The following is a 144,179-nucleotide window of genomic DNA, read 5'->3' as shown; positions in this document are numbered from 1 at the left end:
ATTTGCTACAAAAATCTATAACATTAACAAAAAATAAAAAATAAACATCAATTATTACATCAACTTACCACAGAATCGATTTTGCATTATTGTCAGTGTGCAAGAACCAAATGTGCCTTGCATGTGCATACTGAAACAGGGATGTTTGAAAAAGTTCTGCAGTGAGTTTTTGTGCTGTCAAGTGATTCAAAGGACAATCAAATCAAATGTGCCTTTTACCCTGGTGTACTTTTAGCCCTGTTGTACCCTATACCTCAAACTATCAGATACATCCATGCAGAAAGAGTGACGGTGTGAAAAAAATTCACTTTTATGTTTCAGCCATGGACAGCGATAGAGAGTGCAAAGTTCTGCAGTGCACTTTTAATAATAATAGAATGAATTTAATGGATTGTGTTGAATAATAAAAAAAAATGTAAATGTTAAAATTGTAATAATTTATAAAATACTGTATCCTATTTCAACATAATTTGAGGTTAGCAACTTTAGAAAATCTTGCAAGATATATTTATCCTGAAGTCTGCATCCTTGCCTCAAAACAACTTTCCAACTCAACAGGTGACCTGCACCCTCAATCAAAGGGACCAAACCACCAAAGAAGGTACTGCCTCTATCATCCCGATGTCTTGTAATGGCACAGTGTAGAGACTTGGTGAATTGTTGTGGTCTGCTATCTGCAGATGGCTGTTGGTGGGAATAATGGATGGGGTTTGGTGTGTGTGTGTGTGTGTGTGTGTGTGTGTGTGTGTGTGTGTGTGTGTGTGTGTGTGTGTGTGTGTGTGTGTGTGTGTGTGTGTGTGTAGTGAGGGGTTTCTTTTGCACAGATAGCTCTTTATGCTACTGTTTATTATGGTCAGGACGAAGTCATGCCTTGTGCACTGCACAAGAACTGCCATATGTCAACATCTTGCTGGTGGTTCTTGGACTTCCAAACAACAGATAGGGTGCAATGAACCTGCCATGTAAACTTTGGACAACACATTTAGCAGAACTGTAATTATTTACAAAGGCCAGTGCATGGGATTTTTACCCTTTTTTTCTTGGTTGCTGAGGGTATAAAACTAATTAAATTGGTTAATCTAATTCTACTTTGAACATTCAGTGCTTTAACAGCTTGATGAAGAGTTCTTAGAAAATGTGATTCAAATTTCCATAGGAAGTGTTTGGCATGGGGTCTGTGTATGTGTGCGTGTTTGTTCGAGAGAGGTTGTTATTGGGGGGATATTTGTGAGCACTCCTACAATGCCCCACCTGTGCCTCAACCGTACCCCTCTCGGACCACCCACTTAGGGGAGAGACAGGGCAGTGGGGAAGGCCTATAACCTCTCTGGGTGGGCAATAAGACCTTGAACTCAAATAGAATATTTCAGACAACTAAGAGTTGTGATCGCAGAGCTGTCATCAAGAACATGTACGTGTCTGTGTGATAATTGAGTTTTGATTGCACGGATGGGATGCGTTGTACATGTGAATAATGATAATGTAGCTGGTCTGAAGAGTGTGTTAAAATCTAATTGTGTTTCTACTAGGTGTAAACAAATGTTAGATTGAAATAACCTGGTTTCAAGGGTAAAATGTCACCTGCTTGTGGATCTCCAAACAAACAAACAAAATTGTACCTCCTGGACTTTCGCTTGCACACAAAAGGGCAGAGAGGGGATTCATTATTGTAAGTAGGACAGGCTCTTTAAATGGGAGGGTTAATCTGCTGGTCAATGGTGATTAGAGGGGTGTTTGTTTCTGGATTTTAAGAGGTCTTGCAGTGGAAACATTGGTCCTAGATCAGCATCCTTCTCATTTCGTTGGCTCTAATTGGAGTGATAAGGCTTGCTGTATACTTGAGGAAGAGGAGAACAGGCAGGGTGATGAGCAGGATGGCCGAGGGGAAGAACCCCACCACGGTGGTCTGAAGACATGCTGAACTCCCACAGCCACAGTGCTCTGACTGCTAGTGACCCTGATCACTCCAGCACTGACATGGAACCGATGCTCTTGCACTCATGTCTCTTAACTTTCTCTATTTCTATGCCATCCATCCATCCATTCTTATAATAATAATTTATCCTTGCCGTTACATTGATGTGGTTTCATAGGGATAATTCACCCAAAAATGAAAAATAGAAAAAACAGAAGTGATAAACAGGTATGCTTTGTTCAGTTTTGCATACACATTTTTACACAATTGGTTCTGTTAAAAATACAAATATGATTTTAACTTAGATTGTTTTAGATTGTTTATTCAACCGTAGAGGTTCACCCAAACCTACAAATTCTTTACTTACCTATGTGTTGTTCCAAACCTTTTATTTATTTTTTTTGGAACAAAAAAATACTCTAGAATATCCTAATATTCCATGTATTCTGAAGCCATTCAACATCTTTGTGTGAGGAAAATACAAATTTAAAGTGGACCTAGATTACAAAATTTAGTTTGAACATTGATGTGTGTCCACAGTGTGTAAACAACCAGCCTATGGTAAAAATCCACCCAATCCTTTTTTTTCTACATAATATCACCATAAATCAGAAGCAGTGTCTGAAAATATCCTGTTCCAGATTTCCCCCTACTGTGACGTCACAGTAGGGACAAGCCCTGCCCATGACTGGCAACAGTATGACCTATGAGCATAGATCCCGCCCTGAATGAGTCGCACATTGTCCGCTACGTCTATATAATTTCTATAGCACCTATTGATATAATGTCTGTGCCACATAAACATTACAAATTTTCCTCATTAAAAATAATTTTACACCAGACTACTTCACAATGAGGGTCAGTTCAATGCAGGATTTGCAGAATTCAGAAGTTGATTCTGAAAGATGGGTCGATACCAACTGTTGTATAATATATAATAATATAATATATAATTATAATATACCACTGTATATAATTTATAGTTATAATATAATTATAATTGGGATTAAAATATAACCTTTTCCCTTTCAGTCGCTTACGTTCAACATAACGTCGACATGACGACGTAATTTGGATCACTTCAGGGAGCCCTATCAACTTCGAGTGTCTACAGACCAAGCCAATGAATGTTTGCGTGAGTGAAAAGCGTCACGCGCCCCGCAGCGCGGGTATAAACAGGAAGCGGGAGCACGCACTCATTGTCTTTCGCTTCGGAGCCGAGCTTTCGTTTTGACTCTGAGTTCTGCAGACTGCTGCAACGTTGAGACTTCAAAGGAAAGAAGAACTCTGTATCCAGTGCTGGTGTGAAGGCGCGATCAGCGGTTGCCGCTAGCATTACAGCTCACAACTGCTGTTTTCATCAGAGCATCTGCAGCCGCGGTAACGCCACTCGGATTGCTTCATATGAGGCCGCTCCAACAATGGCTCCACGATCGAGTCCCGAGATGGGCGTGGCAGAGCGGCTTGTGCCGGGTCCAAGTAACCCCACACTGTCGCCAAACTCTCAGCTTGTGGAACCTGTTTGTAGACTGGTGTTCTTTTCACGAGGAGAACCCCCGAACTTGCTCGATCAGAGCCATGCTTTCCTTCCTGCAAGATGGGTTGGAGCGAAGACTGTCTCCCTCCCCCAAAAGCGTATATTGCCGCTAACACGTTCGCTAGGTTTATATCCTACGTGTTGAGCCGGTTTCTTCCTGTGTTTCTTCTGGTTTCTTCCTTCCCGCTTCAACCAGCCGGTTGAAAAACATAAAAATATAAATATAAATATATGAGAATAAAAGTATCACAGTTGGGTTTAGTCAGAATGGACATTTTCAGATTTACAGATTATGAACATATTTACAGTGTTTTAAATATTATAAATAAATAAATCTACATATAAGTATCACATGAGTTGTGGATTTTTCACTTAACAGTGGGAGTATTGCACTTAAAGGCATATGCCTTGGGAGGAGTGTTAACTGTTCAGGAGGGAAATGGCCTGTGGGAAGAAACTGTTCCTGTGCCGAGATTTTCTTGTGGCCAGTGATCTGAGTCGTCGTCTTGACGGTAACAGTTCAAACAGGTGGTGTCCAGGGTGAGAGGAGTCTGTGGTGATTTTACCTGCTCTCTTCCTCACTCTGGAAGAGTACAGATCCTGGAGGTTTGGCAGGGGGCACCAATAATCCTCTCCGCAGTCCGGACTGTCCGTTGTAGTCTCCTGATGTCTGATTTGGTAGCTGAACCAAACCAGACAGTAATGGAAGTGCATAAGATAGACTCAATGACGGCTGAGTAGAACTGAATCAGCAGCTCCTGTGGCAAGTTGAACTTCCTTAGCTGGCGAAGGAAGTACAGTCTCTGCTGGGCTTTTTTCACAATGGAGTCAATGTGATTGTCCCACTTCAGGTCCTGAGAGATGGAAGTGCCCAGGAACCTGAATGACTCCACTGCTTCCACAGTGCTGTTCATGATGGTGAGTGGGGGGAGTGCTGGGCTGTTCTTCCTGAAGTCCACGATCATCTCCACTGTTTTCAGCGTGTTCAGCTCAAGGTTGTTATAACTGCACCAGACAGCCAGCTGTTCAACCTCCAGTCTGTAAGCAGACTCGTCACCGTTTCGGATGAGACCAATGACAGTGGTGTCGTCTGCAAATTTCCGTAGCTTGACAGTGGGGTCTTTAGAAGTGCAGTCATTAGTGTACAGGGAGAAGAGCAGTGGGGAGAGAACACAGCCTTGGGGGGCACCAGTGCTGGTGGTGAGAGTCCTGGATGTGTGTTTCCCCAGTCTCACTCGCTGCTGCCGGTCCGTCAGGAAGCTAGTGATCCACTGACAGATCGAGGATGGTATGGAGAGCTGGGTCAGTTTGGCTGTGAGAAGACCAGGCATGATGGTATTGAAGGCTGAACTGAAGTCCACAAAGAGGATCCTTGCATAAATCCCTGGTCTGTCGAGATGTTGCAGGATATAATGCAGTCCCATGTTGCCTGCATCATCCACAGACCTGTTTGTTCTGTAAGCAAACTGAAAGGGATCCAGCAGGGGTCCAGTGATGTCCTTCAGGTGGGCCAACACCAGTCTTTCAAACAACTTCATGGCCACAGATTGAGAGTGACAGGTCTGTAGTCATTAAGTCCAGTGATTTTGGTTTTTTTGGGGACAGGGATGATAGTGGAGTGTTTGTTCCCCACAGTGTTGTTGTCGAGTTCCCCACTCAGGCGAACACTGTAGAGTTCCTCCGCACCCTTTCGGCAGTCGGACGTTGCGGAGCGTCCGACACCAGGCCTGGTGCTCGTATGCTTGTGTAACTTGTGCTAGGCTGGGTTCCATATATGGTGATCCCTGCAGTGATCCCATATGCGTATTCTTCCACGATCAGCTCCCTGCGGTGAGCCCGTGTCTTTCCCTTGGCAGACTCCGCCCTGCAGTCACTGTCTGGTGTAGCCTCCCCCTTCTCAGGCTGGAGCCACCCAAGTGACATTCCATATGTTGCACTGCCGTTCCGGCCAGTCCAAATGTATATTCTCCACATGTTACCTCCCTTCGGGCAGGATGTGGCTTCTGCAGCGTCCCTCTCCCCTGGAAAGGGACGCTTTCCCAGTGTTATCCAAAGAGTTCCACTTTGTGGGTTATAACGTAACAGCAGTTTGAACTCCCTCTACGCAGGCCTTCCGCCCCAGTCAGTTGGGGGTCTGAGAGTCTTGCGTAGGGCGCTGGATGTGGCAACAACCGTGGCGTTTTCCATGGGATCCCAATTACGTCGTCACGTCGACGTTACGTCGAAAGGGAACTGAAAGGGAATGTCTCGGTTACTAATGTAACCCTAGTTCCCTGAAGGAGGCTTCCTGTTATACCAGCGCTGCAGGGCGGGGCGCGTGTCGCTTTTCACGCACACCAAAGTTCATTGGCTCGTTCTGTAGACACTCGAAGTTGATAGGGCTCCCTGAAGTGATCCCAATTACGTTGTCACGTCGACGTTACATCTCCCGTTCCCTCCTTCAGGGAACGAGGGTTATATTAGTAACCGAGACGTTCTCAGCATATGTTCTCTGGCTCTGGCATCCTACTACAGTTCTCACATGAGCACCTTTACAACAATTTATAGATGATCATGATGGAACATGCTAATCAATAAGTTGAATAAAGTTAAATGTTGATAAAAAATACAGAAAAAAACAGTAGAATTGTAAAATACTATTTCAATTTAAAACTTATACTATTCTATTTTAATATATTAAACATGTAATTTATTCCTGTGATGAAAAAGCTGAATTTTCAGCATAATTTCTCCAGTCTTCAGTGTCCCATGACTTAATATGCTAATTTTGGTGCTCAATAAATATTCCTTAATAATTTGAATGTTGAAAACAGTTGTGCTGCTTAGTAGTTTTGTAGACACTGTGTTACTTTTTTTCAGAATTCTTTGATGACTGGAAAGTTCAAAAGAGCATTAATGTTTGAAATATAAATAATTTGCAACAACCAAAGTCTTCAGTGTGACTTTTAATCAATTTAATGCATGTTTGCTCACTTTGCTGAATAAAGTATTATTTCTCTAAAAATCTTTCTGACCCCAAACTATTGAACAGTAGTGTGTATACTGTAATTTTTTAACACTTCTATACAACAGCCCCAGTGAATATCTAAAGTATTCATGGAAAAAGTTTTCATGGAAAAAAGCATATGGGTGTGTGAATAATAATATAATTTTCATTCCTATTTGAACTGTATTGATCTATCCTACTTTCTTATCTTGCAAAATAGAGGAAACTGCAGTGTTTCCTGCAGTCCAGGCAAGAAACCGATATACAGTGCATCTTTTGTTGTTGCACAAACATGGATTGGAAGATAAAACTAATTCAAGCATACATTTCATGTTCAAACAAACACGAGTATACTTGTGTGGAAACATGGGGCAGAGAGGAACAAAGAACAAAACGCACATTCACCAGCAATACAGCTAAATGAACCTCCACTAAATAACACAATCAAACACTGCTACTGACCCTTGGCGTGCCCAGGTTGGTTGGTTTACACTCAGGCCACCGGCCACCCCCAAATCTTTCCCTTGACTGATGGATTGTATTGTTTGGCCTTTCTTGACTATAATTGGCTGTGTTGTATAGATTAACGCTTGAGATATACTCAGCAGATCCCAAACATGCCACGCATGGCCCCTGGGTCAATAACACTTCTATCAGTCTAGGGACCTCTAAATGATAAACAGGGTCAACTTCAGCTCCAACAGAGGTCCGCTCCACGACTCCAGTCCTCCAGGACCAAACATACAGAGCCGATGGAACAAATGACGCTTTTTCCCCCTCTCTTTTCACTGAACTGATAAATATTTAGTCAGCCCTAAGATGATGTGACAGACTGGTAGTCCAAACAATTCGCTAAACAATTGTCGAGACACGATCTGTATACTGTTCAGCTTCTTTGTGGTGAGTGTTGAAAATAATATTCCTAAACAGAGGGGCATTTGTATTCCCTTATCGCTAAAAGACCACCTGATTTACTCGAAATTATACATATAAAGTCATACAAATGCAATCTAAATTATAACAATGCTCCAGGTCGAACATGCAACCTATGCGGCCAGGACATTCCACTGCAATGTGAGGTCTTTGAGCAGAAATCCTTATATGGAATGTGCGGGAGAGGCCTCACCTGCCGTTCAGCGCAGGGCGTGACTTTGAAGTCCACTGCAATTAACATCATGTCTTACTTGGAGCTGCATTGCGACATTAATTGTCAGCGCAGACCTTTCAGTGCATTTAATTCATAAAAAGGGGAGAAGGAAGCCTGGGAAGATGAGAAGAGGCAAAAGCATTTAGGTGTGAGGTAACTGCTTATGAGCTCACAAAACAGTTCATTTAGAGTTCGACCGTTCTGTCTGCAACCTAACATCAAAGGAGAAAGCCGTCATTTCGCAGTGACAATCCCACAATCTCATGTTAACAAAGAGTCCAAACCACACTGCAACAAATAGTCCTTGCTGACTGTTCCTAAACATTGAAAGTCGGCATGGTAAACTATTTTCCGCCATGAAATTCGAGTCAAATGATCTATATCTGCATCTTATCTACACCTATATCCTTCATCGGAGCACTATGGCGTGTAATTTAAAGAGTTAATTCTCGGAAAGCTCAAGAGTGTTTGGACATGACTCGTGGGCTGCAACCGCAACAGTACACTGTCCAATTGACCATACAAATATTTGGAGTCTGCAAAGTGCTCATATTTGGCAGGCGACTCTTCCTCAAAGCGGCTTGGAAACCGCAGGTTGAGAGCGATAGAAAAAGGGCCCTCCAAAAGGAAAGACAAGTGTTGAAAGGTCTTTGAGAGTTCCTCTGCGCACAGCAGTGATTGATGATTGATTAACCGCTTTGTTGCTTCATCAAAATAGGCCGTGTGAACTCAGCGAAGCAGATTTGTTGAGAGAACTGCACAAACTTGGTGGGCCAAATGCATCCGATTGTAATGTCTCAGCTCATTAAACGTTTAATAAAAAACACACCTTGTGGCCTTGTTGCTTGGCACACAGAATGGCGGAGATAGCCTCGGTTTGTGAGAATCAAAGGGGTGCATGCAAATGCTACTTGATTAGAAACACTGGAAGGATGTGTGATATGATGCACACACACGCACGCACACACACACACACACACACACACACACACACACACACACACACACACACACACACACACACACACACACACACACACACACACACACACACACACACACACACAAACACACACACATACACACCAATATTATAAGATTAATACCTTCTGGATTAGATATGTATGCTCCATTGGCTGATTCTCAATATTTTGTATTCAGGCCATGCATTACAATGGAAAATTCCCATCTGTGCCACACAACACTCAAAAAGTGATGACAGCTCTGAATAATACAGTATGTTTCTTTTCTTGATCCCTTTTCACATACTGTTCTCCCGATGTGTTTGTGCCGGAATCTTCTGATAGAATATAGCACATCTTGTCTCTGGGAACTTCCAGGAGCATATCTGAACTACATTGTTATGCTGAGTTTTACTTAGGTGCTTATGACATGGACTAAAGGACTATTTTTTCTATTGTGGTTACGCTCACATGACATTGCTGAGCTGCGTCTTCATGAAAGCTTATCGCTTGCGTGTGTTTTTAAGCATTGCGGTTTGTAGCAAGGTAAATGTTATGGGAAGAAGGAGGCGGGAACCGGCGAACATTTAACATGTTTAATAAACTAAAACAAATACAAAAACAAAAGTATAAGCCAGCAGCCCCTCACGGACGACTGATGGCCACATAAAACCGAAACAAAACACAACATAAAACCAGGCCTGTTCCTCTCTCTATCTCCTCTTTCGTCGCTCCATCTTTTATGCTTCCGCTCCTCCATGAGAGATAGGAGACCGGTGCAGGTGTCGCTCATCAGTAATCACGCCACCGGCCTCGTGCCATTCTCCCACGGCCCTTGGCCTCGTCCTGTTCGCCACACGGTTTAAAAACAAGTGATTTTAAACTGTTGTAGCAGCAAAAGAGAACTCTTTCACTGTATGCGCGCACTGTTTCATGCACACATGAAAGAACTTCAAAACACAATACTTGCTTGCTTGGCTGTTAATAAATTAATGCTTTGTTACGTAATTTTGCCTCCCGAGCCTTTCTGGTAGAACTGAACTGAGTTCTTTTTGCTGCCTAATTGGGCTTGAACGGTTAAATACACATACTTATGTGTCACAATGTCCATCTTTGCAAGTAAACTGTCATTTATGTCTTAAGTGAAAGTAAAAAATTGAGAAAGAAAACGCACAAGTATACTTGATCCGTGCAGTTGGTCTTAAAGTGACAGTTTTCAAATATACCTGCTGTCTTCTGTGTCATTTATGTTAAAGCTCCAGTAGGTAGCTTTTGTAAACAAATATTTGTTAAAACTCTCATTATGTCCTGAAAGTAGAATATGAGACAGATAATCTGTGAAAAAAATCAAGCTCCTCTGGCTCCTCCCTGTGGTCCTACTGCCATTTGCAGAAATACACCGCTCTCGGTCAGAAACAACCAATCAGAGCCAGGAGGAATGTCTTAGCAGTGTCAATCACGCTCGTGTAAGTGCTGATCACCCCTCTCTTGCACAGCGCGAGCGCGTACTGTCGTTTGTGACTGTCCTGTTCAAACTCGTTCATCCAAATGAACGAATCTTTTTTCGAGTCATTTCGTTCATTCAACGAACGAAATGACTCGAAAAAAGATTTGTTCATTTTGAACGAGTCTTTTTCGGAGTCATTTCGTTCATTCAACGAACGAATGACTCGAAAAAAGATTTGTTCATTTGGATGAACGAGTTCGAACAGGATCACGAACGTGCATCACAGAACAGAGCAAGGCGAGCATTTGTGCTTATAAAACTTAAAGTTTTTTATTTATTTTTGAAATGACCGATCATTTCACTAGATAAGACCCTTATTCATCGTCTGGTATCGTTTAAAACCCTTTGAAGCAGCGCTGAAACTGTCATTTGGTCCTCGAAACGTTTGTGTCCTATTGAAGTCCATTATATGGAGAAAAAGCCTGGAATGTTTTCATCAAAAAACTTAATTTCTTTTCGACTGAAGAAAGAAAGACATGGACATCTTGGATGACATGTGAGTAAATTATCAGCAAAAGTTTTTTTTTTTTTTAAGTGAACTAATCCTTTAACGTTATCTTAGTAGCTATAACTTATAGAAAGAGTGCAACCTTATAAAGTTACATGTATTGCAAAATACATAATGATTTTAGGACCAAGTTTGTAGTCAAAGTATGGGCAGGCCATAGTCAATGTAAAGCATATTGTTGATGTTTCGTCCCTATTAGTGAATGTTCCATTACTGTTTATAATCCGCCGTCATCGGTGGTCCTGCTTACTAGCCTGCGCGTTCACGGCAGGCTCCGCTGTGGGGGAGGAGCTGTGGAGGGAGGGCTGTAGCGCAGCAGAGAGCAAGGGGGTTGGACCTGTAAGTTGTGCTTGTTCAAATTTTCAGGCTAAGTCAACATTTTCTCAAAACTCCCTACTGCAGCTTTAATCAAACAAAGGAAAAGAGACAATCTCTCACTGCTCTTGACTGAATAACTTTTGTAACTTTAATAAGACTATGTATATTTAATTTACACAGTGAAGATGCAGTTTTTTATGCATTTGTTTACTTTATACAATTTATGTATATATGTTTGTTCTATTGTAGTTTGTTGTCCTATTACTTGTATTTAGTTTATTTGTTATTATTTTAACACTGACTGTTTACTTGTATTCAGTAAACTTTTTTTTATTTAGGCTATAGCCTAGTTTTTTGTGATATTGAAATTGGTGACAAAAATTGTGAAATTTCAATGGTATCAAAATTTTTGATATCATAAAAACCTTATTTGAAGCAGAATTAGATATGTTGTGATATCATTATCGTGAAATAAAATTACTCATATCGCGATATAAAATTTTGGTTATATCACCCACCCCTTTGTGGCAAGCCACAAAATGGATGAATGTACAGCAAAGCCCTTTATCTAAATCTATATACATCTTAAGTCAATAAGGGGTACTTTGTGTCTTTGGTGGTCCGTTGGCGCTATCAGCATCTGGAAGCAGCAAATGTGGCGCAGACCACAGCTAGCTTAAGCCACAGCCCAGTGTCTTTGCAATTAGCTTAAGATAAACCTGGGATTTGCATTTGTCCAGATACTTTGTGCTCTTTGATATTTACATAATGTGCTTTCCAGCACAAAAGCAGCAGGACCTACACTGCCGTGCAAAGGCAAAAGACCTTAACTTCAATTTTGGTCAAAATGAGTTATTGCCATAGGCCTATTTGGAACAATGGACATCAGTTTTATCATGTGGAAAAATATCTTGCGTCAATTTTGTTGCTTTCTGCTAAAAATAAGATGTTGTTTTTGCCATAACTTCCAAAAGCAGAGGGAAAGCAAAGGCAGAAGCCCTTAACATCAGTTAGAGTCTTTTAGCTTTGTTCCGCTGCACTCTAGAACGCTGCTATTAAGTTACAGTGGAGTTAAGGCACTCTGCCTTTGTATTACCCACCGGCAATGTGTTTGCCGCGCTGAAGTTACGGTGTTATGCTTATATGTAATTGAAGCACTTTTTCCACACGCATTCACATAAATAAAGTGAAAATAAAATTGTTGCAGTGTTTATTTTCTATCTAGCATTAAGAATGTCCTATTCTCGCGGGAAAACTATGGTGGAGATGGCTTTGAAACGCAAACACCAAGATCAAGGTAAGGATGATATGGATACATGAAGAAAAAAAAATTCTACTTCAGATATTGTGAAATTCAGCTAGGAGACTGGTAGCCTAGTTAGCTAGCTAGCGATGCAAACTTGGGCTAAACTAGGCTACTTGACACACAAAACACACCTGTTCCTAATCCGCAAATAGCCTACACAATAGATGGTGTGCCAGCTGTAAGACACCACAAATCAAAGCCTGGATACTATTAAGTAGTACTAGGCCTACACGTTTTCTCGTGCCATAGGCCTACTGATGGTCCACTCACTGACAGAAAACAACACGAGTGGGTTGGGGACTCCTCGCGATACACCTCCCCTGGCGAGGAGAAAACATTACCACACACACACAAACCAACCCAGCAGATATAACTTAGATCGCAGCTTACCTTCTTTCTTTTTTTTAAACATGGTCAAAATCCATGGAAAACAACATCCTCTGAGAAGACAAATCCATTGTTTAAATCCATCATGTGCCGGCTGGCTAGCCTAATTCTATCAAAGTGCAAAGTTGTCCGGAGGTTGACATTCAATTAAATGTCGCTGTGGGTAGGCTATTAGTAGGGTGATCAGACGTCCGGTTTACACCAACCACTATGAAATTGTCCCGGTTAAACAGTTAAAATGCTGACAGCTAAATGGTGTAAAAGTGTGGCTGTATTGTAGAGGATTCCCATAGATATGGAGGATTCCAACAGCGCGACGTACAACAGTATGCCGTTAAAGCCATGAGCTAAGACACACAAACTAGCTAGCACTGTCAAAAAAAAAAAAAAAAAAAAAAACAGACGTGAAAAAAGCTTGCGTTTACTTAAAACGGGTAAAACTCGTGGTGCATTCATGGATAATGTAAAATTGTCGTTTAACATATTCAAAGCTTTCAAAAAATTGTGAGACTTATTCAATACTAATTATTTTGAATAATTGATGTTTTATAAGTCAAACTAACATTTGTACAAATTGCACCAGTATTAAATGTTACTAAAAAATAAGACTATGACAAGGGAGTACAAATTGTTTCATATGAGTTATTAAGCCTACACTGGTAACACTTTACAATAAGGTTCATTAGTTAAAATTAGTTAATGCAGCCTATATTAGCTCATGAACTAATGAACAAAACATTTGTTACGGTATTTATTAATCTTTTTTAAGATTGTCTAACAGAGCCTGTGATTGCCCATGTCACGGCCCCCGACCCAGTTCTTCCACCAGTCACACCAGCCTCACTTAGCTCCAGAGAACCCACCACTGTCTGTCCTTGTTCCAAACAGTCAAGCACACTCTCCTGCTCCTCCATCAGAGCCCACAAATAGACCACCAATGAGGGGACCATGTGGAGGCTAAATGCCGACGGCAGTGCTCTGGAAAGGTTTCAGAAGACATGCGGCAAGAAATCTGGTCTGAGTACTGGAATATGACGTATGCACAGAAACGGGCCTTTATCTTTGCCTCAGTCAGCCAGGTTCCAACGGTAAAGGTCTGTGCCAATCCCAGTCGGCAGCGGAGCAGGTCATTTGTCTACAGGATGCAGGATACCCACAAGACCCCGCAGCAGGTGTGTAAGCTATTCTATCTTTCCACACTAGGCTATCATCCCACCAATAATAGCATAGTTCTCTCAGTCATGGGCAAAGCAATAAGAACTGCTCTAGCTCCACCCAACGACATGAGAGGGAGGCACGAGCCTGCCAACAAGCTGGACTTGCAACCACTGATTGACCACATTGAATCCTTCCACCCGTCAGTCAGCCACTACCGGAGGGAGCATGCACCATTCCGGCGCTATCTCCCAAGTGATGTCACGGTCAAGCTCATGTTTGCTGACTTCATTGAAAGAGGGAACCGCTGCTCTTATGAGACTTACCGTAAAACAGTGAAGTCGAAGAACATAAGCTTTACCAAGCTTGGAGAAGAGGAGTGCGAGTGCTGTTTGCTCCAGGACCAGCATGTGAGGGCTGATCACCAGGGGGAGGCTGCAGAAAATTGGCCTGAGTGCGAGAGGTGGCATAAACACCAAACCGAAGCAGTTGAGACCCGACTGTACTACAGGTCGGATGCAGACAAGGACTGGCCTGACGACACATCTGTCAGAAGCGTTGACCTGCAGAAAGTCATCATGCTCCCACGCATGCCAGGTGTGAAGTCGGCAGTGTTCACCCGACGAATATCCACATACCATGAGACCTTCGCGTCAGTGGGCAAAAAACAAAACAAAAGAAAAACCATCTCTGTTGTCTGGCATGAGGGAATTGCAGGGCGGAATGCCAAAGAAATCACATCGGCGTATGCAGCAGCACTAGAAAAAGAACGGGACATCAGGCATGTTATATACTGGGTGGATAATTGTAGTGCCCAAAATAAAAACTGGTGTCTGTTTTCTTCACTGCTGACACTGGTAAATTCTGAAACAATATCAGCTGAAGATGTCACTTTGAAGTATTTCGAGCCAGGACACACCTTCATGAGCGCCGACAGCTTTCACCATGGAGTGGAACAAGAAATGAGGCACAGACCTGGAGGAGTGGTTTTTGATTTTGATGATTTTTTTTCAGTGGTGGCCAATTCCAACTCTAGGAAAGTGGAGGTGGTGGAGTTGAAGAATGATAACATCAGGGCATGGATGGATGGCCATTCTGCAGCCAAGACAAAAAAAATGCCCAGGCTGGCTGAACTCAAAGTGGTACAACTGCGACGTGGGTCAAGGTCCTTTTTCGTGAAGAAATCCCATGGGGAGGAGGACTTCATAGAGCTGGACTTCCTGCAGAAGAAGTTCAATCCCTGTATACCAACCACCTTGAGGCCGCAAGACTCGGGTGTGGAGGAGGCCAAGAAGACGGAGATCCTAAAAAATCTTGTTCCCCTCATGCCTCCTACCAGGAGGTTTTTCTGGAGCTCCTTGGCAGTCAGAAACCTCAATGAGGTTGAAGAATAGGGATAAATTAAGCCCCTCTGCCCTTCTATGGACTGATTTCCGGACTCTTGTGATTCTCTCTCTCTCTCTCTCTCTCTCTCTCTCTCTCTCTCTCTCTCTCTCTCTCTCTCTCTCTCTCTCTCTCTCTCTCTCTCTCTCTCTCTCTCTCTCGCTCTCACACACACACACAAAACATCAACATTATTCATTTTATTCACCTCTTAACATTCTTTCGTTTCATTTTCTTGTTAATTTAATAAATTTCTTAAAATCAGTTTGTTGTTAGAGTCCCTTCTTTGTAAACTGTCATATACTGACTATATCAAGACAATCAATCCTAATCACATAACATTTGTGAACGAGAACTGTTAGTCTGTACATGCATGTGGTACTAAATACATTTTCCTGGAGAGAATGGTAGTTTTTTCATTGATTCTGGAAAACATACACACAATGTCATCAGATATAAGCATATTCCTATATGTTTTGTCAGAAAAGGGTGAATGATATTTGAGAAAGGGTGTCTACATATTACTGGCATAGCCAAATCAAACCTTTAAAATGTAAGAAATATTTGTGGAAGGTTACTTTAACGGTACCTATTAAAGTGTTATTTTACTTAAATTAAGTACAACGATCAAGGTTTAAAATTATCCAGTACATATAATAGCCTTCTCATTTTTTATTTTGTAATATTCTATTGATGTAATATTAAGCCTTACTAGACAGAACTCACTAAATGTTATTTTAAGGCTATCATTGTTATCATAGAAATGTTTGTATAGAGTGATAAAAGTCAAAATGGTCAATAAATTAGAAGTTAAGGTAATTTGCATTTGTATGACCCATTATTGTTTCGCAGATAATGCAAAGGCAGAATACAGTAACTTCCAAATAAGGGTCAAAGGTCAAGTTTAAGCTCACATTTTTTTAATGTAGATAAATATATTCATTATCTGGACAACAAAAAAACTTTAAAGTCATTTTTCTCAGTTTCACACTCTGGTGAGTTAAGGTCTTTTACCTTTGTAGGGCAGTACAGGTCCTTCACAAAAAATTAGCATATTGTGATAAAGTTAATTATTTTCCATAATGTAATGATACAAATTAAACTTTCATATATTTTAGATTCATTGCACACCAACTGAAATATTTCAGGTCTTTTATTGTTTTAATACTGATGATTTTGGCATACAGCTCATGAAAACCCAAAATTCCTATCTCAAAAAATTAGCATATTTCACCTGACCAATAAAAGAAGTGTTTTTAATACAAAAAAAGTCAACCTTCAAATAATTATGTTCAGTTATGCACTCAATAATTGGTCGGGAATCCTTTTGCAGAAATGACTGCTTCAATGCGGCGTGGCATGGAGGCAATCACCCTGTGGCACTGCTGAGGTGTTATGGAGGCCCAGGATGCTTCGATAGCGGCCTTAAGCTCATCAAGAGTGTTGGGTCTTGCGTCTCTCAACTTTCTCTTCACAATATCCCACAGATTCTCTATGGGGTTCAGGTCAGGAGAGTTGGCAGGCCAGTTGAGCACAGTAATAGCATGGTCAGTAAACCATTTACCAGTGGTTTTGGCACTGTGAGCAGGTGCCAGGTTGTGCTGAAAAATGAAATCTTCATCTCCATAAAGCTTTTCAGCAGATGGAAGCATGAAGTGCTCCAAATTCTCCTGATAGCTAGCTGCATTGACCCTGCCCTTGATAAAACACGATGGACCAACACCAGCAGCTGACATGGCACCCCAGACCATCACTGACTGTGGGTACTTCACACTGGACTTCAGGCATTTTGGCATTTCCTTCTCCCCAGTCTTCCTCCAGACTCTGGCACCTTGATTTCCGAATGACATGCAAAATTTGCTTTCATCCGAAAAAAGTACTTTGGACCACTGAGCAACAGTCCAGTGCTGCATCGCTGTAGCCCAGGTCAGGCGCTTCTGCCGCTGTTTCTGGTTCAAAAATGGCTTGACCTGGGGAATGCGGCACCTGTAGCCCATTTCCTGCACACGCCTGTGCAAGGTGGCTCTGGATGTTTCTACTCCAGACTCAGTCCACTGCTTCCGCAGGTCCCCCAAGGTCTGGAATCGGTCCTTCTCCACAATCTTCCTCCGGGTCCGGTCACCTCTTCTCGTTGTGCAGTGTTTTTTGCCACACTTTTTCCTTCCCACAGACTTCCCTCTGAGGGGCCTTGATACAGCACTCTGGGAACAGCCTATTTGTTCAGAAATTTCTTTCTGTGTCTTACCCTCTTGCTTGAGGGTGTCAATGATGGCCTTCTGGACAGCAGTCAGGTCAGCAGTCTTACCCATGATTGCGGTTTTGAGTAATGAAACAGGCTGGGAGTTTTTAAAAGCCTCAGGAATCTTTTGCAGGTGTTTAGAGTTAATAAGTTGATTCAGATGATTAGGTTAATAGCTCGTTTAGAGACCCTTTTCATGATATGCTAATTTTTTGAGATAGGAATTTTGGGTTTTCATGAGCTGTATGCTAAAATCATCAGTATTAAAACAATAAAATACCTGAAATATTTCAGTTGGTGTGCAACTGTAGTGTCTGATATAGTTATTGGCACTGCTTAATTTGTTGCCAGGCTGAAGTGGTCTGAGGACGACAGAAGGGGATGATTTTTTTCTCTCCTCTTCAATGGCTGTGCGAAGTTGCTGGATATTGGCAGGACCTGGAACATGTTGTAATATACGCCGATCCAGAGCATTTCAAACATGCTCAATGGGTGACATGTCTGGTGAGTATGCTGGCCATGCAAGAACTGAGATGTTTTCAGCTTCCAAAAATTGTGTACAGATCCTTGCAACATGGGGCTCTGGATTATCATGCTGCAACTTGAGGTGATGGTTGTGGATGAATGGCACAACAATGGGCCTCAGGATCTCGTCACGGTATCTCTGTGCATTCAAAATACTATCAATAAAATGCACCTGTGTTTGTTGTCCATAAAATACGCCTGCCCATACCATAAACCCACTGCCACCATGTGCCACTTGATCCACAACGTTGACATCAGCAAACCGCTCACCCACACGACGCCATACACGCTGTCTGACATCTGCCCTGTACAGTGAAAACCAGGATTATTCCATGAAGAGAACACTTCTTGTGATATCTGTGGCATTGTGTTGTGTGATAAAACTGCACATTTTAGATTGGCCTTTTATTGTGGCCAGCCTAAGGCACACTTGTGCAATAATCATGGTGTCTAATCAGCATCTTGATATGCCACACCTGTGAGGTGGATGGATTATCTCAGCAAAGGAGAAGTGCTCACTAACACAGATTTAGACAGATTTGTGAACAATATTTGAGAGATATGGGCCTTTTGTGTACATAGAAAAAGTATTAGATCTTTGAGTTCAGCTCATGAAAAATGGGGGTAAAAAGTGTTGCGTTTATAATTTTGTTCAGTGTATGTATTTATCTTAATTTATGTGTTTCCCAAATATGATCATCCCATTGCAGAAACCATCTGCCTAAAATATAAAGGCAGCTATTTACACTGCCTGGCCAAAAAGAAAAAAAAAATAAAGTTGCCGTTTGGATTTAAATAGGCAAATGCTTAAGAAGAGCCAATGATTGGATTATTATTGTAGTGATTATTATGTTTCTAGCATGTTATATGATTTGAGTGTGTAGCATTTCATTTCTTAAACAACCATGTAGGAAGACATGTCATGGCCATATTCCAGGATGACAATGTCAAGATTCATCAGGCTCAAATTGCGAAAGAATGGTTGGGAGGTGTCACAGAGTCAACGGAACCATCAATCCAACCATCAACACCAGATCACTACACTCCGCCCATACCGTCCTACATTCACCCAAACCTAGTCTGTCCTCTTCTGATTGTGACAGATGACCAGACCACCAACATACAGAAAACGAGCACAAGTACCAGCGGGTAACGCACCGAAGATCCCTTCACTTTCCCGTCAACATCCACTTCTTCACCTGCTGCCTCTGCTGGTCCCATGGCCTGACCAGCGACATATAGCGGTGAGGCGGAGAATTGCAGCGTATTTATATTACAGTGAAATCTCTATTTCGAGATGCAGCCTCATCTCTTTACTAACGATCGAGCATGCGACACTATTGTGACCTCTCTTCTCTCCGGACGCGCTCTTCAGTGGGCTCAATCATTATGGCAAGCTGATGCTCAAATCATGAATTCTTTGTCTGCCTTCCTGCTTCATTTCAAAGAAGTCTTTGGCCAAACCACATCCGCCCTCTCTGTTCATGATCAACTTTTTCAACTTCGTCAAGGTAATCAATCAGTCAGTTCTTAATCATTACAATTCCGTACTCTTGCAGCCGCAAGTGGATGGAATGAAACTGCCTTCCTCACCGCCTATCGTCAAGGTCTGAATAATGATGTTTGTCAACTGATGGCACGACGACTGTATGGGATTAGAGAATTTCATTCAAAAGACCATACGAGTCTCCCAACAACTCTCAGCGTGCTCACTGCCTCAACCCGCTCTGCACCCTCCACCTTCAGTACCATCTGTCGCCCTTCCAACACCAGAACCTATGCAGGTAGACTCGATTATCCAAGAAGATTATCCAACCATCTTTGTCTGTATTGTGGGGGAGAAGGACATATCATGTCCAACTGTCCCATTCGACCCCCACGCCCAGCGGTGAGTACCATTCAACTTCTACCTAAAATTGCATCTCTAACTCGTACCACAGTATACATTAGTACTTCTCATTCCGCTGTTCCAGCACAAGCTCCCATCGACTCCGGCTCAGCGGGCAACTTCATCTCCTACCACCTCCTTTAGAGGCTCAACGCCAAGAGGAAACGCTGTGCCCAGAACCTAGAGATCCATACCATCCTGGGTAAGCCGATGGGTCTCGGTCGCATCAGTCACATTTCCCCCCCACCTTGATGCTCCATATCGGCTGACTTCATTTGGAGAAAATCTCGTTCTTGGTGTTGGAAGGATTCACCACTGATATCATCCTGGGATGCCCGTGGATGCTCCAACACGAACCGCGGATTAATTGGAACACCGGTGAGATCCTCCAGTGGGGTGAATCCTGCCACCACGGGTGCCTGGCTCCTGTCACCAAGATTCCTCGTTCTCCTCCTCATATCAGTTCTGATGTCTCATCTACCTTCATCCCCCTAAACTCCACCACCATTGAGAGTCCTGAGATCGACAACAAGGTGGAGATTCCTCCAGAATACTGGGCGTTCCAGGATGTGTTCAGCAAGCGGTTGGCAACCCAGTTACTACCACATCGGCCATTGGACTGTGCCATCGACCTGCTACCTGGGGCTACTCTACCCAAGGGTCGAGTTTACCCTTTGTCCATCCCGGAGCAGAAGGCCATGGAGGAGTACATCCAAGAGGCACTCCAACAGGACTTCATCCGACCTTCAACATCTCCTGCTGCTTCTAGCTTCTTCTTTGTCGCCAAGAAGGACTGAGGCTTGCGGCCGTGCATTCACTACCGGATCCTCAATTCACAAACCATCAAGTACAGTTATCCCCTTCCTCTGGTTTCAGCAGCCTTGGAACAGCTGCGTGGAGCTCATATTTTATCCAAGTTGGACCTGCGGAGCGCCTACAATCTAATCCGTATTCGCAAGGGTGACGAATGGAAGACGGCCTTCGTGAGCCCCTCCGGGCATTATGAGTACCAGGCCATGCCCTACTGCCTGTCCAATGCTCCTTCCGTCTTCCAGGGGTACATGAACGAAGTATTGCGAGATTTCCCTCAAAGATTCGTCATCGTCTATATCAAAGACATCCTGATATACTCCCGTAACCTAGCGGAACACCGTCAGCACGTGACGCAGATCCTTTAATGTCTAAGAGAACACCATCTCTACCTAAAACTGGAGAAGTGCGAGGTCCACACGTCCTCAGTCCAATTTCTCAGATGCAATCATCGACCGTTTTTTCAAGGCCTGCAAACTGATCCCTCTCGAGGGCCTACCCACAGCCTTCGAATCAGCTGAAGCACTGTTCCAGTATGTCTTCCGTCACTTTGATCTCGCTGAAGACATCGTATCCGACCGTGGTCCCCAATTTATCTCCCGTGTCTGGCAATCCTTCTTCAAGCTCCTAGGAGTATCCATCAGTTTATCTTCTGGTTATCACCCTCAGACCAATGGCCAGACTGAGCGTAAGATCCGGGAGGTACTTGAGATCTTATTGCCATCAGAACCAGAACTGCTGGAGCCAGTTTCTTCCCTGGGCGGAGTACACCCAGAACTCCCTTCGTCAGTCCACCACTGGGCTTATTGCGTTCCAGTGTATACCAACCACCTTTATTTCCTTGGTCCGGCGAACCATCGGAGTTTCCAGCTGTAAATCACTGGTTCGAGCAGAGCAAGAGCCCATGTACATCTCCAGCAGGCAGTGCGAAGACACAAGACCCAAGCTGATGTCCGGAGATTCAATTCAATTCAATTCAAATTTATTTGTATAGCGCTTTTCACAATACACATTGTCTCAAAGCAGCTTTACAGAAATTGCATTTCGGAAATGTACATAGAAAAATACAGTTAGTTAATCAAGTATTAATTTATGGCATAACATATCGCCGGCTTTGAGTCGTCTCTTCACAGGCGTCGAGTCGTCTCTTCACAGGCGTTGGGGCATCTGAAGTCTCCGTGAGAGGCTGGATACAAACTGGAGCTGACGAACGCTATTTACCTCGGGACTAGCGTCCCGAGATAACAGCAGAAAGGCAGATGGGAAATAATTAGCATAGCTGATGTTCATAATGTTAATGCATTCGAACTGATTCAGCAGTAGTATCAAAGGTTAAGCATTAAGTGAATGCTTGGTTAAAGAGATGCGTCTTTAATCTAGTTTTAAACTGGGACAGCGAGTCTGAGTCTCGTACAATATCAGGAAGGCTATTCCAGAGTTTAGGAGCTAAATGCGAGAACGCCCTCCCTCCTTTAGTGGACTTAGATATCCTAGGAATGACCAGAAGCCTCGAATTTAGTGATCTTAAAGAGCGCGATGGATTGTATGGCGATAGAAGGTCTGTTAAATACACAGGAGCTAAACCATTTAGGGCTTTATAGGTCAGTAGGAATACTTTGTAATTGATACGTAACTTAATAGGTAACCAGTGTAGAGATGATAAAATAGGTGTTATATGATCATATTTCCTTGATCTAGTAAGAACTCTAGCAGCTGCATTTTGCACTAACTGTAGCTTGTTGATTGAGGATGCAGGACAGCCAGCTAATAAAGCATTACAGTAATCTATTCTCGATGTCATGAATGCATGAACTAACTTTTCTGCATCAGAAACAGATAGCATGTTGCGTAGCTTAGCAATGTTTCTAAGGTGGAAAAAGGCTGTTCTTGTAATATATGAAATATGATTTTCGAAAGTCAAGTTGCGGTCTAGTATAACACCCAGGTCTTTTACTGTAGTGGATAAAGTAACAGGACATCCTTCTAAATTAAAGTTGTATTGTAAGGGATTTTGTGGGTAGTTTTTTTGACCAATAAGTAATACCTCCGTTTTATCTGAATTTAATAGCAGGAAATTACACGTCATCCAGCATTTTATATCATTTAGACACTCTGTCAATTTAGATAAGTTAGTGTTTTCATCTGGTCGTGATGAGATATATAATTGAGTGTCATCAGAAATAACAGTGGAAATTAATTCCATGTTTTCTTATAATATTACCAAGTGGCAGCATATATATTGAGAATAGCAGAGGGCCTAACACCGATCCTTGCGGCACTCCATAGTCTACTGACGTTATCTTTGATTTTTCCCCATTTAAACAGACAAAATGGTAACGGTCTGATAAGTACGATCTAAACCAGCTTAATGCCTGTCCCTGAACACCAGTGTAGTTTTGTAGTCGATCCAAGAGTATTTTATGATCGATAGTATCGAACGCAGCACTAAGATCGAGTAGAACTAGTATTGAGATACAGCCTTGGTCAGAAGCTAAAAGTAAATCATTTGTAATTTTAACTAGCGCAGTTTCTGTGCTATGATGTGGTCTGAATCCCGACTGGAATTTTTCATAGATATCATTTTCTTGTAAGAAAGAGCACAATTGAGCGGACACAATTTTTTCTAGTATTTTAGACATAAATGGAAGATTTGAGATGGGTCTGTAATTTGCTAAGTTATTTGGATCTAATTGCGGTTTCTTAATGAGAGGTTTTATTACTGCCAGCTTGAATATTTTTGGAACATGACCTAAAAATAAAGACGAGTTAATAATATTAAGAAGAGGCTCTTCGACTACAGGTAACACTTCTTTCAGTAGTTTAGTGGGTATTGGATCTAATAAACATGTTGTTGGTTTAGATGCAATGATAAGTTTATTTAGCTCTTCCTGTCCTATAGTTGTAAAGCGGTGTAGTTGTTCTAGAGGGGCCATAATTGAGGCTGAATCATAAGACATCATAGAGGATTGTATATTTACAATTGTGTTTCGGATGCTTTCTATTTTCTCATTGAAGTAATTCATAAAATCATTACTACTATATTGTAATGGAATATTTTGCTCTGGTGATGTTTGTTTATTTGTTAGTCTAGCCACGGTGTTGAATAAAAACCTTGGATTATTTTGGTTATTTTCTATTAGTTTGCGGAGATGCTCAGCCCTGGCTGCTTTTAGAGCCTTTTTATAACGTGACATACTGTCTTTCCACGCGATTCTAAAGACCTCTAAATTAGTTTGTTTCCATTTACTCTCTAAGTTACGAGTTTCTCTCTTGATTGCATGCGTAGCACTGTTGTACCATGGTGCTTTAGTTTTCTCTCTGACCTTTTTTAATCTAATTGGTGCAACAATATCTAGTGTACTGGAGAACATGGTGCTCAAACTGCTAGTCATTTCCTCTAGTTCATCTGTTTGTTTGGGTGCACTGCGCAGCTGAGATAGATCAGGTAAGCTATTTGAGAATCTATCTATAGTGGTTGGAAGGATTGTTCTGCCTGGTCTATAACGTGGCGCAACATGACAAATTTCAGCAGTACGTATTATACAAGTTACCATGTAACTTGTAAGTTGTAACTTACCATGTAACTACCAAGTTACCTTTGCGGTATAATATTTATATCAGTTGGATTGGTTCCATATGATATAATTAAATCTAGTGTATGATTTAGACGATGAGTGGGACCACTGACGTTTTGCGTGACCCCAAAGGAGTTTAATAAATCTGTAAACGCAGTCCCTAACGCATCATTTGTATTATTTACGTGTATGTTAAAGTCTCCAACAATTATTGCTTTATCGACATTGACCAATAGATCTGAGAGAAAGTATGCAAACTCTTTTAGGAAGTCAGCATAGGGCCCTGGAGGTCTATATAGGGTAGCCAAGGCTAGAGATAATATGGATTTGTTTCTTGCATCTAAGAGCGTAACATTTAGCACAAGTACTTCAAACGAATTAAACCTGTGACCTGTTTTCTGAGTAACATTAAGAATATCTCTATAGATTGTTGCAACACCGCCGCCACGACCGATCAGACGGGGCTCATGCTTATAACAGTATCCTGGTGGAGTAGACTCATTTAGACCGAAATAATCATTTGGTTTAAGCCAGGTTTCAGTAAGGCAAAGTACATCGAAACTATTATCTGTGACCATTTCATTTACAATAACCGCCTTAGGTGTGAGCGATCTAATGTTTAGAAGACCTAGTTTTAGAAATTGTTTTTGTTCACTGATATTTAGATTTTCTGGTTTAATTACAGAAATGTTGTCCGACAGAACAGCCGCTCCGATTCTGCTGGGGTGCAGGCCATCAGCACGGTAGAGCCTAGGTCGCTCCCAGAACAGATTCCAATTATTTACAAAGAGCAGTTTCTGTTCATTACACCATGACATTAACCATTCATTTAGAGCAAATAATCTACTGAACCTTTCTTGTCCTAGTCGGTACGTGGGAAGCGGTCCAGACACGATGATCGTTGCTTCAGGCGATGTGCTGCGAACCGTCTCGATCAGGCTTCTGTAGTCCTTCTTCAGAACCTCCGTCTGCCGCAGCCTGATGTCGTTCGTCCCCGCGTGTAGGACCACAGCTCCGACGCGCTCGTCACCGTTCAGGATCTCGGGAATCTGTGCAGCGACATCAAGAACACGAGCACCAGGAAAGCAGTGAGTGCGCACCTTACGCTTACCTGAGGTAGCACGGACATGACGGACCATGGAAGTGCCGATGATCACGGCGGTGTCACGTTCCGGCTCGCGAAGAGGGGAGAAGCGGTTCCGGGTGGAGATCTCGAAGACCGGGAGGGGCGGGGAAGTCCTTGGTCTGGTCCTGGCTCGTGTCTTCCGCTGTGGGATCACCCAGGGTCCATGGTGTTGCCTCGGTGCCGGAGTGAATGAAGGCAGAGATGATCGCGTCCTTCTGGGCAGAGAAACGCACGGAGTAGACGAAGTCGGAGTCAAAAAGTTACTAACCACTGACTTGTGAGCATCGGCGCGTGATGTTTCAAGCGTTGATCGCCGATCTCGCAGCTCGGCTTTTCAATTTTACAATTTTTCCCCAAAACAAGCTGAAATTTGGACTTATCTGACCTCAGCACACATGTCCACTGTCTTTTGGACCATCTAAGATGAGCTTGGGCCCAGAGAAAATTGATGTATAGTGTTACGTTCCACGTGTTTTGTTTCACTGATCTGTTTCACGTGTTGGCCCTTATGTTCATTGTGTTTCTCTTTCGTCCCTAGTTCACTATCTCTGCTCGCAGGATTGCTGTGATTGGCTGAGCCGGACGTTAGTCATCATTGAGGCGACGTTCCAGAACCAATCAAAGGCCGTTCAGCTGGTTTTAAGAGAGTGGCGCGTTCATTCATTCTCTCTCTCTCTCCTGTGGCGCGTTCACTCTCTCTCTCTTCTGTGGCGTGTTGAGCTCTGTGTAGCGAACTGAGTGAAGTGCGATGTTGAGCTCTGTTTAGCGAACTGAGTGATGTGCGATGTATTGGTGTGTTTATTCCATATCATAGAGGCATTACGATAATCTGGGAGGACGAACGGTAGGTCAGTATGCCGCGGTATACACTGCCCGTAGGTCTGTCTCTGTTATACACACTAGGTTAGTGGTGAGCGCCAACCCTTGTAGTTTTGTTATTTAGTTAGGTTAGTCAGCGTTAGTCAATGTCAGGTTAGTGCGTGAAGATTGCGGTTTCTTTTTCACATTTTGTTTTGAGTAGGGTTAGGGTTAGCTTAAGGATTGTTTTTGTTTTATTATGTTCTTTCCTTTGGCACCACTCTTTGTTTGTCTCCCAATCTTTTTTTTTATTATTGCATTGTACATAGCGCATACATTGTCCTATTACTGGAACTAGTGGCTTCGGCTTTTTTTTTTTGTAATAAAACCCAGTAATTTTTCTCTTTCAAAGTTTGTCTGACATGTTCTTCCAGTCTACTTCACATCTAGCAGCATATTAATATTTTAATGGTACGACATTCCCTAGGCCTTTTAAAGATCGTAACATATAGCTTTGTCCTTGCATAAAAGATTGAGGTTACATTTCTTGATACAGCTGCAGACTGTTTAAAGTGACAACAGTTTTCCAAAGTACTCCTGAGCCCATGTGGCTATATTTAACACAGCAGCATGATGATTTCTCATGCAGTGCCATCTGAGGGCTCGAAGGTGACACACATTCAACAAGGTTTTCCTGCCTTGCCCTATACACAGACTGAGATTTATCTGGATTCCCTGAATCTTTTCATAATATAATGTACTGTATGATAGATAGTGAAATACCTAAATTCTTTGCAGTCTTGCATTGAGAAATGGGAGGTGGTGAGCCATGACCCATCTGAGCCTTTGCTGGATGCTCCTTTTATAACCAAATATGATACCCTCACATACTGCATTACCAGTACATCTGCTTATTTTGGACTGTTTAACACTGTTTAACTTGGGTATTCAATCATCTTTTCACTTTATTTTGTCTCTTTCCCAAGTTTTTTGAAGTGAGCAATCAAAATCAAAATTTGTTGATATTTCCAAAATACAATTAAGTTGGCCAGTGAAAACATTTGAAATATTTTATTTGTAGTTTTGTCAGTTAAATAAAGGTTAAACATAATTAACAATTCATGATTTTAGTGCATTTTACAAAATGTCCCAAATTTTCTGGAAATGTGGTTGTAAATAAACTCATATTCCTACTGAGGTTCAGCAGAACACACTGTCCCATGGCTCTTTCTGGCTCCATGACAAAGCTAAGTAATGACAGAAGACATGTGGTTGTTAGACAGGGTGATGACCCCACTGCTCATGAGGGTGAAGGCCCTGCTGGGAAAAGTCTGAGGCCCCGGTCCCACTAGCGCAATCACATTGGCTCAAACCACCGCTTGCTGGGTGGACCTGGAGGAACACCCTGACACCCGCGTCACCCGGGAGCAAGCTAATAAGACTCTGCAGGCGGACCTCACTAACACCCATATGTATAATAGAAATAACAGGCACATAAATACCAAACGCTTTGACTGTCAGCATTTTTTCTAAATACTCAGGAAAACACTTCAGACCAAATGGAGTGAAGCAACACGGGAGGGCACAAAAGAAATTCATTGTGAATGCTTTACCTTCACCGTCTGTACAACCAAATACCCAACATGAACTGTATCAGCAAATACAACACCAGCCGCAGTTTGTGTTCCATTCAGGGTGGCAGGATGGAAAAAAATACTCAGAAGCTGTTGTTCTATGGTTTCTGTTGGACTTACCTTCTGCTTTAAGGAGAAAAAAGATGTAACAAAAACATATGGATGTAGAAAGCTGAGCTTATAGTGGAATAAGTCATTCCTGGTAATAAGATGCACGTCAAAGGGAAGTTTTCACTTTGGTTTTTGATATAAAAGAATAGCTGGAGGGCTAAGCTGGGAAATATTATTCCGCGAATGAGACCTCAGACCCTTCCCTGGGACAACAAAACATGGTGCAGTTACAAACCTATGACCTTTTGAACTGAGATGAAAGTGAGAGCTCAGCACGAAGCACACTGGACCAATCTACCGCCTGCCCACAGTGTATCTGAACCTCTCGGCACTATCTGATCTGGGCACCTGCTCTTACTGGGAAAAAAAGCCAGACTAAGTCAACATTGTTTCCATGTCACATTTCAGATTCCCACACACATTGTAGATCAGAACTTTACAGTGTTTAAAGTGTGAGTTCACCCAAAAATTTTAATTCTGTTATTTACTCATCCTCATGTTGTTCCAAACCCTTAAGACTTTCATTAATCTTCGGTACACAAATAAAGATATTTGTAATATTCTCTCATTATTTTAGTCAATAGGACGTCTAGCTATATTTTTAAGCTTCAAAACAAAAGACATTGTAAAAGTAATCCATTTGAATTGAGCTGTTTAAACTAAGTCTTCTTAAAAAAATGTATTATGAGCAGATTTAATTTAGCCTTTTATTCACATATTAACAAAGTACATGAAATGGGGTTTCACACTTCACTTAACCCCCAGGTTATCATTATTCTAACCCCCCTTTTTAACCCCAGGTAGAGGAACGTTTTACACTTGTAATTTAAGCAGGGTTTGCACTGTTTTAACCCAGGGTTATTAAACTCTGGAGCAGGGTTGGCACTGCATCTGCGATATCAACTCTACATTGCGGTGCCAAACTTGTACAGTGTGAAATGATGTGATGTTAGAATATTACCGCTAGATGCTAAGCAACAGACAGCCAATCACGTGCCTTGTATTCTCGTGCTTAGGACAGTCACGGAAACGATGCATGTTGTATATAAACAGTCCTTTATTGACTGTACAGAACTGCACTTCCTATAAGGAACTGAATTTAATACCACACTGATCCATTTTCTTCCCTGGATGTTTTTCTTTCATTGGCAGAACACAAAAGAAGATACTATGAAGAATGTTTCAACTGGATTTGTCCATGTAATGGGGTCCAAATGGAGTCAACGGTGTCAGTTTTGCATGGGGCCCTATTAACTTTAATTGTAGTGTATGGACAAAAATAAGATATTTCAGAATATCTTGTTCCACAAAAGAAATAAAGTGAGATAATTTGTTGTAGTTGTGTGCTTTAAAATATGTTGCGGTGCTAATTTGTACATCTTTTATTTTTCTCAGATCTGAGGAGCAGTGGACTCCCACATCGTTTGTCACAGCCACATTGGCGGTAGATTTGGTCAACACTGGTGGAGTGTCCTGCCAGTCTGGGTTTCATAAAACAGTAGAAGTCTGATAGAGATTTGAGTAGGCCGAGTCGGAACAGATGGGCCAAGTGTGGGGCACTGGTGGGATCATGTTGAAGGACCACCATCAGTGCTGCTACACACAACACAACATGCTCGTGGCCCATTCCTCCCTTTCAACTCATTTGCAGTAAAGCCAGAGATGCAAAATCAGAATGAAGCCCCTGCTGCAATTTGCACTGACATATGGGAGGCAAATCTATGGGTCTACTTTGGGTAATGCCGTTGGCCCCTACTGGAACCGTTTACAAATAATTAGCCTAGGGACAGGAAAAAAAGAATGAGAAAAAGAAAATACATCTGTGTACTAACCCTATGCTAACCTTTCAGGATGGGAAGCTTTGAGTGATCAGAATGAAATTTGGGAGGCCAAGCATAAAATGGACATAAATGATGTGGTTTATTTGACATTATCCAATCCGCTAGACCTCATAGTAAGCAGCGCAGGTTCCCTCTGTTCTGCGGAGGAATCAGAAAGAGATGGTCATGGATGATGAAAGTCATGTGTGAGTGTGCGTGTGATGGGGTGGTAGTGGTGTCGGGAGTGTGTGTGTGGTAAATGAATGCCTCTATGATGAAAAAACAGCATTATGCACAGGTCAGGGAACAGCTTTGGGTCACGCTTTGGTGGAGTCTCTTGAGAGGCCTGGTTTTGCCATACCGATCACTAATCTGTGCTCTTGATAGGACTGCGCTTCCTGTAAAGAACCGTATCCAACACCACACTGATCCGTTTCCTTCCCTAGAGCAAAGTCTACACTCTTGCTCCCAAAAATAAATATCACTCTTTGGCTTTAATATGAAAGAGGGGGAACATTGAAAAATCAAGTGTCGTGTTAACCGTTATTGAACGAATCCAGCGTCTTGACTTTCTGCTTTCAAAAGTTTATGGTGAGGTAATTACAGCTTATTTTTGTGGACTTAAAAGCAGAAATGTGAAGCGTATATTTTATAAAAAAATACAGTATTTCTTCTGTTAAAACCTGTTTATTATTTGAGCTATAAAGCTGTTTAAATGTCGTTGTTTTTTTACAATCATTTTGGAGTTTACATTAAGTTGTCATGGTGACATTCCCTAGATGTTTTCCTTCCCGAAATATGTTCTTACAAACCTGTTTGAATTTCTTTAATCTGCAGAACACAAAAGAAGACATTTTGAAGAGCGTTGCAACTGTATTTGGCCTTGTGATAAGTCAATAGGGTCCGAAAAACAATGGGCTCCCCAAAAAAATGTTCTTCTTTTCGTTCTACAGAAGAAAGAAAGTGCAGGTGAATAAATGTATTTTTGAGTGCTTTAAAATATTTTAGTGCAGAAATTGCACTGTATGCATTTTTTTTTTTCATTTTGGAGTTTACATTGTTACAAAATTATATATTGGGGCTTCACACAGAAATAGTACATGAGGTTTTTTTTCATGCTAAAATTGTTAACTAGACTATTGAGTATTTTATTGTTTACGGATTGGTCCCATTCACATCCATTGTAAAGACTTTGGTGTAACCCAGAGTTATTTTTAAGAAAATGAGGGACAACATTATTTTTTGTGGTAATTAATATTATGCCATTATTCTTAAATTTTACCCAGAATATTGCTTTAACAGGAAAAAACAACAAATAAATCAAAGAGAAACGGGGGACAAAAGAGGCAGGAGAAAGACGAAAAGATTATCTAAAGGATTATAAAAGGAAATTAGGGAAGAAGAGATACACAGATGCCAATGTGAAAGATGAAATGGGAGAGAAGGACGATGTGACTACATTTCTGGAAAAAAGAGACCGATACAAACAGAGGCAGGTAGTCAAACTGAAGTGGAGTAAAAGACGGGAATGAAGGAAAGTTTGTGTGGTCCAATGGCAAAGGCCAATGATTTAGAGGTTGTTGATCCCGGGCAAGCGGCCCAGTGCAACCAATGACTCACTCACTCTCTCACACACTCGATGGGAGCTGGCTCTCTGTCTAAGTCACCGCACTTAAAACATCCTTATGTGTTTAGAGTCATTGAAGTGGAAACCAGGGCCTGCACCCATTGCTGGAAAGAGCTACTGAATATCTCTCTCTCTCTCTCTCTCTCTCTCTCTCTCTCTCTCTCTCTCTCTCTCTCTCTCTCTCTCTCTCTCTCTCTCTCTCTCTCTCTCTACAATGTTCATAAACAGATGGAGGGACCTCATTAGCCATGTCACAACTACTGAGAACATTATGAACACATTCCATTCTCTCTGAATATAAAAGCCTGTACATGAAACCATAGACAATTACTGTTAGGGCTGAAATAACAAAAAGAGAGAGTAAGTTAAAGGATGTGTTTTTTATTATCTTTTTTTACTTTTTTAAGTTACATACACCCAAATATGATGATCCCCTTGCGAGGTACCCTAAAACAGAAAGACATATAGTTTCATGTAAAAACCCATTTATACCGTGTGAGGAAAATGTACAGTATTATACACTGTTACAAATACAACAAATGGTTTTCATAATTATAAAAGGATTTTATATTATTGCTGTACTAAAGCCTGGAATTTGAATAATACTTTGAATTTAAGTGATAGTCCACCCAAATATGAAAATTCTGTCACCTTTACTCATTTTCCTCTTGTTGTTCCAAAACTGTATGCACTTTTTTTTTGGAATACAAAAGAATATATTCTGAAAAATTAAAGAAAGAAAGAAAGTCATACAGGTTTGGAACAATATTAAGATTAAATTTTGGTTGATCTATTCCTGATCTATTCATTTATTCCTACACACTATTAGATTGACATTAAATGTATAAACCTGAAAAGAAACATTTTCAGTTTGATCAAAATGTATATAAAGCTACAAGAAATATAATTCCAGCAGCAAAAACTGTTTTCAATATTGCTAAATGCTAATAATAAGAAATGTTTCTTTAGCACCAAATCAGCATTAAATAATGATTTTGAAGGATCATGTGACACTGAAGATTGCTAAAAAAAAACAGCTTTGCCATTATAGAAAACCGTTCTTTTAAATTGAAATAATATTTCACAATATTACTGTTTGACTATTTCTAATCAAGTAAATGCAGCCTGCGTTTTTCATTGTACATGAGAAACTTTTTTCTTGAAAAACTTTCAGTGATGGAGGCAAATGGTTTGTAGTTCTCCTGCTATTAAACTGTGCTGTGTGCAAAAAGACATTTGATGGTAGTGTAATACACAGATAGGCACCACTTAAGAAGAGCATTGACAAATGGGTGTCAACAGAACATTGTCACCTTTTCCTCAAGCCTCTTAAGATATTTTCTTGAGTGTGGTTTGCCACCTCTGATCTGTGAGTTCAAGGGTGTTACTGGATTCTGTGTGGTCAGGGACTATCCATCTCTTGGTGGGGAGTATTTTTCTTCGAGGGCTATTGGACCAAAGCTTAGCCTTGTTACTGCTGAATTAGACAACAGATCTAACCCAGGGACTTTCCCAAATGACAAAGCAAGAAATATCCTTCCATCTCCAACCTCAATTGATGACTATATATTAGGTACTGGTTAGTGCATAACTTCTCGTATAAAAACCAAAAGGATAGTGCATATTGTTGTTAATGTCCTCTGTACTAAATCAGAGCATATGTGAAATTGCGGTTTTGCTTGAAATTGAAACTTTAAGAGTTTTCTCATAACAAAAACTCATTTTGCCATCTGTTGTTTGTTGAAACGGGGACATGGAAAGGGTTACAAATTAGTCATAAGGTCTAATAGAAAGCTTAAATATCACGGATGGTGTTGTAATAGTCACAGAGTCACAACAGCAATGATTCAAAAAATAGCTTAATAAAGTCATTTTAGAACTCATAAATTCTTATTGAGTCCCCAAAATTTGGAACAGTTTGTTATTTTCAGATGTGTGTGAATATATGTTGCCTTCTTACAGGGAATTGGTAAGTAGCCATAATATCAGTGCTTTAAGAAGGCGAGAATATTCTGAAGAATATTAGAGCTTCTGCACAAAGGGAAAGGTTATATCTCTCAGAGCAGATGTACTGCCAAACCACAGCTGTATCGCACATGTTTTCATGTCACTCTGGACTGATCACAAACCAGTCTAAGCCATCTCTCAAGGACCTTAGCTTTGCCTCTGCACCCTATGTGAATCATGTCATATTTACCATCCAAAGAGACGGATCAAAAAGGCTGGCCCGCTTCTGAACACAGAGCAGGCCTGGCTGGATATGGTGGCAGGCTGTTCAACGCTCAGGGCCATTTCCATAATTACCCAACAGTCCAATCACTGTGGATTCCTGCAATCCTGATCTCTGCTGATAATCAGACAGTGTTCTGGTCAGTGCTGGACCCCCCAAGGATGAACAGGTGTGGTAATGTGACTGATTGCAACTAATGCAACTGAGGTCTGTTCTGAGAGGATATTCCCCTCTGGACCTGCAATCTGAAGATCTCTCTATAGATGAGAAGAAAAGAAGACTTGTCCTGCGTTTGGCTCAGTCTTATCAGAAACCCTCTGAAGAGCAAGAATGCCAGACATTCTCACAACTCTGTTAACGTAAGAGTGTCAGAAACTCAGATCAACAAACTGTCCTGCTGTAGCCCCTGATCTCCTGCAAAGCCATTGGATGTTAGCATCTAATAGAAATAATTAATTAAGCAAGTGCATAAATAAATATAGAATACAAGAGAGATAATGTATTAGAGAGATACAGATTTACATTATCTCATGTGTTCCATTTAGATTATTCAGTAACCATTTCCTCATCTAAATCCACAAAGTCTATGACTTTGAACTAAAGAGTAGAAAAGGATATAAAATATTTTCTATGGATTTTTGTGTGTGTGTGTGTGTGTGTGTGTGTGTGTGTGTGTGTGTGTGTGTGTGTGTGTGTGTGTGTGTGTGTGTGTGTGTGTGTGTGTGTGTGTGTGTGTGTGTGTGTGTGTGTGTGTGTGTGTGTGTGTGTGTGTGTGTGTGTGTGTGTGTGTGTGTGTGTGTGTGTGTGTAATAATAATAACATTTGCCCTCATGTTATCTAACCCTCAAAAGAAAGAAGTCATACAGGTTTGGAACGACATGAGGGTGAGGGAATGATGGCATAATTTTCATTGTTGGGCCTATTATCCCATTTATGGTAAAAACAGGTATCAGTGGTTGCCAGAAAACTATACTGTAGCTACTGTTGGTGACTGTATATTTTACACTATGTATTGTAACTTTGTTTTATCGAGGGGAATCGGTTGATCCTCACTTAACAATATTAATGTAAGTGATTTTAGTAATATTATTATTAATATTAAAAAGATAGACAGAGAAAACGCCCAACACCTGAAGCTAAATGTAACATTTGTTATAGACTTATAGGTTTTTGTGGTGTTTGATATTACATGAACGCAGAGCACGGTGCCACACAAAGACAATATCAGTGTGACACATGACTGTGAAATAATGAAATAAATATGAAATAAATAATATACAATAGAACATAAAACACTCCATTGTAGCTGATAACAAAAATAAAAACAAACCAAAAACAATCTAAACAAATGTGATGATCTGGGAATGTTTATCTGCCATATGTTATAAATTCTTACTTACAGCTAAAAAACAAACAAACAAACAAACAATATTTTATAGTCAATATAAAGATAATTGCTTTGTACTGCTGCAAAAAAAGAAATCCCTTTAATAGTGTATAATACCTTTTCTTTATGTACAGGTGAAACTCAAAAAATTAGAATATTGTGCAAAAGTTATAAATTTGATGATTAGGCCTATGGCTTTATGAAAACCCCAAATTCAAAATCTCAAAAAATTAGAATATTACATGAAATCAATAAAAAAAACGATTTTAAATACAGAAATGTCGGCCCTCTGAAAAATATAATCATGCATATGTATATAGTAATATATACTAAATATATTAGTTTCAGCTTTTAATCTGAATTACATGAAGTTTTGCATGATATTCTAATTTTTGGAGTTTCACCTGTAGGCTACACCATGATGCGCGTTCCCGGACTGGATAGACGTCATCGTGCGCGTTCCCCTTCTCGCGCGCTGGTTAAAAAGAAGGTGGAAAGAGCAAAGAGAAACATGTGAGTGCACTGAAGAGCATGCAACAGACAACTTGGTGCAACTTTTGATCACACGCATAAACCTTTGTGCACCAACGGGATTTAACTTTTTTGGCAAGGAGACGTACTACTACGATGTCTGTATAGGCCTATAACCTGATCACTTTCTTATTTTATATACATATATATGTTTTAATTTAATTTTGCATTAATATAGGGTACAATATCCGTTTTTTTTTTTCATTTTAACAACATCATAACCAGCACTTGTCTTAATTTATTATCGAATTTTTGTTTTATTTAATATCTTAATTATAATTTAATTCAGACTACTTTATTAGCGAATAGTTGCCTATTCTAAATTAGTTATTTTATAACAACTTTCTGGACGCGTAGGGACTCTCATACAGCAGTCCTATTTATTTCTGAGCAGTCGCGTGTTTCGCTTGGTTTAATCCCTGTAAAATGAAGCATTTGCAATTTGTGCTCTTGTTGGCCGTCGCGGCCAATTTTTGGGAATGTGGTGATGCGAAATTCGGCGAGAAAGGAGAATTAAGTCCAAGGAGGAGGAGATGTTACGATGGAAGTCTGCCGAAACGCCTGAAGAAGAAGGAGAGAAAACTGTCACTGGAGGGAAGCGGTGGAGGGGAGGTTTGTCACAGGCTCTATCCTCGCGTGTCCTGCTGTCCGTCCAGGAGGGCTCCGTATCAAATACTCCATCGGAGAGATGCTCGGGTATGTTCAGGCTTCTTGCAACCTCAAATTAGCTAGTGATTATCATGCGTGTTTTGTTAATGGCAACTGGTTCGTAAATTGATTGAGATGTTTGTAACAGCAGTATGCGGAAAAATAATGGGAATTCATGTAATGAACATATCGATAGCCTACATGTGAGCAGTAGCCATGCATACAGCAGCATGAATTTAACCCGTATATTGAACAGAGAGCGCAGCGAAAATAGAGCGCACAAGTCTCGAGACGCGTTTTTAAAAGTTGAACTTGTTTTACCATGACACGGCGTCTTAAAACATGTCTTAAACTCGAGACACTGATAAACACAGTGAGACCTTTCGCAATGGCCAAACATGTACGTCACGCGAGTGTTTACATTGAAAAAAAAACCCATTAAAAACAGATCGGACGGAGGTAAGAACGCGTGCAGTGTTCCATCCTGATCTGCTATTCACTCGCGAACACGAGGCACGCGTATGAATGAAATCGCTTCACTGCTGCAAAAATATTGTTTCCTTAATTTGTATGGCTGTAAAAATATGTGTTTCTGCAGTAAATGTTTGTATGTGTACACTGCCTATTTTGCGGAACTTTCACCCTGATGTTTCAATGACAGCATAGGCTATACTTCTCTTAGTGATGGATACAAATACGATTTACATAAAACAGATGGGACACAAATGTCTCTTGATCGGTAATGAATCGCAATTTTCTGAGGCTTTCTATAGACGTGAGAAGATTAATCTCAATAGTTTTATCAATGAACAATTTCTATGCCGAGGAATCTCTCTTTTCTCATGTAAACAACCTCCACAAATCGACATACGCGGCTGGCTGGCATCGCACGTTGGTTTGTGACAAAAAGCCATATTGCATCATTTAATTTGCTCAAGTCATGCAAATAAGAGCGAGGCTGAATTGAACAAAAAAGAGTCGACATCTCCTCCTCCCCACTACACTGCCCACACACGGAGTCTTTTTGCTTATGGCAAAAGAATAACAACAACACCATTGTGTTTGTTAGTTTCACTAATGGGTGAAGCTGGAGAACATCATTCTCCCCCAGTCCTTGGCTCTGTCCAAGTGTTAGTTAATGCCTTTGATAGGGAGCATTTGTCCTGCTCCGCACCCCAAACTTACTTCCATCAATTCCCAGAGGGCCAAAATGGTTTCAATACTAAGCTTACAGGTTTTGTGGGGAAGTTAGCTCAGTTGTGGTTTCCCTTTTTTTTAGTTTTTTCGGTGAAGAACTGTGAATTGCGTGAATCATGCCAGGTGATTCATTCGTTAAATAGCCTAATCTATTTGTTGGCTGTTATAGTTGCGGTAACTTCGATCATCGATCACCTTTCCTGCACCTCATTGAGAACTTGTGAGGGCGTAGCTGCCCTTATTGTTTGTCACTTAATGACAAGCAAGTGTTTTCAAATGAGTCTTTGTGTGTTTACGCTTGTTCTGTCAGTTTCATTGACAAAGGATATTGTGTGCTGTGATGGATGATCTCAACATCTGCTCAGATTTTACTATAAACATGACTATCAATAGATTAGTCATCTGAATGTAAACATATTACCATGTTCATGCCGAGCAACACCATTTCTAAGGATCTGCTATTAACAAGCCTCCTAAAATCTATGTTGAGTAATGGACAGTTGGACCTAAACTTGTATATACCTCTTATTTGAACTGGCATGTTTCAACGGTAGTTACATACGGCATTAAAAGCCTGTAATGTAGACTGTGGTGTGATTTGAAGCAGCTTTGAACAACTTTTGGCATTTTTTGGAAAACACAAAAAAACAAAGGTCCTCTTGTTGCTGGTGAGGCTGATGGCAACATTGGAGCCCATCCCAGCAACATATGGGAAGAGTGCATGGTTGAGAGCACACAAATGCTTCTCTCCATGGACCATGTGCCAGTCCATGGCTCACTAAATCAATGGGCATTTTAAAGCAGGAGAATTGCCACTCACAGACCAGGGTAACACACCAACCACTGCAAGACAGACCATAGCTTGTAAATTGACAACATTTTAAACTCTCTGGTTCATATGGAGGTGTCAATACATTTTTGGACACCGTTTTATCTTCCAGGCACAAAGATGGTTTTGATTCACTTGAAAGAATCTGGAGAATCAAAATCAAAGAAATCTGTCCAAATAGTTTACTATGCAGAGCAGTGGGCCGGGAAGGAGCTGGGCTGTCTATACGCTGTCTGCTGGGTGTGTTGGTCTAATTGACTTGGACAGACTGCTAATTTGTTGATACCAGCACAGGAATGATGTGCCCGTCTTTCTGTAAATTGGTGTTTACACATGGACCTCACACAGAGAGAGAGAGGGAGGTTTACCAGACTGCTGTGGCCCAGGCACATGTCGGAGGAAGGGAGCAGATTACATTGTTGTTTTATTACAGCTAATTTGTTACATAAATAAGCCTGCTCATTTTCACTGCCCTAATCTACTGTTTACTTTTGCTTGGTGTCTTAAGAAACATTTTGAGTATCCTCATTTCGATCCGTTCGCTCCAGCATGGGTTCAGCTCTCAGCTGCCATGCGAGGTGCAATTTTGGCTTAGCTGTTTGTGAGCTCAAATAAACAAATCAGGAGAAATCAAGTCCACATGGATGTGTGGTGTTTGTTAAGAAAGATGTTTAGAATGTGAATTTTGTCTAATTAACTAGAAAACATTCCAAAAAATGTGTCAAACCGCATATTTTTTTTTTGATATACAGTCATTATATAAGAAGAACTTTGTAGCATAAGTAAAATATGAATTAACCATTAAATTCGAGCCACAGTTCTACCCTTTTATCTCCTCAGATCTTCTCAACCAATAACACAGAGTGTTCTAGACTTCTGGAGGAGATTAAGTGTGCCCATTGCTCACCACATGCTCAGATGCTCTTCTACTCACCCAAACTTGAAAAATCACCACACAGAGAACAAGATCTACCCCGCTTATGCCATGACTACTGCCAAGAATTCTACTACACCTGCCGGGGACACGTACCAGGTAACAAACAAAATGCACACTAGAGTTTTGCATAAAGATCCTCAGTAACTCTTTTGACACATGTATTACAATTATTCTGAACAAATGACATCAGATTGATTAATGTATCAGACTGGAAAGTTGTATAGGCTTTATGCCAAACGTCACTTTCACAAACAGGAAAACAGGTCTCATTGCATCCACTTGTCGGAGAAAGTGTTAACGGCAGTACGAAATTATGGCAATATCTATGGATTTTAAGGTAATCAGCCAACCTTGCTAGTTCTTTTTATTGTTGCCACTATTCTTTTTATTGTTGCCACTATTCTAAATGTTATTGAGAAAAAAAAACGAAAAAAAAAAAACTTTTTACATATCTATCTGCATATACATGAAAATGCACATTTCGAACTTAAATGGTTGTAATTCAAGAATGCTTTGGAATATAGACGTAAGATTGGTCTTGTTTTAAAGAAGACATTTGGCAGATTTTTGTAGAAGTGAAACAGAAAAATTAAGAAAGTGAAACAGAAAAAAGTTATAGAAGTTTGAGTTTATGAAAATGTACAATGTAAAAAATTTAATTATTCATATTTTATATAAAATATATTTTTTCAAAACCTGGGCGACTCTAAAACTGCAAAAATATCAAAGCCAAAAATCTGAACAAGTTGTGTTTCAAATTTTAGGTTGATATTTCAAAAAATGAGCTTTCAGTAAGATTTTGTTTGGGCGCAGTACCAAACTTTTTCACTAGATGACAACCAGACTCCATTACTGCCCATATAAGGGCGCCTCCATTTCCATATGTGTTTTGAGTGATATGAACCATTATTTCCACAATTTTCATACAATTTATGAAGTAGACATCCTATTCAGAAGTAATATGAGAAGTTTGGCAGATTTTGATATGATTTCAACCTCTAAGAAACATAAAAAGAACACGCATGTTCATCACTATTTCAAAATAAAGGTCTAAGAGTATGAAAATATTATTGTGGCAAATTGATAAATTACGGCTCCTCTGTAATTTATTTTGAAAATCAATCATCAAATATTGAAACTAGAGATTGTAAGCTTTCAAATGATATATAGTTTGTCAAGATTAGTTTAGGTTTAGTATAGGATATTACTGTTTTAAAAATGTAAAGGATTTGGGCCCACCGGTGGGCCCGTGACACTTAAGGGGTCACAATAAAGCTTAAAATGAATAGTATTATATAAGTATTTAAAATATAATATATAAATGGTAATAATTAAACTATTTAAATATTTTATTATATTTAAAATTAACTATGAAATATTTTATTGTTGAATATTAATGAATCCAATGGCAATTGAATGGATAATTCAAAACCAGAATGAGAACTCAAGAACATGCCTTAGCTCAGATTCCACCTTGAAGCAGTCTCATAAGACAATCTTTATTAAATCACATGCAAATAATCTTAATGAATACCTTTTAATCCTTTTTTTATGTTACTACATTGGCATTGACCATTGAGGTCCATTCAGTGTTCCATATTTTGATCTCTCAAAAATGCTGCTTTTCAAACTTTTTCATAGTTGTTAAGCTTACATGTAAACACACGTCAGCGGACACATGCCCCAAACAAACCTTGAAAATCTGTAGCTTTACATTAATGATTTTATGATCTGTTTTTTCCCCTCTGTCATTTGGCAAGCATCTTATTTTACGTCAGCACAGCCTGCCAAGATGTGTTTGGTGCTTATGTGCATCTGTCTCTGGGTATGTGTGTGTGTGTGTGTGTGTGTGTGTGCGCGTGGTCTGACTACGGTCTAGACATGACTGACACTCACACCTCAGCTCACCAGCAGAACACACACACTTTACAGGATGCAGTGGAAAACGAGGGCTGTTCAAGGCAATGATCACATATAATCAGTTTGTTTTTCTTGGTGGCAGCCTACGTTCAATGAAAAGACAAGGTTGGGGGGTTGGTTGGGGGACAGATGGCAGAGGGGAGGAGTCCGAAGACCTGAAAAGCTCTAAGCCATCATGAGGTTTGTATTTTCTCCCAAACATGAATGACATCAGGATCAAACATTCCATAGCTGCTCTATAGTGTTGCAACATTCGCTGCATGATGCATTCCATCAGATGGAATGGTATGCAGAAAGCTGGCCGCCAGACCAAACCTTCTCCCTATCAGCGCAGCCATAACAGATTAGATGGAGGCCGATATGCAAACAGAGAGCAACACGCACATATGCACCCACGGAAATACGGATAGACCAACAAATAAGGCACCATATACATACAGTTTACCTCTGTATAAAACTTCCTCCATAAAACAGATATATAAAGGTGTGCAGTCTGTTTCGACTTTTTGCAGAAGGAGGAAGCGAATGGGAAGGAGAGGGAGAGAGAAAAATAGTGGTAAAGTCTCTGAGAACAGGAGCCAGTGCCAAAAGACTTTACCCCCTCCCCTCTCCGCCTCCCAAATCAGCATATGTGGTGACGAATGACACATTTATTTTTCTATAAAGGTTGTGTATATGTAAAACTGCTGAAGTGCATCAAGATGTCAAGTACTTTGGGTGGCCACCCAGGTTGCTTTGGAAGATAACCAGATGGAAGTGTAACTATAGCGCTAAGGATGTGGAGACTTTTTCCTCTCTGTCCTGTTTTTCGTAGGCCAGTACAATAAAACTTGAAAGTATTGTGGAGGGGCTGAGACCATAGTTAAGGCCACACAGTGTTTTTGCCATGTTTGGGGAAGTTATAAATTGTTCAAATTAGACAGTTCATGTGATTCATTCATGTACATATTTTTTAAGCATGTATTTAGACCATGATTGCAGATTGGTTTTCAAGAGTAAAACATGCCTTCATATTTTACTTTCAGTCCCCTTTGGTTAAGGAAAAGTGTTTCAGTTCCAAAGTATTAATTTTATAGCCGTTGTCTTTCAATGTATTGATCTTATTTGATTTGGTAAATATTAAGTTATGAATTGGATTGATTAAATAAAGTTATCATTTTAGATAACTGATTTCAACTACAATTAATTATATGATTTGTATAACACATTTAAAGTATTCAGCAATGCTATTGCAGAACTGGATGAAACATCTAATCAAATAGAAGTTTAAGACTTGGCATGTTGTTTCCAAAATGTTTTGAGAGGATATATCCACACCCCTCATCAGCACAGACCCAATCAATTAAAATGATTTCTAAAAATATTTATCCAGCAATCTGAAATAACATTGACATTGAAAGGACATGGAAAAATTATGGAAATTTAAAAGTGTGGGAACTGCATAAAGGTTCTGACCTCACAGCTATTGACAACAACTCCCAGGCCCTTACCTCTCACAACAGCAGGCACAAGATAACCACTGTGGTTTGTGTGTGGGTGGCATGGCAGTGTGAGTGTAGGTAGTGGTGGGTGTGCTTGTGTGTTTGATCTCACTGTTGTGTTTAGATGTATAGGGATATCCTATCACCTCTGTTGTTGGTGCTGTTGCCTCACTCCCAACCGTAGCCCCCTTCCTCAGACAGCATGGGGGACTCGTTGAAGATGAAAGGAGAGAGAGGAGTGTGTTTGTGTTTCTATCACTGCTGTATTTGCTCTGCTCCTCCCCATGAGAGGGTTTAGCTAAGGTGGTTACCATATCAGTGTGGTTTCTAGGTCACGCTGGTCTCGGCTACCAAACCGAGTCCTGTTCTCTCCCCTTGTCATCCTACTACTCATTCAGCGAAAAGGCAGATGTTTCCTAGAAACTGACCACAATTTATTTTTGCCACATGCTTAATTTTTCAGGTTTTTCATTGCACATTCCTCAATTCTAGATGGTGGAATTATCTTGGCTACTATTGGAGAAATAAATAAGGGTGTTTTCCCTGAAAGTAAGCAAGCAAACCTAATCTCTGAAATTTAATCAATCAGTTTGGGTGTGCACTTATCATTTATTTGGACTTGACCTGCATGTTTCTACTGACAAATATAACAGTGAAGTAGATACAGATTGAGCATTGGCATTTTTGGGTTTAATTAAACTCAACATACGGACCACACATGTCTGAAATGGTTTATAATACATCACTGGGGTTCAACCATCACATAATTGTAGCACTCAGAAGTGTGTATCAATGTGGCTCTGTCAAATATGACCGTTTATAACAAATGGTTAAAGATCTGGACCGGTATGAATGACCATTGCTTGCACTTGTCAGAAATGAGAGGCAAAAACAAATGTCTTGATTTGAGACTCAGTACTTTATAAATGCACCATAGACAAGATTGGAATTAATCTTGGCACCGGAATCACCACCAAAACGCCCACACAATAAGCAGTCTGATGGCTGAGGACATACTTGACTCGAGTACAGCTTTGACTGTAGGGGATTCAGTCGGTTTTGGAGGTTATTACATCATCAATGGACCCTGTGTGGTGTCTATCTCAGGCTGAGACCAGTTGTCTATCTGTCTGTGTTTTTTAGAACTGTTCCAAGCCGACGTGGATGAGTTCTGCCAGTACTATGGAAGGAAGGACGGTGGGCTGTGCTTTCCAGATTTTCACCGAAAGCAGTTGCGCCGAGATTCCAACTACCTGTTAGATGAAAAAATAGAAGGGATTAACAGGTATATTTAAGTTTTACACACTTTTTTTTTTTTTAAATTACTGTTGAAAACACAAATCTGATTTAAGCTTAGTTGGTTGTATATGGTATATTCAATAGAGTTTTTAAATCATGCAAGAATAGTTCACCCAAAATTCTGAGAAAAGAGTTAATTTATGAAGAATATCCTGGCCAATATTTACACTACAAAGCACTTTAAAATGCTAATGGTACACATGACTTGTAGGAAATATATAGTACCTTGTCTTCTAAAGTCATATGACATTTTTTTAACAAACAATAAAAATATTCACAAAACTCTTGACACCTGCCCTAGTGCTCCTTGGCACGTCAACGAGAGTATAGAAGAGAAGTAAAAATGTCGGATTTGAGACTACTCGTTCTTTGATTAATCGGATGATCAACTTCACAAAACCAGTTTGAATGATTCATAAATGATTTGGACTAACTGGTTCTGAAGATCAGCTCAGACTCAATCTTGTTGCAACAGCCAATGACAAGGAAGATTATTAATGATTAACCACTTTGTCACAAATTGTACTGTTTGGCTTCAGAAAACTTGGAATCTAATGAATCTAGTGAAGTTGTATGGAATACTTTTAAGTAATTTTGCATCCTTTTTGACACTTGAAAGCGTCTGAATAGAAAAGAGGGTCCAGTACATTATTCAAAATTGACATGAGGCAAAATTATGACAGAAAATGAAATAAATAATGACAAAATGACCATGTTTTGGATTAATTATTCTGTAATGACATTTGCCTGTAATAACATTCATCATCAGGCATGAGGGAAACTTCCTTCCTTTCCTCATCCTATGTTCCATGGCCCAGTATGACTGGCCTGCTTTGACTACTTGGTCATAAGGGTAGCCTGAAAAAGGTCACCAGAGACAAGACACGCCTGACTAAACTTCCATGTCACAACATTCCTGCATGTACTCATTGACCGGTCCACTGTCCCTTTCCAAGCCAGAGCTTTGTGTCCAGACTGAGTTTAACCAGCTTTAAGAACACAAAGAAAGTGCTTATACTGCAGGAGCTCTGATCCACTAGTGACAGTCAGAAGGCTTTGACCATTTGTGACAGGAGACGGTGGCGGATGTCAATTGAGACCGGCTGTAAGAAAAAATGAGCTCATAGCTGATTTACCTGCTGATTGTAACTGAAGGCAGAATAGTTTTATTCACTTTGCACAACTTATAATAATGGATATTTATTGTGCAGTCAACAATACCGCCTGTCGGACTCAACAGATCTGGGGTGTGTTTCCCAAAAGCATCGTTAGCCAACTATGGTCACAAGTTCCATTGTTACAAACATAGTTCAACAATTTGGCATTTCCCAACACCATAGTTCCTACATACATTCTCAAAAAGCATCGCAAATTTGTGTGGTTGGAAATAAAGCTCTCGATCTGTGCTTAGAAGCATAGTTTCTTATTAGAATGACATGTGGTCTTAAATAGATCATGCTCTTGTGGAAAATAAGCAATCTAGCGTAGTACATACTACAGTTGTAATCAAAATTATTGAACCCCCATTGCAAATCAGATTTATTGGCAAAATGTACAGACTTTCAGCTGTTTGCAGTGAACAAATCAAACAAAAGTAATTGAAATTGCTCAACACAACAAATGTTTCAAGTGATTTCTACAAAATTCAACTGAAAAATGCAACTTTTAAAGACTTCTGTGGTCTCAAAATTATTCAAGTTATTCAATTATTCATGTTTGAAATATGGCTAAGTCAAAAGATTGGTCCATAAAGTCAAGAGAAGATATCATCGCACTTCACAAACAAGGAACAGGATACAAAAGATGGAACTAACTGTTCCTAAAGACACCATTGGAAGCATAGGTGCACACACACCATTCGCAAATTCAAACGTAAAGTGGTTACACTACCTGGATGGGGCAGAAAAAGGAAGCTCTCAATGGCTGCAACCAGATTTCTTAGAAGGCAGATTCAGAAAAACCCTTGAGTGTCTGCAAAAGACCTGCAGTAAGACTTGGTGGCAACAGGCACTGAGGTTTCAGCTTGCACAGTAAAATGCGTACTAAATGCATGCGGTTTCCATGCCAGAACTCCCAAGACGTACACCACTACTGACCCAAAAGGACAAAAAATGCAGCTCCAATTAGCTCCAATTGATATTAATAATTCACAGAAGTTTTAAGATTCTGGGACTTTTCGGCCCTATGGATCAGCAGTATGTCTGGAGGAAGAAGAATGAAGCATATGATGAAAAGTCACTCTGCCTACAGTTAAGAACTGTGGTGGATCGTTGATGCTCTCGGGCTACTTTTCATCCTCTGTCACTGGAAACATGCTGCCTGTGGAAGGCAAGATGGATTCATTGAAGTATCAGGAAATCCTAGGAGAAACATCATGTCGTCAGTGAGGAAGCTGAAGCTTGGGTGTCATTTGACCCTCTAAAAGGACAATGATCCCCGGTATACCTCAAATTCCACCAAGGCTTGGTTGCAGAATTGATGAATGAGGCATTTATATAGTGCTTTTATATGTACTACTGTACAACCAAAGCGCTTTGCAATCATGTCAGGGGATCTCTCCTTAATCCACCACCAGTGTGCAGCATCCACTTGGATGATGAGACGGCAGACACAGAAAAACGGCGCCAGTGCGCTCACCACACACCAGCTATAGGTGGAGAGGAGAGAGAGTGATAGAGCCAATTCAGTGGATGGGGATTATTAGGAGGCCATTTTTGGAAAGGGCCAATGAGTGGAATACGGCTAGGACACTGGGGTTACACCCCTACTCGTTATAAGAAGTACCATGGGATTTTTAATGACCACAGAGAGTCAGGACCTCGGTTTTACGTCTCATCCGAAGGACGAAAGAATAGTATCCTGGAATATTCTACAGTGGCCATCACAGTCACCTGACTTGAACTCCATAGAAAATCTCTGGTGGTATTTGAAGAAGGCAGTTGCAGTACACAAACCCCAGAATATTACTGAACCATTGCTCATGAGGAATGGGCTAAGATTTCTCAGCAACGCTGCCAGAAGCTGGTGTCTGGTTATACATCTCGTTTGCAGGAGGTCATAACAGCAAACGGTTGTTCTAGTACTAAAGATGCTTGCCATGAAGGGGTTGAATAATTTTGAGACTGCAGAAGTCATTAAAAGTTGCATTTTCAGTTGAATTTGGGGAAACCACTTAACACATTTGTTGTGTTATTGCAATTACTTTTGTTTTATTTGTTCATTGCAAACAGCTGAAAGTCTGAAAATTTTGCGAATAAACCTGATTTGCAATGGGGGGTTGAATACTTACGATTACAACTGTGTATCTTTCATTCCATTTATATATATATATATATATATATATATATATATATATATATATATTAGCACTGTTTTTCAACAATTAGCACTGTTCTTGAAGAGTGCTAAAGAGTGTAAATGCATAAGAATCGGCATACATTCGGTAAGTAAACCGCATATAGCCTACGAGACAGTAGTGTGCAGTGGTGTTCTGAAATGAGGAGGCTAAGTCCTCATAGATTTTTTGTATGTTATTTTAAAAATAAATCAAACGTAAATTCATGTTCCAGTCACACTTAATGTTGTCACATTTTGCTGGTTAAATAAACATTACTTTAAAAGAGAAACAAAGAAAAAAATAAACCCAATTCAATTTTGTATTTTTACATTAACAATGTAATCAATGTTCTATTTATTAAAATCAAACAAATCACATCAAGTTAGTGTTTTAAGCATTTTTACATGCATTCAATAATTGTTTCAATAATAATGCATAACAATATATTTTATTTGTGAACTGATGTTCAGCTGTTTTTTGAATAGTCAACTTATTGTCGGATCATTAGTCATTATGCTCGGTAAACACTGGTCAAAGGAAGATGTACCTTTAATTTCACCAAGCTGATTGCTCATTAAAAAACTTCCACAGTCATCATGTTTTCAGGCCATTTCAAGTTTGATTTTGTGGCTTCGCTGTTTACTTAGTTTTTAATTAGTCTTCCCATTAATGCAATCATTTTGTTCATTCAAACTGATTCGTGTACATGGAACACTCACGTCAACAAGTGATGGGATTTATCGTACGAACCACTCACGTCAACAAGTGGTGGGATTTATCGTACGAACCAGTCATAGCGCGATGGAGGCATTGCCCCTCTCATGTGACTTTCCCCCCATTCATTCTTAATTACCCTCAGCATGCGTTAGGGGGTCTGTTAAAACTCAATGGGCTCAGGGGAGGCAAGAGAGACATGGACTCCCACTGTAACGTTACCTGCTGGTGTCGCTTTTAGACAGTGTTACTTTTAAAAAACAAATGATTTATACACTTTTTAATGTGTAATATTTAACAATGTGTAATATTTGCATTGTTTTATTTTTGTTATATAGATTATTTTCTCATCCTATTTTTTTGAGGAGGCACTGCCTCCCTTGCCTCCTCGGAGGAAACGCCCCTGTTATGAGAGAATGCCATTTACATACTGCATGTAAACGTAATTAAAAAATTTACTGGTTTCTGTTGTTTAGTGTAAATTAACTATAATAATGGTACAATTGCAATCTTGATAAATTAATTAGTAGAAGTTATCACTCCATTTGTATGATGTTATTCACAACAGTCTGAATTCGTTGAACCAATGTGGTTCAAACGACGGAGGTGCGACCATGTTACTATGGTTTCTTATGTTACTAATGGTCACTAATGTTACTAATGGTCACTAGCTAGTTGATCCCTTCAACTATGCATCATACTATGGTAGTAAAGCAGTGATTTACGTCCTTATAAGAAAATCACATCCCTGATCTCTTAATGACACGTGTGTCAATGTCCCCCTCGGCATACCTTTACTTCACTTCAGTTATTAAAGCAATCTGATTTAATGACACCTTTCAGTGAAGTGTGACCATCTTCTTGCTGACCTCAGTTTAGTGTTAACCGTGATAAATGCCTCACTTTCTTGTGACCTTCTTAGAAAAATAATCACGAGCTATGAATCCACTGTGTGTTTTGAGAAGCCCCTGAGCCAACCGTCATTGTAAAGGAACATCATATTTCTTCATCGGATCTCCCAGTGTGAAGGGCCAGTAAAGCAACATATCTGATCAGGCAAAGTGACTGCTTGAGAGTCAGACTGACGTTACTGCTCAGGCACGAGATATCAGACATACATTCACTGCCAGTCCACCCCCTATTACATCTATGGAAAATCCCTTGAAGACTGCTTGTTAACTGGAGCACCCAAACCGCTGATGCCCTTGTTTTATTTAAGGCATAATGTGAGTTGGCGTGTCCCCACATCAAATGTGACTTGTGGTTAATGGAACACTTGTTTCACAGCTTGAGAGCCCCCAAAGTCTGACTGTGAATAAAACTTCACAGTGGAAGTTCATTTAACAGTCTACTCCCGAATCAGTCTGTCAAGCAGAAATTGTTTATAACAATTCCACTTACACAGTTATACTGTTAACAACAAAAAATAGACTTTTATTGTTCTTGAATTTGATTTGTACAGAAAAATTACAACAGTTCTAAAGGCTGATGCATAAACTAATCTAACAAAATTTCTAATCTTGACATTCCCTTCATACAGAAAACATAAACACAACTGCTACTGCTCTCAGGAGATCCTTAGTGGTCTTCGACAGCCTGTTGGCGTGGTGCATTGTGGGGATGGATCACAGCGGCTTTTTATTTTGGAGAAGGAAGGCTTTGTACGAATCCTTACACACAACATGGAGCTCCTAAAAGAGCCTTTTCTGGACATTCATAAGCTGGTCCAAAGCGGTATGAAGGTAAGTGGCACTTAGCTCTTGTTTGTTGGTATAGTGTTTTCAGTTGGATGGATTGACAAAAAAATATTTGTTTTATGATTTTTTTCTTCATTAAAAGGTGTTATATATAAAGAAATAAAAATGAGCTGTAGTTTTACAGTCATGGCACTTATTTCAGATTAAGATTCAAGTCTCATCAGTGGCCTGAAAAACTTTTATTTCAGAGTTTGAAATTCTAATTCGAAAGAAGTTGGAAATTATTCAGCTATAATGTAACTCCATAAAATCTATTCTCCATCTCTATTGTGTAAATGCATATTATTGATCATATTGTGAACAATAATCCATGTATGTACAATTTTTTTAGGCCTCGTAATGTTTAATCGAAATATCATAACTTGATCTTCTGGTGAAAATGACTTTTCTGTGGTGTCGTATATGCCGAACTTCTCCAGTCATTTAGTCTGCTTAAATCCCGCCCTTCAAAAGCAACTGCAGTCTGACATTACATTTTGAGCGCAATGACTATATCTCAAAATCCAATTAACAACTGATGGATAGAACCAAGTCCTCACCCTAAAAATATTTTCTTCTACAATAATCTTTTCCACTCTGATGTACGTCACAGTATGGAAGAAAAGATGTTACTTCAGTTTGATTGTGACTTCAATTATAAACTATTTAGCATGATGTTGTTGCATTCAAGCCCAAGACAAATGCCATGTCGGCTTACACAACATCTACCAAAATGACAGAGTGCACCTATAACATATTATACAATGCAAAAAATGTATCAGGATTGTTTATTCAGAATCGTATCCTAGTTGATATAAGTATTTTTAAGCATGCTAATAATGGTGAGTTTTAGCTAAACTTAGGTTTTCTCTCCCACAACTACTGACATATCTGCCTTTGATGAGGAACAAGCTGCTATTTGAAATTCATACAACCTGACCTCCCACCATCATAGAAGTCTGTCTTCCATAAATCAGGAAGCTTCGTTGAAACCTGAAAGATCTGTTGTTTATCATTTTGGTTTGGCACCTTTTCAGACAAAGCCGAGATGGGAGAAATGAAGCCCCCTAACAGAATAGAAGCTTAAAGGAGCACAATAACAACTTCTATGGATTTATTTCCATTTTTCCTCTCCTCCCACCACAAATCAAAACCTGAATAGAGGGTGATACTGAAGCCAAAAATAGTGTTGGCATAACAATTTTATTATTATGCAAATGCATTCTGTATGTGGGCTTCTATGTGTGTGGTTTGCTTGCTGTCAACTTGACTGCCAGCAGAGGAAACCTTGTGTTTTGTTGTTGAGGATCAGTGAGAAAGGCTGAAATGTTGCCAGCTGTAGCATTCACTTACATGCATGTCTGTCAGCAGTAGTTATGGCGTGTGTCACAACAGATGTTTATCTGCCCCCACAAGAACTGAGGCATTCTGTAATTCAAGAACATTTCATTTAGGAAGTGTCCAGAGATGTAGGAAGATGACTGCTTTTTGACAGGAAGTTTATGTATATTGCATACCTCCTGTTGCTTCACTTACTGTATAAATGGAGAAGGAGCAATTATGGAGTCAATATGCAACAGCCCCACAGGAAAGACCCCAAATGTGCCTTGTCATCATTAAACATAATTGGCTGTGGATAAAGCAATCATTATGACAATTAGAGTAAGCTCAAGCCCCAGTTTTCCCCAAGAGTGCTATTCTGTCAAATTTGTCCAAGTCATTCTGAGTAAGCCGTGTTTACTTAGAGCATCAACAGGACATGTGCCCTTTATGCCTGTGGAAGGCCTCGAGACCCGCTGGGACCCAACTTGGGCATGAAGGGGAATGATAGTGTTTTATCATGACTTTGATTCTAATGTTCTGTATTTCCTTCAAGCCCAATCCCCTCACTTCCAATTAAGCCAAACTGCTTGAAAACAATGCTCTGGCTACTTAAGGGAGTCTCCCAGAGCACTGTGGGTGTTCTCTGATGAAACCATATCTCTTCACTCACTCACACATGCACACACACTGTGTGACGTTATCAAATATTCTGTGCGATTTGCGCTTCTCGGATAACAGCCAGAAGTTTTGTACTGAAAAGCAAAGACACCCTCTCCTCCATGTACTAACATGATTTTCATTTCTGGATTAACATTTATTTTTGATATCTTTTGAGGGCATAAAATAATTTAAAAAAAATGTCAGGGTGATACAACTCTCGTGATATAGAAAACAAGGTTGTTAAAAGCCTTTTAGTTTGGCATTATATTTTATATATATATATATATATATATATATATATATATATATATATATAAACATTTTAACAGACTTTTGTCCACCAAATCAAAGTCATGTGGTTCAACCAATGAGCAGAAACGTGCAGAAGGAAAAAACTGAAAATTATGTCACGTGCAAACACTCATGAGTGTGTCAAGGTCAATAAATCTCCTAAAATATTAGATAATTTGACCTTTTTATGACAAGGCAAGGTTAGGTATATATGTAAAATGTCATATTGTATGACTCCCCAAAAACTTAAATGCTTTTATAAACTATTCAAGGTGTTAGAATATGTTATGACTTTTTAGTTGACACCATATGACATTTTTTTAGAGAGTGAATTGCTGCATAAATTATACATTTTTTAAAGCCATATGAAACCATATTCGTTTATGCTACTTTTTATTTTTTTATATTTTTATTTTTCTTCATCATAGACACTCTTATCTGTCACTGACCAAAATTCTACTCTTCCAATACAAGAGTCAAAGATAATTACTTAATGCCTTATTGGTTTTGGCCAGGCAGAGACATCTTTGCCATTTTGCTTCTGCTGCATAGATATCTCAAGGTGGATTGCACTGGCTGCTGTGGAAGCATGCCATAGGATTGTGGTCCAGTTTGATTTATTTAAAACTAACTTATTACACTCTCACATCTGGGGCTAGTCTTTAAAGTGCAATCCCGCACCAGTCTGACTACCATGTACTAGTTTCAGCAAAGTAAGAGTGCTATTTTTGGGCTCTTAAATAGTTAACTACCAGTTCAATAATTTGGGATGTCTTGCGAACATGTTACCGGGTTCCAGATGCTGAAAAATAGTCATACAGTGACAAGCAAAATCCTGAAGTGTAAGATTTCAGCGCCTTAAAGTGTTTATCTTCTGAAATATTTGTGTGAAAAAGCTCTGATTCAGTCCATGTAGATGTGATCCTTGCTAGATGTAGTGAAGACATCTGCTCGAATATGAGCGCAGTTCCATTGTGGTGTATCAACTAACTCAAGGGGTCCAGCTGCAAAAAACTATTTCTTGCCGAAGTAAATAGATCACAGCATGTTGTGCACTCTGTCACTTGACACGCACAGCTGTTGAGTTCTTTCAGCTAGACAAGCAGGAGGGCTCTTGACTCTGTCAAAAAATAAGTATCCTAGCTTTGACAAATGGAACTTTTCCTCTCTCGTCCTTTGACTCTATTAGCAGTTCTCTTTGAGAAACAGCCGCTGCTTCGCTGTCATCTCGCATAGCTTGCTCTGAGTTTCTGACCAAGGTTCAGACTTTGCGAGGACCCCCGAGACAGGATGAGCACCTGTGATAGAGCCATTCCGAAGATTTGTGGAATGCTCCAGAGAGCTGCCTCTGTAATGAGTGAATGTTATCCTACGATTCGATCTGCTCTTTTCACTGCTTGAAAATGAGCGATCCTCACCCAGAACTCCAGTGCTGCCACAGGATTAATGTGTGTTAACAGGTGGAGGAGGGGCATTTGACTTGGGTCTTGGGATTCATTGTGTTGAACTAAATGGAACTCTGAATTAGTGTGAGTATTTCAGATTGCCTTTGAGGTAGGCACACATTGTTTTTCTCCAATCAGCTCGGGTGGAATGCCTCTTTATGTAGGATTGCCTGAGCCAATAAGGATCAAAAGGTGCTCAGAAACAATGTGCAAGCCAGGCCATGCATCAAGTCCTGAAAGGCAAGCAGCTGCCGATGGGTTGGGTGGGGGGCTTGGAGGGAGGCGATTGCGCTCTGTTCCTGTCTGCAAATTCATCTGACCCCTCACTAGCATTCTTGCTGAGAAGCTGTTACAACCTAATCTTTGGACTGTCAAAGCAACAGGCAGTGCACAGAATGCTTACAATAACATAGCATAGGACCTCTTTTGAAGCCACATTTTAGAGCTGAAGTGTTCCTATCTACATCAGCATGCTGCAAGGTTACCCTAATTAAGTGTCTAACAAAAGTTCTTGTGGCTGCTACAGTGGAACAATACGTACTAGCTTTGCAACTAAGCTGAGGCTTGTACACATAGCCCTACATCTGCAATGATGGATGGAGGGAGGCTATCATGAAGTTTGTCTTCTCTTAATTAAGTTTTTGGTAGCACTCAGAGGAATGAGCCCGGAAAAGTAAAGATTTTTTTGTGCCTACTTGTTGAAGGAACGATCATTAGCAAAACGCTAATATTTCAGCTAATTTACAGTTGTTCTTTGGTGGTCCCTGGCCTGAGATCATACGACTCTCTGGAATTCTTAACTTGACCTGCTCCCTCTGTGTTTGTTTTGGGATTCAGGTCAGTGAATCAGGAGTCCAACATTTTGGGAGGGAGTTTCGGGGAAAGGAAGAATGTTTCATTTGAAAATGCAGAGAAAGGATAAATGATATCAACCTGCTGTTAACTCAACCCAACCTCATTTTGTGTTTGACTAATATAGAACAGACATTTAATGGGCACCACAAAGTTTTGCTTGTGTTTTCGCTTTGTGGTCAACTAAAGAGGCCTCCTGAGTTTTATTATTCGTGTCCCTACAGATCCAATTCGAACTCCTCTGGAGCGTTCCAGAGATGAAGCGCTAGCACTTGAAGCCTATCCGAATTGGATTACTTCAGCACAGCCCAACAGAGCTGCTCTGACCAATTTATGATCTGTATGTTTTGGTGTGTACCGTGTGCTGAACCACACCGCTAACTTCAGCAATCCACAGAAGACCTCTTTTTGCTAAATTCTTGTGAGAAATGCCGCAGAGGTGGCAGAGACAGCTAATTTCATGAAAACTCTATTTGTTTACTTATTTGACAGCCAATATTAATGAATTGTTATTGTATGTGTTGTAATTAAACTGCCGTTATGTCTTATCCCAAAGCATTAAATCACAATATTTTTTTCAGGTATTCTCCTCAAACCTGTTTGTTCATTCATTAATTCGTTAATTCATTCATGAGGCATACACTTTGCAATCCGTTCATTCATGTCATTTGTGTTACCAGAAAGAAAACAAAGTTGGGAAGATGAAAGGGAGGAAAGTCCAACATTATTACTTTCCCCAGGAACTAACACGACATAGCTGCTTATTACAACAGGCTATGATGAGTGGACCACCAGAGTAGTGACAACTCATATAGTTGCTTGCGGGATGAGAGGTTTTACCTATTACACAAGCAAATTCAATGTTTTCCAACTTGTTGCCAAGACAGTGGGAGTTTCTTTTTTTCTTTTTTGTCCATTCTTTTTCTTGCCTCTCTCAAATTGTGCATGGGTTTAAAAATAAAAAAGAGAGAGAGGAAAGGTGGGAGGTGGGAGGGGGGGGGGCAAAGGAATCCTGGACCTTTGTGCTCTCTATGAACTGCAAGCGAGCTAATGAATTGTTTCAGCCACTCAGCACTGCATTCACGGATATCCCCCTAAGATTACACACACAAATCACTTGCACAATGGAGGCCGCAAGGAGGGCCTGGGCATCCCAGAGGAGCCTGGCCCCAAATACAAGCGTCTATAACCAAGACAGGGTTGGTGAAAAGGTGGGTGTGGAGGGGGTTTGCATGAAGTCAAATGTTTTATAATCATTTGTAATGCAGTAGTCAAGGAGAGGGGTAAAAAAGAAAAAGCAAGGGGGTAAGAGGGCATGGGGTAACTGGCCCCCATACGGAGAAAGAACGAGATGGAGAAAGATGGAGAAAAAGGAAGAGAGGGGGGGGGGACATGGGAAGGCACTGCTTAAGCATTTTTGCAGCCCAGCCCAATCTAAAAAAGGGACATAATTAACTTCTGGATTCTTTGTGTACCCCATCTGACTTGCAGGGAGGAGATGAAAGGGGCTTGCTTAGCCTTGCATTCCACCCCAATTATAAGAAAAATGGAAAGTTCTACGTCTCCTACACGACCAACCAGGAGCGTTGGGCTATCGGACCACATGACCACATTCTTCGTGTAGTCGAGTACACGGTGTCCAGGTAATGGGAAACCAGTCACAGCTTGACCAAGCACAGGGGGAACTATCCAGAGTCGTAGCCATCATAGGACGTATCCCCCTTCATATTCAGATATTGTCAAACTGCCCTCTTGATTTACAAAGCCAACAACAACATAATATTATTGTCTTAAAAAAGTGAAAAAATCTGTTGATGACAAAACCATGCTTTACCCACACATTTGGTCCCCCCAATGTCAATATGTGGTGAGGGCCTTGGATCAAACACTTTACACATGGACGTGCATACTTAGTGTTTGTTTTCCATGTGGTTTTGGATCTGTCTTGAGAAGCTAAGCTCCTCATGAAATGCTTTCACTGACAGTGATGAATGGTTTATAGAGAAATGTAATCACAACATATAATTATCACGATTGCTGACATCCGTTCTGATTGTTTTTAGCACCCCAGCTGCAATGCAAAACACCCAGCATTAAAAAAACATGCTGAAGTATACATTTTGTTTTAACCACATTGTAAATTAGCCTTTCAGATGCCAAGCTTGTCAGTGTCATCTGGTTGGGAGTTATAATCAGGCTTAGACAAGTTTGTTGACTTTTCTTTTTCTGTGCTAATTTTTAGGTGCACTTTTTAGGCGTATTTTTTTAAACTATGAAGTTTATTAAAATATATGATGAAAAAAAAAAGTATGTATTAATTTATTTTTGTATTTAATTGTATTTAGTTTTCTATGGCCTGAGACACTTAGATAGGCTTCAGCATACCTGCGACCCTATATAGGACAAGTGGTTTGGAAAATGGATGGATGGATGGATGGATGGATGGACGTAGTTTTGTGTTTAAATGTATTTTGTTGAACATTTGGTTTTAGGAAAAATCCGAACCAAGTGGACACGAGGACTACTCGAGTGTTAATGGAAGTAGCTGAGCTCCACCGAAAGCATCTGGGAGGTCAGCTCCTCTTTGGGCCTAATGGGCTTCTGCACATATTTTTAGGTGATGGCATGATCACTTTGGACGATATGGAGGAGATGGATGGTCTAAGGTACAGTTTTGAATGCAGTAACTGTGATAAATCAGGCTCTATTAATGAGTCAAGCTATGAGGCTAAATAGTGATTTCAGTATTGTTTTAAATATGTTCAATGGAGTGTTTTTCTGCCATAGTGATTTCACAGGATCTGTCCTTCGAGTGGATGTGGACTCAGATAGTTGTAGTCCGCCCTACTCAATACCCAGAAACAATCCCTATTTTAACAGCACAAATCAGCCCCCTGAAATCTTTTCCCATGGACTGCATGACCCAGGAAGGTACGGTCAAATATTTCACTGACTTTCTTTTCTAAAAACAAAACAAAACAATGTATAGCCAAATGTAAGGGGACATTGAAACATCACATTAATTGTCGGGCATTTCATTTCAAAACCACTGATAATTTGGGAGTCTGTCCTTCCTAACAGCTGCTCTATGTAGTCTTTCCATTATATGTTGTAAAATGGATGTGAGAATGTGCACCCATTCAGACTTGAACATCAGTGAGCTCAGAAACGGGTCTGGCTTCCAGTTCATTGGGGTTCAGGTCTGGGCCTTGTGCTGGCTAGTCCTCTACAACAGACACAGTAAATCATTTCTTTATGGACTTCGCTTTGGAAAAGGGCCCACCCAAACTGTTACCACAAAGTTGGAAGCACACAGTTCTCTAGAATGTAATTGTGTGCCATAGACTTAAGATTTTTCTGGAATTAAGAGACCTCGCCAAACCTATGAATTAGAATTATATATTGTATAATTAAATGAATGGTAATATAACAAAAAAATCAGTGTTGTTTACATTGATGCTTTCTTGAAAAATTAATTTACAAATAATAATTTGTGTTCTAGGTGTGCAGTGGATAAGCTCCGCATAGACACCAATGGGAGTCTGCTGATTCTGTGCACAGATACTGTTGGCAAAAATACGACAACAGGCAGGATTCTACAGGTCATCAAAGGGAAAGACTATGGTATGCCTGTTAGAAGTGGCTGATTTCTGAAAACATGATGAATTACTGTACAGACAGAAAGGCTTTTCAACAAGCAAATTAGTTCCAACCAGGCAACCACTGTATAGTGTTTCAGAAAGCATAAAATTATCAGTCCATGTACTGGTTATAAAATTATGTTAAGTTTTTATGCTGAGAACAGAGTGTCTTCAATGGAATGAGGGAACACTCCAAAAAAAGGATTTAAGACTTTCTTTAGAAACCGATCAAAGCGTTATTCGAAAATACCATTGCAATACTATTGTTTCACAAAGTGAGACCACACTTTAAATATAAAAATAACTTTCATTCCTGGGAGCATGCAGTCACATGTACAACAATATAATTTATCGCTGTCAAAAAGTGTTTATATGGTCATTTAGTGCATTGTTGAAACATAGAATGACCAACATAGCAGTTCTTCTCTTAGTCGTTTTGAGTAAGACCTTAAATCATTACCAGAAGTGAATATATATATATATATATATATATATATATATATATATATATATATATAATCCTATGGCTGGAGTAATGGATTGGCTTTCTTGTACTCCTTACACATTGGCAGCAAACAAATATGGCTCTCTCCAAACCATTGCATTTAAACCCCAAAAGTCTCACAAGTGTGCCAAATTACCCCAAACACCAGGCCCTTTACAATGTTAAACCATCACCATGGTGAATGACTTACTTCATTAAATCACATTTTGTTGTTTTACTGGGCTCTGGCTGTAACATTATAATACTCGCCATTCCCTAAGCTGCTGTAATCTTTGTAGCCATACAAACTTACACAAATATACGCCAACACTAAATAGTAATTGTAGGATTACCTCACCCATTCTCCGTTCCTCTCTCGTCCATTCACTAATCTATTTGAGCTATAATGTGAACTTAACATTGCTCAAACTGAATGTTAATACGGACATTTAGTGAAATGAACACAGCCCTCCATATCAAGTTTACATAGTGTTTTTATAACCGTCTAGGGAATAGCTAATTAAAACCACCCTGTGTGAAGTGCTAATGGTCTCTTGACAGATTGTGGTAAACATGGATATCCCTTACACAAATAAAGGAAACTGTTATTATGGTGATAAATCAACTTTGCAACATATGTAGGATGGTGATTGAAGACATTTAGTTTGTTAAATGTGTAAAATTGAGTTATCTAAACAATACAGATGATTAGGGTTCATTTCTTTTAACTCAAATAACCCATAATATCCATGTCGACTTGTTGCTTGGTTTTGATTTTTTTCCTTAATAGTGAGTTGTTGGTATGTCTGCCCACAGAAAATGAACCATCTATATATGACGTGGGGTCAAACGGAGGTGCCACCCCAGTTGGTGGATTCATTTACAGGGGATGTCAGTCAAGAAGACTTTATGGAAGTTATGTATTTGGAGACAAAAATGGGTATGTTCAATTATTATAGGATGTGATATTATAATTATTTAATTATTAATTAACTACGTTCTATCTGTGCACTCCTAGTACAACTTGGTATGTATCTTTAATTTATTTAAAAAGTCAGAGACTACAAAATAGTTATGTTTCTTAAAAAAAAAGAAATAGAAGATAGTGAGCTCCCTTTTTCATATTCCTCCTCATTGATAGGGTTTTGCGGTAATCATTCAACTGCGAAAGGAAACTGCCATCTTTCTATGTTTTTGACTGTGCCAACACACACACACACTGACTTGCCACACACCCCAATAAGGAAAATATGTTTTTTCAGGGTAAATTGAGAGAAGGTTTCCTGCCTGGTCAATTGGTCACTGGTATATGTTTTTCACACTTTGCACTGATTTATAATTCATCCTCCTTCACTATCAGCCTGCCGATTTTGTCAACCGTGAGAGATAAACTGTAGAAAATAAATTGTTCCTTAAAAATCCAAAGCAGTAAATAATCCCTAATGTTTTGTCATGTAATTTTATGTTTTGTAACAACCAAGATGTTCACTCAAGTCTGGGGCATCATAAATGATAGACAGCAAAGAGTATTGGAGTATTTATGATTTAAACCCCTGACTGTATGCTTGTTTCAGGAACTTCAGAATTCTCCAGAGGCCTTCAGAAGACAGATCGTGGCAAGAGAAGCCTCTTTGTCTTGGTACTAGCAGTTCCTGTGGTTCCTCGCTGGTAGGCCACATCCTGGGGTTTGGCGAAGATGAATTAGGTCAGTGAGCTCTCAATACGCTTTATGTGTGTTCATTTCACCGCAAAATTTGTGTGCTTCTGTAATAACCTTTTTTCATGGTTCTGTCAAGGTTTCTTTAAAAACTATTTTATGCAAAGTATTAGGGCTGGGCGATATGGCCAAAGATACCATATCATACGATATCGATCATTAAAGGGGGAAGGAAATACTTTGCACAAATTTGTTAGACCTTGAGCATGAATGTAAACATGTAAACTTGTTTGTTCACAATTAAACGCCACGTAATACAACATTAGTCAACATTTGAAGTGGATCAAAAAAGTTCATCAAAGTTGTCCTAAGTCAAGAATGGGTATTGTTCAAAATTCATGTATAACTTTGATGAAATGTTTTGATCCACTTCAAATGTTTACTTCTGTATTTAACTTTTAATTGAGGGCCCCATGAAATCCATTTTAATTTTCGCAAAATTCTGTGTTTTCCATTTTATTTTTATGGAATCTGTGCTTTTTGATTTAATAGAAATTTAAATAAACTTTAACTATTTAATCAAGCTTTTAAAATATAATCAAATGAAAATATAACAGTTAATTTACCACAAAATAGTGCATTTTTGTTTTTTGTCAAATAAGATGCTATGCACCAGAACTGTATAAATTTAAAACATGGATGAAAAAATATCCTGGTTGTATGATATTCCTTAGATATATTATTTTTATTATTATTACTTTGGGAAGTACATTTTAGTATAGAGTAGGGATATATTTCAGTCATAATTTCAAACTTTTATTTTGACGGTTTGTAATGAAGATACTTTAGTTTTAGTGCATTTGAAAGTAGTTTTTGAACGGTGAAAAGCTTGTGAAGTGACTCTCAAAGCAGCTCATGTGTTCATGCTCTCATATATTGAGACACTGAAAACACTGAGCGTCACATATGTGTGAGTTTGTGTTTTAGACGAAACCACGCCCTTTTATTCACACAGAGACATGAAGAAATCCCTTATAAAAAACATGTACTGACTGGTTGTTGTCAAATTTGTTTCTGCTGTGTGATTGGCTGTTAGATTAATTCATATCGAGTAAAAATGTCCAGAGCTTATTATCATTATCGACATAAATTTGTAACGATATATCATGTATCACTCAGCCCTACAAAGTATATACGTTACTGTTCAAAAGTTTGGGGTTAGTAATATTTTTTTTTTTTGCTTATTCAACAACGATACATAAAATTTTTCACAACAGTAAAGTATTTTACATAGTTACAAAAAAATATATATTTCAAATAAGTGCTCTTCTTTTCAACGTTCTATTCTTCAAAGAATCCATCCTTAAAAAATGGTTTCCACAAAAATATTAAAGATTAACTGTTTTTTACTATGATAATAAGACAAAAGGAGTAATGACTGCTAACAATGATGCTTTGCCATGACAGGAATAAATTACATTTTAAAACATTAAAATAGACACACGTTATTTTAAATTCTACAATATCAGTGTTTTTACTGTATTTAAAAAAAAAAATCTCAATGACCCCAAACTTTTGAACAGCAAATATAATACCATGTAAATACAGACATTTTTTTCAAAAGAACTAATGCAAAAAAAAACAAGAAAACAAAGGATTTGTTTAGTTTAGACAAGGTCAAATGAAGCGATCGTTTTATATTAAAACGTGTACACCGTAGTCAAAGGAAGGAGAAAAAAATGCTGCTGGAGTCCAAGAATCCTCTGAATGATACAGAACAGAAAGAAAACCAATCCCTTGTCCTACCTACCACTTTCAAATACCTTTCCTCCAAGGAACATTCTGGTATGACACAGTACTCCTTTAGTTTCCTGACAGATTACTTCCTCTTTTTTTTTGCTGCTGACAGACGGTATGATTGGAAATCAAAGCTCACCGTAATCTGCCAGCATATAGGGTTTATATGCACAATCTGCCGACTTTCCTTATGTGCACATTTAACAATGGTAACAACTGATTTTTGGCACTAGAATGGTAAAGGGGTTAATTTGTGTGAACTTGACGCCAGCCCCTCTGATAGTGCATTGCGAAAGCAAAGTTATGCCCACTCGCTGCTGCTAGGCTGTACTCTTTGCCACCATGTAATATCCCCACAGCTCAGTGCATCACAGGGAACATAAACTCTCGAATCCAAACACCAGGTCAAGTGTGACAGAGAATAAATCTCATGCTTTGCCAAGAGTGGGCCTCTGTGAGGGAGAGATAGCATTTGTTGCTGATTTGTAAGAGGGATTCAGTGGAAGGCTGTACTGGAGACCCACATGGCAGTCTCCTGACACATGTTTACAATCTGTGCTCAGTGCTGCAAGCTTGCTCCTCATTAAATTACTTGCATAAGGATTTAATGAGCCCCTCTCGAAACCCTCTCATACACCAGTGTCAAGTGCACTGAGTAGGAAGGAAGGAAGGTGAGAGAAGACAAATGAGATCCCTCAAAGACCTAAATCTTTTCTTTCCTCTGCAGGTGAGGTCTACATCCTTGCCTCCAGCAAAAGCACGGCGATACAGTCGCACAGTGGAAAACTCTACAAGTTGGTGGACCCCAAAAGGTGCGTTTAGCTTTGAATACACAGAGCAACATATTGTATACAATAGAGTTTATGCATCAGCCTCTCTGTTTTTCCGTTTTCATTGCTTGCATGTAAAAAATATGTGATGTTACTGCTGAGCAATGCTAATATTGAAACTCGGTTAATTAATTCCATTTTCATTCCGCTTTACAAAACATCCCCTGGCATTCTTCTTGAATTCTAGGCTTTGCACATCTGCGTAGTTAGTTCATACTAAGAGAGTGAAGGTCATTTCAAAGAATGTTAAAACTGGTTTTGTTCATGCAATGAAAGTCAATGGGGTCCGAAACAACATTAAACTGCATTTCCTTTCATTGTGTGGACAAAAAGACATTTTACAAAATAGCTTTCTTTTGACTTCCACATAAAAAAGGAATGCAGGTTTAAAACTACATAAGGGTAAGTTAATAATGACAGAATGTTCATTTTTGGGTGAACTATCCCATTAAAGCATTACTTGTTTTCGCACACACACACACACACACACACACACACACACACACACACACACACACACACACACACGGAGTCTAGCTTCCCTGAAACAAATCATCACACAACTGCCAGTCTTGGCCAACACAAACCTCAGCCATAATTGGAGAGTAAGCATACCATTTCCAAATGTTAGTGTAACGTGTTTCTTACACCAACACAGTCAAGTTGGCTCGGACAGCGCTGGTTAACTAGCGAGCTTGTGTGGTCGGTTGGGTGTTTTCCTTGCTTTGACAGGACTTACACACCTGTCTTCAACAGAGGGAATGTTTTCCTTGAGAACCTTGAGTATGTCCATATTTTAGCGAATCTGCAGACAAACAAAATGTACCCAATTTACGTACATGTGCAGGGGTTCACGGCAAGAGATTCAACGCATGTGAATGGAGTCAGTTAAAGGATTTAATCATTTCTGTATGCTCAAGGGCTTTTTTTTTAATATGCCATAATTTACCCCGTGTGTTTTACACCACTAAAAGCCACTTTTATGATAGATCTTGAAAATATGTTCTCACCATGCCAAGTACATATGAAAGGCATATCATCTATTAGAAATGAGCATATGAATTACCACATACCAACTGCCAAAAGTGTTTGCATGTTTAATAGATCCGATATATCATTTCCAGAAAAAAGGGACATTACAATAGGCACAGGCAGATCTGTTGAGTCTCTAATTCAAACCAATTGCTCATGAAACTGGTTTTCTACACCATTCAAAATCCTTTTGCTGGACCTTTTTACACCGTTAGAACTATATAAATTACTCACAATTATCAGGTGAAATATTTAAAAACTTGAACAGAATCTCTTTTTTTAATTCTTGAATTGTTTTTTGTTGTTGTGGAAAATTAGCTTATTTAGTCTGTCATATGTCAAAGCATTGAAATTCAAAACAGCTGAAAAATCTCCAATTTTAATAATTTGCAGATCCACCTTGCAATAATATCTTCTATTGATTTACACAGTTGTATGTTTTTAATGAGGCCAGTTGGTCTTATGTAAACCCTAAAAAAAAAAACGTAATCTGGATAAAAACTCGTATATAATAGACATCCTTTTTTAAGTGAGGAATGAAGGCTGTGAAAAAGAAAACTAACTTCCAGAGAAAAGTACAAAATAATATCCTAATTAATATCTAAGAGGTGGATTGTCAGTTCAATTATTTGGAAGTGTAAGCAACCCAGACACTGACTAGGTTGTTCCTCTAAACTCTAAACATCTAAACCATACAAACATGAAGCAGAAAGGCTAAACACTTTGGAAAAAGTTCAGTTTTTAAGAGCCAGGCCAGAGGTGCACTAGTCAATTATATGATAAGAGCTCTTCGTAACACTGGCAGGTATAGGGGACCATGAAGACGGCACATCTGAAGTTTGGCCTAGTAGTGGCCATTTTGCAGTTTTGGTCCAGATAAGACCTAAATTCAAAGCAATGTGTGTGGCAAAAATCTTATACTGGCCACATCTTAGTGTGCACTATACCTGCAGTGAAGTATGCTGGCGAACGCATCGTGGGTTGCTATGTTTCATTAGCAGGAAGTGGGTATCTTGTTAAAAATAAAGAGAAACATGTATCAGTCTGCAAAAACGCTAAAAATTACAGTAACAAAAATGTTAGTATCCTACCCTCTCAAAGTCCATTCTCAATCCAAACATTTTTCAGTTCAAACTGAAACCTGGAGCAAATCTGCCTGGAAGAATGAAGCAATATCACATTTAAATAAATAGAAATTGCCATTCCTGCAAAAAGTGACTTTTAAAAATATTATAAATAAAATAAAATAAATAAAATTATATAAAGTATAAAATAAATAAAATATTTTGTTTATTGAATCATTATGCAAACAATGAAATGCAAATATTGCAGAGAACATTTACTTGTAGGAATTCAGCAAGGATTGAGAAAAAATTGCTTGAAGGCCTGAATATTTTTGCAAGGCACTGTATACCCAGGTGACGACAGTGCCACCCAAGTCTAATGCTATTAATTACCACAGATGTTTCCATGAGTCTCCTAAACAAGGCCCCTCAAACTTACTTTATTTATGTTTTCTGGCATTGCTGCATTTTTCCAAAGAACAATTCTTTCCACCATTGATTGGAGTTGTTTAGTCTGTCAGACCTGTGGTGTTGGGTTCACTGTTTTATACATCTTGTCACTTTTTGTGATCTAATTACCAAATATAAGAGGTGATATAACAATTCTAGGGACTAGCACTGTCAAGTGGGGTGGTCCAGCATTTACATTTCAAGTATCTACATTTACATCTTTTCTGTACCCTATAACCTTTGCGTTCTGGCTAGGGTTGAGAGCTTCAGAATAGCCACGTTTTGATTTTGATCTGCTGCGTTGCATTTTTGGGTTGTACAACTGTGTGGTAGAAGAGAGAGTGTTAAATATCATATCATATGAAAGTCTAGTGTATGAGATGACCGCACTTATCTGAGTTTGTTTAGCAAGTCCTTTAATGTTAGAATAATAAATAGGCCACCGCACATTGAAATGTATGCATGTCAATGTCAAATGTGGACAAGAGAGAGACTGTAAGATTGTTTATTGGCCGGCGGCAATAACTGAGAAGATGCCAGTAACTGAACTATGTATGAATTGTTTTTGGTAATATTAAACATAAAACTGACACACATCCCCAGTCTTATTCAATTTTTTTTACTAGTCCAGTGTATTCAGTATTGAAATCAGTAGCGGCTCCTGGTCGTAAATTTAGGTAGGGAACATTCTGGGTCTTAGAGCTAGTTTATGATAAACATTTTGTAAGCTTTTTATACTCTAATCGCTGAATGCATGCAGAACACTTTTGGCAGATAAATGCTATTCACGTGAGCACATTTTAACTAAAGCATTGATTATTTAATTAATTTGATTTAATTAATTTGATTTTCATTAAATTAATTTCATTCATTTGATTCACTACTCCAGATAGGAAACATGGACATGTTAGGGTGTATTCATACATTTAGTTCTGGTCTGCTTAGTGTTCACATTTGCCATTTTTTAACACCAAACCTAAAGATACCTAACTTAACGGCATAGTGATGCATTCACAACCTGATTGGTCGGCTTTTATGGCGTATATTTCAGGACGGAACTTACCAAACATCCAAAACAATACTGTGTGCTGGGCTAAATGCACTCGTTGTATGTGCGTAGCCTACATATTATTGTATTTTGACCAGCTGAGAACTTGTGAAAAGCATATAAAATGTGTGAATGAGTGAAAACAGCGACTATGATGAGAAAAAAAAGTCTTGGTTACTAATGTAACCCTCGTTCCCTGAAGGAGGGAACGGGAGACATAACGTTGACGCAACAATATAATTGGGAGCACTTCAGGGAGCCCTATCAACTTTGAGTGTCTACAGAATGAGCCAATGATCGTTGGCGTGCGTGAGAAGCGTTACGCGCCCCGCTCCGCAGCGCGGGTATAAACAGGAAGCACGCACTCATTGTTTTTCGCTGAGGAGCCAAGATTGCGATGGCCGTACAGCGATGGTCAGCAACCGTGGCAACGTTCCGTCTCCCGTTCCCTCCTTCAGGGAACGATGGTTACATTAGTAACCGAGACGTTCCCTTTCAGTCGCTCACATTCGACGTAACGTCGACGTAATTGGGATCCAATGGAAAATGCCACGGTTGCTGCCACATCCAGCGCCCTACGCAAGACTCTCAGACCCCAACTGGCAGGGGCGGAAGGCCTGCGTAGAGGGAGTTCGAACTGCTGTTCCGTTATACCCCACACAGTGGAACTCTTTGGATAACACTGGGAAAGCATGCCTTTCCAGGGGAGAGGGACGCTGCGGAAGCCACGTCCTGCCTGAAGGGAGGTAACATGTGGAGAATACACATATGGACTAGCCGGAGAGGCAGTGCAACATATGGAATGTCTCTGGGGTGGCTTCAGCCTGAGAAGGGGGAGGCTACACCAGACAGACTCTGCCAAGGGAAAGACACGGGCTAACCGCTGGGAGCTGATCATGGAAGAATATGCATATGGGATCGCCGTAGGGATCACCACATATGGAACCCAGCCTAGCACAAGTTATAGAAGCATACAAGCACTAGGCCTGGCGTCGTATGCTACGCAACGTCTGACTGCTTGCAGGTTCACCACCTGGTCCCGGAAGGGAGTTGTAGGAAGCTTGGGCACGTATCCGGGCCGGAGTATCAGGATCACGTTAGCCGGGCCGAATTCTAGGCACGATTCGTCGACCGAAAATGCATGCAGGTCCCCTACCCTCTTGAAGGAGGCCAATGCAACCAGGAGTACTGTTTTACAGGACAGATTTTTTTTAATTCATCTGACTGCAAAGGCTCAAAGGGTGGTCTCTGAAGAGCCGAAAGGACCAGAGACAAATCCCAAGAGGGTTTAGAGAGCGGGCGAGGAGGATTTAGTCTCCTCGCCCCCCTCAGGAACCTGACGATCAGATCGTGCTTTCCCAGCGACTTAGCCTTAGCTGCATCGTGATGTGCGGTGATAGCGGCAACATACACTTCAAGGGTGTAAGATGTACTGCTAACAACTCGAGGCAGTTGATGTGCCAATGCAGTTGAGGCCCCGTCCATAGACCTGAAGCTGCATGGAGCCAGTGTTGGAGTGGCCTCATATGAAGCAATCAGAGCGGCGTTACCGCGGCTGCAGATGCCATATAACCCAGGAGCCTCTGAAACAGTTTCAGTGATGCCGCTGTTCTGCGTCCGAGCATGCTCACGCAGTTCAACACTGACTGGACGCGGGCCTCGGTGAGGCGCGCTGTAATGTTGATCGAGTCCAACTCCATACCGAGAAAAGAGATCCTCTGCCCGGGGGTGAGTTTGCTCTTTGCCCAGTTGACCCGAAGTCCTAGGTGGCTGAGTTGACTGAGCACCATGTCCCTGTGTTCGCACAACTGCTCTCTCGACTTGGCGAGGATAAGCCAGTCGTCGAGGTAGTTGAGAATGCGAACACCACGTTCGCACATGGGAGCAATGGGGATTTTCTTTGTGATTTCCATGAAGACACGGGGCGACAGGGCAAGCCTGAAGGGTAAGACTTTGTACAGATATGTCCGTCCTTCGAACGCAAAGCAAATAAACGGTCTGTGTCGAAGGAGAATTGAGACATGAAAGTACGCGTCCTTCAGGTTGATCGCTGCAAACCAATCTTGGGGACGGATGCATTTGAAAATGTGTTTCTGCGAATGCATCTTGATCGGCAGCCTGTGAAGGGACCGGTTCAGGACACGCAGGTCCAAGATTGGCCGTAACCCACGCCTTTTTGGGTACAATGAAGTGCGGGCTGTAGAATCCGGTCTTCATATCGGCTGGAGGGACCGGCTCGGATGGCATAGCGGCCTGGAGTGGGGTCTGAGTGTGTGGTGCAACACGTACCTGCTTCCGTCGAAGGGCAGAGTGAGTGTGGGCGTCAGTGCGTCCCCGGAACACAGCCACTGCTGCTCGCTGGCGATGAAAGAGGGGCTTGAGGGTGACAAGGCATAGCGTCGTCGACCGCCAAACGCGCCCTCTTGGGACCCAGAGGTTTCAGAAATTGCTCTTTTGTTGGCCCGTGGGTCAGTGGCAGAACAGAAAGAAAAGGAAACCTAAGATTCTCCACCCGGACCTTCACCGGGGAAAGGAGCGGCGCGTTCAGCATCTCCTGAAGAGCAACTTGATCCACCTCTGGGTCACCCGTCTCAGGGTCGTTTGCACCTCCGCTTGCCTTTTGGTTTGGCAGCGGCCTGGACGTGCGTGGTCGACTTCCTGCGGCCTGCTCCACGCTGAGGCCTGGATGCTGAGGCTTTGGGGGAGCGGAGGACGCCGCAGGAGGTCGACCTTGGCAACGAGCGGACGGAGGGTCTGCGGACGGGTGGGAGCAGCAGCGGTCCACCGGGGCAGGATGTGTTGGATGGGCTCCGTCTGCTTCTGGGTGGCTGAGAACTGTTGGGCGAAGCTCTCGACCGCGTCGCTGAATAACCCAACCTGGGAGAGAGGGGCATCCAGGTTCCGATATTTATCGGTGTGTCCCTCATGTCCGCAAGGTTGAGCCAAAGGTGGCGCTCCTGGACCATGAAGGTGGACATCGCCTGACCAACTGAACGTGCGGTTTCTTTCATCGGCCGGAGAGCGAGGTCAGTTGCCACACGGAGCTCCCGGAGGAGCTCTGGGTCAGAACCACCCTCATTCATATCCATGAGCGGCTGGGCCTGGTGGACCTGCAGAAGCGCCATGGCATGGAGGGCGGAAGCAGCCTGTCCACAGGCTCTTTAAGCCTTTGCCATGAGACGGGACGAAAACGTACATGCCTTGGACGGGAGGAGTGGATTGCCCCGCCAGGGGGACATCCACATACCCCTTAGCCGCTCCGCCGTCAAGGATGGTGAGGAGGGAGGAGCTACTAGGATGGCTTCTGGCACTATACGGCGCCGCCCACGTCCTAGTTAGCTCCTCATGCACTTCCGGAAAGAATGAGAACCAGTATGGCCCGCCCCGAGAAACCAATCGTCAAACCGGGAAGGTTCGTCACATGGTGAAGGGTTCCATGCAAGCCCAACCTTCTCGGCGGCCCGGGAAAGCAGGATCAGACTCGGGCAACGCTACACTTCCCGAAGGGCGTAATGCAGCCGAATCTTCATCTCCAGAGGACTGGAGCTCCCCCTCCGATGCTGCGATTGACATCTGGTCATCAGGTGGAGCCCCAAAGGAAACGGCTGGTCGTCCATGCGAAGGACCAGCGCGGTCCTTTGAAGGCTTCAAAGGTGGCAGCGCTTGTGAGTTGTGAGGGACCCACGGAGATTGCCTCGGCAGGGAAGCACTCACGGTAATCCTCAGATCACCCTGACCATGCACTGAAGTAGGTCTGTTCTGAAGTCCTAGATCGGGGCATAGGCGAGGGGACTGCACCTCCCTTGAGGTAAGCTAGTCTCGATCTCAGCGCTGTCATAGTCATATTACCTCAATGGGAACATGAACTTTTCACAAAAGCTGCCTCAGCCTGCTGAATGCCCAAACACAAGAGGCAACAATTGTGGCCGTCTGCTGGCGCCAGGGAACGACCGCACCCAGAAACGCACAAGCGGAATGACATCCTGAAAAGGACGCAGGGTCACGCTTGTGTTGCTCTTTTAGTTGAAAACAAAAAATATAGAAAAGAAAAAATAACTCTCTCAGTGCTGAAGCACCCAGGGATATCAGTGTAATCGGGGTACACGAGGAACGCCCACCGAGACCGACACATACACACACACACACACACAATGCTGTGAAAACACCAGTTGTGAGCTGTAATGCTTGCGGCCACCGCTGATCGCGGCGTCACACCAGCACTGGAACAGAGTTTTTTCTTGAAGCAGTCTTCAACGTTGCAGCAGTCTGCAGAAACTCAGAGTCAAAACGAAAGCTCGGCTCCGAAGCGAAAGACAATGAGTGCTTTCGCCCACTTTTCGCCACGGGCGGGGCGCATGACACTTCTCACACACGCAAATGTTCAATGGCTCGTTCTGTAGACACTCAAAGTTGATAGGGCTCCCTGAAGTTATCCCAATTACGCCATTATGTCGACGTTACGTCGAAAGTGAGCGACTGAAAGGGAACAGGTATGTTTGAGCATTCTGATCTTTTTAGAGTTGCCTCTTGTGACATCATGTCCTGTGTTTGGCTCGTTTGCACTTGTTTGGTGCACACCAGGGTTCGGATGGTAGCGTTCACACTTATTCAAAAGAACCGCAGTAACAGAGCAATCACACCATGGTTCATTTTAATTTTAATTTAGTTCACGTAAACTTTTGCCTCCGCTGCGGCTGTCAGTCATTCTCCATTCAGCGTTCAAACAGCGCGTCGCGTTCGGCTACAACAGTCAGCGATGAAACTCTCTCCAAGATGATTCAATGTTAATATTATTATACTTTATCTGTAGATAAAGCCCTAAGGTTTTGCATAAAATGACTATCTTGCTGGACTGTATTGCTGTACCTTAATCATGTTCGTTTCTACCTTGTGTCACAACACTGGAGAGCACTATAATTCTTCTTCACGCGCACAGTAACTGAAATTTAAAACTGTTAAAAGAAAAGGCTCAATAAACGATTGCATAGATAGATACTGTATAATACACTATGCATCATTATGTCTTTCCTTTGTGCTTTGAACTTTTCAATGCGGACTCGACGCGCTGCACGCTGTGACTGTGTTGCTTCAAGCGCATCATTCTGCGCTCAGGATGCACATAACCGCTTTGTGCCGCACTGTATTGCAGCCTTTTATAATCATATCATAATACTTTTGCGCAATGGAAGATTATTAATAGCCTTTTTGTTCTGTCCAATTTATCATATGTTGCTGCCTCATTAAACAGCTGTGCTATACATTTAAAATATGTCTTAATTTTATAGTAGACTATACATAAAATAATTGATCTTTTTGATGTTTGTTATTTTGTTTTTCATGAATGTATTTTACAACAATACAAAGAGCAATTTGTAACGTTTTACCAGATTTAGTGCTACACTTATTGTCTCTTATTTGTTCCCCACTAAATAATGTATTTTTTCACTAAATATTTTTCACTATACTGCTCACTTTACGATTTAAATAGAACAAATATTTGTTGGAGAGTGCTAAACACATTTACAATTTATTATTGATTTAGTTAATATTTAGTTTTGTAATATTTTGGCGGGACTCTATATTTAGTAATATTTTGCCCTTACAGACGAGCCGCAGCTGATTGAAATGTTGTTATCTCAGTTGTAGTCTTATAAGCAATTTAGCTTAGCAAGCAAACTTCATCACATGTTAGATACTAGAAGTGAGAACTTAGTTGGGATTCTTTTGGAATATACACTATGTTCTGACAGCTGTATAAGATCATCCACAAGAAATGTTTGAGGAATGCATCACAGGAACACATTTCTCATTGCTTCTTCACTAGAATAGTTGCAAGCATTGCAGGGTTTTGGTTGAGTGTTACTTGAGTGAATTCTGAAGTGACTTTTATTCAATCAGCATCAGAACTGAAGTTATGTCAAAAAACTAATTTTGTTGGCTAAATGTTTTGAATAGGTTCCGTAGAAGTGCTTTTCTGTAGCGATATGGTGGTAAAACATTTATTTAGGCCTAAGTCTGTTCACATTCTCCTGGTCCCCATCTCTAACAAGTCTCCTTTATTTCATGGTCCGTCCTAAATCTCTCCCGCTCGCAACCGTGTTCCTCCCCTTAACAAAGACCCTTAGGGGTGGTACTGAATGGCCTACAGCTACAATACACAGTAAATTTTTTGATACAATGTATCCACAAAGAGGTGCTAACAAAAGAGAGAGATGACAAAAAGGACAGAGGAGTCACACAGAGTGCCTTGATGAAGCCTTTTTTTTCATGCTCGAAACACTCCTGATCTCTTCACCCCTCTACCCCGTGCACTTGCTTTCATCAAATAACTCAACTGTTTCTTACTATCAAAGCCAAAAAGTTAAGCCAAGAGATATTAAACTGTCCTCTCAGAGAAAAGCTCAAGAGATACCGGACTCATTACCCATGAGTGGTCGCTCACAGTATTTGAAATCCTCAGAAAGCTCTGCAGATTTCCACAGAATTGTATTCATTCACCGAGTTCTACATGTCTCTCATCCCTTGCGTTTTCAGTTATGAAATATTGTGGCTTATTAATTGTGTTTTTAGTTACCAATAAGTGTCTAGTATTCTTAAGTTCAACACATCTAAATCAATTCCTCATAATTCAACAATACTACTTCTAAAATCAGCATAAGAGGAACCAAAAAATCCACAACTTCCACAACTTTGACTTCCTCAGCTTCGGGGTTTATTTCTGCCTAGGTGGAAAATGCAGAACAGGGAGGAAAACTGGTATTATGGATAGCATATTGTGCCAAACAATCCTTGGATTCACAAAAAGAGTGGTTTGGCAGCTGATGTGTTCAACATCCCATTCAAGCTACAGGACAGTCTTAAACTAATAAGCTGGGGCGTTCTTTTAATTTATCAGTCTGTGTTTTATGCAAGTGGCCTCACAGAGTTGATACATTCCCACAGTGCCTGTTGACCCAGCTGTCTTTGTCAAGTGCCACGGCAGCAGGTGTTGTTTTCATGGCCACCCTGCCAGTAATACAAACTGTTTAGTAGTGCCGCTGACCCCAACGTCATTAACGGTGTTAGCCCAATCCTCTAGGGAGCGCCTCTTTCTCTCCTTTCCCTCCCTCTCTTTCTTTTTCACTATCCATTTCTATTTCTTTCTTCCTCATCTTTTCTGTCTCCTGTTTTTTAACAACGTAACAGCCTGTCACAACAACACACAAAAAAACAACAACAACAACAAAGTGTTGATGACAGACAAGGGAGACCTGATTTGGTTGCGGAAAGCGTTAGAGGGGAGCATGGGAACTGCTCCCCCACTAGACCCCCCAGTGTATCCTGCCAGAATTCCCTTGTTACCACCCAATTCCTGCCATCAGTCACTAAAGCTGTCAGGGAAACTAAGAGATCCAACATCCCATTATCTCATAGACACTCATAAGGCTGTTTCACACTGTCCCGGCGGGCACCAACATCCAACGGTTGTTGGGTTTGGTTAAACCTGTTTCAGTTTGTTAAACCTGTTGGCGTTTGTTGTCAACGAGTTAACATGTTCAATCAATTTTTGGAATATAACACTTCATTACGAACTGTTGTCATGACAAGGTAAGCATCCCTGACAGCTTCATAGAAACGAATGTGCACAGGAGCAGCAACTGCCTTGGTGGAGCAGAAGAAATAGGACTGTTAATCACAATTTAATCTAAATGTTTTAGGTCAATGTGTTAAAACAATGGAAACAAAACAATTTGTGTCATTGCTGGGCTATGGAACTGTGTTGAATAGGTTAAATGTATATATATATATATATATATATATATATATATATATATATATATATATATATATATATATATATATATATATATATATATATTAGTGCTGTCAAACGATTAAAATATTTAATCGCGATTAATCGCATTAATGCCATAGTTAACTCGCGATTAATCGCACATTTTTATCTATTCTAAATGTCCCTTGATTTCTATTTGTCTCATTATTTTTTCTAATTTTAATGCTCTTATCAACATGGAAAAGTGGATCAGCAGTAAGTTTGTTCTTAGCTGTGGTATCCATGTGTTTCTGTCTGAAGTCATCCATTGTAGAGCTTAGATCGGGCCCAAAAAATCACCGCCTACGTGTCGCCACCATACACATAAGCATAAATGCTCCTGATAAATTATTTGTTATTAAAGCATTAACACAAAAACCACTGTTATAACATAAAAGCAAGCAGGCTACTGAGTGCATGGTTTGGCATGACTGAATGCGCGCAAAGTGCGCTCCCTTAATAATTCCTAAAAAGCTGACATCAGTTCATCGCAATCTCACACATCTGTTATTATCAATGAAGCTGACTGCACAATGCATCTTTCATAATATATACACTTTGTTTGTTATAATTTGAGGATTTGCCAGCATACAGAATTCAGCACTGAACAAAAAGTCTGTTTTGAGCGGTGAGGGGAGTCTATTTTAAATGCTTCTGATTGGCCATTGCGTTCAAGAAATCAACACATATGTCTGTGATTGGCTACATCCCTCAACGCTGCAAACATGTTATAAAAAGAAACTCTGGCCTGTAAATCGTTTCTATTTTGTTTTAGTTGTTCTTGTTGCTTTTCTGCAACATATGAATAAAAATGTATTAGTTTTTATGTTTTATTCATAGATATTTCTAGTTTGCGGGAGTCCCGCGAATCGTTTTATTCTCCCGTATCCGCACACACAGAGTGAGTGCATTACCGCTCGAGCCCGCCCTCGCACTCGGGCATCAAATCTAGTCCCGCGCCGCACTCTATTGCGTTGAGAGTGCACGTCTCTAGATCGGCGTCTCGCGCTCGCGCCATCCACTCAAAAAGCGTAACGTTAGCCTACTACTCTTTGGCCGGCGCGCAAGCCCAAACAAGTACGTGCGGCGTGCCTGTTGTTTTCTTTCCGGTCTAGCTATCCGGTGTGATGTTGTAGTTTTTCTAACGTTACTAGTTGTTGCAACAGCATGTGAAAAAAATACAAAGTTTGCTAGGCCAAAAAGAGCGTTAATCTCGCGATAAAAAAATTGACGCCGTTAAAATGTGTTTGCGTTAACGCCGTTAATAACGCGTTTAACGCACGGCACTAATATATATATATATATATATATATATATATATATATATATATATATATATATATATATATATATCAATTATGTCATCATTTACATCATGTCATTCTAAATATGTAATTTATCTTCAAACAAATGACAAAATCAATTGTTTGGCCATCCATTAAAAGTCCATTCAGCAAAACTGTACATGCATCAAGTACAAAAAGACACCGTAAAAGTAATCCATGTGACTTGAACAGTTTATTCCAAGTGTTCTGAAGAGATACAATTACTTTATATGATGAACAGATATGATTTTTGGCCTTTAATCATACATAAAAATTGACCAACGCACAAACATAGAGCTCATCAAATACTGTAAACATGGAACCATACTTGCTTAATGCATGAGAACCAATGAGGTTTGTTAGTACTTTCATTGGTACTGTAGCTTGGTATAAGATGTGTATAAAACTGGAGTTAAGTACTTTCAATCCTGGGCATTCAGTCCAAACCATTAAAGGTACCTTCTGCACCACTAGTGGCATGAAAAAAAAAAGTAAAAACAATACACTGACCTTGAATAATAAGAAGAGAAATGGCTGTGGGAATAAATAATTGTTTAATTGTTGTTATGTTTTAAAGTCTTAAGGAAAGCAGTTTAATTTTAGTATTGTATAATTTATTTTGAATTTCTGACATTGTTAGTATTATGTTTATGTCATAACTTTACCTTATTTCACACTATCCACTTTCTGCTGTAATGTTGAAATTTCTCACCTGTGAGACAAATAAAGGCTAATCTAATCTAATCTAATCTAATCTAATCTAAATGAGTATCTATATCTCTTAGTCCTACTGTTAACTAAAGGAAATCTAAACCGTGAGCCGGAGGGTATGGTCTAAAGGGGATGGGCTCTAACTGATCAAATAGATTTTGAGTCTCTGCACATTAAACTGCGTTTGGTATTTTACATAGAAAAAATGACACACTTAACCTTTAAATACTGTGATTCTACTTTCATTCTTTCCACAACCCTCAGCTTTAAGCACAGAATCTTTGGCCACCTAACTTTCCAATACACCACCTCTAGTGAGATACACAGGATGTGAACTCACCAAGAGCTCTCCAGCCTGTTTCCCATAGAGTTACTGCTTCACTGGAGTCCAATTACAGTGTGTTTGTGTGTGTGCCGGCCTGTTGGGTATGTCAACAGGCCTGCTGCTCACTAATAGACAGCCTTCAAGAGATTTGCCTGGCTCATTAAGCAGTGTTTTTAGCTGAGATATGCATTAGAATGTTTGGAGAGCCGAACTTTGGACAGGTTCATCAAAAGCCACTTACTTTGACACTGAGGTTTTACATTTGAAATTCATTACACACAAAAGCATTATTGTTTCCAGACATTGCCATGCAGAGCCTGCATTTTGTTGTGGGATTGTTCATTGTGCATTACATTTCCACACACATTAATTTTAGGTGATATAGGTATAGGTGAGAGTAATTAATCCACAAAGATCAAACTAATCAAATCAATAATTATGTCTTTCTGTCTGACTGTTCATCTGAAGTAACATCTTTTCTCACACTTACTGTACATAACTTCTGTTATAGACAGACAGCAAGATGAAACCTAAATTAACATTTTGTGAACATTAAATCAACTATTTCAATTACTTATTTTTTAAATATCTATGGTGAATGTTTACTTGTATTCTAGTAATTGTCAATGGTTTATTTTGTAGAAAGTTTCTGTGAAACAACAGCTTATAAAAAGATCAGCATAAAATTGCGTTACACAAGTGACAGTAAATAAATATTGATTATAAATAAGTATTTCTCACAGTGATAAAAATCAGAGGCAGCAATTGAGAGATAGATAAACATTTAAGTCTTGTAAGACCCCTAGTTGACCATCAATGCTTTGTGACTCCTGCAGGCCACAGGTCCCTAAGGAGTGCAGACGGCCGGTGGAGAATCCAGAGATGCTAAGCACCGCTTGCTCCCGTGAATGCAAGAACGGCCACTGTACACCCACTGGCAAATGCTGCTGCAGTACTGGCTGGGAGGGTCCCTTCTGCTTACGAGGTACAGAGCCAATCAGTGCACTTTCCCTCTGTCTTTGATTTCGAAGTTGCATAAACCTCCAACCTCTTTCAAAAATTTTTCAACTTATTTTCTGCTTTTGCTTGTCATTCGCAGCCAAATGCGAACCCGCCTGTCGTAACGGTGGGGTCTGCGTGGAGCCCAACAAGTGTCTCTGCAAGGAAGGATTCTCCGGCGGTCAGTGTGAGAAAGGAGAGCGAGGAACACGAGGGGACGGTGAGAAAGACAGCATCCTGGAGCACATCATTGACATGACGTCTTACCTGCTGGACCTCACCAGTTATATTGTATAAAAAGCGGGGCAGGATGATAATGCGCTCTTCACCGGTTGGCAGACTGAACGTTACGGAGGCCTTTCAGAGTTTGCCTTCAGGACACCATCCCCAATCTCCAACTGCCCCTCACCTGATCCTCCTCTCCCACCACTGTTCGTTTTCATGAGCCACAGCCTTTGATCTTCATGCTCCCCTACACCATCTGCACGCTCACCCCTATGCACAAATACACAGGTAAAACAATAACAGGGTGGCCAATGGAACCTCAATGCACATAGCTGAAGGGGTCGCATGTTGGAGGTACCACGCAGGTTCTCCAGTTTTTACTGCTAGTATGGTGTGTAAAATCTGGTCCACTTTAAAGTCAAGTGTCCCTGCAAGAGGACTCACAAAGCACTGGAAGCCCCAAATGAGACCAGCTCGGATGTTCGGTCCAACTCCAACATGGGCACCTATAAGTCTGTGTACTACAGGACAAATTGGGATTTTAGGGAGTCAACAACGCTCATTTAGGAAAGTCAAATGGACAGTCTAGCAAACTGAACTGTACCATAAAGAAAATCACTGCCATGGATACACAGGTTGTTTAAAGAAGGGAGGGGAAGTAGCTGTCAGTACAGCCAAAATACCATACAACAGACTTAGTCTTATCTAACAGGTCTGTGTATAACTGGAGAATCATTTTGATGGGACTTGATGCCAGTTTACATAAAGTTTTGAAAACGGATCTGCTAAAATGTCATCCATCTTCTTGATATAATTGCTGAAACGATCAATGAAGATCCTGCAAAGTCAAAACAGAATATTGGTTGTATCTCATTGATGTTTCATTTAGATGAAAACTAAAGTGAAATGTAAATCTTTAAGAATGTTCGGACAGTCACTTTTATTACATTAATTTAATAATTAAGATGACTGGTTTGCGGAGAAACTAACCTAAAGAGGTAACTGCTCTGATTAAAGGTGCAGTATTAGCTATACTATTTTCCTATAGTTGTTCATGACCATGCACGCTGCTTTCATTGCAAATTGTATATCTTATCATATTTTAAAATGTTCATATATCTTGTTTCTGTGAGATATCAAGCACAGAATTTTTTTTTTTTTTTTCAGATGGAAAACCCTCGTAAGGTGTTTTTTAGCAAATACTTCAGTTTTTGTCTCACTTTAAAAACAAGTTATTTGACCGTCACAATGGGAATCTTCATTTAATGTTCTCCTTTTTTTCGAAAAACAAACAAACCATATTCAGTTTTGTAATAAGGGGAACAAGACTGGTGACTGGTGTATATTTTATATAGTACTGTACTGAGACAAATACTTTTTAGATTTGCCATTGTTTTAATAAAGGAGGGTTTATTTTTTTAAGGAATAATATATGGGAGAGGAGCAGTTTTGCATTAAGCCAGTAAAATCATTTTACTTATTTTACTTAAAAATACTTACACAGTTCCGTTGATGATACAACTTCCATAAAAAATCGAATTTAAACCTATAACAGTGTACTCTTGCTATCAAGAGTGCTTTGACAAAAAAAATAAAAAATAAAGATAGATCTTATCTCTCCTTCTGACTATGTGATGTTTCTGTAAAAGAGGCTCAAGCTATAATTTTAGAGCCAAATTAATTTAGTGAATCTGCTCATGACTGAATAGAAGTGAATGTTAAATATCCTATATGATGTCAAGACCCCATAGTTTCTCTTTAAAACTGATTCTTTTTTTAGAAAGTAGTAGAAGTTGTTGGTTGAGCTCTATACAGTAGATGAACAAGCAAACTCACTACAACTCAAGTTGGAATTGTCCTATACTTCATCATTTTTCCTCATCAGATCAGCTGTTTTATTTACCGAATAACTAATATGACTGAAACTAGACTAATATGAGTACATTCTGTTCAGTTTTAGACCCATTTGTAACCAGTGAGGTCATGAATATTAACCATGTTTCATTGAGCTCTTTTTCGATGTGATTCTTCTCATTGAAGGTTTGCACCTTCCTCTAAAATAGTCAGGTGTATTCAATGTTTATAGTATAATCACTTATTTCTCCCAAAGACAAGTATAATTAACAACAACCCCCGCCTGTTTATTACTTTCTATTTTAGCATTCTTTGTTGCAGTACTTGTAAGGAGTCCAAGCTGTAAATCTACTCTATAATTTTAGCACTTAATGTGAAACCTGCATTGGAGCTGCTGGGAAGGTGTCATGTGAATAGAGTAACCCTGTTTCTTTTATTATTTAAGTAGTTACGCCTTAAAGTTATTTAAGTTGTCTACAATGTTTTTACTGTTGTATGTGAAGAAATATGGTCATTTATTGTAAATAACTAGGTTTATCTTGGGTTCTTCTCAGAAATACCAATATGTTTATTAAAATGTATAGCATGTTTGAGAATTTAATGAACGACTCCTTTACTTTTTGTCTCTCTAAAATTTTTTCTGATTTGATCTGAATATCTGATATGGGTGGTTTTTCATAAACATTTTACGACATGAATCTATATTATATCAGCTGATAGTATCTGTAGGGTGTCTGCAGTTTTACACATGCATATTCTTTGTTTTCTCCTGCTAAACTAAATAAAAAAGACAATATTTCCCAGTTAATACATGCTATCAGAGTGTACACGTGCATCTGGTATCAGTAGTACTGGGAAGTGTCTCATTTCTTGTGTCACTATACAAATGTCTATTTTCTTCTTTCATCAAGGTGCAGTGAACAGAAAGGTGCACTGAGAGATTGCCAAAGAGGTCAACATTTCCCTGTGTTCATCCAGTGTAGAATGTCAATCACTTATATGTCTCCTTCAATACTTATGACGCTCAGATGTAAGTAACTTATTTAAATGAGGGTGGTATATTGTATGCCCACAAAAGCAAAACAATTTCTTTAAAAATGCCTGTCTTCTGCAAAGCTTTATGGGAAACTTCACAAACAGAGCAGTACATGTTGAATGAAGGTTGATAGCATTATTAAATTCCATCTCCAAACATCAATCAGGTTGAGTGGTCGTTATAATAATGAATGAGGACCACCCACGTCACCATGGTCACCCCCAATGTATTTAGAGTAACGCAATACTAAGTTGTCTGGGCCTTGTTCGGAGCCAATCAAAATTGTGTTGGGGGAGCAGGGCCGATAGGGGTGTATTTGAGTTTATGTACTATCTGTGGCATGAATCATTACTTTTCATTTGGAATGGTTTTCTTTCTCTTCCCCAAAGGGCCTTTGCCTGGCTATATTTCATAAACAGTGTAACCCGGCACTCAGCATAAACATGACGAGTCTGTATACTAAATATTTGCAAAACTCTGATGGTTGGAAAACTCGCTTATAATATCATATACACAGAATAAAGACTTTTCAGGCAGATAATGGGTTTAGATAAGAGAATGACAAGAGATAGGGACATAATACTTTATATCTATATTGCATATGTATATATTGATGAACTTCCAGGAACACCATACTTAATCTATTAAACAGAACACCAACATCTACTTTTATCACACCCGTGTTTTAGCAGAGTATTCTATTACCTCCTATATTTATGTGACTGAGTCAGTGAGGACAACTGCTGAAGTGTGTGTGGTCATGACTGAGGAAGTCTGAGTCCCTCAGAGCCTCACTGATGAAGCTATGGATCAAAACGCACCATCCAAATTAGAGAAAACATGCATCAGTGGTCTCCCTTGAGCCACCTCCTTAAAGAGATAGTTCACCCAAAAATGAAAATGCTGTCATCAATTACTTGCAATGAATTGCTTTCTTCTGTGGAACACAAAAGCAGATATTTGAAGAACTGTTTTTGTCCATACATAGGAAGTCAATGGGGTCAAAAAATTTCAAGCACCAAAGAGCACATCAATTTACCGTAAAAGTATCCATTTTTTCCATCAAGTATCCACCAAGTTTTTCACATGATACAATCACTTTGTATGATGAACAGAGGGAAATTTAAGTGGTTATTTACTGCCAAATCAAAACAACCTAAATTAAATATGTCAAAAGACCTTTGTCAGGGAAATAATATTTAATTTTTGACAGGAATGAAAATTAGGCTGTGAGGGATAGAAGTTCTGTGTGTTCAATGGAGGGTACTGTTGTTTAACAACAAAATGATTATTCAGCTGACAAAATGTCTTTCCGAAAAATAAAAATAAAAAAAACGTTCAGTAGACATAAACTTTTGAAAATTACGTGATGTATCACTTTGTTTTCATCCATGATAAATTCAATATGGCACCTAACATGACTAAGGTCTATATGGCGAACATAGATACAAATCAAACCTATCTGGTTCTTGAGGGATGACATCATGATGTTATATCACATGATCAAGTGACCGTATCGCTTCTTCTAACTTGGACTTTAAACCACTAGAGTTGTTTGGTTAACTTTTAAGCAACCTTTATGTCCTTTTTGGATCTTGAAGTTTTTGGACCCCAATCACTTTTATGGTATGGAGAAAACAGCTGAAACATTCTTCAAATCATTTATTTTGTGTTCAGCAGAATAAATAAAATAATTTGAGTTTGGAACGACATGACGTTGAGTAAATAATGACAGCATTTTTTGGATGCGCTATCCCCATTAAACTTCACAAAAATACATCAACACACAAGTTAGTGATATACCCTACATGCCAACAGGTCCATGCTATCTTCCAGGTTTTACCTCTGCTAGTAGAGCTAACCTCTCTTTGTCAAGCGCTCTAGCACTTGCATATGGCAGATTAGCTTAAAAGAGAAACTCTCCAAAGCCTTGGATCTCCACTCCTGACTCGCATCCATGAAATGATGCAATTATTGTTCCTACTGGGGCCCAATCTGTCATGTAAACACACACACAGCCCCTTCCAAGGACAAGGACTGTAAAGTGGCAGGAGGAGACAGGTAGATGTCAGGATGAGAGAATGATAAAAAGACTTCAGTTTGCATGCCAATTTGGTGTTTGCGTGGGGTATTTTAAAATAAATACAAGGATTAAGAAACATGGGTGAGTGTGTGGCACTACCCTCATGCAATGAGACACTTTGTCTTTTTTGTCCATCTTCCTGTACCGCGATCCTTAGCAGGGCTTAGTAAACAATTGGTATCAACAGAATGGGACCACCCAGGTAAAAGTTTCCATGTTAAGGCATTTTTTCAAACTGTGGCTGCAAATTTCCCAAACACATTAAAACAAGCTAGGCAAATGTTTTATGATGGTACTTGCGTAGCGTATTGTTATATTAACCTGTGCAAACGGTCATTCATCTTGGCAAACATGCGGTTTCTGTGCTTCAGATCTGTGAGGCTCCTTGAGCTTACCTAACTAAAAAGTCAACAGGCTACAATCAAAAGCCACAGCCCAGCCTTCTGCTGTATGATCAAAGAGATGGATAGGCTTTAGCTTAAAGATGTGCACTAAAGACCTTGCAAGGTCATCTGTAAAAGTGGATAAGGAAATTCTCCTAACCTTTACATATTCTGGCATCAGTGAAGTGATAAAAATGTCATGTAAGAACAGCAATGAATTTCATTATGTATATTTCCAATACTTCTGTCCAATATACTAAATGTTAGTGTTTGGCCCACTGAAAGCTGGTGAATTATATTATATTGACCGCTGCAGAACTCTGGTCAGGGAGTCGGAGTCATCAGAGAGTTTAGCCGTTTATTGGACAATAGTGACTATACACATAATAGTGTGGGGCCTACTTGAAGTAGTTTCTGAAATAAATAAATTAAAAGAAATAAATACTCAATCCAAATATATTCAACAATTTAACAGATTACAAACTCAAATATAAACATCTCTGTAAAATGCACTAATACATGAAATATAAATCGAGAAATATATTAGTTTGTAATAATAATGTAGGGCAGAGCAGAGCACAACCTAACACATTTTGGTTTTGGCTCAAGTATTAAAAAAATAATTAAGTTAGATTCATCTTTTTTTTTCACAAGCAACATACACATCTCTGCTAAAAATTAACACTTAAAGTTTTTTTTCTAGGACCTACCATTTTCGTACTGTTGCACTGAAAGTGACAGAAGTGCAAATGTTACAACTTACCCCATATGTGGGGTTAATTGTAACAGACAGAGGGGTTAGTTGTAACACTTGTGTGTAACACACATAATTCAGTGCTATTATATCTGTATAGTTTGGTATTGTTTGTGCATCTTTATAGACAGATATCCATACATCCATACCTCATCCAATCATCCTTCTATTATGGATCAATATCATGGATAGAGATATAGGAATGGGCAGCACAGTTTTGCAATAAATAAATAAATAAAATCATCAAATATTGTAATTGCAATTGATCTATATTTGTGTGTGGCAGATGCATGCAAAATTAATAATAATAATAACAGTAATAATAATATAAAAAACGAGCTTAAAATCAAATTTTAAAGGGTTTATTGCATGAAAAACAGGCTATATTTAAATAAATAAACAAGTGATCAATGCATAGTAAAAAAAAAAAATTTCCAACATTGTTTGTGCTAGTCCAACAAAGTTAAATATATAAATAAATACTCAAACCTGAAAAGTTGTGTGGCTCCCTGTTTTCATTTCATTATCATTGTACAGTTGGCGGCTTAGCTGTAACACTGTGCTACAACTAACCCCGCTGTGCAAAACATATTTTAAAAGCCTAGCTAACAGTTGCTAGGAGTTGCTGATATGTTTCAAAATGGTGCTATATTTTAGCCAACAAGACAGTGATTAAGGTAATATAAAGTTAGATTTGGTGACGAATACATCCAATCCAGAAACCGAAAAAAAAGTATGATGAAAAAATGTACTTGCATGGAGTCAAAACACTCTTTTATGGAAGCTTGCTTCCGCCACTAAATAAATAAATAATAATAATAATTGCGACTTTTTATCTCACAATTCTGACTTTTTTTTCTCACAATTGTGAGTTTACATCTCGCAATTCTGACTTTATTTCTCAGAATTGCGAGATATAAAGTCAGAGTTGCGTGAAATAAAGTCAGAATTGCGTGTTATAACGTCAGAATTGTGAGATATAAAGTCAGAATTGCGTGATATAAAGTCGATGTACTCTTTACATCATAAGAAGAAAAGCATCTACGCAAATTTTAGTGTCTTTGTTTATCCCGAGGTTTTCCCGCAGCCTGCTGGATCCAGGCCGTTTCCAGATCTGACGAAGGACTTTCGCCTGGACCTGATGACAATGCAGTGCTGAAGTGCCAACTAGCCTCTCCCTATGGAGGATCCCTATTTCACTCTACAGATAATGCTTTGTGGAATTTTTCGGTTCGCGTACCTACCCAAAGTGATAAGATAAAATAAAAATTCTGCATCAAAATTTATAGACAAGTAGTTTGTTTAGGCATGGTTTGTAAGGAATTACAAGCCTGCGCACATATATTCAAACGCACATAACTATAGAATCAATTCTTAATGCGCATGTGAACGCCATCAGCGTCTATCACAGGTTCACGTTTAAAGTCTGATAGAGAGAACGGTGTCGTCTTAGCGGCCCCTAATTTAATAACAAATGATCATTTAGACGGAAGTGAATCAATCAAAACTAACTTTAGCTGGAAAAAACATTTTTCAAGACTCACTATAAAACCAAACCAATCTCTGTTACCTTAAATTATATGTTTATCTCTGTAAAGCTGCTTTGAAACAATCTACATTGTTAAAAGCGCTATATAAATGAGGATGACTTGACTTGACTTGGCAATTGCGTGTTATAAAGTCAGAATTGCGATATAAAGTCAGAATTGCGTGATATAAAGTCGCAATTGTGTGTTATAAAGTCAGAAATGCGAGAGAGAAAACTAAGAATTCTGACTTTTTTTTCTCGCAATTCCGACTTTATATCACGCAATTCTGACTTTATAACACATAATTGCGAGTTAATATCTTGCAATTCTGACATATTTTCTCAGAATATTGAGATATAAACTCGCAATTTCGAGTTATAAAGTCCAATTCTATGGGGGAAAAAAGACTGACTTTTTTCCTCTCAGAATAGTTTATATCTCATAATTCTGACTTTATAACATGCAATTGCAACTTTATATCAGGCAATTCTGACTTTATAACACGCAATTGCGGCTTTATATCTCACAATTCTGACTTTATAACACGCAATTGCGACTTTATATCACGCAATTCTGACTTTCTAACACGCAATTGCGGCTTTATATCTTGCAATTCTGACTTTATAACAAGCAATTGCGACTTTATATCAATTCAATTAAATTTAATTAAATTGAATTTATGTATAGCACACTTAAAACAACCGAGGTTGACCAAGGTGCTTCACAAGGTAGATACAACAACAATACACTACTCACACAATAAAGTACTGCAATAGAACACTATAATATACTATAAAAGAGATGCAATAATATTTACATTAAAAAGAAAAAGAAAAAAAAGGTAGTCAGGAGTGATAACAGACCTAACTCGAAGGAAACGCCAAGGAGAAGAGATATTTTTTAGCAATGATTTAAAACATTCTAGAGTTGGACAGGTTCTAATATGGAGTGGCAGTTTGTTCCACAGAGTAGGAGCAGCTACGCTGAAGGCTCCATCACCTCTAGTTTTAGGTCTGCTTCTAGGCACATCCAAGAGGAGGAGATTGGCAGACCTCAGCACTCTAGCTGGGGTATGGACATGGAGAAGCTCTTTTAGATACAATGGAGCCAAACCATTTAGACATTTAAAAACTAGGAGTACGATTTTAAAATTGATCCTGTAATCGACAGGGAGCCAACGAAGATGACGCAATACAGGTGCAATACAGGAAGAGGCAGCGGCATTTTGAACTAGCTGCAGACGCTGGATTGATGACTTGTCCAAGCCCACATATAAGGAGTTACAGTAGTCAAGGCGAGAAGTTATAAGAGCATTTATCACCCTCTCTAAGTCCTTCGGAGGGAGATAAGCCTTTACCTTGGCTATAGAACTCAACTGAAAGAAGCACGATCTAACAGTGGCAGATATCTGTTTGTCAAGTTTGAATGCGCCATCTAACATAACGCCAAGACTCCTCACAGTTGAGCAGCTAGAGGGCCGAGAGAATCTATATCCAGCACATCATGGTGTCCAAACACTATGATCTCTGTTTTATCGGCATTTAGGTTGAGGAAATTTAAATTCATCCACGTTTTAATGTCTTTCATACAATCAAACAGGGGCTGCATTGGGCTTTTTTTTTAACATTCAGGGGCAAAATCAAATCAATTCTAACTTTATATCTCGCAATTCTGACGTTATAACACGCAATTGCGACTTTATTTCACGCAATTCTGACTTTATATCTCGCAATTCTGAGAAATAAAGTCATCAGAATTGAATTGAATTGAATTGAAATTGAATTGAGGTATTCAGGCATGCTGTGGTATTCACAGATGCATCTGCCACCGGCTGGGGTGCCACGTACAACGGGCATGCAGTGTCAGGGTTGAACATCTTCGGGGGAAATGTCCAGCATGTCCGGGCCGAGGGGTTTTGGAGGACTCAACAGGTTTTTACTCTGGAGCAATAAGGGTCCACATTAGGGTGCAGCAAGCCAACAGGGCCTGACCTCTCTGTGCTTCTACCCGTTTAGGGTGAGAACACGGGAGGAGATCGGCTCTACACGTAGGCTATAATATCTAGCGAACATGTTAGGTGACCCCCAGCCCGCAGCTCTACAGATATCTGTTAGGAGCCACAAGTAACCTCTCTTTGAGTGTGCATGCATCCTGAGCGGGCAGGGCACGACTTGAGCTTGGTAAGCCAAGGTATCCACCATCAAGGGGGCCATCCTCTACTTGGAGACAGCATTTCCCTTCTGCTGGCCTTCGTAACAGACAAAGTGCTGGTTTGAGGTCGTGAGACTTTGAGTTCTGTCCACGTACAAACGCAGAGCGCGAACGGGACAGAGCAAAGTCAGTACTGGGTCTGCCTCCTCCAAGGGCAGCGCTTGCAGGTTCACTACCTGGTCTCTGAAGGGAGTGGTAGGAACCTTGGCCACATAGCCTGGACGGACCCCCAACTGCATTGGCACATCAATTGCCTTGAGTTGCTAGCAGTATATCTCGCTCTGAGCCGCTTGAAAAGGCCACTACAGCGCAGGGACGTGCTGGTCCGTACGGACAACACTGCGACTGTTGCGTGCATCAACCGACAAGGTGGTCTACACTCATGTCACTTGTCGCAACTCGCCCGCCATCTCCTTCTCTGAAGTCAGAAGCATCTGAGGTCGCTGAGCTCGATTGCTCACAGAGAGGCTTTAAAAGCTGCAAGATCTGCTTATTTTTCAACCCTATTAAAAGAAAATAAACATAATCCAAGGTATTTATTTGAAAAAGTGGCTACAATAACGAAAAAGGAAGCTTCAAGCCCAGAAGTTTCCAAGAAACACAGCAGTAATGACTTTATGAACTTCTTCACTTATAAGATTGATAATATTAGGGACAAAATTATAACTATGCAACCATCTACTACAGCATCACATCAGGGAGTGCATTATAGTCTCCCTGAGGTAAAATTTGATTAATTTGTTGCCATAGGAGAGGAAGAATTTTGCAAACTCGTTAATTCATCTAAATCGACAACATGTATGTTAGACCCTATACCGACTAAACTACTGAAAGAGGTGCTTCCAGAAGTCATAGACCCTCTTCTTAACATCATTAATTGTCTTTGTCTCTAAAATACGTACCAAAAACCTTTAAGCTGGCTATGATTAAACCTTTTGTTCAAAAAACGCAACTTGATCCTACAGAGTTAGTCAATTACAGGCCAATCTCAAATCTACCTTTTCTGTCAAAGATACTAGAAAAGGCAAGGCAAGGCAAGGCAAGGCAAGTTTATTTATATACCACATTTCATACACAATGGTAATTCAAAGTGCTTTACATAGAAGAAATTAAAATAATCAAAAGAAATCATAATAATTAAAACAGTTTAGAATAAAAGATAAAATACAGAAATAATCAAATGAAATCAGAATAATTAAAACATAAAATAAAATACAGTGCAAACAGTCTGACGAACAGTGGCACAGTGCTCATTCAGTAAATGCACAGCTGAACAGATGTGTTTTGAGTCTGGATTTGAATGTGACTACTGTAGGAGCACATCTGATCTCTTCTGGAAGTTGGTTCCAGCTGAGGCTGGCATAGTAGCTAAAAGCATACTCGCCATGCTTAGAGTGAACCCTTGGTATTTCTAGCTGATGTGATCCTAATGATCTGAGTGATCTGTTGGGTTTATATTCAGTGAGCATATCTGCAATGTATTGAGGTCCTAGGCCATTGAATGATTTATATACCAGTAATAATACTTTAAAATCAATCCTAAATGTAACTGGCAGCCAGTGTAAAGACCTGAGGACTGGTGTGATGTGTTCATATTTTCTGGTTCTGCTCAGAATCCTAGCAGCAGCGTTCTGTATGAGCTGCAACTGTCTTATGGTCTTTTTGGGAAGGCCAGTGAGAAGTCCATTACAATAATCCACCCTACTGGTGATGAAAGCATGCACAAGTCTTGACTGGAAACAAAGCATCTAATTCTTGCAATATTTTTCAGGTGATAATATGCTGATTTAGTTATTGCTTTGACATGACTACTGAAACTAAGGTCTGACTCTAGAGACACACCCAGATTCCTGACTTGATTTTTAGTTGTTTGACCCCTAGACTGAAGGTATGCGTTCACCTTGAGAACTTCATCTTTGTTTCCAAACGCAATGACTTCAGTTTTGTCTTTGTTTAACTGAAGAAAGTTTTGGCACATCCAATTGTTTACTTCATCAATGCATTTGCTTCAACAAGCAAAGGGAGTCGATGGGGCTGTAATCGTTAGGCGATTGGGATAAGTAGAGCTGTGTGTCGTCTGCATAGCTATGGTAAGCGATTTGGTTCTTTCTCATTATTTGGCTCATTGGGAGCATGTACAGGTTGAATAGGAGTGGCGCAAGAATTGAGCCTTGAGGGACTCCGCATGTCATGGATGTCCACTCAGACTTATGGTCTCCTATACTCACATAATAACCTCTGCCTCCTAAGTATGACCTGAAACATTTTAGGACTATCCCAGAAAGCTCGACCCAGTTTTCCAGCCTGTCAAGAAGTATTTTGTGATCGACAGTGTCAAATGCAGCACTGAGGTCGAGTAGTACCAGCACTGATAATTTGCCTGTATCAGTATTTAAGCGAATATCATTTATTATCTTTATGAGCGCGGTCTCTGTACTGTGGTGCGGTCGGAAACCAGATTGAAAATGGTAAAAGTATCCATTTGAGCTTAAGAATTTGTTCAGCTGATTGAAGACAACTTTTTCAATGATCTTGCCTATGAAAGGAAGATTTGATATCGGTCTATAGTTGTTTAATATGGTCTTATCCAGATTGCTCTTTTTCAGGAGGGGCTTGACAACAGCAGTTTTCAGGGAGGTCGGAAAACTCCCAGAGAGAAGTGAGGCATTTACCACTTCTAGGAGATCTGCTTCTAAGCTGTGTAACACATTTTTGAAAAAAGATGTGGGAAGTGCGTCAAGGGCGCAGGTTGATGTTTTTAGGTGCTGTACGGTTTCTTCCAAAATGTTGCCATCAATTTCTTCGAAATCAGACATAGTGGCTACTTTCTCGTGCTGTTGTCTGATCTGCCTGACCCCAGCGCAACTCAAGGATGAGCTGATCACCTTTCTGATATTATTGATTTTCTCAGAGAAGAAAGAAGCAAACTCACTGCACTTTCTCACTGAGAGCATTTCACTGGGAATCTGGCTTGGGGGGTTTGTCAGTCTCTCTACAGTAGCAAAAAGAGTGCGTGTGTTGTTTATATTGCTGTTTATAATATTCGAGAAGAAAGTCTGTCTAGCTTTGCTTAGTTCCTTAATGAAAGCATGGATGCTGTCTTTGTAGATGTTATAATGGACTACAAGTTTTGTCTTCCGCCACATGCGCTCTGCTTTTCTGCATTGTCTTTTCATATTTTGCACTGCTGTTGAGTTTCTCCAAGGTGCTTTTTGTCTGCCACTCTTCTTCCTGACTTTCACAGGAGCAATATCATCAATTACACTCTTAACTTTTGAGTTAAAAGAATCAAGGAGAAAATCAACAGAGTCAGCAGATATGCTTGGTGTTAAAGATAAAGCCTTCATAAATAGTACACTAGTGTTCTCATTTAAGCAGTATCCTCACAACACAAGAAAAGGCAGTATCCTCACAACTGTGTTCCTTTCTTGAAAGAAATGGTATCTGCGAGGATTTCCAGTCAGGATTTAGACCGCACCATAGCACTCTGACAGCTCTCATTAGAGTCACAAATGATTTGCTCTTATCATCCGATCATGGTTGTATCTCTCTATTAGTGTAACTTGATCTTAGTGCTGCATTTGACACCATTGACCACAACATTCTCTTAAATAGACTAGAAAACTATGTTGGCATTAGTGGAATTGCATTAGCATGGTTTAAATCATATTTATCTGACCGCTATCAGTTTGTAGCAGTAAATGAAGATATGTCTTATCGGTCAAAAGTTCAGTATGGCGTACCACAAGGCTCAGTACTAGGACCACTGCTGTTCACTCTGTACATGCTACCTTTAGGAGATATCATTAGGAAACATGGAATTAACTTTCACTGTTATGCTGATGATACTCAGCTCTATATTTCTTCCAAACCTAACGAAACTCACCAATTCACAAAATTATCGGAATGCATAGTTGATATAAAAAATTGGATGACTAGTAATTTCCTACTACTAAATTCTGGAAAAACAGAGATTCTAATTATTGGACAAAAAACTTCCACACGTAATAACCTAGAATACCGTCTAACACTTGATGGCTGCTCTGTTAAGTCTTCGTCGTCAGTTAGGAAGCTGGGTTTGCTCTTTGATACCAATCTTTCATTTGAAAGTCACGTGTCTCGTGTCTGTAAAACCGCATTTTTCCATCTTAAAAATATATCTAAATTACGTCATATGCTCTCATTGACAAATGCGGAACAACTAGTTCATGCGTTCATGACATCAAGGCTAGATTATTGTAATGCTCTACTGGGTGGTTGCCCTGCACGCTTAATAAACAAACTACAGCTAGTTCAAAACGCAGCCGCTAGAGTTCTTACCAGAACCAGGAAGTACGACCATATTAGCCCGGTTCTGTCAACACTGCATTGGCTCCCTATTAAACATCGTATAAATTTTAAAATATTGCTGATTACTTACAAAGCACTAAATGGTTTAGCTCCCCAGTACTTGAGCGAGCTCTTAACGCATTATAGTCCTTCACGTCTATTGCGATCTCAAAGTTCTGGCCAGTTGATAATACCTAGAATATCTAAATCGACTGTTGGCGGTAGATCCTTTTCCTATTTAGCACCAAAACTTTGGAACAATCTTCCTAACATTGTCCGGGAAGCAGACACAGTCTGTCAGTTCAAAGCTAGACTAAAAACACATCTCTTTGACCTAGCATTCACATAACACTCTATAGACTTCTATAATTGAATATTAGGCTGCTTAGATTAGGTCAGCCGGAACTGGGAACACTTCCCTTAAATCCTGATGTACTCGTTACATCATAAGAAGAATGGCATCTACGCTAATATTAGTGTCTTTGTTTATCCCGAGTTTTTCCCGCAGCCTGCCGGATCCAGGCCGTATCCAGATCTGACGAAGGACTTTCGCCTGGACCTGATGACAATGCAGTGCTGAAGTGCCAACTAGCCTCTCCCTATGGAGGATCCCTATACCACTCTACAGATAAAGCGCTGTGGAATTTTTCGGTTCGCGTACTTACCCAAAGTGATAAGATAAAATAAAATTCTGCATCAAAATTTATAGACAAGACAAGTAGTTTGTTTAGGCATGGTTTGTAAGGAATTACAAACCTGCGCACATATATTCAAACGCACATAACTATAGAATCAATTCTTAATGCGCATGTGAACGCCATCAGCGTCTATCACAGGCACTGCATGAAAAGTGGGATTTTCGTCAGTAAGCGTCACTGTAGATTGTCGTGGAAGTTCAGGTTTATGACTGCACACGGCAATTTGCAGGCAACACCCAAAACTACCGTGAATTGTCGGAAATTGACGTGGGGCTTGCTTGGCAGTTGTCCCCCCATGACCCCCCTCCCCCTAATTCTAGGAGAGGCTTTAACATGTAAATGAAAATGCTGTGAGCTATACAAATGCAAATGAGGGTAGCAGGGGGAGTTTTACCCCAGGTGACATTTTTCTAAAAGGTATAACTTAATTCTAAGGGCCCGTCCACACGAAGACGCGTTTCGCTGTATACGTATACATTTTTTATCGTATTGGCATTTCGTCCACACGGATCCGGCGTTTTGGGAGAGTGAAACCGCTATTTTTTGAAACCGGGTCCCAAAGTGGATAAATCTGAAAACGACACCCTTGCGGTTTCGTGTGTACAGCCAATCCGTATATTTTGTGAAACGATGATGTCATCACATCACGTGTCGGCGCATGCTCAAAGTCTTCTTCTCCGTGTATAGTGTATCTCTGTGGCACAATTACAGCGCCCCATACTGGTCTGGCATATATACTACACCGTTTTCAGTCGGTTTCAGTGGTTTCGTGTGGACGCAGATATTTCTTGAGACGACGCCGTGTTTACGGGGTTTTTTTTTAGAACGAGGAAAAAAAAAATTGGATAGGGAACGCACCGGCTTCGTGTGGACGTGGCCTATGAAAATCTCTGGTAGAAATAGATCAGGCTCAGTATAGTGTAATTTTAGACTCTTACATTTAGGATTGATTTTAAAGTATTATTACTGGTATATAAATCATTCAATGGGCTAGGACCTCAATATATTGCAGATATGCTCACTGAATATAAACCAAACAGATCACTTAGATCATTAGGATCACATCAGCTAGAAATACCAAGGGTTCACTCTAAGCATGGCGAGTCTGCTTTTAGCTACTATGCCAGCCGTATCTGGAACCAGCTTCCAGAGGAGATCAGATGTGCTCCTACAGTCACATTCAAATCCAGACTCAAAACACTTCTGTTTAGCTGTGCATTTACTGAATGAGCACTGTGCCACTGTTCGTCCGACTTTTACTGTATTTTATTTTATTTTATTCTAAACTGTTTTAATTATTCACTGTATTTTATTTTATTATTCTAAATTGTTTTAATTATTCTGATTATTTTGATTATTTTAATTTCTTCTATGTAAAGCACTTTGAATTACCATTGTGTATGAAATGTGCTATATAAATTAACTTGCCTTGCCTACATTTTAAATGTATATATTTAATGAAAGTATGCTAGATTAATTACTGCATGTCATTAGCAATGGCCAATATTCTGTAAAAAAGATACACAAAACAATTTATTTCAACAATTAATTTTATTCAGCCTTTGCCACAAAGGTAAAATGTGCATTCCATGCAAACAACATCACAGTCTCCTAGAGCTCAACCACTGTGCATAGTGGCATGACTACAGTGACCTTTTCTTTGGTCTTGCTTAAATGCACAGTGGATGTGTTAACCACACATCTCCCAGCAATGCGCTCAACAGGCAGAAATGATGCTGGGTATAACGTGTCTGTTCCCTGCAAGCTCCAAACTTCTATAGGCTTTCCATAAAAATATCTGTCCGGGTGGGGATGAAGCCAGGAAACTTGCGCAATAACATGTTTGAATGCAGAACCTTTTGACACAACATTAACAACTATAAACTGATTCATAATGGCTGGCCGTAGTTCTGCTAGAGGGTCAAGGATGGGTTCCTCAAAACTGTTAGTGTTTCCACACCACTAAGCATGTACATATGCTGGCCTTTCCGCTCTAGATCCATCGATTGAGTAAGTTACATTCAGATATGTTACCCGTTTGCATGTCATGGCAAAACAGTCAACGTCAGTGACACAAGGGTACATCTGATGATACATTGTTAACATGGCATGTCTGTCAGGCTCATCCGAGATTGTCTGGTGGAATGGAGACAGAGGCACCACTGCACAGTTTTCTAAGAGAAGTCTTTCTGCTGACACCAAAACACTGTGCTTCACATAAAGCATATCAGCTGTGTCATTGCATGACAAAGTCCCAACCATTTGTCTTCCTAAAATACTGGCAAATTCAGCACCATATTCACAAGTCCATGGCATATTAAGCTGTTGGCTCTGCTGAAATTGCCTCATAATCTGGACTTCAATTCTCCTATTGTTGTTATTAAACTTTCCCAGTATTCCATTAAAACGCTCAAATGAAAAACACCAAAAAGAATAAACTGGTCAATAATCCAACATGCACTCTTTCAAATGAAGATGTAAATACATGTTGGGGGTGCAGTGCAATGGGCAGTGCAATGTTCACAGAGGCGCCAAGGTCTTTTCTTTAGTCTTGGGACTTCCAGCTTTTAACTGACGGCACCCTGTGACAGTGTTTATATCACAGAGCTTGTTTATATCATAGGCATGCAAGCTTGTCTCGCGAGTTCTTCCGTATAACAATGACCTCACATGTGATTGGAGGAGCCCGACGAGCCTTCTAGACCCCCTCCAATCAGGTGCGAGGTCATGATGACGCATACGGCAGTACTTGCAAGACGAGCATATAAACAGACAGATGTTTTTGCTCCTTTATTCTGACATTTTCTTACATTTCCTACGTTTTTGCTGCTTTCCTGTTCTACAATGGCTGGACGGCGTCTTCCCTTCAACTCCTCTTCATGGACGCGATCATGCCCTTTCAGACAGTCCACAGACCAGCGAGAAGAAACTGTTAAATGCTATCACTGTCTCGTCAGCTTTCTCAGCTTGCTGCCGTTGTAAATGAGCAGTTCGCTGTAGTAAATTCCAGATTGCTGTCCATGGAGGATAGGTTGGCTGCTTTGGAGTCGAAAAACTGTGTGAAAGAGACTACCTCCAGGAAGAGAAGACGGGTGCACAATCCTAAGATTGCGGTAAGATGCTAACTAAGCTAAAGTACCCTAGAAGCAGCGCAAGCTAAAAGTAACTTATCCTTGTAAAAGAACAAGTATAAGTTGCTTTATAAAAGTGTATTTAATGGTCTTGTCATTTTCAGGAAGCAGTACGCCGTCTTCACAACTCCGAGACAAATTGTAGGCGCTACGAACCGGAGCAAGGGTAAGATTAGAACATATAACGTTACTTTCATTCTCCTGAATAAGGAAATAGATCCGTTAATGCCGATCTTAACCGTACATTTTGTTTTCTCAGACTAACCTCGCCTCATAACGAGGCCGTGACCTCATATTTGCTCGGAGCTATGTCTGCAAGTCCAGATTTACATGATGCTGATAATGACGACATTGTGTGTAAGTAACTTTTAATATTTTCTCCTTTATTGTTTAATTTTACTGTGACTTGCATTGTTTTTTTATTCATTTCACTCTCATTTAATCGTTTTCCAGCTGCCTGTAAAACATATTACGAGACCGTGTGCAGGAGCTTCAGGTACAAACAACCAGATCTTGCATCACAGGCGGAAGCTGTGAAGAGTTCAGCTCGGAGTCGAGCGAGAAGAAAGAGGGTAAGATTTATTTGATTAGATATGTTTTTGGTCAATGTGACTATTTTGCAAGTGCATTAATAGATGTGTTGTGTCCATACGCAGTGCATCGCGCAGTACTTATTGTCTTTATTGGTTGTTTTCACAGCTGCTAGAAGCGAGACAGAGTGTGCTGGCTGAGGATGAGGTGGGCCTTTGGAAGTGCGCTTCCATAGACCTAATGTCGGATGTGGAAGATGGCATCGTTGGCGGGGTGTCTGGATGGAATGTGCGACCTCCATCTTTTCGCAGCCAGGAGCTCACAGAACTCTGTGCCACACTGCAGTTTAGATCAGAGGCGATGCCAAAATACAGGGCAACGCACCACAGACGTCTGCAAAATGGACCAAATTCGGACAGAATTACCTACACAGCTCCGAAGCTGAAAACAGACACTTCATGGTGCTGTAGGATTTTGGGCTTCTCGTGAGCTTCCAATTTGTTGTATGGGCAGATCTCATATGTTTGTATAGTTTGTGTGTTTGTGCAAATAAAGCTCTTTCTTTGAATAAACAGCATGTCCCTGGCAATTTATTTTCCTCAAATTCATTCATGTCCTTGATGGTAATAATAATGTCCATAGTATAACAATATGAATATACAGGTCCTTCTCAAAAAATTAGCATATTGTGATAAAGTTCATTATTTTCCATAATGTAATGATAAAAATTTAACTTTTCATATATTTTAGATTCATTGCACACCAACTGAAATATTTCTGGTCTTTTATTGTTTAAATACTGATGATTTTGGCATACAGCTCATGAAAACCCAAAATTCCTGTCTCAAAAAATTAGCATATTTCATCCGACCAATAAAATAAGTGTTTTTAACACAAAAAAAGTCAACCTTCAAATAGTTATGTTCAGTTATGCACTCAATACTTGGTCGGGAATCCTTTTGCAGAAATGACTGCTTCAATGCGGCGTGGCATGGAGGCAATCAGCCTGTGGCACTGCTGAGGTGTTATTGAGGCCCAGGTTGCTTCGATAGCGGCCTTAAGCTCATCCAGAGTGTTGGGTCTTGCGTCTCTCAACTTTCTCTTCACAATATCCCACAGATTCTCTTTGGGGTTCAGGTCAGGAGAGTTGGCAGGCCAATTGAGCACATTAATACCATGGTCAGTAAACCACTTACCAGTGGTTTTGGCACTGTGAGCAGGTGCCAGGTCGTGCTGAAAAATGAAATCAGATGGAAGCATGAAGTGCTCAAAAATCTCCTGATAGCTAGCTGCATTGACCCTGCCCTTGATAAAACACAGTGGACCAACACCAGCAGCTGACATGGCACCGCAGACCATCACTGACTGTGGGTACTTGACACTGGACTTCAGGCATTTTGGCATTTCCTTCTCCCCAGTCTTCCTCCAGACTCTGGCACCTTGATTTCAGAATGACATGCAAAATTTGCTTTCATCCGAAAAAAGTACTTTGGACCACTGAGCAACAGTCCAGTGCTGCTTCTCTGTAGCCCAGGTCAGGCGCTGTTTCTGGTTCAAAAGTGGCTTGACCTGGGGAATGCGGCACCTGTAGCCAATTTCCTGCACATGCCTGTGCACGGTGGCTCTGGATGTTTCTACTCCTGACTCAGTCCACTGCTTCCGCAGGTCCCCCAAGGTCTGGAATCAGTCCTTCTCCACAATCTTCCTCAGGGTCCGGTCACCTCTTCTCGTTGTGCAGCGTTTTTTGCCACACTTTTTCCTTCCCACAGACTTCCCACTGAGGTGCCTTGATACAGCACTCTGGGAACAGCCTATTTGTGCAGAAATTTCTTTCTGTGTCTTACCCTCTTGCTTGAGGGTGTCAATGATGGCCTTCTGGACAGCAGTGAGGTCGGCAGTCTTACCCATGATTGCGGTTTTGAGTAATGAAACAGGCTGGGAGTTTTTAAAAGCCTCAGGAATCTTTTGCATGTGTTTAGAGTTAATTAGTTGATTTAGGTGATTAGGTTAATAGCTCGTTTAGAGAACCTTTTCATGATATGCTAATTTTTTGAGATAGGAATTTAGGGTTTTCATGAGCTGTATGCCAAAATCATCAGTATTAAAACAATAAAAGACCTGAAATATTTCAGTTGGTGTGCAATGAATCTAAAATATATGAAAGTTTAATTTTTATCATTACATTATGGAAAATAATGAACTTTATCACAATATGCTGATTTTTTGAGAAGGACCTGTACAACATGATAGCATATGATATGAATATATTTATTTATATATAAATAATTATAATTAAATATAAATAATTTATATATATATATATATATATATATATATATATATATATATATATATATATATATATATATATTTGTATATAAATAATTTATATATATAATTTTTATTATAATTTTGGGGTTTAAATTTATAATGAATAGTATACCAATAGTAACAGAGCTGCCAACCAATCACGAGTGATTTTTCTTGTTTAAATGTAATGGTTCAACCAATACTGAGTGAGGAAATTCAAGCCATTCTCTGGCAAGGCGCGCACGCTGCTATTCATATGCAAATTGGAGCCATTTGCACCTCCCTCGAGCTCTCCACATACGTCATGGTTCGTTTCCGTCAATATGTGGCACAGACGAACGCGACGTTCACATGCTGTAAATTGTCGTTAACTGACGAAAATTATGGAGATTTCCGCCCGGTTACGGGGACGAAAGTCCCACTTTTCATGCAGTGAGGTTCACGTTTAAAGTCTGTTTAGAGAGAACGGTGTCGTCTTAGCGGCCCCTAATTTAATAACAAATGATCATTTAGACGGAAGTGAATCAATCAAAACTAACTTCAGCTGGAAAAAACATTTTTCAAGAACCACTATGAAACCAAACCAATCTCTGTTACCTTAAATTATATGTTTATCTCTGTAAAGCTGCTTTGAAACAATGTACATTGTTAAAAGCGCTATATAAATGAGGATGACTTGACTTGACTTGGCTTCGACCCATGTATGTCCCCGGCATGCTCAACCGTGTGGCTGATGAGCTATCATGAGCTGTGCTTCCGGGAGAATGGTGACTCCACCCCCAGGCGGTACAGCTGATCTGGAAAGAGTTCGGGGAGGCTCAGGTAGATATGTTTGCCTCCTCAGAGACCTCCCACTGCCAGCTGTTTTACTTCCTGACCGAGGGAACACTCGGCATGTACGCACTGGCACACAGCTGGCCCCCGGGTCTCTGCAAATATGCATTTACCCCAGTGAGCCTACTTGCGCAGACACTTTGCAAAGTCAGGGAGGACGAGGAGCAGGTCCTTCTGGTGGCTCCATATTGGCCGACCCGGACTTGGTTCCCAGAACTCATGCTTCTTGTGACAGTCCCCCCCCTGGCCCATTCCTCTGAGGAAGGATCTTCTGACTCAGAGACAGGGCACCTTATGGCACCCGCGACCAGACCTCTGGAAACTCCATATCTGATCCCTGGACGGGACGCTGAGGTTCTAGGTGACTTACCTCCAGAGGTACTTAACACCATCACTTCAACACGGGTGCCGTCCACGAGACCTGTATACGCCCCTGAAGTGGAACCTGTTCGTCGAATGGTGTACTTCTCGCCGAGAAGACCTCCGAAGATGTTCGATAGGGTATGAACTTTCCTTCTTGCTACAAGGGTTGGAGCGAAGGCTGTCCCCCTCCACCCTCAAAGTACATGCTGCAGCTCTTTCAGCATATCACGACCACATAGATGCCAAAACAGTTGGAAAGTACGACATGGTCGTTAGATTTTCTTAGGGGGGCGAGACGATTAAATCCTCTTCGGCCCCCCTCCATACCCTCTTGGGACCTTTCCCTGGTGCTTCGAGCACTTCAGGATGCTCCCTTTGAGCCTTTGCAATCAGTAGACTTAAAATTTCTTTCCATGAAGATTTTGCTACTGGTTGCACTGGCCTCTGTCAAAAGGGTAGGGGACCTGCAGGCATTTTCGATCGACAAATCGTGCCTTGTTGCATCCTCCTGGGCGCTGGCACGTGGCTCCTCGCTAACAGATAACTGTAGAGCTGCGGGCTGGGCGACACCTAACGTTCGCTAGATATTATAGCCTACTTGTAGAGCCGGTCTCCTCCCATGTTCTCACCCTAAACGGGTAGAAACACTGAGAGGTTCGGCTCTGTCGGCTTGCTGCAACCTACTGTGCACCCTTATTGCTCCAGAGTAAAAACCTGTTGAGTCCTCCAAAACCCCTCGGCCCGGACATGGCGGAGCGTCCAGTTTATCCACTGAATCCTTGAGAACCGGACCTGGGCTGAGATCCCATATGTGTATATTCTCCACGGGTGCTCCTATCGGAAGCCCGTGTCTTTCCCTTGGGCTAAGTCACCCATTATTTCATATGCAGTACAACCTTAGGGCTAGTCCATATGTATTTTCCACATAACTCTTTGAAGAAGTGGCTTCCGCAGCGTTCTCCTTCCTAAACAGAAAGGGCACGCTTTCCCAGTGTTATCCAATATCTCACTGTATGGGTTATCACGGAACAACAGTTTCAGATACACTCTGTGTAAGCCTCCTCCTATCGTTCTTCCAGGCAAGAAGGTATAGAGGCTTGCACGGGGCGCTGGATGGGGTGCAGCGGCTGTGGCTCTTTAGTAGGGATTCCTATTGGTCAGTCATGACCTACGTAGTAGTGACTGACCGATAGGGAACGTCTCTGTTACATATGGTAACCCTTGTTCCCTGAGGGAGGGAACGGAGACGTAGGTCCCATCGCCACATCTGCTCGTTATATACACGTGCTGCGAGGCCGCGCAGGTGATGCAAATGATTGCACGCCAATGTGTATTGGCTTGTTTAGTTTCACTCGAAGTAGATTGGCCTCTCTAGCGAGAAAATCCTATTGGTCAGTTATGACCTACGTCTCCGTTCCCTCCCGCAGGGAACGAGGGTTACCATATGTAACCGAGATGGGTCTTTTTTTTAATTATTATTATTATTTTTTTTAAATGTAATTTATTCCTGTGATGGCAAAGCAGATATTTTTTGTGGAAACAGTGATAGATTTTTTCCAGGATTCTTTCATGAATAGAATTTTCAAAAGACTAAAATTTATTTGTATGGAGCCCCTAAAATGTTTTTTTTTAGCCTTTTAGATGTTTTAACAAGTGAATGCAAAGTTTCTCGGTGGAACACAAACGTTTTTGCAAGGGAACGCAAAGTTTCTCAGGGGATATCTTTACTGACATGTTTTTGCTTTATTTAATGCATTCCTGCTGAAAAAACGGTATTACTTTCTTGCAAAATAAAATCTTACAGTCTCTAAAGATTTAATTGGTAGTTTTATATAGTTAATTTAATATTCAAGATCAGATCAGATTAAGATCAGGGTCAACAAATCTGTGACTTGTCCCCTTTATTTATTACTGATAAATTTAGACATAGATGTGATATATAAAAGTGTTTGTGTTATATTCCTCACAATAGAGCTTAATCAACACAGTATGTGCTTATGACTCAACTACGTTGTGTTTACAATGGCTCTTTTGTGTATCGGGTGGGTTAATGAGGCCAGGCATAGCTGGACCATGATGTGCGTGATGATTTCTTGTGTTGCTGTAGTCTGTGTAAGTTGCCTTACTGTCTGTCAACTCCCTGAGAATCTGGAGTTTACAAGCTGCATTGTGAATCTGAAGGGATAACAGTCAAAACTGACAGCCCACACACGCTCCTGATAAACATGTACTTGTGCATGTGGAGAAATACACAAACACACACATCCTCAATGGGAAACATCCTGATCTGACCGTAGTCTTGTCCACCCTGATCCAGATGTGCATGGTGAAATTAAATTAATCATCAAAAAGTAACCTGCATGTTTTAATATCAGGTTAATATAATAAGAATCAAGTGTGTCTAATATCCATTGATATTATTGTCCTATGTACTGTATCTGTGGTGTGTGGTGGGAGGCAATGTCAATGTATTTTTTTTTTTTTCTTAACCCACTGTTAATTTCCAGGCCTTTCAACAATCTAGACAATCAATGAACTCGAAAAATATTTAGGCCTAAATTTAAAATGTATGCAATTAAATTGCATATCAAATTTTGGTTACACTTTATTTTAAGGTGTCCTTGTTACAGTATAATTATACAGTTACAGTATCTTACAAAAGTGAGTACACCCATTACATTCCAGCAAACATTTTAGTATATCTTCTCAAGGGACAATACTATAGAAATTAAACTTGGATATATTTTAGATTAGTCAATGTGCTGCTTGTATAGCAGCACATATTTACTGTCCTCTGAAAATAACTCAACATACAGCCATTATTGTCAAAATATCTGGCAACAAAAGTGAGTACACCCTAAGTGAACATGTCGAAACTGTGTCCAAAGTGTCAATATTTTGTGTGAGCACCATTGTTATCTAGCACTGCCTTAATCCTCCTAGGCAGGGAATTCACCACAGCTGCACAGGTTGTTGCTGGGACCCTCTTCCATTCCTCCATAATGACATCACGGAGCTGCTGGATGTTAGACACGTTGCGCTTCTCCACCTTCCGCTTGAGGATGCCCTACAGGTGCTCAATAGGGTTCAGGTCTGGAGATATACTTGGCCACTCCTTCACCTTCAGCTTCCTTAGAAAGGCAGTTGTCATCTTGGCGGTGTGTTTGGGGTCTGCCCAGTTTCTGAAGGGAGGGCATCATGTTCTGCTTCAGAATGTCGCAGTACATGTTGGAATCCATGTTTCCCTCAAGGAAGCGCACCTCCCCAGTACCAGCAGCACTTATGCAGCCCCAGACCATGATGCTACCACCACCATGCTTGACTGTAGGTAAGACACAGTTTTCTTGGTACTCCTCACCAGTGCATCACCACACATGCTAGACATCATCTGAGCCACACAAGTTTATCTTAGTCTCTTCTGACCACAGGACATGGTTCCAGTAATTTGTGCTCTTGGACAGGTTGCTTTCAGCAAACTGTTTGCAGGCTTTCTTGCGAGGCAGCTTCAGAAGAGGCTTCCTTCTGGGACGACAGCCATGCAAACCGACTTGTTGCAATGTGCAGCTTATGGTCTGAGCACTGACAAGCCGACCTTCCACTTCCGCAACCTATAAAGCAATGCTGGCACGATCAGGGTCTGTTTTTTGAAGCCAGCTTCTGCACCTGACGCACAGCTCGAGGACTCAACTTCTTTGATTGACCCTTGCGAGGCCTGTTCCGAGTGGAACCCGTCTTGGAAAACCTCTGTATGACCCTGGCCTGTACTGTAACTTAGTTTCATCTTTGTGGAGAGCAACAATTCTAGTTCTCAAATCCTTAGAGAGTTCTTTGCCATGAGGTGCCATGTTGAACATCCAATGGTCAGTATGAGAGAATTGTACTCAAAACACCAAATTTTAACTGCTCTAATTAAAGATACACACATTTGTATGGTCCTCTCAAGCAGACAAAAACATAAACATGATGAATAGGACATGTGGCTTTGCATGGTTAAACAACGTACATCTATTATCACTTAGGGTGTACTCACTTTTGTTGCCAGCTATTTTGACAATAATGGCTGTATGTTTAGTTATTTTCAGAGGGCAGTCAATATTTACTGCTATGCAAGCAGCACATTGACTACTATAAAATATATAATTTATATTTATATAAAGTTTAATTTCTATAGTATTGTCCCTTGAGAAGGTATACTAAAATGTTTGCTCAAATGTAGTGTACTCACTTTTGTGAGATACTGTAAGTACAGACTGAGTAATATTAATTAGCAACATGTATTCAACTATAATTGATAGAGGTAAGGAATATAACTTACTATTGTAAGGGTCACGAATAGGGTTTGGTTTAGGGTTAGTTGCATGTAATTAAGCATGATTTCCTGTAATTACTACAGTACTGTACATGTAACATAAGAACACTAAAATAAAGTGCGTCCAAAATTTCCAACCATTTGGATTACATAGTTTTAACACACACTAATAATCTTAAATTAATGCATATTTGTCAGTCATAGATGAATGAAACGGGTATTTAGTTGAACCATTTTCAACTAAAAACATACAACTTTTTATTCATTTTGGATGAGAGCAAAGTGCATGTTTTTGAAAACGGTATCCGTGTAAACAAAAAAAACCCCGCAAATCTCTGAAGACGATGACATCATGTACATACATATTATATGTTCAGTCTATAGGGTTTCATCACCATATAATGGACTGGCAGCAGAATACAGTGTTTTTAGTTGTTTTCGCAGATCTGTGTGTATGGGGATCGTTTTGACAATGGTGCCGTCTGTATGAAAAAAACATCTCCGTTTTAAAGGGCACCTATTATGCCCCTTTTTACAAGATGTAATATTGGTCTCGGGTGTCCCCAGAATGTATTTGTGAGGTTTCAGCGCAAAATACCCCACAGTTAATTTATTATAACATTTTAAAATGTCATTTTTGGGGCCTGTTTTAAAAAGAGCTGTTTTGTCATGTACCACCTTAAATTTAAATGAGCTGCATATCCCCGCCCTGCCTTTGGATGAGGGCGTAACTTGCATACCTATGGCAATAAACAGTCGGTAGAAGCAGAATGGCTGAGAGTGAAAGACCCGCTGTTTTGTATGGCATTCAGCCGTACATGTTTGAACCGGAATCAGACCCAGATGATGAAGAAGCTCCGGCAGAAGAAACACAAATGAGAATGGACCAGGACGTCTCGGAATGGTTATTTGATACATTAATGTACTTATAGAGTTGTAATCGTGTCCCCTTTGCAATTATGGATGTGCAACACACACAAACTGTGATAACGTTGGCGCAATGTTTTGAAACTACAAACACAAATACTGTGATAACGTTTGCTACATACAAACGAAATTACATTTATGCGAGGGACCTGCTGCGTCATGTTTACATTACTTGTCGTACAGGTGCTTATGTGGCAAATGTTGTTGAATTGGCTGACATCGACTGAAATGACTATTTGCTCAAAAATCATAAAATACACTTACTTCTACTGGAGGTGACGTTGGATCGCGAACAGTAAGGCAAGGCAAGGCAAGGCAAGGCAAGTTTATTTATATAGCACATTTCATACACAATGGTAATTCAAAGTGCTTTACATAGAAGAAATTAAAATAATCAAAAGAAATCAGAATAATTAAAACAGTTTAGAATAAAAGATAAAATACAGAAATAATCAAATGAAATCAGAATAATTAAAACATAAAATAAAATACAGTGCAAACAGTCGGACGAACAGTGGCACAGTGCTCATTCAGTAAATGCACAGTTAAACAGATGTGTTTTGAGTCTGGATTTGAATGTGACTACTGTAGGAGCACATCTGATCTCTTCTGGAAGTTGGTTCCAGCTGCGGCTGGCATAGTAGCTAAAAGCAGACTCGCCATGCTTAGAGTGAACCCTTGGTATTTCTAGCCGATGTGATCCTAATGATCTGAGTGATCTGTTGGGTTTATATTCATTGAGCATATCTGCAATGTATTGAGGTCCTAGGCCATTGAATGATTTATATACCAGTAATAATGCTTTAAAATCAATCCTAAATGTAACTGGCAGCCAGTGTAAAGACCTGAGGACTGGTGTGATGTGTTCATATTTTCTGGTTCTGCTCAGAATCCTAGCAGCAGCGTTCTGTATGAGCTGCAACTGTCTTATGGTCTTTTTGGGAAGGCCAGTGAGAAGTCCATTACAATAATCCACCCTACTGGTGATGAAAGCATGCACAAGTTTTTCTAAGTCTTGACTGGAAACAAAGCATCTAATTCTTGCAATATTTTTCAGGTGATAATATGCTGATTTAGTTATTGCTTTGACATGACTACTGAAACTAAGGTCTGACTCCAGAGACACACCCAGATTCCTGACTTGATTTTTAGTTGTTTGACCCCTAGACTGAAGGTATGCGTTCACCTTGAGAACTTCATCTTTGTTTCCAAACGGAATTACTTCAGTTTTGTCTTTGTTTAACTGAAGAAAGTTTTGGCACATCCAATTGTTTACTTCATCAATGCATTGGCAAAGGGAGTCAATGGGGCTGTAATCGTTAGGCGATAGGGATAAGTAGAGCTGTGTGTCGTCTGCATAGCTATGGTAAGCGATTTGGTTCTTTCTCATTATTTGGCTCATTGGGAGCATGTACAGGTTGAATAGGAGTGAATAGGAGAATTGAGCCTTGAGGGACTCCGCATGTCATGGATGTCCACTCAGACTTATGGTCTCCTATACTCACATAATAACCTCTGCCTCCTAAGTATGACCTGAAACATTTTAGGACTATCCCAGAAAGCCCGACCCAGTTTTCCAGCCTGTCAAGAAGTATTTTGTGATCGACAGTGTCAAATGCAGCACTGAGGTCGAGTAGTACCAGCACTGATAATTTGCCTGTATCAGTATTTAAGCGAATATCATTTATTATCTTTATGAGCGTGGTCTCTGTACTGTGGTGCGGTCGGAAACCAGATTGAAAATGGTCAAAGTATCCATTCGAGCTTAAGAATTTGTTCAGCTGATTGAAGACAACTTTTTCAATGATATTGCCTACGAAAGGAAGATTTGATATCGGTCTATATTTGTTTAATATGGTCTTATCCAGATTGCTCTTTTTCAGGAGGGGCTTGACAACAGCAGTTTTCAGGGAGGTCGGAAAACTCCCAGAGAGAAGTGAGGCATCCACTTCCAGGAGATCTGCTTCTAAGCTGTGTAACACATTTTTGAAAAAAGATGTGGGAAGTGTGTCAAGGGCGCAGGTTGATGTTTTTAGTTGCTGTACGGTTTCTTCCAAAATTTTGCCATCAATTTCTTCGAAATCAGACATAGTGGCTACTTTCTCGTGCTGTTGTCTGATCTGCCTGACCCCAGCGCAACTCAAGGATGAGCTGATCACCTTCCTGATATTATTGATTTTCTCAGAGAAGAAAGAAGCAAACTCACTGCAATTTCTCACTGAGAGCATTTCACTGGGAATCTGGCTTGGGGGGTTTGTCAGTCTCTCTACAGTAGCAAAAAGAGTGCACGTGTTGTTTATATTGCTGTTTATAATATTCGAGAAAAAAGTCTGTCTAGCTTTGCTTAGTTCCTTATTGAAAGCATGGATGCTGTCTTTGTAGATGTTATAATGGACTACAAGTTTTGTCTTCCGCCACATGCGCTCTGCTTTTCTGCATTGTCTTTTCATATTTTGCACTGCTGTTGAGTTTCTCCAAGGTGCTTTTTGTCTGCCACTCTTCTTCCTGACTTTCACAGGAGCAATATCATCAATTACACTCTTAACTTTTGAGTTAAAAGGATCAAGGAGAAAATCAACAGAGTCAGCAGATATGTTTGGTGTTAAAGATATAGCCTTCATAAATAGTACACTAGTGTTCTCATTTAAGCATCTCTTCTTGACAGACACAGATCTAGCTTCAATGGCAGGAGAGATCAATATATCAAAGAAAATACAAAAATGATCAGACAGTGCTACATCCTTAATAACAATTGATGAAATGTTTAGACCCTTACTGATAAGTAAATCTAGAGTGTGTCCACGATTATGTGTGGGTCCATGTACATGCTGAGTCAGATCAAAAGTTTTTAAAACAGTTTTGATTTCTTTTGCCATATTGTTTTCTGCATTATCTATGTGAATGTTAAAATCTCCAGCAATGGCAAAGCAGTCAAACTCTGAGGAAATTGTTGATAACAGTTCTGTTAAGTTCTCAGCAAAAGCTGGAGAGTATTTTGGAGGCCTGTAAACAATAATAAGTAAAATGCGTGGAGCACCTTTTAACACAATACCCAGATACTCGAAAGACGGGTAATTCCCAAATGATATTTGCTTACATTGATAGACATCTTTATAAAGAGCAGCTAAACCTCCGCCTCTTCTGACAGCTCTGCAGACACTCATAAAAGTAAAGTTAGGAGGGGCTGTTTCATTGAGGACTGTTGCACTGCAACTTTCTTCTAGCCAAGTTTCATTTAGCAACATAAAATCCAGGTTGTATGTGGTTATTAAGTCGTTGACTAAAAGTGATTTATTTTTAAGTGAGCGGATGTTTAAAAGTGCTAACTTACCAGTCTTACTTTTTTTCCCCACAGCAATCTTGGTATGTCGTGTAATAGGCACCAAATTAGATGGGTTTGCTGTACGGCTTTTGAAGGCCTTAGACTTTCTATCATGTAATCGAACAGCAATAGAAAAAGATACAGGCACACTGGGTTCCCGCTTGTTCTGTAAACATTTGAGAAAGTTATTGTTATCATAGCGGGGACCCGACACATATCACTGAGAGCTGGTATCAGTTGTTTTTGGTTCACCTCGAGCCGCTGGAGGGGGGTGTGGGCCCTGGCGCTGTGGCAGAGGCCGAAGAGCTCTCACAGGAGGAGGGGGAGGGCGAGCTGGGCCCGCAGGCTTTGGTGGTTGTGGGGCCTGGCGTTTTTTGGTTGGTATCTGGGGGCTCGCAGCAAAAGAGTGGGATAGTCTAGTTCCAGCATGCGCCAGTTGTTCCATTTTCTCTGAGAAGCACAGAAGTGGAGATGCTGGAGAGAGTGATAATGTTTACGGTGAGAGGGATTGTTGCTCTGGTGTTATTGGAGGCTGTAATATGCTGTCCTGTTTTCCCTGGCTGTTTTCCAGAAAGTCGTCCTTGGGTGCTGTATCTTGGAGCAGTGCTGGTATGTCACAGTCTGTCTGTGGTGAGCTCTGTGGGCAGGGCTCAGCTGAGATTGTGTCCGTGAGCAGAGGTTGTTGTGGCTGAGTGGTGTTATCACTGTCCTTGTGTGATGTGTCAACCGCATGTCCATTCAGGTGCTGAAGTGAAATCCTGTGGTCATTCATACTGTATCCAGGTGTGTGTGTGCCATTCAGGTTGAGTGGATTGGCACACATTGCAGAAGGATGACGGAGGGAGAAGTAGATATTGTCCTTTAGCACTCTTGAACCAAGTTTGTTTGGGTGGTGGCCATCCTGTTGAAACAGTTGCCTCTGACTCCAGAAAAGATTGAAGTTGTCAATAAAGTTCACTCCTTTTATATTGCAGGTTTTTTGCAGCCATGTATTAAGCCCAAGCAACCGTGAAAACCTGTTTGTTCCTATTGCTGGGAGTGGTCCACTGATGAATGTTTGAACTTTCAGTCTTTTAAGTGTTTCAAAAAGTTCATTGAAATCCTTTTTAAGAAGTTCCGACTGCTCTTTATGAATATCATTCTTCCCCACATGAATGATGAGTCGATTTGCAGTCTTATGTTTCATCAGAATGTTCTGAAGTTCCCTGTTTACATCAGATGTTGTTGCTTGTGGAAGGCAGCACGTTGTTGTATCCCTGCTATTAATGTTTCTGATTACGGAGTCGCCCACTATCAGAGTCCTGGGCTCGGCTGAACTGTGAGCTGAGTGCCGCTGTCTGCTCGACCTTGAGCCCCAGTTAGCATCAGTGTTAGCTACTTGCTGATTCAGTCTGTGTGCGATCACATTCATCAAATTTGGGGATTCCTCATTTATTAATACTTCAAATCTGTTCTCAAGATGTATAGGCGGTGGTAGGAGACCAGTGTTTGCAGTCCTTGTCAGAGCCGTATCTGGGGTAGAGGATGCTACTGCAGTAATATGTGATGCTCGTGACAATCTGATGTCCGAGTGCCTTTGGGTCTCGCACCCTGTTTGTGCCATCGATTAGTAAAACGATCGGCTTGTTTCTCTACACTCAGTATGGCCTGTCGAGAAGCACTAGATTCATGGGACTCACTGAGGACGTCCATGACGAAGCTCTGTTGTGTGTTCCGTCTGGTTTGGTGGTCCCGCAATTAACTTTGTTTCAAGAATTGCAATCCTTGTAAAAGTCTGTGGCAGTTGGAGCAGCAAGTAGATTCCAGAGGAGGCATTTTCTTATCCTTATGAATGTAGGCAGTTGTGTTTTCTCTTCCCCGGAATGTAAGCTTTCAGTGGGAGGCTGGTCTTATAAAATAATTCTGCTTTTTTTTGTAGTAATCCAAGCGTTTGAGCAATGTGCTGATTTGCTGAAGTTAAAATTAGGTGATAAAAGGAGATAAAATATAGAAATATAAAAGCGATAGAGCAAAGCGCGGAGCAGTAAGCGAGAGCGTCCGAACAGTAGCTGAGCAGAAAGTATGAACGATCAACACTTGAGGATTAACTTTGAAGCAAGACCTGCTTTGAATTGACCCTCGTTCACAAAACAGTCAGTCAGAAAATGATTCGCGCAAACATAAACGTATTTTGGAAGTTTAAGTGGCGCCTTTCCTTCGTAAATAAAATCAATCCACTGCTCTTTCAGTGGCTCTGATGTCGGAAGTAAGTGAAAACTACTATGTACATTATTACATCCCACAACAGAACACTTATGTTTCTTAGGAAACATTTTCGACAAGGCAGCACAAATCCTCAGAACACCGGCTGTCGTTGAAACAATGGAGGATGGTGTACAGATCACGAGGGTCAGGTCTATGCCAAAACCACTGTGTCAATCAAACCAAGTCAGTGGGGCTTTATTGAGATTATGAAAAAACCACTGGGTGGATTTTTATCATTCTAGGTTGGTTTTGCTCACACACTGCCAACACACATTCATGGTTTTCTTTGTCACAGTCTTTGCCTGAGTTCTAGTTTGTTGTCTTGGTTTCTAATTAGTGCACAACTGTTCCCAGTTCTGTTGATTATTGTTAATTGTGTATTTAACCCTCTATGGTACGGTGTTGCCTCCAGGCAACATAGTCTATTTTAAGTTATTTTTAATAAAATGAGATGCCCATTTATTGGCCAAGCCTATCTCACGGGAGAATAACTCAAATACTTATCAATGAAAGTGCAAAAAAGTGGTCCCACAGGGGTCCATTTTGTGTCTTATTTCAGCACACGTGCACAGGTCACATGGCTCCATATTTTCCCCAATGAAAAATTAGGATTTTTCACTAATTTGCATCCAGTTTATGACCTACAGAAAATATGAGTCACCTTCACTGGCAAGTAAATAAGTATTTTCAAGAACTTTACAGCATATATCATCAAATGTTTTAGAGGACATAACATAAAACTGTGTGTTGCCTCAAGCCAACATTGTACCACAACAGAATCGCATAAGGCCATACCAGGCATACTAGGTTGGATACAAATACACTGAACAAAATTATAAACGTAACACTTTTGTTTTTACACCCTTTTTACATGAGCTGAACTCAAAGATATAAGACTTTTTCTATATACACAAAAGGCATATTTCTCTAGAATATAGTTCACAAATCTAAATCTGTGTGTCACGTTACGCTAAATAGAACCCAAGCGCAGACAGTACTTTCACAAAACACGGTTTATTTATAAACGGAAAACAAAGACCCACGATGGGGCAAACAAACAGTAACTCAGACAATAACTAGACTTGACCATAAATAGAAACTGGAACTTTCACAGACAGATCACAATACTCACAGAACCAAATGTTAACAAGACGAACCAGCACTGAGGAACAAACACCGGGAGCTTACATAGAACACATCACAAAAGGTACAGGTGACACTGATGAACATCAATACTAACGAGGGAACAAGCGGCGTTGTAAGGACACATGATCACAATCACAGGTGACACTGATACAACATTAACAAGGAAACGAGGTAAAACACAAGACAATGCCAACACATAGCCCAAAACAACCGGCCATGTGTTTGCACACAAAACAAGAGACAAATACATGACATAACCTCCTCCTTACGGAGCGGCTACCAGACGCTCCACATGGGACATAACCGACTGTAAACTAGACATAAACCAACAAAACATAACAACCATTAACAGTGGCAAACACGAAAACATAACAGTAGGATCGGGATGACACAATAAAAATAACACATGAGGGAGGGGGGGTGGGGGAACAAAAGAGTTCGTAGGTGGAGGTCCAGGGTGGGTGGGTGGAACAAAAGTCCTAAATTCACTGGACATGGGCACTGATTGAGGACACGAAAACCGGACAGTTCTGGGTGGAGACACATGAGGTACAGTCTTGGGGGGGACAGGTCGGGGCACAACAGAAACAGGGGTAATCGGGGAAACAACAGATGTTGTGGCAGCAAGCAGAGGAGACGATACAGAACCCAAAACTGGGGGCGTTGCAACTCGCAACGGAACTGGGACAGGGGGTGCCACAGACGACTCAGCGTGGACCGAACTAGACTCCACAGCTGGGACAGGGCTGGACTTGGTCACTCTCCCATCTACCACAGCGTGGACAGAACTAGACTCCACAGCTGGGACAGGGCTGGACTTGGTCACTCCCCCATCTGCCTCAGCGTGGACCAGACTGACAGAAGCAACCTGAAGAATCGGGACGGAGCCGGAAAGGAACTGAGACGGCAAACCCGACGATCTCTTCCTCCTCCTCTTTGACCGCGGTGCAGAAGCCATAGCCGGACCTAGGATCGGTACTGTGATCCCCGCAGCCAAGGCTGAAGGACCCCCCGCCAACGTCGAAGCAGCGAGAACGTGGGCGCCAAGCGTTTTCGTGGCTAGGACGCGACTCTCCGGGATCGCTGGTAATGCAGAAGCTGACAACGCCATTGTGGGGTCCTGCTGCTCCTTTTGACGCACATGGTCCACCACCTCTCGAAATGGGCGTCGGATCAGCCCCTGCCGTTCAGCCAGCGGAGGTGGTACATTGAGCCCCGCGATGAAATAGGAGTTTAGGAGGACCTCCGGCGTAAAATTTCTCTTCTCCTCTAGGCCCTGGGCATATCTCTCCAGGGATCTCTCTCCCTGGGGAGGAAACGGAATCTTGCCCCTCCTCATGTCCTCGATGGTCGACTGCCACCATCGCTCCTGGTCACCCAACTGGCTACTGGCGGAACAAGACATAGTCGACTGTCTGCTGGGTTCAAATTGGCTGGTTCGTTCTGTCACGTTACGCTAAATAGAACCCAAGCGCAGACAGTACTTTCACAAAACACGGTTTATTTATAAACGGAAAACAAAGACCCACGATGGGGCAAACAAACAGTAACTCAGACAATAACTAGACTTGACCATAAATAGAAACTGGAACTTTCACAGACAGATCACAATACTCACAGAACCAAATGTTAACAAGACGAACCAGCACTGAGGAACAAACACCGGGAGCTTACATAGAACACATCACAAAAGGTACAGGTGACACTGATGAACATCAATACTAACGAGGGAACAAGGGGCGTGGTAAGGACACATGATCACAATCACAGGTGACACTGATACAACATTAACAAGGAAACGAGGTAAAACACAAGACAATGCCAACACATAGCCCAAAACAACCGGCCATGTGTTTGCACACAAAACAAGAGACAAATACATGACACTGTGTTCACGAGTTCACACGTACATGAAATCTAATGTTGTATTTATGCGTATTTGGCTTGCTGTCAGGGGGAGGGCTCCGAGCTCGGTATTTTGCCCGAACCAGAGTACTCCCCCCTATACTGGGGTTGACCCAGCCTAGTGTGAGGTGATGGGGTGGTGGAGGGATGCTGAGACACTTGACGTGAGACAGGAGGTGAGGAAAAGCTTTATTTATACAGGCTTCCTCTTGAGCTGATTGGCTGATTACCTGAACATGCTCCTCCCGAACTTTGTTACATAAAACTTTATTTCACGAGTTCACACGTACATAAAATTTAATGTTGTATTTATGCATATTTGGCTTGCTGTCCGGGGGAGGGCTCCGAGTTTGGAATTTTGCCCGAACCCAGAGTACTCCCCCAAAAAGGCCAAGTAAGCGTGGGACGGCGAGCGTAGAATTAATCCCCCCAAAAAAGTGAAGGGCATGAGAAGGTATTTACTAAAGAACGAGCTTGACCGTTCGACAGTGAGGGCTCTCGCAACGTCCGACGGATTGGACGGATAAGCCCGGTCAGCAGTTGAAACTGACAGCTCGATGACGCCAGATTTATACGAGCGTGATTTGGGAACGAGTTAGCCGTTCAACCGGGAGGGCTCTCGCGGCATCCAGCGGGAACTTGGATGCTCACGGCATCGGACGGGTAAGCCTCGCCGGTGGTTGAAACGGGAGGCGCCCGCTGTACTTGGTCGGGAGGGCTCGACCGGCGCTTCGAAGGGGGCTGGGACACGGGAATAGACCCCTCGCGGCCCAATGAACGGGGAGCCCACACAGCGACGCAAGCGCGGCCGTCCAACGACGATTAAGACAGGCAGGCTCTCACTGCGATTCGGACGGGAGGGCTTGACCAGCGCTTCGGAAGGGGGACAGAGCCCGGCCCGCAAATGGGGAGCCATCACTGCGTACGAACGGGGGAGACTGCAATTGTAAAAATACACAGTATTTTAGATTCCCTATCAGGGAACTCGAGCTGCGTGACAATGCTTTGGGAACGCCCCTGCGTGAGTGCGTCATGAAGCACGTATGAAATCAGTCCAATGGCGAGACGGAACGTCATAGGCGGGTGACGTCATCGACCAGGAAACTATATAAGCACCCCAAAACACAAGCGCGTCAGCTTCTGAGTCTTCAGCAAGCGCTCTGTGTGTGAATATATCAGTCTGTGTCTCAAAGTGTTTTTGTCTGTCCTTAGAAATTGCTAGGCAGGAGTTTTTCACATTTAAAAAAACTATAAAAAGAGACGATATATATATATATATAATATGGCGAGCGAACAGCAGTTCAGAAAGTGTGTTCATCCCTGCCCACGTTATATCACGGGTGGGGACACTCACGATCTGTGTGTTGTTTGTATGGGAGTGCAGCATGCCCAGTCAGCTCTCGAGGGAGTTGGTTGCGAGCATTGCGAGCGTATGTCAATGAAAACGCTCCGCTCCCGCCGAGCCCTCTTCGAGGAGAGTGGTTCGGTGCGCGCTCCCCGCGGTTCGGGTCCCGCTGCTGCCGAGGCACAGCGGAGGCTTCAATCGTGGGGATCGCAAATGGATCTATCAGTGGGGATTGAGATGGGCTCTGCCTTATCTCAGCCTTTACCTGGTAGATCCAGTGCCTCAGATCCGGGTGTGGAAGAACACGCTGCGGTTTCTTCCCCCCAGGCTGAGGCACCATCACTTCAATTATCCAGTTCTGAGGATCTGGATGTTGAAAGTATTGATACAGCAGAGACTGGGGACTCGTCACTTCAGTCTCCTGCTAGTGAGGTGTGGTGTGGAGGTCATGGAAAAGACCAGTGTCTTCCAGAATATTTAGCCAGCAAACATCAATATTCAAATATTTCTGGAGCTAAGAATTATGGTTATGGGGCGATGCCTAAGGCTGAAGAAACGCTAGCTAGCCATCTATCTCCAGATACGGCATTGTCATTTAAGACACCGGCATTGCCCACAAAGCCATTAAGAAATACCGGTGGGCAAAGCTTACTCGGCTTTGACTCAGGTCAAGCGGCAACATGCTTACATACTATGTCGATATTACAAGCATATCAAGCAGACCTTTTAAAAGATATGAGTGAGGGGGATGAAATTAGTGCTGACGTAATTCGAGAATTACGTCAGGCAGATCTCCTTGGTGGCAATGGAGAGACACTTATGGTTGAATTTATCCAACATGAAAGAAAAGGAAAAATCTTTTCTCCTGGACGCCCCGCTTTCAACTGCTGGCCTCTTCGGTGACTCAGTGAATTCGGTCATCGAGAGGTTTCAGGAAGAGAAAAAGCAGGCGGCGGCGCTCCAGAAATTTCTCCCCCTCCGTGTTCATGTCTCCGGGGCTGCTGGGCGGGAGCAGCCCCGGCCGTCGAGTAGCTCCTCACACCGGGCGCAACAGAAAAGGAGTGTTGCGTCTCGTGCTCCTCCCCAGCAAGACTGGGCCGAGGCGCAGCGCTCTCAGACGAGGTCTTCCAGGGGCAAGGCCGATCTGAGGACGGTTATTGTCGCCAGGAAGGCTTCGTCGAAGAAGAAGCCCTGACGTCAGAAACGTCAGGGTATTGATGGTGGTCCCCACCAAGAGAGAAAGGTGTTCACTGCAGTACACAGCGCCCGTTCTCTCTCGGTGCCCTCAGGGGCCCGTTCTGCCAACCCCGCCTGCGTGCCGGGGCGTAGACGGTCCCAGCGAGCGCTTTCCCGAGGGACGCTCGCACGCTCTGAGGAGTGGTTTAGAGTGGAGTGGTCAGACCAGTTGTTCCCTGCCGGTGCGCCGTTACAGGGCACTGTGTCTGCCACTCAAAATATTCCAGAGGCCAGTCTCGAGAGACTGGTACCCTTAGTAGAATTTTTGGCAGAGTGGAAAAGCCTTCCAAATGTATCTCATTGGGTCCTGCAGACTATCGAGAAGGGGTACGCGATTCAGTTCAGATCACGCCCGCCTCGCTTCAGAGGGGTTCTGCCCACAGTGGTGGGCCCCGAGCAGGCTCTGGTTATGGAACAGGAGGTGAAAACTCTCCTGCTGAAGGAGGCTATAGAACGAGTTCTTCCTCCCAGCAGAGAGTTGGGTTATTACAGCTGATATTTCATCGTTCCAAAGAAGGATGGGGGGTTGCGTCCAATTTTAGATCTGCGCCTTTTAAATCGCTCAGTAGGGAAGCTCAAATTCAAAATGCTTACTCTCAAGCAGATCGTGTCTTGGATCAGGTCCGAGAACTGGTTTGTCACGATAGATCTAAAGGACGCGTACTTCCACATTTCCATCCTTCCACAACACAGGAAGTTCCTGAGGTTCGCTTTCAAGGGCGAAGCGTACCAGTTTGGGTTCTTCCGTTCGGCCTAGCATTGTCTCCCCGAACTTTCACGAAATGTATGGATGCAGCTCTGGCTCCGCTGCGACTCCAGGGCATCCGCATTTTAAACTATATCGACAATTGGTTGATTCTGGCTCAATCGGAGCATCAGGCGATTCAGCATCGAGATGTCGTTCTCGCCCATATCAAAAAGTTGGGGTTGAGGCTCAACGCCAAGAAGTGTGTGCTTTCTCCAGTACAGAGGACCACTTTTCTGGGCGTGGTTTGGGATTCGACGGCGATGCAGGCACGTCTGTCTCCTGCTCGTATAGCTTCGATTCTCTTAGCCGTCAAACAGGCAAAGCTAGGCCAGTCACTTACTGTAAAAGAATATCAGAGGATTCTGGGTCTGATGGCAGCAGCGTCCAACGTTATACCTTGCGGCCTGCTGTACATGAGACCACTGCAGTGGTGGCTCAGGACCAAGGGGTTCTCCCCGAGGGGAAACCCGCTCCGCAAGATCAGGGTCACGCGACGGTGTCTCCGTGCTCTGGCTATGTGGAAAGAACCTTGGTTCCTGTCCCTAGGTCCTGTGTTGGGGGCTCCGTGTCGTTGTGTAACACTAACGACGGAGGCCTCTCTCACAGGCTGGGGGGCGATCATGAGTGGTCGCTTGGCCCAGGGTCTGTGGCAGGACCATCATCTTCATTGGCACATAAATTGTCTAGAAATGATGGCAGTGTTTCAGGCTCTGAAACACTTCCACCCAGACCTGAGAGGTCACCATGTTCTTGTCCGGTCAGACAACACATCGGTGGTCTCTTATATAAACCATCAGGGGGGTCTGCGTTCGCGCCCGTTATACAAGCTGGCTTGCCAGATCCTTCTATGGTCCCAGGGGAAGCTTCTTTCACTGAGGGAGATTTATATCCCGGGGTATTTGAATCAGGGGGCAGACATCCTTTCGAGGCAGGGGCTGAGGCCCGGGGAGTGGAGACTCCACCCCGAGGTGGTGGAGCTCCTATGGAAACATTTCGGTCGTGCCGACGTAGACCTATTTGCATCCAGGGAAACATAGCACTGCCAACTGTGGTTTTCCCTAAGTCCTCCAGCCCCTCTGGGGTTGGACGCGATGGTACAGGAGTGGCCGAGGTCACGCCTGTACGCTTTTCCCCCGATTGCTCTGCTCCCAGGAGTTCTGGAGAGGGTTCGCCGGGACGGGGTCAGTCTACTGTTGGTAGCCCCGTACTGGCCGGCCCGAGTTTGGTTTGCGGACCTAATTTCTCTCCTCTGGAGATTCCGATGAGGAGGGACCTTCTCTCTCAGGGGAGCGGGTCGATACTTCACCCCCGCCCAGATCTATGGAGGTTGTGGGCTTGGCCTCTGAGGGGACCCAGCTCATAGAATCTGGTCTCTCGACTGAGGTCGTGGAGACCATCCTCCACTCCAGAGCTCCTGCCACTAGGAAATTATATGCCTTGAGGTGGAAAATGTTCACCTCTTGGTGTGGAGAACACCAGCTGGACCCAGTTAACTGCCCGGTGGGTGCAGTGCTGGAATTCCTTCAGGAGCGTTTCTCCACGGGGTTATCCCACTCCACACTGAAGGTGTATGTGGCGGCCTTATCTGCTTACCACGTCCCTTTGAGTGGTGCTTCTCTCGGGAGACACCCACTTGTAACCCGTTTCCTTCGTGGCATTCTGAGGCTGAGGCTGAGGCCAGCAGTTCGCACGAGGGTGCCGACCTGGGACCTGGCGGTTGTTCTAGAAGGTCTCTCTCTAGCACCGTTCGAGCCCATTGAAGAAGTTTCGGAGAAATTCCTCACTCTTAAAACTATCTTTCTTCTGGCTATATCTTCATTAAAAAGAATAGGAGATATCCAAGCTCTGTCGGTCTCTCCCTCGTGCTTGGAATATGCACCAGGCATGGTGAAGGCTTTCCTCCTCCCTAGGCCGGGATACGTTCCCTAGGTACCAACCAATGTGGTCAGGCCTATTGTACTGCAGGCTTTCTGTCCTCCTCCATTTCTGACGTCGGACCAAGAGAAACTAAATCTGCTTTGCCCTGTTAGGGCCCTAGATGCGTACGTCCACAGAGCTGCCCTGTGGAGAAAGAGTGAACAGCTATTCGTTTGCTGTCCAGTATCTAAGCAGAGGTTGAGCAAGTGGGTGGTCGAGGCCATCTCACTTGCCTATGAGTCTGCCGGTCAGCCTTCTCCTTTGGCTGTCCGGGCTCATTCAACCAGGAGTATGGCTGCCTCTAAGGCTATCCTGTCAGGAGTATAAATCCAGGATGTTTGTGATGCGGCAGGCTGGTCCTCACCGCACACATTCGTGAAGTTTTATCATCTCGACTTCAGCTCCACTCCAGGGGCGCAGTTGCTTTCATCCGAATGTGCGCTCTGACTTCACACGACGGACACTTGCTCGTATGGCGACGTTGGTATTAGCGTTCCCAAAGCGTTGTCACGCAGCTCGAGTTCCCTGATAGGGAACGTCTCTGGTTACGTATGTAACCCTAATTCCCTGAAGGGAACGAGACGCTGCGTGTCTATGCCATACTCCCAGCATGCCCGTGAGCACTTACTTCAGTCTTATCAGAAGCTGACGCGCTTGTGTTTTGGGGTGCTTATATAGTTTCCTGGTCGATGACGTCACCCGCCTATACGTTCCGCCTCGCCATTGGACTGATTTCATACGTGCTTCATGACGAACTCACGCAGGGGCATTCCCAAAGCGTTGTCACGCAGCGTCTCGTTCCCTTCGGGGAACTAGGGTTACATACGTAACCAGAGACGTTTCCTTATTGTAGCAGGCGTGAATACGGCGAGCCAAAATTGTTTTGAAAAGTGGTTTGGAGGGTGGATGGAGCATAACAGGTGATGGGAATTAACAATATAATTGGTTAGGGCTTGGTGAGCGTTTCTGATGTGGAAGCGGCTGGATCTAATGTAGGTTTTGAAAGCTTCAGATGACCATCCACCGAGGGTTTGAATTTGTTGTTGGGAAAGACCTTTTTGTGCGGCTGTGGTTGCTGCTCCGATACGGAAAGAATGGCTTGAAACGTCTCGGTTACGTATGTAACCCTAGTTCCCTGATAGGGAACGAGACGCTGCGTCAAACGCTGTGGGAACGCCCCTGCGTTGTACGTCATGAAGCACGTATGGAATCAGCCCAATGGAGAGATGGAACGTCATAGGCGGGTGACGTCATCGACCAGGAAACTATAAAGCACCCCATAAACACAAGCGCAACAGCTTCTGATAGGCCTGAAGGAAGCGCTAGCGGGAATGCTGGGAGTATGGTGGAATGACGCAGCGTCTCGTTCCCTATCAGGGAACTAGGGTTACATACGTAACCAAGACGTTCCCTTTCAAGGGAACTCGAGCTGCATCAAACGCTGTGGGAACGCTAATACCCACGTCGCCATAGGACCAAGTGACCGCCATGTGAGAACTAGCGCACAGAGGACGAGAGCACCTGTGCCCCAGGGGTAGAACTTAAGTCTAGGTCATAGAACTTAATGAAAGTATGCTGTGAAGACCATCCAGCCGCATCACAAACGTCACTGAGGGAAACTCCAGACAGTAAGGCTTTAGAAGCCGCCATACTCCTGGTAGAGTGGGCTCGTACAGCCAAAGGTGAAGGCTGACCAGCCGACTCATAGGCAAGCCTCGACCACCCACTTGCTCATTCTCTGTTTAGACGCGGGACACCCCTTCTTGGGTGGCCCAAAGCACACAAATAGTTGTTCTGACTTCCTCCACAGGGCAGTTCTGTGGACATAGGCGTCTAACGCCCTAACAGGGCGGAGTAAATTAAGTTTCTCCTGGTCAGACGACAGAAATGGAGGAGGATAAAAGGCCTGCAGAACTGTAGGTCTAACAACATTAGTAGGGACCTTGGGAACGTAACCTGGTCTAGGATGCAGAAAAAGCCTTAACCATGCCAGGCGAAAATTCCAGGCACGAGGGTGAAACCGACAGAGCCTGCAAATCTCCGATTCTCTTTAGTGAGGAGATAGCAAGAAGAAAGATAGTCTTAAACGTGAGAAACTTCTCAGGAACTTCTTCGATAGGTTCAAGAGGAGCTAGGGAAAGACCTTCTAATACGATGGGCAGATCCCAGGCCGGCACCCTCGTACGAACTGCTGGCCTCAGCCTCAGTGTGCCACGAAGGAAACGAGTTATAAGCGGGTGTCTCCCAAGAGAAACTCCACTGAAAGGGACGGGGTAAGCAGCCAGTACCGCCACATACACCTTTAGTGTGGAGGGGGATAGCCCTGTGGAGAAGCGCTCCTGCAGGAATTCCAGCACTGCACCCACTGGGCAGTTAACTGGGTCCTGCAGGTGCTCTCCACACCAAGAAGTGAAGAGTTTCCACTTCAAGGCATAAAGCTTCCTCGTGGATGGAGCTCTGGAGTGAAGAATGGTCTCAACAACCTCGGTTGAGAGACCAGAGTTCATGAGCTGGGCCCCCTCAGAGGCCAAGCCCACAATACTGGGCGGGGGTGAAATATCATGCTGCCCCCCTGAGAGAGTAGATCCCTCCTGACCGGGAGCTCCAAGGGAGAGCCGTCCAGGAGAGAAATCAGGTCCCCAAACCATACTCGGGCCGGCCAGAACGGGGCTACTAATAGTAGGCTGACCCCGTCCCGGCGAACCCTCTCCAGAACTCCAGGTAGCAGAGCAAACGGGGGAAAGGCGAACAGACGTGACCTCGGCCACGGCTGCACCATAGCGTCCAACCCCAGAGGGGCTGGATGGCTGATGGAAAACCACAGATGACAATGCATGGTCTTCTTGGAAGCGAATAGGTCCACCTCGGCGCGACCGAAACTCAACCAAAGGAGCTCCACCACCTCGGGATGGAGTCTCCAATCCCCCGGCCTCAGCCCCTGTCTCGACAGGGAGTCTGCTACCACATTCAAATACCCAGGAAGATACATTGCTCTTAGAAATAGTAACCTCCCTTGGGACCACAGGAGGATCTGACGGGCCAACTTGTAAAGCCGGCGAAACCGCAGGCCCCCCTGATGATTTATATAAGAGACCACCGACGTGTTGTCTGACTGAACTAACACATGGTGACCTCTCAGGTCTGCTAGGAAGTGTTTCAGAGCCTGGAACACCGCCAACATCTCTAGACAATTTATAAGCCGTGATTGATGATGGTCCTGCGACAGCCTTTGGGCTGGACGACCACTCGTGACCGCCCCCCACCCTGTGAGGGAAGCATCCGTCGTTAGCGTTACGCGACGACAAAGAGCCCCCAACACAGGCCCTTTGAATAGGAACCAAGTTTCTTTCCACATGACCAGAGCACGAAGGCAGCGCCACGTGTCTTTGACCGTGCGGAGCGGATTTCCACTCGGGGAGAATCCCTTGGTCCTGAGCCACCACTGTAGCGATCTCATGTACAACAGGCCGCAAGGTATAACGTCGGACGCTGCTGCCATCAGACCTGACAGTCTCTAAAACTGTTTTACAGTAAGTAGCTGGCCTAGCTTTACTTGTTTCACAGCTGAGAGAATCAAAACGATGCGGGTCGGAGCGAGTCGCGCCTGCATCGAAACCGAAACCCAAACGACACCCAGAAAAGTGGTCTTCTGAGGAGATAATACACTTTTCTTTGCGTTCAGCCTCAACCCCAACTTCCTGATATGAACAAGAACGACATCTCAATGTCGAACCGCCATCTGCTCTGTCTGAGCTAAAATCAACCAATCGTCTATGTAATTGAGGACACGAACACCCTGAAGCCTCAGGGGCACTAGTGCTGCGTCCATGCATTTCGTGAAAGTGCGGGGAGATAAAGCTAGGCCAAACGGAAGAACCCTGTGCTGGTACACCTCGCCCCTGAAGGCGAATCTCAGGAACTTCCTGTGTTGTGGAAGGATGGAAATGTGGAAGTACGCGTCCCTTAGATCTATTGTGACAGACCAGTCCTCGGATCTGATTTGTGACACGATCTGCTTGATAGAGAGCATCTTGAATTTTGGCTTCCCTACCGAGCGATTCAATAGGCGCAGTTCTAAAATTGGACGCAACCCCCCATCCTATTTTGGAACGATGAAATATCGGCTGTAATAGCCTGACTCCACACTGGGAGGAGGAACCCGTTCTATAGCCTCCTTTTGAAGGAGTGCTTTCACCTCTTGTTCCATAACCAGAGCCTGCTCGGGGCCCACCACTGTAGGCAGAACCCCTCTGAATCTTGGTGGACGACACCTGAATTGGATAGCATAATCCCTTTCTATTGTCTGCAGGACTCAATGAGATATTTTTGGAAGGCTTTTCCACTCTGCCAGAAATTCTACTAAGGGTACCAGTCTCTCGAGCCTGGCCTCTGGTGTAACTTGAGCAGCAAACGCAGCGCCCTGTAACGGCACACCGGCAGGGAACAACTGGTCTAACCGCTCTGAAACCCTCCTCAGAGGGAGCGAGCGTCCCTCTGGAAATTGCTCGCTGGGACCGTCTGCGCCCCGGCATGAAGGCGGGGTTGGCAGAACGGGCCCCTGAGGGCACCGAGGAAGAATGGGCACCGTAGAAAGAGGTGAACACCTTTCCGCCTCGGTGGGGACCACCCTCAGTGTCCTGCGCGCCGTGGCGCCAGGACTTCTTCTTAGCCGAAGCCTTCTTAGCTAATATAACTGTCCTCAGATCAGTTCTATTACTGGGAGATTTCGGCTGAGAGTGCCGCGGCTGAGCCCACTGTCCAGCAGGGGGAGCACGAGACGCGACACTCTGCTTCAGCGCCCTATATGATGAGCTCGCAGACGGCCGGGGCTGCTCCCGCTCAGCAGCCCCAGGGACATGAATTTTTAAAGGGAGAAATTTCTTAAAAGCTGTTGTTTGCTTTTCCTTCTCCTGGAATTTATCGATGATAGAATTTACAGCATCGGCAAATAAACACAGGGGGGAGAGAGGAGTGTCTAAAATGAAAGCTTTTTCTTTTTCTTTTATATTTGTCTGATTTAACCACATATGTCTTTCTGCGGCCACCAGAGCTGCCATAGATCGACCCACTAGCTTGGCCGACTCTCTGGTTGCGCGCAGGGATAAATCAGCAGCCTGACGCAGTTTGCGAACCACGTCAGCACTGACCTCCTCACTCTCTCTCACGTCCCTCAGCAGGTCAGCCTGGTATGCTTGCATAATAGACATAGTATGCAGACATGACGCAGCCTGACCCGCCGCCGAATACGCTGTACCCACAAAAACCGAAATATTTCTAAGAGGCTTGGTGGGTAATGCCGGTGCCTTAACAGATGACGCAGCCTCGAGGGAGAGAAAACTCGCAAGTGTCTCTTCCACGCGAGGCATAGCCGAATAACCATATGATTTTGCCCCCACAATATTAGAATATGTTGAAGTCTGGGGACTAAACACTCTATATGACACCGGTTTTTTCCACGATTTCGACACCTCAGTGTGGAGATCGGGAAAAAACGGCAAGCACCGGCGTGGAGGTTGCACTCGTGACGGCAAAAATCTCTCATCTAATTTTGATTTAGAAACAGACTCCTGTCTAGTCACTGGCCATACAATGCTGAGTTTTTCTACAGCTCTTGTTAATACCTCCACTAGCTCATCACTTTCGGGAGTGTAAGGTGGCGAATCCTCCACATCTCCGTCATTTATAACTGGTGCCTCAGCCTAAGCGGAAGAAACCGCAGCACGTGCTTCCAAACACGGGACTGAGGCACTGGATCTCACAGGTGAAGGGAGAGATAAGGCAGAGCCCATCTCTAACCCCACTGAGAGATCCATCTGCGATCCCCACGATACGCGTCGTCGCTCTGCCTCGGCAAGAGCGGGACCCGAACCGCGGGGAGCGCGCACCGAACCGCTCTCCTCGAAGAGCGCCCCGCGGGAGCGGAGCGTCCTTAATGGCAGACGCTCGCAATGCTCACAATCAGCTCCCTCGAGAGCTGACTGGGCATGCTGCACTCCCAAACAAACAACACAAAGAACGTGTGTATCCCCACTCGTAAAATAACGCGAGCAGGGAGGGACACACTTCCTAAACTGCTGTTCGTTCGCCATATCTCTCTTAATATATATATATATATATATATATATATATAAATTGTTTGTGTGGTGCAGAGTATGTAAAGACAGACAATATTCACACAGGGACAGATTCACATATAGCGCGACTGAAGGCACAAAAAGCTGTTGCGCTTGTGTTTATGGGGTGCTTTATAGTTTCCTGGTCGATGACGTCACCCGCCTATGACGTTCCATCTCTCCATTGGGCTGATTCCATACGTGCTTCATGACGCACAACGCAGGGGCGTTCCCACAGCGTTTGACGCAGCTCGAGTTCCCTTGAAAGGGAAATTAGTTTGCTGTGATGCCGGATTTGATGAGGACTGCTTTGAGATGTTTTTGGAACCAGAATATCGTGGCTGGGTGATTGGAATCGTCTGCGAAGAGTGGGTCGAGAGGGGATTTGAGCGTAGAATGTAATACTGAATGTATTTTAGCAGAGAATGGTACGGTTGAATGGGAGTTGGCAGATTGGAAATGTAAATAAAGTGACCTTTTTTAGCTCGATCTGTTTTACTTTGTTTGATGAAAAAAGATATAGTTTCGTTATCTAAGATCTGTAAATCTGAAAATGTGGGGTGAATATTGGGGTCGAAATTAGATGTGATGGTCAATTCGGAGCAGCGGAGAAAACCGGAAAAAGCTAGGATGAACATAGCTTCTAGTGTGCTGGCGGTGTTGGTGGAGTGGTATCCGAGATGGAGTGATGAAATGCATTTGGTGAGTATGTCTATTGTAATGGGTTGACTGGTATCCGGGCGAGTGGGATGTGTTCTTTGAATTCCTTTAATGAGAAGGGACATTTGAGAGTTATTTATGGCAGGGGCGGGTCTACCGCAAACTAATTTGTGAAAGAATTGGATGCAGCTTAAATAGCTTTTTATGGATCCGGCTTGGAGACCTTTAACTCTATTGAGGTGAGATATGAATGAGGTAACGATTAGAAGAGAGAATTCGGGAAACGGCAGGTTGTGAGAGAGGTGAAATGATTTGAAAGATTTCCACGCGGTGTAGTATGACTGGAGCGTTCTGTGTGAAACTGCTTGGAGGATGGAATCGATGGACGTGTCCAGAAGGGATTTTAGCGGATGGTTTATGGGAAGATTAGATGAGAATAATGAGGTACTGGGGTTTGAATGGGGTCCACCTCTGGTGCCAGCGTCCAGAATTTCTGAAAAGAGTAGCGGGAGAGAGAGTCAGCGATTTGATTCAGAGCACCTGGGACGTGTTTTGCATTAATTATGAACTGGTCGCAGGCGGAGATCCAGATGAGGCGTCTGAGGAGTGGCATTAATGCAGGTGAGCGAGAACGACCTCTGTTAAAACAGTGAACGGTTGCTTCGTTGTCGCAATGAACTTGGATGCTTTTGGAAGAACACTCTTTCCCCCATAGGGAAGCTGCGACAACTATCGGGTAGAGCTCGAAAAGGGACGAGGAGGCTGAAGACTGGGGAATGTCTAGTAGCTGGGGGGGGCCAGGGAGACGTGAACCAGCGACCTTGGTAATAACCTCCGAAGCCGATCGAGGGAGCTGCGTCTGTGAACAGTTTGATATCGAGGGGGAGATATATGAAATCGTCGTAAAAAAAGTTAAGCCGTTCCAATGGTTAAGGAAAGTTATCCATAATTTTAACTCATTTTTGCACTCGCAAGATAGGATAATTCAGTCTTCCAGCGCGAGAACGGATGACGAGAGGGCGAGGAGATGCGCGATAAAAGGGCGGCCTTGTGGAATAATGCGCATAGCATATTTAAGGTGGCCCAGCAGCGAGAGGAAGTCGCGTTTGGAACAATCTGGGCAGTCTGAAAGAATTATTCAAAAATTATTCAATCTTTTTTTTCCTTAGGCAGTGAAGCCTGGAAGTTAACTGAGTCCAGGTAGATGCCCAAGAACTCTATGGATGTAGTTGGCCTCGTTGTTTTCTCCTGGGCTAACTGAATCCCTAGCTCAGCGAAAACTTTCTGTAACATGAGGAGGTGTGCCGCGGGGATGGTGTTATGAGGAGAAATGATTAAGAAATCATCGAGCAGATGGAGAAGGTAAGGAATTGCGTAATTGTTGGAAAGGATCCAACATATGGCTTCTGATAGAGTGTCGAAGATTTTGGGGCTGCTTTTGCAACCGAATGTTAAACGCACCGCAAAATAAAACTTTTTCCGCCAGTTCACGCCGAATAAATGCCACGAATCTGGGTGGATTAGCATTACTTTAAAAGCGGAAGTGATGTCTACTTTTGCCAACCATGCGCCGCGACCAGCTATTTTGATAATTGTTATGGCTTGTTCAATGTCGTGGTAGTTGAGAGAATACTCTTCGAGGGGGATGAGACTGTTAATGCTTGGATATGGAGTGTTGTGAGGGGCTGAGAGATCTATTATCATACGCTTTTTCCCTGAAAATGTTTTTGTAGCCACGCCTATGGGGCTAATGCGAAATTTGTCGAACGGAGGGGCCTCGAACGGACTGATCATGAACCCTGATTCTATTTCTTTTTTAATTAGATTGTCTACTACCTCCGGCTCTGCTAGGGAGGACTGAAGATTATTGCAGATGATGTTTTGTGTGGGCTGACATTCTACGCCGGGTTTAAAACCTTGGTAGACACCGGACAGCAGGTAATTTGTAAATTTGACGTCGGGGTGATGGAATAATTCCTCAGCCAGACGGGAAACTCGAGTCGAGAGGTAATTTTTTTTCACTTTTATTTACAACTTTTTGTACCGGACATACCACACGGGCGTGGGCACCGCCACAATAATTGCAGACGTGAAAGCGTCAGCGTTGACTTGGGCATTTCCCCTCGTTGAAATTGTTGCAAACTTGCCTGTTGGAAGCGACGTATGGTGCTCTGTTCGAAAAATCTTTACCAGAAAAGTGATCCTCTCTTGCCGGTCGCGGAACGTAACCTGTGGATTTGGTGGGGTTCTGCACTGGGCCGGGAGGAATCGAAGGATTAATTTGAGGGCATGAGGTGGTGGCATGGTTTACGGACCTGCAAATTGCGCACGAGATGTTTCGGCACCCGAGAAAAACTCGGTTATGGAGATCAGAGTCCAACGCTCCCCAGTAAGGACACTGATTCAGCTGGGAAATGCGGACAGTGCTGGGAAATGCGGACAGTGTAAAAATGACTACCCCCATAAGACAGCACAAGCTCTGCTATGATAGAAAGGTAATTGTTTAGCTTGTGCCGTCTATGGGGAAAAGCGGAGCATATAACTTCGGTATAGAACTTCGGTATAGGTTGAAAGCAATACAAAATTCGGCCAACGACAGTGTACGTGATGAAACCTGTGTATTATTTTTTAAAGTGACGGATATGTTGCCGCAGCCCACCTGGCGATTGGATTCTGACATGGGGAACATTGACAGGAGAGAGCCCAAGTCTACATCCGCACCTACGAGGATTTCAGCTCTGATGTTGTTCGTCACTTGCGTAGGTTCTGCGGCGACGGCGTTTGAAGGGGCTGGTTGAGGAGTGGCTGAAAAGAGAGAGAAGGGAGATCGAGCGAGGAGAGGGTTGATAGGAGGGAGGGCCGGTGCTGAGGCCATTTGCGGAGGCATCCTCGCGCAAATGTCAGCACCCGGCACAGGTGGAGGAGGAAAGAAGTGAGGAAGTGAGAAAGGGGAAGAAAATGCGTCGGCGCTTGACCGGCTAACGGAGGCATCCTCACGCTAGGGTGTGCAGCTGGCGCATAAAAATAAGCTGACATGTTATTGATGTTGCAGGGATCTGGAGCGTGCGGTGCCGGGGTGGGAGGGGGTGCTGAGGAGAAAAGATGACCTGGAAGAGGTTGAAGCCCTTCCACGACTGGCTCTGGGGCGCGGCCCAGGCTGGCGGAAGGTCTGCAGTGACGTGGCGCGTGAGCAGAGCCCGGCACTGTTTGTGAGGAAGGTGAAGACGCTGGGGGGCGAGCAATCGGGGTCTGGCGGGCCTTGCTCGTTCGGGCTGATGAAATGGGGGCTGAAACAGAAGGGTGAATAGATTGTAAAGAGACATATAGATTAAATAGATCTGATTTGTTCAATCTGCGAGAAAAATTGACATCGGTGTTAACTAGGGCTTGCCTCATCCCTTTAACAGTCCACTTCCCTATGGGAGGGATGTTTGGGTAGGCTGGAGAGTGTGAAGACGCAGAGGAAGATGGTGGATTCCTCGCTGGCGGTGGTGAGGGGAGTCCTCGGCGTCTTGCCGTGCTTGGAGGGGATCAAGGAAGCTGGCGTCCCCAATCTGGGGAGGCTGGAGGTGGAACGATCCTTGGAATCGCGGATTTGCCCCGTGCAGAGGAGCTCTTTTCTCGGTATGGACTTGGTCGCCTTCTCCACTCAGCCATTGCTGACTTGCCTGAGACTATCAAGCAGGTCGCTTCAAGCCATTTTCATTCCCGGAGTCCTGAACTGTGCAGCCGACGAGCTCTCACGCCATCAGCCCCTCCCTGGAGAATGGCGACTCCATCCCCAGTCGGTTCAGCTGATTTGGGACCAGTTCGGGGACGCACAGATAGATCTGTTTGCCTCTCACGACTCAACCCATTGCGACCTGTATTATTCCCTGACCGAGGGCACGCTCGGCACGGATGCACTGGCGCACAGCTGGCCGCGGGGCCGCAAATAGGCTTTCCCCCAGTGAGCCTTCTTGCGCAGGTTTTGCGCAAAGTCAAGAAGGTCGAGGAGCAGATCATTCTGGTTGCGCCCTACTGGCCCACCCGGACCTGGTTCTCCGAACTCATAATCCTCGCGACAGCACCTCCTTGGCCCATTCCTCTGAGGAAGGACCCTCTTTGGAGCCTCCACATGTGGCTCCTGGGCGGGACCAGGCAGGTTTGAGTACCCTACCACCTGCGGTGGTGGCTACCATCACTTCCGCTAGAGCGTCGTCCTCGAGACACGTCTACGCGTTGAAGTGGAACCTCTTCGTCAGCTGGTGCTCTTCTCGCCGAGAAGACCCCCGGAGATGCTCGGTCGGTGTCATGCTTTCCTTCCTTCAAGAAGGGTGGGAGCGAAGGCTGTCTCCCTCCACCCTCAAAGTCTATGCTGCCGCAATTGCCGCACTCCATGACTTGGTAGAAGGTAAGTCCTTGGGGAAGCACGACCTGATCATCAGGTTCCTGAGAGGAGCGAGGAGACTGAATCCTCCTCGCCCTCCTCTCGTTCCCTCTTGGGACCTCGCGGTGGTTCTAACTGCCCTGCAGAGTGCTCCCTTTGAGCCTTTGCAAACAGTGGAGCTTAAGCTCCTGTCGATGAAGACAGCGCTCCTGGTTGCACTGGCCTCTATCAAGAGGGTAGGGGACCTGCACGCATTCTCCGTTGACGAAGCGTGCCTGGAGTTCGAGCCGGCTTACTCTCATGTGATCCTGAGACCCCGGCCTTGATATGTGCCCAAGGATCCTACCATTACCTTCCGGGACCAGGTGGTGAACCTGCAAGCGCTGCCCTCGGAGGAGGCAGACCCAGCCTTGGGACTGCTCTGTCCAGTATGTGCTCTCCGCACCTATGTAGACAGAACGCAGTGTTTTAGGACCTCAGACCAGCTCTTGTCTGTTATGGTGGGAAGCTGAAGGGAAAGGCTCTCTCCAAGCAGAGGTTGTCTCACTGGATAGTGGACACCATTGCTTTGGCATACCAGCGACCGTGCCCCCTTGGTGTGACTGCCCACTCCACCCGGAGTGTGGCGTCCTCTTGGGCTCTAGCGCATGGCGCCTCGCTAACAGACATCTGCAGAGCTGCAGGCTGGGCGACACCTAACACATTCGCCAGATTTTACAATCTCCGAGTGGAGCCAGTGTCCTCTCATGTACTCGCTTCAACCAGCTAGTACTGGACCCGCTCAAGTGTCTTCGCTTGCTCGCCATTCCACTCCACGGACTGGATACGTGCGATATTCTCCTCAGGTGAGCTTCTCCGAAAGCCCTGAGTTCCTCCAGCACTGCTGACGTCGGCGCCAGTGTCTATTGCCTGCGTGTCGGCTAAGTGCCTCCCGTGTGCATGGTCCCTCCTCTGAGCGACCCCCACATGTGTATTTCCACTGTAAGCCTCTCTGAGCATGTGTCTTTCCCTTGGCAAGCCACCTTGCCATCCCTGGGGTTGAAATATTCCACCTGCGGCTGGACACCCCAGTGTTCTCCATATGCATCCTTCGGGTCATATGTGTATTCTCTAAGTCCCCCCCGTTTGGGCTGGCAATATTTGCATATTTCCTCTAAACTATGGGATATGCTCCCCAGTGTACCTTGGTATTCCTGTGTTACATAGGGGTCCTTGCTAGTCTTACGACAGGGATCTCAGATTTACGCAAGGCACTGGAAGACAGCTGTGAAGGTGGCGTGATTAGACTGGTAACCCCATTCGTCGTCATCCGACGTAACTCGGAGTGACAACGAAAGGGAACGTCTCGGTTACGTATGTAACCCTTGTTCCCTGAGTAGGGAACGGAGACGTTACGTCTTCCTGCCACTTTCCGCTGTGCCGCGGGGATCGCCTGAGTTCAGTCTCGGCTCCTCAGCGAAGAAACATATCTGCATGTTGCCGGCATCCTCCTTTTATACCCACGAGGTAACGCGGAGATACGCTATGCAAATTCCGCAGACCCATGGCATTTCTTTGCCATTGGCTCATTTTGTAATACTCGAAGTCGATAGGTGTTCTAAGCGAAACCCCATTCGTCGTCATCCGACGTAACGTAACCGAGGTAACGTACATACGTAACCCAGACGTTTTCTTTATTTCTGTATTTTCCTCTCATCTGATTTTTTTAATCCAGCTGTACGCTTTTAATAACTGGGAGCGAAACAATGATCTTCAGTGCCAGTTTGTACATTTACTTTTCAGTCCTGATGCAAACCTAAAGATTTCTTTGCAACCGAGACACGTATTGATGTTAAAATAAGTGCTTCATGCCGTCAGATAGAGGCTTCATCTGGTGAAGCACTTCTCGTTATCATTATGTGAAAAGCACAAAATAATGGGACTTTATTGCTTTTTATTACCACATCTGAATGAGCTGCATGGCATACAACTGGCAAATAACAATGATAGCATGCCAGAAGTGTTTCTGTTGTTCATGTAGACTTTGTACGAATGTTTTAGAATCATCACAAGATTTCTTCATAATGGTAAGGACAAAATGCTGCTCTAGATAGACATAAGAAATTAAAGATAATAAATCACCACCGCCAAGGGTGTCACCTATATAGAATTCCACGTACAATGAATCAATTGGCAGACAACAAAGGGCCTTTCTGACTTTGAGTTGTTATATATATGACCCACCCAAGAGCTCATCGTTTTGGTCCCCCACCCTTGTTGTGTCAACGTGTCACAAAGATATGCCTCACTGGTACCCCATCAACCCTTATGCAGGTGTCTTGTCACACCCTCTGAACCCTGTGGCTTGACCTATGACCTCCAACACCTGGAAGAAGCCCAATTCCTTATAACCTTTGACCCTGCTGTTTTCATCACTGCTGGCACCTGTTGAACACATCAAAGAGCTCATCTTTTCACATAAGAAACTTTCAACGTGAGGTCAACAGGTTGTGAGGGAAAGAATATTTGGTTCAGTTCTTTTTTAAATTTCACAACTTTCAAGTAATATATCATATTCAGCATCTCCAAATGATAGATCAAAGCTTTGCCTGCCAAAGGATTATCATCACACACAGGACAAATATTTTATTTGATTTCAAGACGAACAGAAGTTGGTAGTCCTTCCACATAGCTCCTCTTATACTATACACAGTGAACCCAAATTTGGATAGTTAAGGCAAACTTACATATCTATAAATGTGATTACATTAGATGTTTGTTAGGTGAATTTAAACATATTTGGATATTATCTGGCTGTCAAACTTAGTGGCATGCTAAAACTGTGTAAACTTGTATCTAAATTAACTAAAGGGATAGTTCACCCTAAAATGAAACTTCATACAAGTTTGGAAAGTTTTTGAGTAAACTGTCCCTTTAAATTTTACAACATTTAGTTTTGGTCCTTGAATCTGATTGGTTGAGCAGCATTCCAAGAATGCTGATATAGCTGTCCAAAAGCACTGGGATCTCTGGGCAAATTCCAATTGGAAGTGAGCATATCTATGCCCTACTCACTCCGAAGGACAGAACCTTTGAAGTGGGGACTTTGGTGGGGCAGGGCACTTGTGTATCATAATAAAATAATTTGGAACACACTTGGAGGACTTGCCACCCTGTGTCACATGACCAAAAATGTTAAAATTACTTCCTTCGAGTCACCATCGTATGCACCCTTCACTAATGGACTTGTGGAAGGCCACTTCATGAAAAGGAATCAGTTGTTCACTTTCATTTGGAATGCCCCTAAAAATGGCACCCCCTTACTGAAAGCCCCTTTAAGGCCGTAAAAATTTTTTAATTCGCCCTCTGTATCGCTGTGCTTGTCGTTGTCTGGTATTGAGACAGACTGCTTCCTTCCACCCTTCTGAAACCTAAAATGACAAATGGTACACCCAATGCCAACTACCATGTGCCGCTTAGAGATATGCAACAGTTCAGCTGAATGCATGCGCATATTTGTTAAGTCCACAAAACGGCTGAGTGTCCTGTTTGTCATTTTAAGCATAGCGAGAGGCCAGTGAAACAATACCATTTTTGCTTGTGTGGTATTGCTTAGAAATATTCATTAAATCCTTGGGAGCAGCTTGTTAAATCTAAGTCCAAAAATGACTCAGAAAATTAAAGTTAGTTCTGATATCTATGCAATGATGTTAATTTAAGTATGGCTTAACTGTCCAAATACTTATTGGTGTCACTATAAACTAGTTAGTTCTATGGAAAACTGTGATGTGATATAGTTAAATCATCTGGTGGGTTGAAGGGCGTGGGTGGCATCACATCAACCTTAGAACCACACACTGTGACAATCCAGGAGCTTAGCATCGCCTCTGCATGATAACACACTCGCTCAACTACCAGGATTATGTTTAATTGCATTATCATGATGAACAGGCTCTGAGGTTTGGCAGGGAGTCAGAGGCAGATAATGCTTACTGGTCCTTCTACCCACCCAGTGATGTGCAGCGGTGCACTTAACAAATCCAAGAAGCTTTAGAACAGTGAAATGCATCCTGAAACTGCTGTTGTTCCTCTGCACTGATTGTGTCATTGTGAATAAAAAAGGTTCTGTGGTTGAAATGCCACACATGCTTTTATACAGTGCCATATAAGACTGATTTGAGTTCTGCCTTAAGGGTGAGTCAAGTGCAGTAATCTCATAAACTCATGGTGCTCCGCCACTATAAACGTGTACTCATTCTGTGAAAAAAAAATGAGTAATTTCCTTATAGTACATACTGTACGAGTTGGAGCTATATTAGTCCTAGCGGGCTAAATAACAGTATGTACGAAAGGATTTTTGCCGTTTGCTTTGCCAGATGACTACTGTTTTGGACAACATTGTTCTCTCTTTGGCTAATTGGCCTTTGTTTGATTCAAAGTAGAAGAAAGTATGGGTGTGCCATATCATACCGTCCACGATAATACCGGTATACATTTTTACATGATAAAAAAGTGTCATATCGCGATATCAATGATATAGCGACGCAATGACGTATGGCGCATTTACGTTCCCTAGCACGCACAACAACAACACCTGTCTGAGCGCGAGAGCAGCCTGTCAGCCTCCGATGACGATTTAGCAATTTCACAAACAGCTTGAATGTTCAGCGGGGCTGCCGACGCGCGTCTTCTCTCGCGCGCGTTTAGGAGTCAGGACATGACTGAATGGTCTCTTGCACAATCTAGCCATCAGTGCATCGTAACTAAAGTTTATAATTTTCAAGTCTTCTTAATTCTTATCAGTTTAAACATTCAAGCGGTTTTAAACTATCCAGTAAGCTACTCTTGCACTATCTGAGAGAGTTGCACTGCGTGCATACATAGAGTAGGCTAACGCTCGCGAGAAACTAAAGTTATTTTTCGCGGATTATATCGCTTTAATGGGGGGAAAACGCAAAATTGTGTAAAACTTCCGGTCTTGGTAAGTTAACTCATAAACACAGTCGGTTGTATAAAACGCATGTGACAGTGTGACAGACAGTATAATGAAAACAGCAATGGATCCGTGCACTAGCTGTAAAAGTGACAGCAGCCTAGGCTATGCGTCTGTCATTAATGTTGTCGTCAAAACAACAAAAGATAGCTTTAATTGTAATGAATGAGAATTATTAGCCTATGTATTTAATTTAATCAGGAAACAGAACTAAAAGACTATGTGTTATTTTACATTTGATTACTTTATTATGTTTCTGTAGTATTTCTGAATACTGGTGTTAGACCTACACACATTAACATTTAGCCTAATTCAAAGATTGAAATCAAGCTTCCTTGTGTTGTGTAAACTCTTAACAACAAAATTACCACATTGTAAAAACGCAATGAGTGAGCAAACATTTAGGCGAGATAAACATGATAAGAAATTTTTCAAAAAAAAAAAATATTTTGCCTATATCATCAGAAATATCATTATCGCAAATATTCTTGAAATATCGTGATAGAATTTTGATGCTATATCGCCCGCCCCTAGAAGAAAGCCATGTTGAATGCTTTATTTTTCCTTAAAACTAAGCAGACTTCCTTCTTAACTTAAAAGTGCATTCAACATTGTTTGTTTACGTTTAGCTGGGTCTTATTTGTACTAGCAGTACCAGACAGTGGTTTTGAACTTTGTACTGAAACCTACTGGTGTGGATGTATGAAGTTTATTAAAGGGTCACTCCACCCATTTGCATTAAGCTTTCCATTGTTAGAAACACAGTTATACTATTGAATGGTCGTGCAACACTCTCTCATTTTCCCCTGAGACGAGAGAAATCCTCTATTTACCTTTTTCACTTCCTCCTACAATGACGCAAAAATCGGCATTTTACGTCATTGTAGGAGGAAGTGTAAGACAGGGGGATTTCTGTAAAGACTACAAGCACTAGATCTCACCCTTTCAAACCCGACCATAGGGGGCTGGACCTAATGCGCTAACAGACCAATCACAGATCAGTGCCAGTGCGTTTGATTTCACCGGCAGAAACTTTTTGAAAATATGGACGAAGGTACTGAATACGCAGACGGATGTATTATGGAGGATTGGGGTTACACATACTGTCAGCCATCTTTTTTGGAAGGTAAGCTAGCAGGCTCTTGTTCTGTGGAGAAAGCTGAGTAGTAACTTTAGGGGTTACCGTCCTCTTTTTCCCAGACATGTCAATGTCCGGGATTCAGCTTTTGCTTTCTGCGGTCGCCATTCATTGTTTACATTCACAGCTTTTCTTTCAATCTAACTGAATTCATTCTGATTGGTGAATCTGAATGTTGTGTTTACATGAACGCTAAACAAGTGATCGGTTGATGTGCGTTTTAACATTGCTAAGAAAATTCCCGCTCCTCCGTGAGAGATACGAGACCGGTGCGACTCACAGGTGTCGCTCATCAGTAATCACGCCACCGGCCTCGCGTCGTTCTCCACACGGCCTTCACTCGTCCTGCTCGCCACAGTAAACATGATGAATGGCGACTGTAGAACGCAAAAGCCGAATCCAGGACATTTTGGGCGATCTCGAAACACATTTTCGGGCAGACTCACTGAAACTCACTAGTAGCCTAAACTTGTTGTTTAACTACTGCGCTCTGTTACCGGTAGGCGTGGCCTCCTAGGGCAGCGAAGCAAGTGCATTCTGGGAGTTGTTGTCTTTCATCCACATAAGCCAAAAATACATTTTCTGTCTTTTCTCAGTCTAGAAAGCTCCAATTTCAAAAATAATTTCACATTTCTTCTACATATATTACCCATTTTAAATACACATTCATCTCTCCAGAGGTGGAGTGACCCTTTAACTGCTTGCCACTTCACACCAAACCTGTTTATTCATCAGGGTTGTGCGCCATTCAGAATTAAAATGGAGATTTAAGAATGCAGAATTAAAATTAAATTCATCAACTATATTTAACTAACTTGAAAAGCAAATGAAGTTTGAATGTTGGCTTAAGTTTAAAGGTTGAAGGTTAATAGGCTTGAAAGGCTTTTAAGGTTATTAGGCCTGATATATATGTTTGAAATGTCAGGAAAAAAAATAGTGTTTAGTTTATTTCATTTGGAATGTATGTATATTTCACTTTGTTTCATAGAATTACAATTCAATAAATTCCTTTTCCTGTCATTCCAATTCATATTCAAATTTACCTTTGTGGCCAATACGATTTACACCCATGATCTAAAAGCGAGCCATTTCTGAATTTGACATAGCCCTGTTGTTTATCTTTTTGTTTTGTTCCTTTTCTCAGTCTCACAGAACAAACATACACGCTCTCTTACAGCAGCGAATGTGTGTTGGTTAGAGCCAATGTGCTGTGTGTCATGTGTTTGGATTCACTATTGTTTGGATGTTCTATTTTTCCACTCATACTGTTTGGACCACTGAACTGCACACATTGTTCCCTTTCAAAAGCTACAATCGATGCTGCGCTGCTTAGCGCATTGGGGAACGTCTTTAATCGTGACCCGTTGTGAATATAGTGTGTAAACACGTCGATAGAATCGACCGGAAGTAATATAGCCTCGGTCGGTGACGTCATCGTCGCGCGCCCGCGTGCACTCGCGCACACTCGCGTGCACCCGCGAGGCTATAAATAGATGAGCCGCAGGTGCATCGTCAGGTCTTTTGTCTTCAGAGACCTCTCTGTGTTGGTGTCCAAGCATCTATTTTCTCTCTGCTACAGATCTTTGTTAGGAGTTATTTAGCTTTATACCTGACAGTGTGCAGAATTTTCACTCTTTCTCATCTCTTAACGTCATTTAAAGAGTTTAAAAAGCAAAAAGAGAAATGAGTCAGCAAGCTAAGCGCTGTGTCCCTCCATGTTCTCGACCCATGTCAGAACTGGATACACACGCTTACTGCTTTGTGTGTTTGGGGGAGGAGCATGCGGCCGCTGCATTGGAGTCAGGGGAGTGCGAGCATTGTGAGCTGTTCACTGTTAAAATGCTTCGCGCTCGTCTTGGCTACTTTCAGTCCGCAACCGCATTATCATCATGGGGCTCCCGAATGGATTTGGCTGGCGAGCAAGAGACGGGTCCGTCCCTTTCGCTTGCTTGTTCACCAGATCCACTCGTTCCCTCGCGTGATCCCGAAGCGCATCCCGGTGCTTCTTCGGCTCACGCGGGGGACGATAATGAATCTCTTGGGTCTACGGACTTCGAGCAGCCAACTTCTGAGCGTTCCTCGCGCGACGATAAATCTGTCGAGGAGCTTCTCGAGGTGGTTACTCGCGCGGTGGCCAGATTGCAGCTTGACTGGCCTCGTGAACAAGAGACCCCCAAACTAGGGCTGCAACAACTAATCGATAAAATCGATTATAATCGATTATGAAAATCGTTGTCAACGAATGTCATTATCGATTAGTTGGTCTGCTTACGTCACGGGGAGCGTTTACTGGTACGCACACACACGCAAGGTCTCTCTCCCTCAGGCGCTCTGCCGAGCGCGCGCGCTACACGGTTTGGAGCAGTCTCTTCTGTCTGACAGAAGAGACTGCTCCAAACCGTGTAGCGCGCGCGCTCTTGCTTGAGCGCTCTAGATTTCGGGAGTTTGAACTAATTCGCGGGCATCAGGGAGCCGCAATCAATATGCGGGAGACTCCCGGGACTTCCGGGATGTCTGTATTTTGTCTCGAGCATCAGGTTGTGCAATCAGTTCGCTTGCAACGTAAGTGATGGATTAAAATAGCGCTACCGCAGAAATAGGTTAAATTAAAACGGTGTTTACAAAGTGAAGCATTAAATACAAAGGCAGTTAATAACAGCAGCAGTAAAATATTGTTTTTTAGTCACTGTACTCAGTGGTTTTCAGCGAATGCTTGTGCACTAATGCATAATTTCTCCTGTCCTTTACTCAAGCCTGTTAGCTTGCTGGGTAACGTTACCTCCATTCCGTTCTCTTTTTATAGCATTTGTCTACTAAGTTTTAATTGTTTTTCAAACGCGATCTACTGCGGCTCTACATTCACACAATTGTTTTCAGTCTTTCTATATTTCTTTAATCAATTTATCCTTATATTATATTCTTTTATATATTATATATATTATATTCTTTATCCTTATATTCCTTATATATAATTAATTTTAAATAAAAATTAAATGAATTATATATTTTAGATGTTTTTAGTTTGTTTTTAGTTCAGATATTCACATCTGAACAACATGTCTGTGTAAATTTGTTTTAACAAAAATTGTGTTAAAACATAATATGTTGGATATCATTTTTTTTAACAATAATCATGTTTGTCAACTTGCCATCAGCAATTATCATTAAAAACAATGAAAATATTGATATTAGTAAAACTCAATGTGTGGCTTTTGCACTTTTTAAAGTACACTTTTACACATAAATACCCTGATTTACGGTTTTATTTAGTTATAATTAAAAAAAAATCTAATTTAATTTATATCCAATTAATCGATTAATCGAAAAAATAATCGTCCGATTAATCGATTATCAAAATAATCGTTAGTTGCAGCCCTACCCCAAACGCAGTAAGCTTGAGGATAGGTTTTTGTCCGGTGGCAGGGGGGAGGGACCTCAACATCAGTCTCTCCCCTTCTTCGTGGACCTCCATCTAAATCATGGAGAAAACCATATACCTCTCGTGTCTTCGTGCCTTCGACGTCGACTTTTTCGACTATCGTGGGTGCAAAGGCGCGAGGGTATGCGGAGATGCCCCAGGTTGAAGAGACGCTCGCCAGCTATCTCTCGCCTGGGTCTGCATCTTCGCTTAAAAAACCTACCCTCCCCTCAAAGCCGTGTAGAATAACATCTTCGCTTGTGGGTAAAGCTTACCAAGCTGCAGGTCAGGCTGGTGCTGCGCTGCACACAATGGCTGTGTTACAGGCATACCAGGCTGACCTCTTGAAGGACTTGAGTGCGGGTACAACGATAGACGAGGAAGCGTTTTCTGAACTGCGCCGAGCCACAGATCTGTCTCTTCGTGCCACTAAGCAAACGGCCCGTGCCAGCGGCCGTTCTATGTCCGCTTTGGTAAGCACGGAGAGGCATCTGTGGCTCAATCCCACAGGCATCACAGATAAAGATCGTGTCTTTCTTCTTGACTCTCCAGGTTCTCCCTCTGGCCTGTTTGGCGACTCGGTCAACTCAGTAGTCACCAGGTTCAGGGAGGTCAAGAAGCATGAGGAGGCGTTTGTTCAGTTCCTTCCTCGCCGCACTCAAGGGGAGGGGCCATCGGCCACCCAACCTCTCCCTGGTCCTTCAAAACCTAGGGAGGTTAAAAAGCAGAGCGTGGCGAGCCGTGCTCCTCCTAGTAAGAACTGGAGACAGGCTCGTCAGGCTCAGCAACCTCCCAAGCCAGACCTCAGGACTATCATCAACAGAAAGAAGAAGTCCTGATGGTCTGGCGCCCAGTCTGGTGGGGGTAGCCCCCCGCGGGACGGGGCGCGTATTATATCTGACCGCCCCTTCTCGTTACCCTCACAAAACCTCTCCATCCCCGCCACCTTTGGTGCTTCGGGGGGCAGCGGTTTCCAGCGAAATGTTAGATGTTCCGTTGCTCCCTGCTTTCATCCAGGGCACGGAACATCTAACATCCCCTCAAGAGGAAGTATTAAAACTGATACCACTATCAGAGAGTCTGGCAGCGTGGCAACTTCTGCCAGGCATTTCTGCTTGGGTATTAAGCATAGTACAAATAGGATACAGAATCCAATTTATTCATCGTCCTCCGCGTTTCAACGGCGTGGTCTCCACTTCTGTAAGACCGGAGCTGATGCATGTACTATCACAAGAGCTACAAACTCTTCTGAGCAAAGAGGCCATAGAACATGTTCCTCTGCCAGAGAGGGAGTCAGGCTATTAAAGCAGATACTTCCTGGTCCCCAAAAAGGACGGGGGGTTGCTTCCAATCTTAGATCTTCGAGGCTTAAACCGTACAGTCAAAGCGCTCAAGTTCAAGATGTTAACCGTCAAGACGGTCGTGTCGCAAATTCAACATCACGATTGGTTCGTCACGATCGATCTGAAGGACGCATATTTTCACATACAAATATTGCCACAACACAGGAAGTTCCTGAGGTTCGCTTTCGGGGGCAAAGCATACCAATTTCGGGTTCTTCCATTCGGCCTAGCCTTATCACCCCGCACGTACACAAAATGCATGGATGCAGCACTGGCTCCATTGCGACTCCAGGGCATTCGCATTTTGAATTACATCGACGATTGGTTAATACTAGCACAATCGCAAGAGATGGTGCTTCAACACAGAGACATCGTGTTGGCTCATCTAGTTTCTCTAGGGTTGAGACTCAACACCAAGAAAAGTGTTCTTTGTCCTGCCCAGAGAACGACTTATCTCGGAATTGTTTGGGATTCGATTACGATGCGGGCACAATTGTCCCCCGCTCGAATCAGACCATTCGGGTAACTATGAGCAAAGTCAGGCTAGGTCAAGATCGTACTGTTCGTCAGTACCAAAAGATGTTAGGTTACATGGCTTCAGCATCCACGGTGATTCCTTTGGGGCTATTGCACATGAGACCCTTTCAGTTGTGGCTAAAAGCCAGGGGATTTCATCCAAGGGCCAATCCTCAAAGGCAAATAAAAATGACGCGCCGCGGGCTTCGTACACTATCTCTGTGGTTCAGACCCCGGTTCCTCGCCTTGGGTCCCACTCTAGGGGCGCCTTGTCGTCGCAGATTGCTAACGACAGACGCCTCCCTGTTGGGCTGGGGAGCGGTCTTAAGTGGTCGTCCAGCTCAAGGGGAATGGGAGGGTCATCAGCTCGATTGGCATATCAACTGCCTCGAGCTGATGGCTGTATTTCTGGCCCTGAAATACTTTCTCCCTCAGTTGAGAGGCTGTCATGTCCTAGTGCGGGTGGACAACACAGCGGCAGTTTCTTATGTAAATCACCAGGGAGGTCTGCGCTCACGCAATCTGAACAAAATAGCGAGGCAGATTTTCCTCTGGGCCCAGGAGAAGTTCTTGTCACTCAGGGCAGTGTACATCCCTGGGCACCAGAATGTGGGAGCAGATTTACTGTCCAGACAGAAACTGCTGACGGGGGAATGGAAACTCCACCCAGAAGTAGTCGATCAGATCTGGACCAGATTTACAAAGCGGAAGTGGACCTCTTCGCCTCCCATCAGACAGCGCAATGTCCCCTCTACTTCTCTCTGAGTCACCCAGCCCCCCTGGGTCTGGATGCGATGGCGCACACATGGCCCAAAATGCGCCTGTATGCGTTTCCTCCAGTGGCTCTGCTCCCGGGAGTTCTAGCCAGAGTTCGCCAGCAAGGGTCTTGCCTCTTATTGATAGCACCGCGTTGGCCGAACAGAATGTGGTTCTCGGAGATAATATCTCTCCTCAACGGCTCGCCATGGGCGATTCCGGAGAGGAGGGACCTTCTGTCCCAGGCAGAGGGCACAATATTCCATCCCAGGCCCGACCTGTGGAACCTTCATGTTTGGCCCCAGATGGGTACCAACTGAGGGACACTGGGCTTTCGCCTGCCGTTATTGAGACTATTCTAAGTGCTAGGGCTTCCTCCACTAGAAAGAGTTATGCCAACAAATGGGGTGTTTTTGAAAGTGTGTTTTACATAATGCAGATCCGGTCAACTGCCAGATTGCTTCAGTTCTGGATTTCCTGCAGGAAAAATTATCAACAGGCACATGCCCCGCCACTCTCAGGGTTTATGTGGCCGCTCTTTCGGCTTGCCACGCCTTGGTTGACGGGGTGCCACTTGGGAGACATCCTTTGCTCGCTCGCTTCATTCGTGGGGCCAGACGACTGAGGCCTCCCGTAAGAACCAAGATCCCTTCATGGGACTTAGCTATAGTCCTAGAGGGTCTGGTTGAGACCCCCTTCGAACCTCTAGAGTCAGCGTCTGACAAACTTCTGACCCTAAAGATGGTTTTTCTTATGGCTATAACCTCTCTAAAAAGAATCGGGGATATGCAGGCTCTGTCAATATCGCCATCCTGCTTAGACTTTGCCCCAGGAATGGTGAAAGTGATTTTGCATCCTCATCCTGATTACCTGCCTAAAGTACCGTTTTCAGCTGTACGTCCGGTCACTCTTGAGGCCTTCTGCCCTCCACCGTTCACAACGCTGGAGCAGGAGAGATCTCACAGACTGTGTCCAGTCCGTGCTCTTCAGGCCTACGTTCACCGTACTAGCCAGTGGCGTAAGTCAGAGCAACTATTTGTTTGTTATGGGGGCAGTAACAGGGGTGCTGCCGCTACTAAACAGACCATGTCACATTGAGTCAGGGATGCTATTGCTCTTGCCTATGAGGCGCGCGGCCAAGCTTCGCCAACGGGTCTAAGGGCTCACTCCACCAGAGGAGTCGCCTCCTCTACTGCTTTGGCAAGGGGTGCCCCCTTACAGCATGTTTGTGATGCGGCAGGCTGGTCCTCTCCGCACACATTCATAAGGTTTTATAGTTTAGATGTTCATGCCACTCCGGGCTCTCATGTCCTTGAGTCGACATCACAAGCTAATGTCTAGGGCTTTCTTGCGTTCTTGTGAGCACACCTACACAACCGTAAGGAGTCCAGACACCTTCAAGCACGGCGGCGTGGGTATTCTCGTTCCCAATGCGCTAAGCAGCGCAGCATCGATTGTAGCTTTTGAAAGGGAACGTTCCGGGTTACTTGACTGTAACCCTGTTCCCTGAAAAAGCGGAACGAGATGCTGCGCTACTTTGCCATGCTGATGATGTCCCAGGACTGCTCTTCAGACAAAATATCCTGACGATGCACCTGCGGCTCATCTATTTATAGCCTCGCGGGTGCACGCGAGTGTGCGCGAGTGCACGCGGGCGCGCGGCGATGACGTCACCGACCGAGGCTATATTACTTCCGGTCGATTCTATCGACGTGTTTACACACTATATTCACAGCGGGTCACGATTAAAGACGTTCCCCAATGCGCTAAGCAGCGCAGCATCTCGTTCCGCTTTTTCAGGGAACAGGGTTACAGTCAAGTAACCCGGAACGTAATCCATGCCATCACTCTGGACTATGCTGCAGGCTGTAGTATACAGTTTTTGGTGTATTTTTTATATTGTTAATACATTGTAAAGTGCCTTGTATATTATTTTCAATCAAATCTAAAGAAGTCACACTGTAATGGTGTTTTTATTTTTATGTATGACAATATGAGATATGCTGACATATTGCAGATGGCGAACCTAACAAACTGACCGTCTTTAGTTCCGGACACAGTTGCTTCCCACCACACTGAGTCTCCTTTCATCTGCACGCAGGTGACATGACCTGTCTACACTTGCACACAATTCCCATCAATTTGCCAGGTATTTAACAGGGACTGTCCTTTGTCATGTCTGACACAAAGGAATCTTCTTCTAGACGGTAAAACAGCTGTAAGGGAAGTGCTTTTCGATGTCTACTGAAATAAAATATTATGTCTAA

The 144,179-nt window shown here is 42.2% G+C and overlaps 2 protein-coding genes across 2 annotated transcripts; both read left to right on the top strand.

Annotated features, from left to right (window-relative positions):
• Positions 1-35,367: 35,367 nt before the first annotated feature.
• On the top strand, positions 35,368-80,223 carry hhip (hedgehog interacting protein). Its single transcript, XM_077246688.1, has 13 exons — positions 35,368-36,108; positions 38,927-39,119; positions 43,568-43,709; positions 49,315-49,516; positions 55,573-55,724; positions 56,574-56,747; positions 56,869-57,012; positions 57,584-57,705; positions 59,023-59,146; positions 59,781-59,911; positions 62,388-62,472; positions 77,095-77,243; positions 77,358-80,223. Exons 1-13 carry the CDS (start codon positions 35,839-35,841, stop codon positions 77,552-77,554), a joined length of 2,085 nt encoding a protein of 694 aa, XP_077102803.1. The 5' UTR covers positions 35,368-35,838; the 3' UTR covers positions 77,555-80,223.
• Positions 80,224-95,379: 15,156 nt separating this feature from the next.
• Positions 95,380-96,510, top strand: LOC143754046 (uncharacterized protein C14orf93 homolog). Its single transcript, XM_077246971.1, has 5 exons — positions 95,380-95,472; positions 95,595-95,656; positions 95,750-95,847; positions 95,944-96,062; positions 96,190-96,510. Exons 1-5 carry the CDS (start codon positions 95,380-95,382, stop codon positions 96,508-96,510), a joined length of 693 nt encoding a protein of 230 aa, XP_077103086.1.
• The last annotated feature ends 47,669 nt before the right edge of the window (positions 96,511-144,179 follow it).

The sequence above is a fragment of the Siphateles boraxobius genome, unplaced genomic scaffold (genome assembly GCF_051911475.1).
Source record: "Siphateles boraxobius isolate OS27281-9 unplaced genomic scaffold, OSU_SipBor_1 29, whole genome shotgun sequence".
NCBI classification, from domain to species: domain Eukaryota; kingdom Metazoa; phylum Chordata; class Actinopteri; order Cypriniformes; family Leuciscidae; genus Siphateles; species Siphateles boraxobius.
This window is presented reverse-complemented; position numbering and strand designations above follow the sequence as displayed.

Coding starts and splice junctions, on each gene's coding strand:
- hhip (XM_077246688.1), top strand. CDS start 35,839: ATGAAGCATTTGCAATTTGTGCTCTTGTTGGCCGTCGCGGCCAATTTT. Junction 55,725..56,573: donor GTCGAGTACACGGTGTCCAG/GTAATGGGAAAC, acceptor ATTTGGTTTTAG/GAAAAATCCGAACCAAGTGG. Junction 59,147..59,780: donor GTATTTGGAGACAAAAATGG/GTATGTTCAATT, acceptor TGCTTGTTTCAG/GAACTTCAGAATTCTCCAGA.
- LOC143754046 (XM_077246971.1), top strand. CDS start 95,380: ATGGAGGATAGGTTGGCTGCTTTGGAGTCGAAAAACTGTGTGAAAGAG. Junction 95,657..95,749: donor CGCTACGAACCGGAGCAAGG/GTAAGATTAGAA, acceptor TTGTTTTCTCAG/ACTAACCTCGCCTCATAACG. Junction 96,063..96,189: donor GTCGAGCGAGAAGAAAGAGG/GTAAGATTTATT, acceptor TTGTTTTCACAG/CTGCTAGAAGCGAGACAGAG.